Source organism: Mastigoproctus giganteus, chromosome 3 (genome assembly GCF_048544385.1).
Source record: "Mastigoproctus giganteus isolate SK-2022 chromosome 3, ASM4854438v1, whole genome shotgun sequence".
Lineage (NCBI taxonomy): Eukaryota > Metazoa > Arthropoda > Arachnida > Uropygi > Thelyphonidae > Mastigoproctus > Mastigoproctus giganteus.
Genome location: NC_143577.1, coordinates 35,624,658 through 35,768,836, shown reverse-complemented (window position 1 = coordinate 35,768,836; position 144,179 = coordinate 35,624,658). Strand labels below are relative to the sequence as shown.

At 37.8% G+C, this 144,179-nt stretch overlaps 4 protein-coding genes across 5 annotated transcripts; 3 read left to right on the top strand and 1 right to left on the bottom strand.

The window, feature by feature from the left end:
• The first annotated feature begins 16,614 nt into the window (after positions 1–16,614).
• Coq4 (Coenzyme Q4) lies at positions 16,615–44,046 on the top strand. Of its 2 annotated transcripts, none has more exons than XM_090370482.1 (6): positions 16,615–16,717; positions 27,263–27,412; positions 28,658–28,754; positions 32,054–32,156; positions 40,552–40,775; positions 43,356–44,046. In XM_090370482.1, exons 1-6 carry the CDS (start codon positions 16,627–16,629, stop codon positions 43,516–43,518), a joined length of 828 nt encoding a protein of 275 aa, XP_090226608.1. In that variant the 5' UTR covers positions 16,615–16,626; the 3' UTR covers positions 43,519–44,046. The 2 variants fall into 2 exon arrangements, with proteins under 2 accessions (XP_090226608.1, XP_090226607.1); XM_090370481.1 differs by having other exon boundaries at positions 28,658–28,763.
• Positions 44,047–53,541: 9,495 nt separating this feature from the next.
• LOC150087869 (E3 ubiquitin-protein ligase MARCHF2-like) lies at positions 53,542–71,941 on the top strand. Its single transcript, XM_090370480.1, has 5 exons — positions 53,542–53,703; positions 61,430–61,772; positions 65,039–65,160; positions 67,178–67,398; positions 71,573–71,941. Exons 2-5 carry the CDS (start codon positions 61,430–61,432, stop codon positions 71,892–71,894), a joined length of 1,008 nt encoding a protein of 335 aa, XP_090226606.1. The 5' UTR covers positions 53,542–53,703; the 3' UTR covers positions 71,895–71,941.
• Positions 71,942–89,871: 17,930 nt separating this feature from the next.
• LOC150087868 (exonuclease mut-7 homolog) lies at positions 89,872–91,178 on the top strand. The gene has a single exon (XM_090370479.1). The coding sequence runs from the start codon at positions 90,051–90,053 to the stop codon at positions 91,164–91,166; it is 1,116 nt and encodes a 371-aa protein (XP_090226605.1). The 5' UTR covers positions 89,872–90,050; the 3' UTR covers positions 91,167–91,178.
• A 7,262-nt stretch (positions 91,179–98,440) lies between these two features.
• On the bottom strand, positions 98,441–142,985 carry LOC150087867 (F-box only protein 39-like). Its single transcript, XM_090369946.1, has 6 exons — positions 142,918–142,985; positions 137,216–137,578; positions 123,943–124,178; positions 108,351–108,512; positions 107,891–108,052; positions 98,441–98,574 (listed from the first exon to the last, which is right to left on the bottom strand). Exons 1-6 carry the CDS (start codon positions 142,983–142,985, stop codon positions 98,441–98,443), a joined length of 1,125 nt encoding a protein of 374 aa, XP_090226072.1.
• Positions 142,986–144,179: the final 1,194 nt, after the last annotated feature.

Here is a 144,179-nt window from a genome sequence, read left to right as displayed (position 1 = left end):
CCACTCTCTGCTAACCCCTTCGGGGGTAGGATAACTGTAAATCTGTTCTATGGAAACTATACTGCAAACCCTTTATGGGTAGGATATATGCTGGCACCCACTTTAAGGTGCGGGATCACTGCTGGCACTCAACTGGGTGCGGGATCAACACACACAGCGCTTGGCCAATGGTGTTCGCACAGGAGCACCTGCTCCTGGTGCTTTTAATCCCCTTCCTTAACCCCACTTCGTCTAAATCCATGGTGGACTGTCTTCACTATTAGTTCACCTTTCTTTTGCCCCACAGTCTGACCTCTTCCTCTTTTATTCCCTGTGAACTCTCTTCAACATTATTTTTTTTTTTATTGTGGCCTTTGCCAGGAAGCTCAGGGAATCCTGGCAGAGGCCAGCCAGAGTATGATGGGTAGCCTGGCTCACCTCCCACCGCCACTTGACCTCCCAGTGAAAGCCAAAGATGCCCAGAAACAAGCCAAGAAGCCAAATAAACAACAGAACCCAACACAATACTATACGCATACAACGTGCCACATACATTTCTGGCATTTACAGAGTCCTGTGTACTTCACAAGAGTGCAGATGGCGCAGTTGTGGGCGACAACAGGTGGCGCCTTACCCTAAACACTATGCTAACACAACCTAAACTCTGTATACAAACTTACAAAATTTCAATTGAAACTGTAGCTGGGCCTATATCAGTGGTTTTCCCGGTGGGTTATTCTGTTTTGTTTTGTTTTGTTTTGTTTTTTTTTTCATCCCATAATATGGCCTAAATATGGACTTCACGAATATAAATAGTAATAACAATAACAGGATTTAAATTCCAAGCTATGTTACTAACTATTAAAGATATACGTATACTAACCTGTGCTGACAGAAGTAATACACTCACTAATTCTTTCATCTTTTTCTGCTTTTCGAGGAATTAGCTGTTCAAAATTAGATAAATATTAGCTCATCAGTAAGAGTACAAAAAGTTGCAATTAGAAATAAAAATTAATTATTTTAAGAATATTCTTTGATTACTAATGCGTAGTTTAGTTCAATTGCATTAGTTTAATTTGAAGCCATCTATCAAAGTAGTTAAATTGGCACAGTTTTAATTATATCTCATTGTGAATACCTTCACAATATGAGATGTAAATAGTCTATTCTTTGATTATCAATACATAACGCTATTTTTTATTATTAATATATAATGCTCAAAAATAAAGTATATTTTATTTGTCAAAACGTTTAATTAATAATTTAATGTATTTGTACATGCATTAGTGTTCGATGAAACCACAATGTTGGTTCTACAGTTGTTCACAAACTTTGGAGAAGGTTCCAAGAATCAGACTGGTAGCAATATACCTGATAAAGGGAGAAGCAGAGCAACGACCATGACTAACAGTTTCCTTCAACTGTTGGCACGAAGGCACAGGTTGACAAGAACGCCTCGACAGCATTCAGACCTCGGGGCCATCACAGGAACTTCTATGCTTCTAGCTTATAAAGAAAATTGCGTAAGGCGTCTCCTGTGAAAGACCAACAGTATGTGCGTTCACCACTTTACTCCAAACCACAGGAGAGAGATCCATTATAAACTAAAACCGAGAAATGGCAATGTGAATTTGGCGGAAGATAGGGACACAGAGCATCAATTTAGGGGACAGTATAAGGGTGTAGTTTGGCAGGACTTTTTTGTTGTTGTTGTTGTTGTTTGTTTAAGTAGTCTTAGTGATGTGTATGTGCTTCAGGAGGGCCAGTGAGCGTACAGAGCCGAGGTATAGAGATAACATCCTGGGATCCCTATGCAAAGTGCTATGTGAATGCAATCGGAGACAGTTTCATTTTATATTACAATAATACCCAAAGATGTCATGCCAGATTGTTTGACCCCTATCTGGAGAAGCATGATCTTCAGCCTCACTCCTATATAGTACATGTGAGACGTTTTGTTACCCTCCGACCATCTTCACAATCTTTCAAGAGCTTAGGAGTATTCTTATTCTTAGAGACCAATGAATATCATTGCCAACTGGGCTTCTTGATAATCTTGAAAAAAGAATATTTGTAGTGAAATGTATAAGATATTGTTTGATTACAGTCATTTTGTTTGTCGCAAAGCAAAGGTATTGCGTCATATAACGCTTATATTGCATCAGACCGTAATTTCAAGGTATTGCATCAGACCGTAATTTCAAGGTATTGCATCAGCCGTTTCTATAAATACGGCGTTGGAAAGGTATACACGCTCATTAGTATCCTGTTTTGCAGAGGTGTAAGCATGTCTCCATATGTTCAGTTGACACCAAGAAAAAAAATGTAGCTGTTGCTCTGTCCCAGGAAGGGCTTTCTACGCGTGCTATCGCTGATAAAATATGCCACCAGTCAAGAGTATCCCGGGTGCTGGTATTAAAGCGTGAAACCGGTGATGTGAAGAGAAGACCTGGATCAGGCCGTAAGAGAGTGACTACACCTTTCCAAGATCGACATTTGAAATGGCTATGCCTTCGTAATTGCCATGCTAGTACTCCTGATGTAAAACTGGACTTTTAGATGGCCTCTGGTATTGAAACAAGTGCACCAACTATCCAAAGACGACTTTCGGAATGTGGTCTGCATGCCTATCGGTTCAAGAAGAAACCTTTGTTGAGCCAACAAGTGAGGAAGAAGAAGCGACTTGCTTGGGCTGAAACGCATGTTCAGGGACAAAAGAGCAATGAGACACCGTCATCTTTTCTGACGAATCGAAATTCAACCTGCATGTATAGTAGTATCTTATGTAGGACGGCACCTGAACGAAAGTTCAACTGCATGGCTCGGATGGGAAGCGATATGTCAGAAGACGAAAATCGGAGGCATACCATCCTGACTGCATAACACCGACTGTAAAGTTCTCCGCCGGTCAGATGGTCTGGGGAAGCATAACAAGCAAAGGACGGGGGGGAGGCGAATTAAGTTTATTAATGGAACGGAGGAGTGCCTGAAATCCGTTATTAGGGGTCACCACACAGACGTCCAAAACTGCATTTTTCATCAGGATTCAGCACCTTGCCACACAGAAAAATTGGTAAGTTTTATGCTATTTAGATTTAGTGATGAGTTTGTCTTCTTATTTCACAAGGTTTAAAACATACTTACCCCAATGTTTTCCCTCGTTTTTCTCCATTAAAGTGCAGCCGTACCTCAGAAATTCTGGCAATACAGTGTTGGACTGGCCCGGCAACAGTCCACATTTGAAACCTATTGAAAATCGTTGGTACATAATGTCGTCTAAAATTTCTCAGCTGCAGAAGAGCATTGTAAGAATGTGGTACCACGAAATTGGGAAAACGTATATCCAGAAGTTGAAGGAGGAACAACAAAATATTTAAAGGGCTTATTTTGCTGATTTACAGAACATAATACTATTACATTAACTTGTTATTTTATTAATGACGCATTTTACCCTTTGGGAAGATATTTATGGCAATTAGATATATCAGGTGGGAATTTTTATTGTATTTCATTCACAGAGATATATATCCCATCTAACAAATGCATTTCGAACATTTTTGCAACCCACAACGCAACTCAAAATACATTATTTGCAAAATTCACAAGTGATGCAGTTTTTTTTTTCCGCCACTGTATATCTGCGAGTCCTGTATTACAGTCCAAGAGTATTAATTCTCCTATAATCACAGTCCTCCCCACACCGGCTAGAAAAGACCTAAGTTCAAATCCCATCAATTACGGGAGGTATTTTTATAGGCCTCTTTCACAACGTGGCTGAGTTAGTCGGTCTCAGGCGAGGGTAGCATGATTTTATCTCCAGGAAACTCTGGTTTTTTGTCTAGCAAACAGAAAATCGACCACAGAACACATGAAATTTACACACATATTATATATGGTGCAATACGGCTTAAGTTGCTGATGTGCCTAAAAACCTACAACAACCAACCACCCATCTTCACTTCTCTTTTCGAGTAAATGACATTCGGACCATCACTTCACTCTCAATCTGTCATCCACTATGATTTTTGCAGGTTTATCCATTATCATTTTGCTATTAATTCCTTAATAAATTATGATTTTCTGTTTATAGATGCACAGTATTCGTTAATAATCATCTAACTGTTCAGTTGCAATCGAATGTTTCAACGGGCACTATCGATATGGTTCATTTTGCGACTGTTCATTAAGCTTCGGTTCTCTACAAATTTTCATTGTGTTAAACTCGTACTTACTTTATGCACCTGGCCATAATTATTATCACTCAAGACTCTCTCAATATCAAAATAAATTTGATAATTAAAAATCATAAAACGAATTTATTATCAACAATATTCATGACGTTATTATGAGACGACTGTCTATAAATTTGAGGGCAAAAGAATGTATAGGAATCAGTTTTAGACTAAATAATTTTCTCGTCAGCCAAAATACAGCGTCCGAGATGAATTAGTGGATGAATAGTGGATAACAGGCCGATACCTGTTGGGTAAACGACTGAATGAATCTAAGAAACACTACAGGAGAAATATGAGCCATACCCGGTTTTCCATCAGCCATTTAGGAAAAAAAACCGACTGATAAAAAGCTTGAATATAATTGTAGATTTGGTAGATTTATAGAGCTAGATGAGAGTCGGTTGACTGTCTAGTTTGTTCTTAAACACATTCTACAGAAACTTATCCTTTTAATAATCAGATATACATGTTGAGCAATAAATGCTGTTTAAACCTGACATTATGAGTAGCTGTATAATCTGTAAAATCATAATAATAAATTAATAAATAAGCAGTTTTCCAGAGATAAAAATACATATCGTGAACCAGTAAAACACAAATCCTGTAATATAGATGATCCTGAAGTAAAATAAACGAAAACCTAATATATCATGCTATTAAAAGAGTCCTTGCGTTGAAAATAATGAACCGTTAAAAATGAAACATAATAAACATTGGGCCCAAAATTCCAACATCAGTACACCTCTTCAAAGCAAACAAAACTGGCGCAGAACTAATTTTTCAAAAAACTCTGTGTTGAAAAATTCTACATATAGTTACAAAGGTTTACTTCCGGTACACAGAACAATATACGTTATCAAGAGAGTTGCAACTTTACTTACCTCTAGCAAAGACAGAATCCTTGTGTTTAGCATCCTCTGAGATGAAAATATATATAGCCACGCCAGTAGTGGTTGTCAACCGAAGGTCACATCTACTAAGTGGGATGTTCATGGCCATTCTTTCATGGGTCATCGAATAATACCTCAATCTCCGGAAGATAACATTTACTCAAGCCCCAAGGCAGAACACGAACGGGAGAAATTTGTATTAATTTTCTCTTCGTACGTTTCCTTGTTGACCGAACAAATATGGCACCGAGTGTGAAAGTATAATGAATGTAAGTTGTTATAAGGACTAAGATGTAAGGAGGGGTGCATTCTTAAACAAAAGCCTGCAGCAAACAAGTCAGACAAGTTTTGCCTTCAATGCTTCCAACGAGAAAGTACCCGCATAGAAAGAAGGTGAGAGCATTTTGGTCTTGTCTGGGTGAGTCAATAACCTCAGGTGACCAAGAACTTCATTCTTTTAAAAACAAATATTTTCTCAGCTGTACCTACCCCTTTTTATTCCCTCCCTTTTTGTCTTTTGCTTTCTAAAGCAACTTTTACTCGATAACTTCCGGATTTTCAAAAAGAAATGAAAGAAAGAAGTAATGAACGCACTTATACTTCAAAGAATTGTGGACTACTAGAATAGTTAATAGAAAATTCAGTAGTGAAAATATAATTGTCCATTCGTATCCAGCTAAAGTTTAATATAAGCAGTGGCTATGAATTGTTATTCGGAATCAAGGAAAATATTTCTGAATCTCTGGTGGAACTGAAGAGAACATGAATACCACGTAAATATAAAAAAATTCTCCTTGGAGGCAAAGGGAAAAAAATGAAGGAATTTGCTTCTGGTTGTCGTACCAAGTCCCTCTTGTTTGACTTGTTTGGTTTTTACTGATCACCAGAGGTAAGTTCTTTCGTTTGAATAAGCGATTAGACATAAACAGCAGCAAAAACCACCATACAGTTAGCAACGTTTTAAATTAAAATATCATGTATTTATCAACTTCTCCCTCATGATGTCTGTAAACAGTGCACGACGGCTTTAATTTTAATTTTTTATTTAAGCAGCTTACGTGGAAACTAGGTTTTCTTTATGCATATTTCATTGCTTGTTAAGGATGGTAGCATTTCACATCTATGAATCATCTACGTTTCTTTAATTAGAAGCATATAATAAATAATAATACAAGTAGAAATACAATTAATTCTATACATTATTTATATGTTAATTTAATTTTCCTTAAAACGCTCATGTAATAAAATACTTGACAATATCTGTGTAAAATAAACTACATTCTACACACTACATTCCCCAATACAAGTAAATATTTAGTTCATAAGTAGTTAATATATATAATTGTTCTATAGTACTAATACCGCAGTAAATAAATGAATATAAATATAGTTACCATTGTGGGTAAAGAGATGATGATTGAGTGGGAGAAGACAAAGAGAGGTTACCAAGGGGCACTATTCATCTTAGTGTTATTAGTGGAGTTCCTCAGGGTTCAGTTCTGAGTGCTCTTACTGTTTTCACTATTTATTAATGATATTAATAAATATTGAAACGCTGCTCTCAATTCTTTTGCTGATTGGGTTGCTTTGAATGGTCTTGAGGTTAATCATAGGAAATGCAGCTCTATTTTCTTTGCAGCTTCGAGGAAATCTTAGGCTTTAGTTAATCAATATTACATCAATGAGATACTGAGTTCCAGAGTTGACGAAGTTAAAGATCCGGGAGTTACTTTTACCGCTGCATGTGGGTTTGATAAACATGTTGGAAATATATTAAACCAAGCGAAAAAACAAATTGGCTTCATTAAACGGCAGACGTACAGATTTCAAGATCGTCAGTTCTCTGTGCTCCTATTCAAAACAACTGTACTGCAAACTCCCTATACTGGAGTTTGCTTTTCCTATATGGAACCCACACTATGCATACTTGGTACAGCAAACAGAATCGCTCCAGATGAAATTTATTCACTATCTTTTCAGACATAACCCCATGTTTTACCACAGAATCTTCTACCGGAATCTCTGGTCCTATTTAAAGCTTCAATCTCTGGAAACTCGGCGAACTGTTCTTGATTTAAATTGTTGTACCATATCTTCGCTGGTTCAACCTACCTGCCGGATCTTCTATGCCATATTGACCTTCACGCTCCAGCGGTGGCTACTAGACAGAAGACTACTTTCCACATCGGTAACTCTAGATTAGAGATATCCAGGAACTCCTTCTTCAAAAGAACATTGGCACTCATGAACAAGTTTGACTTGGATATGGCTGTGAACAAGAAACAGTTTCACAGAACTATTTGGATAAGTTGACTGGTTGACGGATGAGTTCTGGGCTAAAGATGTCCTCATTAATTCGTGTGTGTGTGTGTCCCCTGCAGCAACCTGCTCTCTGCCATTTTTCATGGCACTGGACTTGAACTCATGAATACCTTTTTTATTTCCGTGAATTGGACTTTTCCCGTTTGACGGGAGGAATTTTTATAGGTGATTTTCACAATGCAGCTGAGTTAGTCGATCCCAGGCGAGGGTAGCATGGTTTTTTTTTCTCCCGGAAACTCGGCTTTTATTCCAGAAAACAGAAAATCGACCTCCTCAGAACACACGCAATTTACAGACAGTCTACACGGAGCAACATGGCCTTATGCTCCTAAAACCCAATAACAACAACTTTAAGAAACTAGACGAAGTATACCAAGACTAGATGAAGTGAAAAAGGCTCATGAAAATTCCTCGCGTAATTGAGGGGATTCGGACTCAGCTCTTTTCCATCCGGTGTGGGACGGACGGTGATTGTACCAACTGTACTACCCGTAAGGGCATGATGGATTTCTTTTGTATGACCAAATTGAGTGAAAGTATTGTCTTCCAGATTCCAGAGATCTGAAACAAAATAGAGCAGGAACTGAAATTAGGTTTTGGCTGGTGTGCAAAAAATTATGGTATTTTCTATATAGTTTCCAGCGTGCCATATACGTGTTTATATTACTTACTTCTCGACTTTAATTATTACAAATTTCAAGGTTTAGTTTACTTAAATTTAACTGTACAAATGTGGAGGGGGAAAGCATGACAAGATTGAAAATATACGACGGAGTAAAATAATGGATTTATTTGTTTTGAAAGCCTTGGAATTAATTTTGCTGAAAACTCTTTAGTATACGTTTGGTTACAGAATCAAATGGCAGTATATTGTGTGCCATGATATTGCACTACCTCGAATAAGTAATGCTTCACCAATGGAGAAAACTACTGTTACTTATTCTCGGTGGATACCACCACCCAGACGGCACCATTTCAGAGCTTATTGGCTCTTCATCGGTGGGTGGGCAGGTACCGTGCCCACCCACCGATGAATTCAGTTGCGAAGTATAACTCCACAATATTAGGGTGGTGGTATCCGCCAAGAATAAGTATCAGTAATCTTCTCCATTGGTGAAGCGTTACTTATTCGAGGTAGTGCAATATCAGGATTAACTCGCTGTGAAAATATTCACAAACTTATACGTTAATCAACCCTATAATTGTGGAAGGTTTTTGCATTTTAGAAAATTTCATAGCGTGCCATGTTTGTTACGTATGTGATATTGGACTTGGCTGAATGCACTAAGATTTATCAAATATTATGAATACTAATCAATAAATAAACAAATAAATCATAACAATATTTATATTAATTTAAACTTATTTATTAAATATCTTTTAAGTTCTACTTTTATTTATTTTCTGTAATTTAATATTCTGTATTTTTTATTTTATAATGAAAAATCAAAACTGTTTAATGAAAACCGTTAATTCTATACTTTTATATGTATAATAAATCATTTTTATTTTAATGTAAATACTTTTGCAGTTTCAGTCAGTTGATTATAACAAGTTTTCTAAATTCTATGCGAAAAACCTGTTCCTCACAAACTTCTGCATTCACTTACGCTTACATAATGTACTTTGATATCTTAATATCTCATAATTATCATATTTATGAAGCTTCTTAAAATTTATGAGCATTTTTTTTTATTTTCCCCTTGTCCATATACATGCACATTTTTTTCTTAACATGGAGGAGTATGACGCTTTAAAAATCTTATCATGATTAATCACAAAAGAATTTTTTTTCAGCTCGTTCTCTCATTTTGTCAGAACGTGCAAACCTCCAGTTTTTATATAATTTTTTATAGCTTTTTATGGCATCTAAACACTACTTTCAAACTTTCGAATTTTAAATTAATGACGTATAAGGAAATCTGCGTCAAACGTAAATGCGTGATCATTTTTAAATTGGAAACACTTTGGAAACAGTATCAAAAGCTTTACTGAAATGTAAGTACAGTATATAATGTCAAAATAACTTTTTGTATTCAATTCCCTTGTTACTGTATCATAGCATTTAACCACATTGGTGAGAGATCTCCCTTTATTAAATCTTGAACCAGGCTGACAAAATAACAGATACGCCACAGTGGCGTAGCAAGGGGGGGGCGGTGCGATCCGCCCTGGGTTTTGAAATTTTGTTGCGGATCCTGAACGTCCAAGTTTGCAGATGATACAAAGGTTGGCAGGGTTGTTAATGATAGTAATGACAGTATGCTACTGCAACAGGGTCTTGAAGAGTTGAGCAGATGGGCTGAGAAGTGGCAACTGATGTTTAATATTAACAAATGCAAAGTACTGCATACGGGTAGAAGTAACCCCCGAGAAACGTACCAACTGCTGCGTGGTACGGTGTTCTGCCACTCAGGGTGGTAGAGAATGAAAAAAGCTGGGAGTAATTGTGCAGTCAGACATGGCGTTTTCTGATCAGTGCAGACAGAGCAGCTCTGGAGTTTTGTCAATGATATACAGGAATTTTGATAGTAGGAAGAAGGAGCTGATTATTACTTTGTATAAAGCAATGGTCAGGCTATGCCTTGAGTACTGGGTACAGGTCTCGAGAACGAGTACAGAGAAGGACAACAAGATTGGTGAGGAGAACGAACGGGTGCTCTTACTAAGAAAGGCTTAAAAACTGAAATTGCAGTGTCTGGAGACTGGGCACCTGCGAAGTGATCTGATTGAGGTGTATAAGGAGTTGAATAGGTTGGCCAGGCTCAATTCTGATGAGATTCTTCCTCTTGCTCAGACTACAAACCTGAGGGGACATAAATTCATATTGAGGAAAGACAGTAGTAGAATGGATGCTCGGAAATTTGCTTTTAGCCAGCGGTTAGTATTGCTGGAACAAACTTCCATCTGTCGTTGTGGAAGTTGATGGCTCAAATCAATAATATAGCAATGGCTGAATTTATCAGTACTCACCTCATCGCATGAGGGAGTACTGATAAATTAAGCCATTGCTATTTTCTTAATTTGAGTAATTAATATGGTACTTTAAGGTTTACTATAAAATTTTCATTGGAAGTTGATATCTTAAATAAATTCAAGAAAGAACAGGACAAACGTTTAGAGCGAATGGTAGTGTGAAATGGATTTTTTTTTTTTTTTTTTTTTTGGCTGATGCTGTATAAGTTTGCTTTCTTGCATCATATGCCTCTACTAATGCAAATGCTTAATCTCTACTTTCACAATTAAAATGACGTTTTTCTAATCTTTTTCTTTACAGCGCTTACTTCTGGAAACGAAGCTTCTTCTATGCCAGCGATAGCAGCCATATTATTAGCCAAATCTAGAAATTTTTGAACTGCTTTCTCTGTTCTGCTTTCTTTAAAATATTCCGTGATATTTTGTAGACATTCAAGAGCTTCGTGTACATATATCAGAATCTTTTTTTTTTTTCGGAGCATTTTACTTACTGGATTAATTTTATTTAAAAATTTATCCTAGTATTTTATCTATAATATTTTGTGAAATTATTTCAAAAATTTCATTTTGTATTTGGTCACCCAAATAATGCACGATATTTTTTTATTCAGATTTCTAAATACGGCGAATATGTTCTGCCACAGCTAAATCAAATTTAGCAATTATTTCAGTAAGTTTTAAAAAGTTGCCATTTTCATTTAAAGATCCCCTGAACATTATACTGTATATTATTGTGGCTCAACTCCAGGACATGGATATCTCCATTGCGGGTGTGGCCCGAAGAACGGAGTGCTTGTTCTATCGAGTTCTTTGATTGGCTGATTATTGGGAATGCGTAATTTACCTCATTTTGCGTCTCTGATTGTTCGATTGGATGCAAATTCGTTTCTGATTTTAGCGGGAAATGCGAAATTATCGTGCTGTTGTTTAGTCGTCTTCGTGCTGCTCTGCTGCACTTGTTTATTGTGTGTTATTGTTGTTCCGTTTACAGAAGGATGAAAACCTGGAAGACAACGGCAGAGATGGATAGATGAAATTCATCAGTTTGTGGGTAGTAAATGGATGGCCATTGCACAAAACAGAAGGAACTGGAAAGTTGCTGGAGAGGCCTTCATCCTGCAGTGGATTGAAAATGGCTGATGATGATGAGTGTGAATTAGCTTCAGAACACAAGTGTTTTCAGTGGTGGATGTTTGATGAAGGGTACCAGCCGATATGCGTGGACTGATGAACTGGCTTTTTGTTTTCAAGTTGTTTCTTGACAGTTTGATGTTTTTCACATTAATTTTATGAGTTGTTAGTATCAGGTTTTCTTTATATCATTTTGTCCTAGGGGACAGCAGCTTGACAGTTTGATGTTTTTCACATTAATTGTATGAGTTGTTAGTATCAGGTTTTCTTTATATCATTTTGTTCTAGGGGACAGCAGCCCCCTAGAACAAAATGATAATCGTTTTCTGTTGAGGTGCATGAGCAATTCTCATTGTTAATGCACGTGAAATCGCCTAGTAGTGTACGGGCGAGAAGAATCAGTGGTTGTATGTGGTGTTAATTTTTATTAGCTATTTAAAATAAAAAAATTGCCGTTGTGCTGTTTTTAATTCATTTCAGCTCGGACATATTGTGATGTCACGTGACATCCACCAGTAACATGCAGGAGAGGGGATAAAGCTGTGAGTGGGAGGTGCCTCCACGTCCTATCACCGACTGCTTCCTCTCTTTCCGGACGAAGTACAGGGCTAACTAACTGTAGCCGAAAGTCCCCAAATAATTTAGAATTCAATTAAATCCAATTAATAATAAATCCATTTTACATTTAAAATAACGCCAATTGTATAATAATTTAGTAGCATCCCCAAGTAAGGTACAAGTTCCAAGAGACGTGAAATATCACCAAAAACGGACTTAAACGAACTAATAAAAGAAAACAAAGTAACAAAATAATAGACTGACAATTATGCCCCATATAGATGGAGAACCACGAGGCCAAATAGTCATGGAATCGCTGCATTTCAATCGCTAGACAAATCGTCGCAAAGCCGAACCGATCGAAGGAACAAACCACCACTTCTCCGATCGATCCACAAATCCAGAGGATTTGCATAGCCATGGTTTTTATGCAGCGAGAAATAACATATAGAACAGACATTATTATTATTATTATTATGTCTAAAGTGGCACCTAGACTTCCGTCTATCTCAACCTGATAAACTGAATTTGTGCAGAACCTCTGCGAAACAGACCTGTATGGCAGGCCTCTTTGCCACCAGGGAGCAGCTGGCCCCTGGACAGCTGCCCCCTAATGGCCGCCCATAGTCACTTGGTACTGGGCCTGGTCTACTATTTTAACAGTGCCTCATGTATATTATTATTATTATCAATGTAAGCTTAGCCAGCATAATTATATATGTAGAAAAAGAATTACAGATGGCGGCACAGCCGCTTTTTTTGCACATCGACCCACTACTACTACCATTTGACTTATATTTGAATAATGACTTAAAAAGTTAAAATGTAATTACATGAAATAAGATGAAATATTTATTTATTTTCTTATTTCATGTAATTACATTTTAACTTTTTAAGCCATTATTCAAATATATATATATATATATATATATACACTGTGCTGCCACTTTATTAGGTACTCCTACCTAGTAGTGTGTCGAGCCTCCGTTAGCCTTCAAAACAGTCTGAAGTCGTCTAGGCATGGATTGAACAAGACGCTGAAAACGTTATGCAGGAATGAAGTACCATGCAGACATGAGTGTGTCACGCAGTTTCTTGAGATTCGACGGAGGTGTAGGCCTGCAGCGAACAGCCCTTTCCAAAGATGTTCAATAGGATTGAGATGAGCGGGCCACTGCAGCAAAGAAAAGTCATTGTCATGTTCCTGGACCCATTCCATACTGATTCGGGCTTTGTGCACCAGCGCATTATCCTGCTGGAAGTAACCATCTGTCTGAGGGTTAACTGTCAACATGAATGGATGCACATGGTCAGCAACGATATTAGGTACGATGTGGCACTCATACGTGAATCTATGGGTATCAATGGACCCAAAGTGTGCCAAGAAAACATTCCCCACACCATAACACTGCTCCCATCACCTTGCACAGTAGTCGTTAGACATGACGAGTCCATGGATTCATGTAGTTTCGCCAAATTCTGAGACTTCGATCCACATGTTGCACCAGGAACTTCGACTCGTCAGACCAAGCAAATGTTTTCCAATCCTCGATAGTCCAATGCTGATGTTGCTGTGCCCACAGGAGGCATGCTCTCTTGTTCTTCTTTGATAACAAAGGTACGCAATGAGGCCGTCGGCTGTTGTAGCCCATTCGCGACAAAGTGCGACTAGTGGTCCGTTGCGATGTTTGTTGTGCGCACTAAGGTTGTATTCTGACGTGATGTGCGACATTGTGGCCCATCTGTTTGCTTGCACAATTCTAGCTATCCTCCTCTAACCTCTCTCATCAACAAGCGATTTTCTTTCACAGGAGTGCCATTGAGAGGATGTTTTCTGTTCGTTGCATCTTTTTCGATACACCCTTGAAACTGTGGTGCGTGAAAAGTTGAGGACAACTACCGTTTCAGAGATGGTTTATCCAGCATGTCTTGCACCTACTACCATGCCACGTTGAAGTCCGTTAGATCACTTCTTTTCCCCATTCTTGCTACTGTTTGTACGCGTAACTGATACTAGAAAGGTTCTTCTGCTGCATTTATATTCACAACAGCGGTCATGTGACTTGCAACGTTGTGGGGCAAACCATTTGTGCGCACAGTAGGGTGTACCTAATAAAGTGGCAGCACAGTATATGTACATAGTGAGTGATCACTGAATTATGATCACCTACCTAATATTTCGCAGGTCCTCCTTTTGCCCTCGATTCAGCAGCTATCTGATGTGGCATTCATTCAACAAGATGTCGGAAGTGTTCGTGAGGTAGGGACAACCAAGCTGTGTGTAATGCGGTCAGAAATGTAGGTATGGAGGTGATTGGTGTATCCAGACGCCTAATATGCCTTTCCATTGTGTCCCACAAGTGCTCTATGGAATTGATATCGGGGGAAGTTCTGAGGTCAATCGATATACTAGAAGTCAGAACTGTGTACCTCAAACCATTCCTGCACAACAATGGCCCGATGGTTCGGCGCATTGTCATCTTGGAACACACCATTGCTATTCGGAAAAAAGTGTAACATAGCGGGGTATACGCAGTCAGCAAGCAGTTGACGATAGCAGCGACCACTGGTACGTTGTTCCACATGCACCAAGGGTCCAAGTTCCTGCCAGTGAAACGTATCCCACACCATACAACCGCCTCCAATGGCCTGCATTTTTGATACTATGCATGATGAATCAAGAGCCTCATGTTGTTGACGCCAAATCCGTACACAACCATTCACGGTGTGCAGTAAATAACGTGACTCATCAGAGCAGCACACCTTCTTCCAGTCTTCTAACGTCCAACTTTCATGCTCTTTGCACCACGTGAGTCTTTTACGCCAATTAACCTTGGTTAGGAGAGGATGCCGTAGGGGTCGTCTGCTGATATGGCCCATACTTGCGATCGTGCTACGCATGGTCATGCCAGATATTGTTCCGGGTTGGCCCATGTTGTATTGAGTAGTCGACTCTTCAACAGTGCTGCACCTGTTCGCCTGTACGAGTCGTCGGACCTGGCGCTTACCTCTAACATCAACCTTTGGCTGACCTTTGCAGTTTTGCCGTTGAGTCGTTGTTTGACCATTTTGACGCTAGTCCTGGTACACTTTAACTATGGCAGCTCTCGAACACCCGACCAGTTCAGCCGTTTGGGAAATCGAGGCACCAGCTCGTCGAGCACCCACAATCTGTCCTTTATCAAATTCCGATAAATCCTTTCTTTTACCCATCACGCTCGGAATTTTACTACACTGAACCACTGACACCTTATCTATGCTACGTAGGTCGACTAACTCCGCGCTCTCGCACCTCAAGTGGTCAACGGGTCGCATTCACTTTTCATAGGGATGGTCATAATTCAGCGATCACTCAGTATATATATTTTTTTATTTTATTTTATTTTATTTTGCTACTATCAATCGAGATCACCAGTTAAAATCATCAGCGGCTGTTACTGTCTTGGACATCACATTTTAATCAAGGTGACTTTTTTATAAATCATTCAAGATGTTACAGAATAGTACGTTTGAAATAACTAATAATATATTAGGTTGCTGTTGTAAGATTTTAGGATCATTAACGACTATGGCCATATTGCTCCGTTTATACTGCCTGTAAATTGCTTATGTTCTGTGGTGGATTTTCTGGCTGCTGGATGAAAACCCGAGTTTCCGGGAGTGAAAACCATGCTAGCCTCGTCTGACTAACTCAGCCACATTGTGAAAAAGGCCCATAAAAATTTCTTTGGTTACCGAAGGACTCGAACTGACGTCTTTTCGACCCTGTTTGGGAGTAGGCGGCGATTTTACCAAGTGTGCTACCCATGACGGCAGCATATACAGGGTGGTCATAAAGTCCTGCACCAGTTTTAAATTTTAATAACAAAAGTTATACAAATGATAGAAACCATTTAGTAAAAATTATATGAAAGTTCAAGTCTTAAAGTTCTTTATGTAATAATTTCATCCATATAAATCTAATTTTTCTTTTGTTCTATTTGTATTTTATATTTTATCAATTTCTCTTTTATTTGCAGATATTGAAGGACCCCAAATAGCGACAATTGAAGAAAAGGGTTGCACAGTTAAAATCAATAACAGCTGTGAGAAGAAAGTTCACTACTTATTATAAAAAGATGCACCCCAAAAAAAGTCTAAAGTAGGTGAATGAAAAATTGTAATGAAACTGGATCAGTTAATAATAAACCACTATCTCGGAGACCCAGAATCAATCAACAATGATAGCGGCTGTGTTGAAGTGTGATAATTAAAAACTGCATTAAGAATAACACTTTAAGACTTGAACGTTCATATAATTTTTGCTAAATTGTTTTATAATTTGTATAATATATTAGTTATTAAAATTTAAAACTGGTGCAGGACTTTATGACCACCCTATTAGGTCAAAAAGCCTCAAACTATGCACAATTAAAATTCAAACTATGACTGCTTGAATTATCCGTTTAATTTCATATCATGTCACTAGATGGCAATCGATACTTGTGCGTTTTACTGTTTCCATAATGGCTGCTATTTTGAAGTGTCGTGCAATGGTGGTCCGTTTTCATTTCATTTTTCGACGAATATACCCTTCTGAGCGTTCTTTTGGTGATATGCATACTGATGCTGAATATTACCAAGGTTAGTGTATTGTAGGTTCCTATAAACCCCTCCATACAGGATAGGCCATATGTCAGTTTACCGAGAGAGAGAATTTAGCAGGAGTAAAGTACCGGAATCAGTTTGACGAATTTATAAATTTCATACATCACATTATAAATTATTATATAAATGTAATATTGATGAAGCAGTATTTCATGAAACTGACTTTGAGAGCTAAATTTTATAAATTATTTCTCGGTAAACTGACATATTGCTCACCCAGTATATCCCACCAAATAAGGAAAATTATGCATAATTTCATCATAAGCAAGTTCATAACAAAGATAAATAGGAATTATATTGAGGATAACTTCCACGGTGTAGTGCGCAGAATTCTTAATGAAACATTTAAATGGAAAGTGAAGATGGTTGTCGTGTTTTCCATTTTAACTGGTATTTTTGTTTATGCATGTTACTTTCAAATGATATTTGGAAGTTAGTCATAATTTCTAAAATAAATACATAAGAGGCTCACATCTGGTGAGTATGGGCTTGGCACACCCAGGGTCCTGAGCTGGATATCATCATTCTTCTCTTTTTTGGTGATTCCTTTCTACTTCTGACTCTCTTTCTCTCACTCAGAATAACCTGGAATTTTTTTTTTTTTTTTTTTAGCTGGTGCAGCATAAGCCTCAGGCTTCCTTGCATCATATAGCTAATGATAATAATATAATTACAGATGGGGAAAATTACACATGCCGATATATCGAACACCGTGTATTTGACACTAGCGATATATTATTAAAGGCACAATATGGCCTAAGTAGCCCTTGCACCAGAAATAACCATCCCAATACTAATATGCCCAATTGGAGGGTCTAATTCACAAACACTTTTAAAAATCATTAAGTTTTCATAATATAAATGATTGACTTATTTATAAACAGGCATCTTTATTTACAATAACATTGAGTATTTAAAAATTTCCGCATGTAGGATAGACGTGCGGAAATTTGCCTTTAGCCAGCGGGTGGTTGGTTGGTGGAATAGACTTCCATCCCTTGTAGTGGAGGTTGATAGCCTAAATAAGTTTAAGGCTCAACTGGACAGGTATTTTGAACGAACAGAGGGGTGAAGTGGAAGTGGTTTTTTTTTTTTTTTTTTTTTTTGGCTGATGCTGCATAAGCTTGCTTTCTTGCATCAAATGCCTCTACTAATGCTAATAAGTTTGCCTGTAAAAAAAAAAAAAAATTTTGATTTATTTACAAACAAAAATCTTGTTTGTAAATTTTTTGAAATTGTTCTATATAAGTGCTTGAATTCTTGCCTTCTTCCATTTCACTACTTTTGTATCTAAGAGATATGAATAATGCACCTTTTCTTTGAATGTCCTGTATTATGGCCCTAAAATGTTTTCAAATTATAAGAATAAAACAAATTTCTGTGTACATTTAGTTTACATTTAATTTTTATACTCTGGATATCCTCAAGCCAGAAGAGCTTATAATTTAGCTGATTTATTGCAGCTGATTTACCAATGCTACAGTTAACATTGGCCGTGAACTTTTTGTGGCATTGTGTGGTCTCGATTTTGCATCTTGTGAATTTGCCTCCATATATGTTACCCCATGACCATTTTTTTTTTTTTTTTTTTTTTTTAATGTAAACCCCAAATACGAGAGGTATTAGAACCTATAGTACTTAGTACCATGCTTGGGTTGGAGGTTGAGAAGATGAAAGAAGATATTTGTTGATGTTGGACTTGAACTTCTGTAGACTGTAATTTTCAGGAAATACGTAAGAAGGAAGGTTGTTCCAGAAAATGGCAGTTGAATGAATAAACAAGCAAGATGAAAAGTTGGTTCTGTGAGTTTGAAGTTGGACAGTAAACGGATGTTGGCTAGTGGCTGCACGTGTTCAGACTGTTTTGAAAGAGAGAGCAGGAATTATAGAAGCCAATTCAGAAGAACAGTGCCCATGGAAATATCTGTAAAAAAGGCATGCAGCAGTACGTCTATGAGAGAGCGAGTGGAGAGACTCTGTTAGAGATGAATCATTAATTAACCTAACTGCCCTATTCTGAATGGAATCAAGAAGCTTGAGAGAGGTTTTGGGGGCACCACCCCCAGATGTGGGAACAATATTCCATGGTAAGGCGGATTTGCGATTTGTACAGAGTGAATAGCTGTTTGGAAGAAAAGTAATTTTTTTTTTTTTTTTATATATGAAACCCCCAAACACGAAAGGTATCAAAACCTATAGTACTTAGTACCGTGCATGGGTTGAAGGAGAAGTATGGGGGGAGGGGGATGCCAGAAACTTTGCTCTAGAGACTAAACATGGGTTTCACCACTTCAAGACTCCAATAAGCAAAGTGGTGGTATTTCACCAGTTGATGAAAGTCATCTACCACCTGCCGAGAGCGAAAGAGAAAACCAAGTTTTTTAGATGCAGAGGAAGCAATATTTGTAATGTGCTTGTGCCAAGAGAGATTAGAAATCAGGGTAATCCCCAAAAGAGATATATCATTTTGCCTAGAAATCGGAGTGTCACCAAAGATAAGCATAGGAGCAGAAGAATCCTTTTTGCGAGATATAAGACAAGACTTGAGTTTTAGAAGGATTGAAATCAACTAAGTTGTCTTTGCCCCACTGGAGAATTACCTGAAGATCCGCATTTAAGGAATTGGTAGCAGAGTTTCGAGAAGTTGAAGCTGATTGAGCAGGGCTACATTTCTCAAAATGGAAAGTGGAATGCAATGTGCTATCATCGGCAAAGCTATGGATAGGATTTCCAATCAATGGAAGAAGGTCATTAATATACAAGAGAAAAAGAGTAGGGGAAAGAACTGAACCTTGGTGAAGTTAGAAGACAGAGAGCCATCTGCCATCACTCTCAGTGAGCGATCAAAGAGAAAACTGGATAACCAATTACAAAAAACAGATGGCAAACCATAAGATGAAAGTTTATTTAGAAGACCTTTATGCCAAACACGATCAAAAGTCTTTGAGATATCAAGAGCAACTACTTGTGTTTCGCCGAACCTTTCCATTGAATTAGTCCATAAATGGGTAACATAAGCCAGAATACCACCAGTGGATCGGCACTGACGGAATCCATGCTGGCGATCATTGATCAGACGGAAAGTTTCTAGGTAGTTTTCCATAGCCACAAATCAATCAGCCCTTTGTCCTCCTCAGATTAATAGGAAATTAGGCATGGAAAAGCAGGTTGTCTTATTTTTAGATTTTTCTATGTTTGATTTGGTACATCCTGAAATTCTTACTCAGAAACTTCAGTACTATGTGTTTACAGATTTGTTGTTTGGATCAATAACTTTAATATTTCCAATGAAACATTTGTGGTGGTCGGAGTATTGTTCTTCTATCTGTCTAGTAACTGAGGGTATCCTTTTTTTGGACCTTCCCCCCCATGATTACTTTTATTCAACCTTTATTTTCATGACATTGTAGGTAAATGTAGACAAGACTTAACATCTCGTGCAATTCAATAACTATGAATCGCTGCAAGGGCACAAGGCTACACCCTATCTTAGAGGCAACTATCTTGAAACTGGATAAACGCTGGCAGCAAATCCACACATATCCGTGCAGCAAAAATGAGTAGCACCCTAGTAGTTGAATGTTTAATCTCATGCATGCATCACAGCACACACAACTCTGTATTCGTTAAAAAATTTTGTCTCTAATGTCTTTATACTGTTAGAATTGCCAATGAAGGGGTCCATTTAACCCCAAAAGCTACATGTCATTTATCGTTTATTAAACTTTCTGGATCAAACAGTACAGTACTTATACACATGACATTTTTACATTATTTAGGAATGCTAAGCAAATATTTACAGATGATCTGTTTTTATTATTATACAGCTTGTCTCAGTAGTAAAATCACCATACAGTACTACCAGGTCTGCCATTGTGGGAAGACCCATAATGTCAGGGAGAGCCTGAACACTTTGATTTGTATGGTTTTTAGAGAGCACTGTGGATATGGGACTGTTCATGAATCTTGATGGGAGGAGATGTCTCTTGACTTCATAATATTGGAGGCAATTAGTGAGGTCATTCTGAGTTAAAAATGTTATATCAATACAGGTCAGATTCTGAATGCATGCAGCAGGCATGAATGTTCATGCAAGCTGACATACACAAGTAGCATATGTGCTAGCAAACATTCAGATCATTCTGTGTTGTAACAAAAGTAACTGTAGAACTGATATTTACTTGGCCAACATCCCTCAATGGCAGCATTGGAGCTACTATTGCAAGACCACTACACAAAATATGTACAGTATATACATATTGTTCATTGGAAATGTAAATGTCATTTTCACATTTAGTTCTGTTACTAAATGTCATGTTTGCTAGTGCATGTGCTGTTCATGTGTCAGCTTGCATAAATGTCTATGCCTGCTGCATGCATTTGCAAACACACTACATTTCAAATACTAATAGCTCCATAACCGTAAAGAATTGGATCAGTGTTTCTAATAATCTCATGCTCTGTTAAAAAATTGGTAATCCAACAGATTAGTTTTATATTTGTATAGTTTAAATGAGTGTTTTCCTCTTTGTTCTTTGGTGAGAATTGAAGTTAACTGATTGCAAAATCTATATACAGATTCATTTGGAGGATACCAATGAGTTGCAGACATGTCTTTAAGAAATTGTTAGGCAATCTAAATAATATACCAATCAATGCTAAGAAAAGAATGCTCATCACTTTTCTCAATTATTGGAATTCTGAAGGATATTTAGTGATTTTTTTCATTATGCCATCTGTGGCATAACCAGAAATTTGCAGTTAGGTATCTAACAAATAGTCTTCATTAAAATAAGACCTTTCATCCTCATCCCTCTTCAGTTGTGTTACTACTGTCAGTAACTCATTTGTAGTCTTGGACTACTGTAGTGACCTAGGAGTATTCCTTTGTCATGGTTGACATCCTATATTTCATGTTATCATGTGTTTTCACATTCTGGCGGACAATTAGTGATTTAATTTGGTTTCCATCACAACACTAATATTTATCAACTGAAATTGAGACTTTTTTGTAAGTCAGTTTATTCTATCTTAAAAACAATGATGCCAGCAGGCAATTAAATATCTCTATCTCTTGGCATAGCACCAAGCTTAATTTTCAGTTTTGTCTTGGGTGTCGTGTTGAATTGTACCCTTACCTTTAAAAGATGGAATTAAAATTATATTAAAAGTTGGAGTTCAAAATATTCTCCAGACACCCACATCAGCTAAATGGGGAGCTGATCAACATGTGCTAAGAACTATGGATTAGCCTTATTTTTCTCAACAGCAGAGTAACTCACTCTAATTTGGGTAAAATCTTTTCACATACAAGGAGGGGGGGGGGGTTCAAAAAATATTTGCATTCACCCAGAAGAGTTGTTTGTGATAGAAAGACGAAATTTTTTTTGCTTGATACCTTGAAATCTCTACAGGAACCACACATTTCCGCTTGGATCTGACAATTCATTTTTTTTTTTAATTTTGCAGCACTGAATGAAGTGAAGTGTCATGGCAAATAAAGTGGAATATAGATCAGTGATTCAGTTTGTCTTTCTTTAAGGGAAAACCCCCCAAAAAAATCCATGAAGGAATGGTTGCTGTTTATAGAGAAGATTGCCCAGGTTATAGCACTTGTTGTTGCAAATTGGTATAAACAATTCAAATGTAGAAGAACCTCAGTGCACAAAGAAGAAATCTTAGAATGCCTAGCAACTGCTGTAACAGAAGAGAGTTTTGCAAAAATTGAGGTATTAATCCTTGTAATATCACCATATTAGTGTGAGAGAACTAACTGCAGAGCTCCAAATTAATGTAGGGTCTATTGAGAATAGACAGTTATATATGAGTAAAGTGTCTGCTAGGTTGGTTCCCAGATTTCTGACCCCTTACCAGAAGGAAAGTGTACAGTGTTCACAACTAGTCATCATGAATGAAACTTGAATCCATCAATATGATCCCAAAACTAAAATACATGGCAAAACAATGGAAGTGTGCAGAATCATCCATTCCCCCCCCCCCCCAAAAAAAAGGCAGAAGTGAAACTAAGCATTGGCAAGGTGATGCTGTCAGTTTTCTGGGATCAGCTTGGTGTAATACTAAAAGATTGCCTTCAGAAAGGCTGTACTGTGATAGTGAAGTATTATTCCAACCTCCTCATAAAGCTATATGCTGTTATAAAAGAGAAAAGATAGAGAAAGATGTCAAAAGGTATGCATCTGCTTCTGCCTCTGCACATTCCTTCCATGCTGCAGTGAGTGGCAATATTTCAAACCCACATTCGTGCCCACGAATGTGGGTGTAAAATATTGCCATATCCTGCTTATTCCCCCGACTTTTCACCCTTGGATTTCTTCCTCTTTCCTACCTTAAAGTCCTTTCATGGAAAACACTTTGCGGCTGATGATGAGGTAATTTCTGCTGCTAAATCTTGGTTTAAAGGACGGTCAGGGGACTTCTACGATAGACTGATGGTCTCCGTAGCCGAGTGGTCAGGAGCGGGAGTGCAGTAGCACACGCTCTTTGAGTAGACCCGGATTCAAGCCCCTGACTGCTGAATACGGTCGATCTGCCAACCCGCACTGGACCAGCGTGGCAGATTATGGTCCATTTCCCTCAGCATGGATTGTTGAGGAGGCTTCCATCCTGCAGTGGGTTGATAATGGCTGCACTTTACTTTTTTTTTTTTTTTACAGGGGACTTCTACAAAATTGGCCTCTCAGAAGTGTACTGAGAGGCAGCAAAAATATGTCATTTTTCTTTGATGACCATGTTGAAAAATTATAATACATGGTATTTGTTTCACCTTTCTATTACAACTACTTTTGGATGAACAAATCTTTTTTGATCCCTCCTCATAAAAACATTAGACCATATATTAAATCAGACATGCAGGCTAGTGACTAGATGCCTCAAATTGATGCAAGTTAATTCTCTTAACATAATGGTAGCTATTGTCCCTCCTCACTATCAGAATTAACAGCATGAAGGAAAGAACCAAACACTTGGTCCCAAACATTCACTGCATGCAGCTCAGAATTTTTTCTGACTTTATGGAAATTTCTCATCTCTTTATATAATAAATGAATAGGCACATTATAACCATAGCAGCTTATGTGCCAATAAACCTCCATAACAACAACAACAACTGCATGCAGCACTTTCCTTCCCAAACAACTTCCTCTATGAGATAACACTACTTTGCTCTTCCCCCCCTGACATCACAATATTAAGACTATGGTAAGATGCCATTGTCACATAGCTAACCAGAAGCCTAATCAGCCTTCCACTATCTGAGGCACTTCTACCCAGAACCAAATTAGATTTGACCAGATGGAGATACTTGAACAGTCTTTGGACTTTTACTAGAACTAGGTTTAGTCTGATCCACTCGAGTTTCTCAGATGGCCTCTGTGGAATGAGTGGGTGCTATCCAAGCTGTGAGACAGTTTGACTGTCTTTTGCCTTTACCACCATGCTCAGTAGAGGACTTTGTTTTGAATTATTATGATTATGGCAGTCCAGTAATGTGAAAACATTACAGGACAAATGTATAATCTATGAACTCTTTAGATTGCACTATCTTGCTTGTTTATATACAGACTGATTTAGACTTTGTATGACTGTGACATTTGTATTTCTTTGTATTTTTTTTGTTGTTTGTGTTGTTTGTTATTTGGTTTTTAGGAGCATTAGCAACTAAGGCCATATTGCTCCGGGGATATGCGGTGGTCATTTCCTGACCTTTCCGCATCCTCCGTATTTGGTGGTCACGGGCTCAAACCCCGGTCTAATCAAGAAGCGTGTGCTACGCACTGCTGCTCCTGCCCACCTGGCTATAGAGGCGCCTTTTTTTTTTTTTTTTTTTTTTTTTTTTGTATTCTTTATATATATTTAATCATATTATTTCACTGTTTGACTAACATACAACCTACGTATGGATTTCTCTTGTCTTGGGTTATAAATAAAATTTACCATGGACTTGACTACAGTATGATATGTGCATACATCAAGCTGCTCCCTCTCTCTCCAGCACTTAGTTCTTTGTGTAGTGTCCTGTTTATTTACAAGGTGATATTAATAGGACTTAATGCTAGGTAGAACTTACAAAAAATTAATAAATGAAATTTACATAAAATATAAGTTTGCATTACTAAAATTATTGAACATAGATTATAAATGTGCCAACATCAAACTCAACTTTGGAAGAAGAGTTTAATGCTGGTTCATTTATTAATATAACTTTTTTTTTTTTTTTGTATTTTTTTTTTATGTTCATTTAAAATTTCCTTGAATTTAGGGTTTTTTTTTTTTTTCGTTTATGTTGAATATTCCTAACAAGACCTTGTTTTATCCTAAAAGGTGTGTAACTTTATCTCCAGCTTGTTTAGATATAGGCTATAGCTTCTATAGCTAATTAACTTTTTTAAGTTTTCTGTATTATTCTTACATGATGTGTTCAAAATATATATGCGAGTAAATTAAATTCTTAATGGGGAATGAACACAGTTCTTAAAAGTTGTGTAGCCAAAGAGCTTTCGAAACTTTGTGTGCTTGAATTAAGTTAGTTTGAGGAATTTGTCTTGTAATTTTTAAATTACACTAAACTAATTAGTTAAGCATAATTTAGGCACCTCCGTAGCCAGGTGGACAGGAGCAGTAGTGCATAGCACACGCTTCTTGATTAGACCGGGGTTCGAGCCCGTACCCACTAAATATGGAGGATGTGGCAGGTCAGGGAACGACCACCGCATATTCCCAGCCCGGATAAAGGGTGGGGGTTGGCGTCAGGAAGGGCATCTGGCCGTAAAAAATTGCAGCCAAAACAATAAAAACGCTGACCCCATATAATAATGAGAAAAGGCGAGGACAAAAAAAAATTAGTTAAGCATAATTTACATTTTGAGTCTGTGCATTCATTTCCACATTAAGTATTATATCATTCTTATAGCAATGTACACTATATGGCCAAAAATATTTGGGTGTACTCTGGTATCTGCAAAGAAGGTTTTTACTTCAAAAACCTAATATGTAGTAGGACCACCTTTGCTCTGTATAGCAGTCTCAACCTTCCTGTGAATACTTTCTGCCAGCTACCACTAGTATTGACCAGAATTTGCCACCATTTCTCCTATGGCTCTTTTGGCTGCAGCCTAATCTGCTGCTCCAATTTGTTCCACAGGTGTTCAGTAACATCTGTGGGACGTTTTTGATATCATTGTATAAAAATCAGTCCTGTAAGATATGGAGTATTATTGTGATGATACTGACAGAGCCCATTGTACTTATGTGCAGCTAGATTTCCATTGAATCCCAGGCTGTGTAGCTCTTACTCTGGACATTTGTTGCACTGATGAATGTTTCTGTAGCCTCTTGGACCTGATAAGTGTTTTGCACAACGACATGTGTGAAACATGTATACATGCTTTGATTCATCAAACACATTCACATTTTTTTTATTCATCAAATACAGACCTTTTCACATTGAAGTACCAGCTATGGTCTTTCATCTTTGAATAACATATACGCCTCAGTAAGTCACAGTAAGTTTTTCTTAAATAAGTTTTAAAGGGTTTTTTTTTTTTTTTGTAGTTGTTGGCGCATCGGCATCTGTGGCTATGATGCACCTCCCAAGGTTTTTGCAGTACTTTAATCCAAGCCCGAGGCGGGAGTCGAACTCACGACCTTTGGGTTGCCAGGCAGGTGCTTTACCCACCCGGCTAGCCCGGTCGGCAAGTTTTACAGTAATGTAGTCTGTTGTGCTTTCATTCAGTGTTAGGATCAGTACTTTATCTTTGTTTTTTAATTGATAAAACAAAGCTCTACTATGAGTTTTTCTAATGACTAATTACTCTTTGGCCAAATTATTTTTTTTTACATAAGGTTGAGTTCTTTGTTGGTTGTCAGTATTTCAAAACTGAATAAGGATCCTTTACTCAGTAGAATTTTTCACATTAATATAGCTACCAGAAAATGTCATTTCATTTCATTTCTTATATGAAACTTTTATTAAGATTATGAAAATTTCTCTTTCTCTTCTTTTACTTTACATAGCATCAGAATTAGATTAAATGCTGCTTTATTAAGGCTTAATTTACAATTCTCTTTTCTTCTGTGAAGAAGTAATTTTTCTAAGAATTAAAAGGATTGCTCAAATTTTGAGGTTGTAGGAATGAGGTATTTCAACATAGTTACTGCAAGTAGATTACGATAAAATTTACTACCAAAATGAAGCAAAGGGGAAGGATCAGTAGAGGGAAAAATGATGTGCACATTCCTACACACCTTATAATTTAAACCATAGAAATACAGTATTTTGTTCAAAGACTATAAAATTAAGAATTTATTGGAGAAAATATTTTCATCATGCCTAATAGAACAGTACAGTATATATTGCCCATTCCAAAATTTTTGTTTTGTGAAATAACATGTATATTATACCTGTGTCAATATTGTTGACTTATATTTTCTTTGTTTTAACTAGACGTAATAAATTTTAGCCTTAAGCTTAAATATTTAAATCATTCATCTTTAAATTTTCAGGTAATGCTAAGGAATCTGAGAATAATTATGAAAGTTTCAGAAGAACAAATGAAATTCTGTATCCAGAACATATACCAACAAACTGTTTCCAAAAATTCCTTCTTACTGTTGGATCAGCAGCCATGGCAATATCTGATCCTTACAGAGATGGTGAGTCTCCTCTTGCAATTTTCTATCTATAAATTAATTCAGAATTTTTTTCCCTCACACTTCTTTGTCTCTTGTTAATTAAAAATATGTAATCAAAGCAACCAATAAATTTTGAAATATTTGAAAGGATATGCTTGGATGAAAGCAGAGAACCTTGGCACCAGAAACTATAACCAGCAGTTAAAGAATCCTGTCTCTTGTCTGGTTTTTTTGGATATCCCTTTTATTTTTGTCATGCAGAAATAGTAATCATTAATGTGGTTACGTAGTTTTCGCCGCACTTTAGGAACAACAAAAGGCATGCTTCTAATTTTCTCAGTTTGCCACATCCTCAGATTTTATGGAGCCCAGGTTTTCTCCTGATCACCAGTCTTGCAACCAAAGTACAAAGAATATGTACATTTAGTAACACTATTGATTTTCTTCCTCTGAGTTTTTGTTGTAAACTCTCCACACGTGTAGCAGAAATTGTCCTGGTGATTTACACACTTCCTTTGCTTCTGCTAAACATTTTGACAATACAATGCTAAGCAAAACATAGAAGAAACAAACAAATATGTAATAGGTATGCAGATAAATTGTATATATAGTTGCATTAAATCTGTCTTTCAATTACTGAGAAAGGTGGGAGGCAGATAGTCAAGGTTGAACATGTTAACTCTCTCCAACATTATTGCCATCTGTGAGCACAAGCAAACATTATTATTGCAAGTAGTACAACAGATCAGTGTCATATCAAGTTCCCTAAATTGCAGTGAGATATGTATTATGAATAAACACAAAAACCTGTATATGTAGAAATTGTGATGTGATATGAAATTTTAAGAATTATTTTCAAAATCTGCACATAAAAATTGACTACAATAGTAGATATATTAGTGGATATATTCAAATGGATATTATCAGAACCAAAGCTGCACTCCTGCATTTTCATGTCTCTCCTGCCACTCCTCTTCTTCCCCCCCTCCGACTCATCACTAATAAAGTGAAAATTACGTGTCACATAATCTTCATCCTTGGAAACTCTCATAATTGCTATTAATATCAATTATTATTTATTAATTTCTAGTAGTTTAATGGCAATTAATATTAACAGTATAAAGAATATGCACATTTAGTGCATATTCTTTGTACTGTTAATGTGTAATGTTTGTAGCGTTAGATATTCTTTGTATCCTTAAATACTCTGAAGATCTATCAGGTATTATTTAATTTATAAATAATAAACGTGCTAATATTTTGTAGATATGGTAGCAGTTTTTGGAGAGACTACTGGACGAATAGCTCTTCAAAGAATGTATGAAAAAATGAAATGTGACCCAGAAGGACAAGAAATTCTCAGGTCTGGTGGGTAACTAATTTTCCAAGATTACTGTCTGATTTATTTTGTTCCATTTAATGATAACATTTAACAATTTTATTGTATATTTTCTATAGAATAATTTTATCTAAACAAACACACAAAAAAACCTGAGACCTCAATTTAATAGATTATATGTAGGCAAAGCCTATCCACTGAATCCAATTTTCCATTAAACTCAAAAGAATCATATACGTATATTTTCCAAAGTTATTATAATGTTATGGAAAAAAGGCACTTGAAATTTTTCCATGTTGTATAATGACAGTGGAAACTCCTAAAGCTTATTTACACTCTGAAGCTCTATCAGGTATCCTCACTCTAGGTTACAGATGAGATGCTGGTGATGAGGAAAGTCCTGATTGCCTTTGAACTTTATAAAATAAATCTTATAAAGGGTGCCAATGTATGTGAATTTAGTTTAGCTTACAGTTTTATCATAGTAGTATGAATTGCAAACATAAATTAGTTACAAATTAAAACAAATTGTTAATAAAAGAGAACAAAAAGCTTCATACAATATTTAAACTTTTCTGCTTGATTATCTGCTACTGTATTGATAAATAAGAAAGTAAGGCTAGCCTCCTCATTAGGTTAGTTTTAAATTATTAGAGCTATGAGTTAAAGTTGCTTTATTGTTAATTAATATGTATTTAACTGATGCTAAATGCCATTAGACTGAGGCATTTACATCGCTCAGTCTCTTCAGGCCAAAAAGTCTGATACAGTGTATGCTGTTCTTTATTTCCTTCCAAAAACTGTTAAACTGAGGTCCATTAAATTAAGGGTTTAATATATATTCATTTTCCCCCATTTTATGCCAGTAATTTTTGTTTATTTATATTATACAAGAAATGACATTTTTTATACACTGATGAGCCAAAACATTATGACCACCAAGTTGTTATGCAAATTGAAGGAACTGCAGGTGAAATACGACACATGCGCGGGTCGCGACACGGTATAAAAAACACCTGAGCTCCATTAATCAGAGTTACTATTGTTCTTCAGATGGGAAGAGGCAGCGGACTTAAGCGAGTTTGACAAAGGCCAAATTGTAATGGCCAGATGACTGGGTCAGCGCATATCCGAAACAGTACAGCTGGTGGGGCGCTCATGGTCAGCCGTGGTTAGTACCTACCGAAAGTGGTCTGAGGAGGGGAAATCCACGACCCTCCAGCGAGGTGTTCAACAACCACAGCTCATCAATGCTCGGGGTGAGCGAAGGTTCTCCCGGATGGTACGTAGCAACAGAAGGGCGACTGTGGTGCAACTCGTCGGTAATTGGAATGCTGCTGATGGGAGTAATGTGTCACAACACACAGTGGGGCTGTGTAGCCACAGGCCGCTCCAAATACCCATGCTACCCACGTTTCACTGGGGACAATGCCTACAATGGGCATGCGAGCATCGAAACTGGACCATGAGTGATTGGAAGAAGGTCATCTGGTCTGGTGAAACACGTTTCTTGTTGCACCATGTGGCCGGGTATGTGTGCATTGTTTACTTCGGGAAGTGATGGTGGTGGTGGTGTCATACTTTGGGTGATGTTCTGCTGGGATACCCTGGTTCCAGTCATCCATGTGCCGGGCACTCTGACATCTACCACCTACCTATACATCATTACTGACCAGGTACGCCCTTTCATGGCAACGGTCTTTCAACAGGATAATGCACCATGCCACACCGCCCGGATTGTTCGAGACTGGTTCGCAGAACGTGAGAAAGACTTCCAGATGTGGCATGGTGCATTATCCTGTTGCCCTGACCTCCAAATTCCCCAGACATCAGTCCCATCGAGCATCTGTGGTTTGTGTTGGAACAGTAGCTCCAATCTGCAGCATCTCAACCATGGACCTTACAGGTAGTTAAAGGATCTGCTGGTTACATGTTGGTACCAGAAACCACAAGACGTATTTAGAAATCTTGTAGTGTCCATGCCTCTCTGGGTACGAGCTGTTTTGGCTGCACGTGGAGAACCAATATCATATTAGGTAGGTGGTCAATAATGTTTTGGCTCATCGGTGTAAATTGTTTTGTTAAATAGTCAACTAGCAATGTATTAGTATTAGTTTTAGAAAATGCTATTCTGCTTTGTTTTTCTGTGTTAACTTTGTATGCAATAAAGCGTTCTTCTACTATTTGAAAATGCTGTAGTCCCTTGGTGACAGTAACATCACCTCAGCCCTGGGCCCTAGCTCTTTAGAAATGACTACATTTATCCATGAGTCATCCTAAAGTAACTAATAATATTTTTTTTATAATGTTTATGAAAGTTGTTTCCAATCAGAAGTTTTCTTCTGTACAAGAAATTCTCAGACCACTTGGCTGCTCATTTTAAAATCACTACATTTGTTCATCTTCAGTATAAGATCTCTACTGAGACTACCTGCTATCTGATGGAACTATCTGGTTCCATCAAATAGCAGGTAGCCTATTTGGGGATTTATTCAATCACATCTTTTAGGAAACCACACTGAATGGTATTATTTCCTAAAACTATTTCAATTACTTATATTGAAATAGTGCTCTGCATCTTAATTAATGGCAGAACAATATAAGGAAGCAAAATTTATCTAGTTTATGCCATGTAATCAATAAATAAAAATGAAATAAATTAAAATGTTCCCTAGTTTTATATTTTAATCTGCTTCTCTAATATTTATTTCATACCTTATTAAATGTACATGAGCCCTCTAATTCTCTAAGGCTAAGTGGTAATTTGTTTCAGTAATTGATTATTCTGTGACTAAAGTCAGATTTATGTGTGTCCAGTTTATAATTATCTTTCTTTAAATCTTGTTTTTGCCATCCTAGAAAAAGAAAATATACCCTCATCATTAAGTTTGCTTAATCCTTTTAATTCCTTAAATACCTCAACCATATTTTCACGTTGATGCCTAATTTCCATACTTCGTAGCTTACAGAATTAGAATTTTTTTCCTGCGACTGCAAAGTGTGATAACTTTGGCTTGTATTATATAAACTTTGTTTCCACATCACGTTCCCTGTGCATTCCTGTTATGCCTTTACAGTTTGGTGTCAAGTTGTCCAAGCATTATTTGTGTGTAGCATAAGCAGATGTGTTCCAACAAATATCAATACTTCGACTACATTAGCTGTATAAATTAAGTATTTGTAATTTATGTCATCATTATTTCATTGTATGGTGCTTTTGAAATAGGAATAGAATAGAAATGGGAAATTGTTATAAAATAAGTTTGCTGAATTTGGGAATTTATAATAATAATAAATTGTCTTAATTCTTTTTTTTATAACAGAGATAGACCACGAATAAATTCAAAAACAGTCGACCTTGATTATTTAAAATCACTTCCGGAAGGTACCTTTGGACAAGAATACAGCAAATTTCTTACTATGAACGTAAGTGAAATTTCTTTTCCAAATCTGACTTTGTATATTTTTCTTGGAATCATGATGGTTATAGTTTCTGGTTTTGTTTTCAATAATACTTATTTCACAATCATCACTGCATTAGACTAATAATACTTATTAGTCTAATGCAGTGATGATTGTGAACCTTTTCTTGCCTGCATGCCAAAAATGAGCTGAAACAAAAATATATAATTTTGTTTTATGCCATGATAAACTGATTGAAATTAGTAAATAGTCTTTATTGATATTATGAAAAAATAAATACATGAAAGTTTCTAATGAAAACTTTGTATAATTTTCTGCAGTTACACACTTAGATGTTTCACTGCCAGATGTGGCTGTAGACCATAAAACAAATTTGTCTTAAAATGAAAATTATTTTTTTGTATATTGTAAACTATTTATGAGTGGCCACATGCCAGTTTATTTTCCTGTGCATGTCACTCATGTAATTAGTTTGCTGTTGTGCTAACTTAATCTGTCCTGTTTCTTGAAAGAGCAGAAATTAAAAGAGAAGTTAAATAATTGAAAAAACTTGGTTATAAGACTGTCACAGAAGTTGGCAACTTTTTAACCCTTTCATGAGTGAGTTTGCTGAATGTGTATGAACTAGAGAAGGAGAATGAGTTTTCAGCTACTGGCTAACTCTATGGAATGAGTTTCCCCATGTAAAAGTTATTATTGATAACTACATCTGGAAGCCATGAGTACTATAAGCTGTTTGCTGGAAACAACCAGCTTGAAAATTTTTAAAAATGAAAACAAATGTTTTTAAATATTAATTTGTTCCTATTTTTTTCCTTAAATTATAAATCATATTTTGACTTGATTTGCTGTTATTGCTTTGATGTAATAACTAGAGCACTTAACTTTGGGTAACAAAACTTCATAGGATCAGTATGTAATTTCCTATCCAGCATATCTGATCTACACTATGCACCATGCTATTCAAAGAAGTTTTGAAGTTTATTGGTGTATCTGAAGAAAGGGTCTATATTTGTGATATTGGGCACTCCCATGTGCTAGCATTTACAGAAACATTATCTGCTGCTCTCTTATTAACACAGAGAGCCAATAGCACAAAGTAAACACTCAGTGAAAGCTGTTCAGTGAGTCAGTTATTTTAAAGTATAATTTCCACATAGGAATTTTGTGGGGCATGACAGACGAAACCATTCAAAAGTAGTATGAAATGATGTTATAAAACGTTTTTTTTTTTTTGAAAAACTCTCTATTGGAATTTGAGTGTGTTTTGTTTCTGATATGATAAAGGATATATTTGCACACAGGTATATAATTATTAAAAGAATACTCATTAATACATAAAATTAGTGAGATTACATTTCATGGAATTTTAAAATACAACTGTGATTATATTAATTTAAATTAAATTGACTTAACTTCAAAGGACCATATGCTGCATTCTCACTCTGAATGCCTTCTTCACCTGGATTAATTTAAAATGTTTACACAGTTTTAGACAACCATATGTTAAATTTAGTGTTAATTAAAATATGCGTGAAGCCTAACAAAGAAGTATTATTATCCAAGACATGGTATGCTGGGAAGTCTTGTAGTTCTGTTGGAGGCTTGATTTTAGTTTTGTTCACTTGTAATTTCAATTGTGCTATGGCAGCTAATGCCACGAGGAGTAAGTACCGTATTTCCCCATGTATAAGACGCATCTTAATTTTGGGGCCCGAAATTTGAAAAAAAATGTATTATATAAAGTTATTGAACTCAAGTTTTATTCATCATAAAATTCATACAACTCCTCATCACTGTCAAAACTCCCATCCATTAGCTTGTCCTCATCTGTGTCTGATGACGAATCACTGTCTTCATATATTGCCTCGTTCTCAGTTCTATCTATGGCATTTGAAATGCCACACTTCTTAAATGACTTGACAACGATCTCAATCTTGATATTATCCCAGGATCTTTTCACCCAGGTACAAACTTCTCCTATAGTTGGTTTCTTCACTCTTTCTGCTGGTGTCAAATTGTCCCCAGAAGACTTCATCCATTGGTTCCATTCGTCTCTCATGGCAGCTTTGAAGGGTTTGTTAATGCTGGCATCAAGTGATTGGAGCTGGGATGTCAAGCCTCCAGGTATGGCAGCAAGTTTTGTTTTTTGCTCTGCAGCAATCTTTGTATTTTTTGTTATGTGTGCCCTGAACTGATCAAGCACCAATAGGGCAGGTTTGTGTAAGAGCCCACCTGGTCTCCTGCTCCAAACTTTCTCAAACCAGATCTTCATCCCATCCAACCCTTGTCATGAACGTGGACAATCACTCCTCGAGGAATGTCTTCTTTTGGCATTGTTTTGCATTTGAAAATCAGCATAGGAGGCAGCTTGGTTCCATCGGCACAACAAGCTAGAACAACTCTATGATGGCTCTTTTCATGTCCACTTGTCTTCACAGTTACAGTTTTCACCCCCTTCTTATCAACAGTTCTGTTACTTGGGACATCAAATTGAAGGGGGACTTTGTCCATATTTGCAATCTGTCCCAACTCAAACTGATGTCTTCTGACATTGAATGACAGAACGATGAAATTCAAGGACCTGCTCATAGCGTTCAGGCATCTTTTGGGCAAGTCTGGTGCGTGTACACATGCTTAGTCCATTCCGTTTCATGAACCTGAAGCACCAATTGTGTCCTCCTTTGAAATCAGTAACTTCTTTATCATCAGCAATTCTTCTTGCCTCATGCTGAACCATCTTTGTGGACAGAGGAATTCCAATTGCCCTTTGCTCTTCAATTCCCTCTCTAAATCAGGCCATTTTGCTGACTTGCCTCTAATGGCCTTCTTCTGCCGTGGCGTTTTTCAGTAGGGTTTCTTCTTCCCGTAGCCAGTCTCGGATTGTTTTCTCAGTTGGAGGAGGAAAATCTTTTCTGAAACGTTCTGCCCAGAAATGGCTCAGAAAAGATTTTCTGAGCCATTTCTGGGCAGAACGTGGCAAAATGTAACCTAATATACCGGTAACAAGTGCAAAACAATGAGCGCAAAGACAACAAGCGGGAAATGCAAGTAAAAAAAAAATCTACAACCACTGTATAAAATGCACCCAGTTTTTAGACCCCACATTTTTCGAAAAAAGGTGCGTCTTATACATGGGGAAATACGGTATATAGTGTTTGTAAAGTGCACATATTCTGTGGTCAGGTTACCTGTTTATCCTAGATAGAAAAAAAAAAAAAAAAAAAAAAAAAAAGTTTCCAAAAGTAAATATCATGCAGCCTTCACCTGAGACAGACTAATTCAGCCATAGTGTGAAAATGCCCTTTAAAGATTTGGACCCAAGCCTTTTCTATGCAGGATGGAAGAACTGCAGTTATAACCACTATCTGTTTGTGGAGGCCCTGTTCACATCTCAGCTCACTACTGAGAAGCCAGTGATGAACTGATTATCAGCTATTTCTTCCACTTTTCAGCCAATAATATCAATCTGTGAAACAGACCTCTTTGCTGGAGTAACTTTTTATTTAATACTGAATTCTATGTTGGTGATGTAAGTTAGAGTTCAGGTGCCCAATACAAGATAAAAAAAATAATTTTTTAATCCTCCTAAATTACTATTTTTCACAGCCAAATTTGCTGCTTTGCACCTTAGGCAATACCAAATGCATCCCAACAACTTTCTTTTTAAGGATGCATGTAATAGATGTATCCTAACAGCTTTTATAAGGAGGTATATAATAGATGTATCCTAAGAGCTTTCTTTTCTCCTTAGAAAAGAAAACTATTAGAATACATTTGTCACAGTAAACTAAACTAATCTGTTAACTGCATGGTTTACAGTTCACTTCTTTAGGAATTATATTGTTCATTCTTAAATAGTTAAATTATTGTTAAGTTTGCTCTCAACTTTACAATCAGTTCTAAATCAAATTCATTCACTTGGAAAATAATGGAAACAATACTAAAAATAGTAACAACACAATAATTAGAGTAGTGATGTGAACAAAGCAACGAAAAAAATACAAGTAAAGTGAAGGATGTATTCATAATCTAACGAATTTTCAGTGTTACCAATGGGAATGAGTGCTCCAGCTGGTACAGCCAGCAAACAGCTTGCAGTATTCATGGCTTCCAGAAGTTGTTATCAATAATAACTTTTACTGGGAAGCATTCTTTTTTGTGGGTGTGGCCACAAAATGTTTATTTTATTTTCTCAATGAAGTTTTATACAAGTTCTTTGATGATAATCTGCTCTTGACCTTCTTGACATATATTAAGTTCCAAAGGTAACTCAGTGTTATATATCAAAAAAAAAATTTTTTTTTTTTTTTTTTTCATTTCACGATGATAACATATGGTTTGAGAACTTTACAAGACAGAGTACAAAAATATTGCTGTAATGTTAGCAGCTATTTCTGCCTCTTTTCAGTAGAAAGAAAATCTTTTCCTGAAGTGGAAGGGTTCTACTCCGCACTCTTTTCAGTGCTACTGTTACTCTCTAATAATGCTGCTGTTGCTGCAGCATTGATCTACAAAATGTAATTATAAGGGGAAAATTTTCAAAAAAATAGATAATAGCCCATTAAAATTGATGTGTTTTTTTTTTTTTTTTTAATAAAAACCTAAAACATGAGAAGTATTAGAACCCATAGTACTTAGTACCATGCATGGACTGAAGGTTCAGAAGATACTTGTTGACATTAGTCTTGAATTTCTGTATATTGTAATTTTTAGCATTAGTAGGGGCATATGAATGAATGAAAGTTGAATGAATAAATGAGGAAGAAGAAAAGTTGGTTCTGTGAGTTTGAAGTTGAACAATAAAAGGATGTTGACTGATTTCGACATGTGTTCGGACTGCTTTGGAAGAGAGTGGGAATTATAGAAGCCAGTTGGGAAAAATAGTGTTCACAGAAGTGAGCACTGTGATGTTTAAGTGCAAGCTCTGATGTTGATGTGGGCAGCTGAGAGCTTGATGGGCCCCTCAATTTAAATCCTTCGAGGGCATCTACCCTGCCCTTCAAGCTCTCATATAGGCCCAATAACGCTGAGTTGGTGCCTGATTTCCTCATACTCCTTGCATCACGTGCGCACACAGACATTCTCCTTCGCAATATCATGTCCTGCTCCTGATGCCCCACAAACATCAAACAAGCAGTACTTTTCAAAAGGCTGTGATTCAGAGGACAACCGCTCCCACTCACTTCTTCCCTGAGCCACAGCACTCCCATTAGTTTGAGCCTTTTGCTTTGCTGCTCTGGACTGAGTCATGATTTTGATTCAATTTCAATACAAAAATGTAACCCTAAACTTATATCCCAATGCAGTTATAGCACTATATATATTTCAGTATCAAGTATTATCTCCGAGTTACGTTATATGAATTTCGTATCTCCTATCAATTTATATATATTCATTTATAATGTTTGTAAAATCTAAGTCGTTATCTTTATTTAGTTAAAAAATTACGTTTGTAAAATCTAATTAGTTATAATAGATAATAAATTTAACTATCTGTTGCCACCCACGTGGTTCAAACTCTCCACTAGCTATCTATGCCAAATCGCTGATTGTAAAAGTTCTACGAATATTACTGTCCTACTTTACGATCTACTTGACAAGTTAAATTATTAAATCATGTAAGTAGCGCTATAATTTATGATTTATAATCCTCTGCTGATACTGATTACTCTGCTACAAGTTACATAGAAAATACCAGTATTGTATTGAAAAGAAAACAATGGCAGTAGATTCAAATGCTACTATCGATACAATGCCGGAAGAAATCGACTGTGGTTTTCTACACAATTACAAGACCAAGTAAAAAATAAATGTACCAATTTAATCAGCAAATCACTAAAAAAACTATACTACTAAATTCAAATCAAAAGTTATACAAAAAACATTACTTTAGAAAGAATAGAAGTAAGTGCAGTGGGCCGATAATTGGATGGGAAGGATTTGTTACCCTTTTTAGGAACTGGCTGGATATAAGCAAATTTCTAAGCAGAAGGGAAAACACCTTTGGAATAAGAAAGTGAAAAAAGTGACACAGAACAGGAGTAAGTTCAGGAGCACAGGTTTTGGGAACATGTGCAGAGTTACTATCAGGACCTGGAGCTTTCTTAGTATCAGTATTGGGTGCCTCCGTAGCCAGGTGGGCAGGAGCAGCAGTGTGTAGCACACGCTTCTTAATTAGACCAGGGTTCGAGCCCATGACCACCAAATACAGAGAATGCAGACAGGTCAGGGAATGACCACCGCATATCCCTGGAGCAATATGGCCTTAGTTGCTAATGCTCCTAAAAAACAAATAAATAACAAGCATCAATATTGTTCAAAATCCCTTTGACAGAAGACCATGAGGCAAGTAGTGAATTATCTTTTCCCTCACTTAGATATTTTTATTGTTGTTTTCCATGCATCTTTGAGTGGTCTTCTCAGTAATTCTTTTCCATTAAAGATTATTTCTAACATCAGTTCAATAAATGCTTTACTTCCCTCACTTTTGCATTTTGGAACCTCTTTCAAAAATTATAATCTTTTTCTTTACATGAACTGTCTTTGTGGATAATTTGATGTGTCTGCAAATTATAGAAGTTTCCACTTTGAATTACCCAAGGTATTTTAATTCTTAATTGATATAAATCCAACAAAATAAAAATAAAATAAAATGATCAAAATTCAAATTAAATAATTTTTGCTGTATATCCTCCTTGGAAGTACCTTCAGCAGTTAATTAGTTTTTATCAAATAAAGTGTTTGTAGCCAACCAGTATGAATTTCTAGTATTAAGCAATTACTGGTCCCAAGTTAATATACATATACATGCTGGTAAGCATTCTAATAATTCTAACAATGATTCATAAATACATGTATCATTCTTAAGTAATAAATTTTTATTAAAATATATACAAGTTTCACTAATGGTTATCAGCAGTGTGATGGTTCATTAGTTAAATTAAATTTTCTGTTTATACTCCGGTACGACCAAATGGTCAGAGGAGTTCACAAGATAGACAAAATACAAGAAATAGCACCGTATTCAGCAGTCACGAGCTTGAACCCCGGTCACTCAAGGCATGTGTATTTATGCACCTGCACGCCTGACCTCTAGGCTACGGCGACCTTTAATATGAAAGTTATATTATAATATTCCAAAAAATGTTTCATTGTCTGTATTTAAAAAAAATTTTTTTTTTTAGTAGCTGGATTTCTGTATGACCACTCGGCTACATATAGTGAACATAAGTTGAGCAAAGTTCCTAGATTTTTGCTGATAAGTTCTTTTAATGCTAAATTGTCTGTATGAGATGATTAATAGATAATATGCAAAAAATAATATTATAATTCAGAATTATATAAATTACAGACTTTCACTATTCAATTGGCATGTCTGTAACTTGTTTAATATAGTTGTGCATCACTAAAGTACCAGCTCTTTTGAGCTTACTCATATTATTGTCTAAAGGTGCACTTTATTTTTTGCACTTAGTTTTGTTAAGTGAAAAACAAGTTTGGATATCAGTATAAAAAACTAAATTAAAACATTGCTTGGTTTACTGTAGCTGCAGAGTTATTTATCTTTCTAATAACAACACATGTCATTTTGGGGCATCATGAATGTAGACAGTATACTAGGTAACTTAATAGAAACTCATTTAGAGTATGGCACTTTAAGGTCTTATGTTTGACAGTAGAGAGATGGGCTGCATTAGTGGGAGATCATAAATTATAACAGGTCATATTTTGTACTGTCCAAATAGGAATAGTGCTGTTATACAATTTTTGAATGCAGAGGGCTGCTAGCAAGCTGTGATCCACAGTGCTCATTTATCTGTTCGATCCAAGCCACAATTTTGTTACACAGAATGCAGTGGACAACACTGAAGGCTCTTTATTGCAACTGACTTCCCCCACACGTGCCATTTGGTTGTAGTTTAGCAAGCAGTCTGTAACTGGTTTCATCACCAGCCAGTGGAATTTTATTAGGACCGTATCCTATGCTTGGTGAAACAATAGGATTCATATCTTAATATCAAGGGTGACTTTGCATGCAAATCAGTTCAAAGAGATTATATGCAATGAGTATGCACTCTCAAACAAGTTTCTAGTGAATCCACCGTAGTATAATATGGATCATCCAATGTATCCAGAAGTACATTTTGTAAATTGGGAACACAGATAAATATTATATTTACCAGTGTTCCCAGATTTTATTATTAAATATAAATATATGTGCACATTTGTAGTTGCTACCTAATTGGGTTTAGATGTCTTGTTGGGAGACTATTTCTGACTATGTAGCATTTAACTTTATTTTCTTTTATCAAGACAAATTATTTGTTATAATTATATTTTATAGAAATTCATGTTGATAATGTAGAATAATATTGAATATTATTGTATGTTTCAGGGTGTAAGTCCTGATACACGACAACCAGTTCATTTTGTAGACGACAGTGATTTGGCCTATGTAATGCAGAGGTACAGAGAAGTCCATGATCTGGTTCACACACTACTTGGCATGCCAACAAATATGTTAGGTGAAGTGGCAGTGAAATGGGTGGAAGCCATTCAGACAGGCTTGCCCATGTGTGTTTCCGGAGCAATAATTGGCCCTATTAAACTGAAAAAGAAGTAAGAATATCCATTTTTTGCACAAAAAACAAAGTTTAAACCAATCTTTTATTAGTACAGTAATCCCTCAATTTACAACCATAATTGGTTCCATGAAAATTATTGTAAACCAAAATTATCATTAATTGAGTATATGAAATACATATTAAAGCTTTAATCCATTCTAAGACTATCACAAGTTGAACTTTTTCACTGAAAAATTATACTTTATAATACAAGCAGTGTGTAACTGGTTGTATTATAAAGTATATGAAATATTTGAATACTGTATAGTATTCAAACATTTCATATTAATAAATAAATATTTATGTTAGCATTATTAAATATATAGTGTAATTGATGCACTAAGTTGACAGATAAATTCTTACTTTTATCTAAAAACATCAATGCATAATGGTTGTTACATAACTTTAACACTTTTTGTATATTGAACTAATTTCTTGCTTTGTTTGCACAGAAATTGATTTCCTTCTTTTCTTTTAGACTCAGTTTGAGGCTATGACTTTTGATTTAATTTAGCAAAATTGAAACAAATGTAAAAAATTAGAGAGAGAGAAAGAGAGATGAAAAAGCAGAATACACAATGAGAGATCGACTCCAAGTGCTGATAAATGTAGCTGCATGACTTTGAGAGTGCTGTGATTGGCTGATAATGAATTTGCAGACTTGAGTACCTTGAATGACCAAAAGTGATGGCCATGTGGCTTATGAGTTTTCTTTGCCGAAAATAATGGTAAATGTTATTGTACCAATATCATTAATTGAAAGGCAAATTGCTGCTATGGATAAAGGGATGGTTGAGTGGGAGAAGACAGAGAGTGGTAATCAATGGACACTGCTCTTTGTGGACTAATGTTATTAGTGGAGTCCCTCAGGGTTCAGTGTTGGGTCCATTGTTGTTTTCTGTATTTATAAATGACATTGATGATGGTATATCAGGCTTAATGTCCAAGTTTGCAGATGATGCGAAGGTTGGCAGGGTTGTTAATGACACTAACGACAGTATGCTGCTGCAACAGGATCTTGAAAAGTTGAGCAGTTGGGCTGAGAGGTGACAAATGAAGTTTAACATTGACAAATGTAAAGTACTACATATGGGAAGCAATAACCCCAGAGTAATGTGTCAACTCTGTGTTACTACACTGACAGTGGGGTAGAGAACGAAAAGGAGCTGGGGTAATTGTGCAGGCAGATATGAAGTTTTCTGAGCAGTGCAGTCTAAGAGTAGCTTATGGTGTCTTATCAATGATATGCAGGAATTTTTCTAGAGGGATAAGGAGGTGATTATTCCCTTGTATAAGGCAATGGTCAGGCTACACCTTGAGTACTGTATACAGGTCTAGAGGCCTCATTTCAAGAAGGATGTAGAGCTGCTGGAATGAGTACAGAGAAGGGCAACAAGATTAGTGAATGGAACAAAGGGTTGTTCTTACGAAGAAAGGCTTAAGTTTTGCAAATTACAGTGTCTGGAGACTAGGCACCTGTGAGGTGATCTGTTTGAGGTGTATAAATTTTTTTTTTTTTTGGTAGTTATTGGCGCATCAGCTCCTATTGCCATAATGCACCTCCCAAGGTTATTGCAGTACTTTGATCCAAGCCCGAGGCGCGATTCGAACCCGCGACCTTTGGGTTGCCAGGTAGGCTAGCCCGGTCGGCTTTGAGGTGTATAAAGACACTGTCTTCATAACATGTTCTATAATTTTATAGAACATGTTTTAAAATTATAACAAGTTTATTGTTATAAAAATATTGGGAACATGGTTGCAGACTGTTGCTAGTGCCATAGTAAGTGTTTGCATTGGTTAAATACTTAATATTAATTGAATTGGGGTATAAAAAGGAAAGCTGATGGCATTCAAATTTGCTAGTCAGAGAGTATTGTTGCATGGTATCACTCTACTTATCATGGACTGTTTAGAGATATAATCACCTATATCCATTATTTAAATCAAACTGCCACTATCTGCTGTACTGAAATGTCATTGCTTGACAAAAATATCCAGTTTTTCTTCTGTCAAATTGAAAGAAAAATTTCTGAAAGTAAGGTGGTTTCCCTCCAAGTGGATTAAAAGCCCATTACTGCATATTTGCATAAGGAGGCAGCTGTTCTGATGTATTTTTGTTATGGGTTTGGTGCTCTCGGACCACAGATACCTGGTACATTGGATCGCTAATGGTTTGCTCGAGAGGGTATAATTCATTTCATTATTTTAATATTCATTTAAATCCAAGGAGAGTGTTAGTGAAGAAATGTCCTATATGCATATTTTGAGATAATTTCTCTCATTATTTTGAAAATTGATTAATAATGTAGAACATACTGAGCTTGTTGCTCTTTCATTTACTAACTATAAGAAAGCTGCAAACGTTTTAAGTACCTACTCATTTAAAATGCTTAGAATCCAAATTATTTTTAAAATTTTATAATGTCACATAGGCACATTGTCATAAAAAATTTTGGCATGATGCTTCTTTTCTGATATGTTATTAATATAATTTTAGTTAGGAATAGTTCTATTGTTAAAAATATATATAAGTAGATTTTGTTTTTAACTAAGGTAAATGTATTTTTTCATTTAGGCAAAGGCAAAAGTATTTATCTTCTTATCTACCATGGGCAGTTCGCTGTGGATCCAGTTCCAAATTTTTCATGAATGTATACTTTGAAAAAAGGTGGGAGCAACAAATGGAGGATTTGAGAAAAGATTTGAATATTAATATTCCTTCTGAGTTGTTAAAATAAACTTTCACCTCAAGAAACCAAATGTAAAGGCACTGCATAATAAAATATTGTAAATTAATGGGAATGCTTATGGAAACCTAATTGAGAAAGATTTTGTTAGATACAAATTCTAGCAAATGTGTGCATATTTCTTTGGATACCTGTTAGTGTATTATTTTTGTAGTGGTTTGAGGAGTTAGGGGGTGGGGGTTGATATATGTATGGCCAATTGCAAATGTATATGTTGTAATGTGCCAATATATAATATTGATATAGATACACCATAGTTTACCCATAAATTAACTACATATGTACTGTAAAGGCATCATTTAATTTTATCTCATTGTGGCTACCTTCACAACAAAATACCAGGTATTGCACTACTAATAAATAACACTTCTCTAGTAGAGGAGACTACTGTTATTTATTCTAAGTGGGCACTGCTTCATAAACTATGGTGTATCTACACCGATATTATATAGTTAATTTGAACCCATATCATATTATGCCTTGTGCATTTAGTCTTTAAATACCTATATATAATAAAATCAACAATGAAAGTTCCCACAAAAATATAAAAAAAGCGTATTTTCTGTCATGAATATTGAAAAATCAGATTTAGTTATTCCTGAAGAATAATGACTCACTGTTATAATGTAAAACAGAATAAGAAAACTGTAAAATTTTAAATAATTATTTATTTATTTAATTATTTGAATTTATTTATATAGTTTCATCACTAGTAGTTAAAAGGTATAGAATATAGAAATTAAAAATTAATTTCTTGCCATTGTCTTGCATCTGCCAGAGTTTGTTTTCAAGATTGGCTTGGCTGCTTTTAAAAACATAAATAATTAGCCACTCAAAGAAAATTGTGACACCAAAATTAGCTCTGAGCATTTTTATTAAAGTTTAGTAGCTGTAGCATTATTCACAACATAGTAAAGCCGCATTTGCAAAAAACAATAAGCTTGTTCTTGCATCATATGAATTTTTGGATAATAACTAGTAAACCCCTTCAGAGTCTGGAGAGTATGTTGGCCACCTGGAACAAGTTTTTTTCAAGCATTTGGAAGTTTTGTAAAAATTAACACTAATTAAACCATATAAATTGAGCCGACCGGGCTAGCCGAGTGGGTAAAGTACCTGCCCGGCAACCCAAAGGTCGCGGGTTCGATTCCCGCCTCGGGCTTGGATCAAAGTACTGCAAAAACCTTGGGAGGTGCAATATGGCCACAGAAGCCGATGCGCCAACAACTACAAAATCAAATCAAAAACCATATAAATTGTTATCAAGCGAATTTTATTGTGTATAAAACTAACTACTTCTATATTTTGGTCCTCCCATCAGCAGGAACTGGTATTTAACAGACTAAATAATGTTTTCTTCAATCCTCCATTGTTCAATGTTAGTGTTCCTCAGCCCACCAAAACCACACCTTGTTTATTACTGAAAGCAGCGGAAGTTGGTTTGAACATTGGTTACAATACCCTATCCATGACAAGGTACAACAAATTATGCATTCTGAAATGCTTATTTGGTTATCACTATTGTACTGGGTTGCAATTTGACTGACTAGCCTTTCTGTCACCCTATACAAATCTTGTTGGCCTCCATTAATCTTTCGCATCCAGCTGCTTCCAACCATAGCATCACCATTGGCTGGATGTTATTTGGTTTATCAGACCAGTCTCAATACACCTAAGACACAGCCATATGTGACAATGTCAGCAGGGATGCAGCTTCCAAGATACTCACTCCAACTACCATGCCAAGTTCAGAATCACTTAAATCTTTCATCTTGCTTATTCTCACACTGAACTGTCATATAGAATGAAGTAGTGTATGTTCATATCATGACAAGTATGGTAGGATATGCTGAATAAAGTGGCACTCAGTGTAATTTTTTTTGTAATATTAATTATTTAATTCAATATTGAGCATCACTCATGTTCTACAGTCTACTTGAGCATCACATGGGTATTCTACAGTGCCATTACTAGCTTGAGAGTAGCATTTGTCAAGATTCCTAACAAATTTTATTCTCAGACCACTACTGGGACTATTATTATTTTTTAGGCTACCCGAATAATTAGATTCATCTGTGCTGTGTCAATTTCGTGTGTTCTATGATTGATTTGTCTGTTTTGCTGGACGAAAAACCACAGTTTCTGGGGAGGGAAACCTTGCTATCTATGCTGACTAACTCAGCCATGGAGTGAATGAAGCCCACTAAAGTTCCATATGTTACCACTATTGGGACTATAGGACACTGTAACACATAGACAGTCTCCATATAGTGTAGATCTTGTAGTGTTACGGTGCCCCTAAACTGCTGGGATCATTAGCAGCAGTTCCTTAGAAGGGAGAACTGTTATAATCCTTTAGTTTCTCATATACAGTTTAATGTAGTGTAGCACAGGGTAAATCAGTAGCTGCATGCTACTGATTCACCCTGTGCGTGGAATTTAATGACTACAGCTGTTCTATAAGAAAACATTGGCCTGTAGACACTAAAACTCTGACATCTTTGATTTTGGTGTTGCTCCAATGTTGGAATTATTTACATAAATCTTTCTCCTCTGATTGATTTGGAGATGTTAAAGCATTCTGCATGCTGTTGTTGGCATATGTTGTCATTCTTGATACATTTTTTCCCTTGAAGTAATCTGGTTATCAGTATAATTTTAAATAGTTTTTCTCTGTAATATATTTGCTTACTAAGCTTTGAAATTAAATTAATAACAAGCTCATTATAACCATAATGAGAATTCAAAAGCAAAATTGAATGTCAGCTTTCTGTCCAAGAACAAACTGCTGGCTGTTTCCATGTGCTACCAGCTATAAAGATGTCACCACAAGGCATATTAAATTTGTTTGTGGATTGTCAGTGCATCTAAATAGATTTTATTTCTGCCAAGCCACCTTTCAGACTGTCCTTGAAAAGCCCAGCACAGTTGGATACTAATTTTTTGGGTTGGAAGAGTTATTTTAAGCATTATAGATAGCTATTCAAAGTTACTGCTTACCTTAATGCTATTGTTTCTGTATAATTTCCTGTAATCATAATTTTAATATTTCATTTTCTAATGTTAATTGTAATGCCTTATGTCCTGTGTTTTTGCACTATTGATATTCTCTTATTTTCACCAAGATGTCTGTTGACTGTTTAGCTGTCACATGTTTAACAGTATTATCTATTTTTTAATATGCCCTTTTGTCCTGGTTTGGTAGTGTTGCAGTAGATTGTTAAAAGTATCAAATGTAAATTATACTGGCATATTTATCAAGTACATGATCAACTATGCAGGTATGAATCAGTGTGGAATAGTTTTCCCAATTATACAATAACATGGAAGAATTCTAGATTATGCTTTTCATATTTTAAAATAAAATTAGTCTGATTTCATTGACAAGTCGAAATGAGTTAGATGATGAAGTACGTCAATTTTAAACTTGCTCATGTGCAAAGTATGTATAATGGAATATTTTTTTTATATTTGCAGTATTTCAAAGAACCATGATAACATTTTCTTTTGCACATTGTCTGGTATCTTATATTGTAACACTTAAAAATTTTAGGGAATTACTGAATGTAAGAAGTGCTATCAATATCGTTTACCATGTATAATATTTGCTTTCAAGATTGAAAATATGTAATTAGTTATACAGTATTAAAATATCTATTAGTTTCTTATTTTAAATGTGTTGTACAATCAAGGAAAATGTTTTGCTATTTTTTTTTTTTTTTTTTTTAATTTATCAATTATTACACAACCCAATATAACAGTATAAGCTCCCATTCAATTCTTTACATTATGGTTGTAGAAATGTGTTTTAAAACTGGTGGTAAGGGGAGGTTCACTAATAGTACATACTTAGCCTAGAATATAAGTAGTTCTGGCTTCGTTTTCTCAGACATACAACAATGCACCTCTAATTTTTTTTTAAAAGACTAACAGAAATTTCATTTTAAGAGGAGTTAATGCTAACAATGACTTTAGTATAGAAATCCCTCACCAGTATCAGAGAAATATGTTACTGCTAAGTAATATATTTCACGAAACTGGTTGGCTAAGGTTCCACAGAAAATAGCAGAAAATGATGATGAGGTTCACAGTTCAATAAGAAGCAAAATAAGAACACAGTGATGGAACAAGTTTTGTGTACATGATCAAAAATCCTGAATGTTCAGAACTTCATTTGATACAGCAAAGCACGTTTCTTTTCATGCTTCTTAATCTTCAGAGTATTATTAAAAATTAGTCCAAATAAGTGCAGGATATAAGTAAATGTTAACAAATTTTGCAGAGGCAGAAATGTGTACGTGGTGTACAACACTATTTTTAATACTAATGAGTGCATCATTGAGAATGTAGACATCAGTGGTTCCTAAAATGTGTCTTAGCATTTTGGTGTGTTGCAAGATTAGGAAATGCTCCATTAAGTTCAGTATTGTTCACTTTTTAGAAGTTCTGTGAATATAGAGCTTAATCTAAGTAAGACTTGAGTAACAAAAGTTTAGGAACCACCAGAGTAATGAGAGCAGATTACTTCTGTGCTAGACTGGCCTGCCATGATATGCTGGAGGTAGGTGCAATAATTATCATGTGTTTCTTTGTTTAAGAAGGCTGGATTTGAACTTGCATATACATTCTAAAAATATTGTGATTTGTAAAGCTTTGCAAAATTTATATTTTTTTGTATATAATAGTTTTTTTTTTTAAATAACTAAATGCACAAGGCATAATACGTTAAGAGTTAATTATCTATATAATATCGGTGTAGATACACCATAGACAACTCTTAAGAAACTGAAGTAGTTGTAGTAGACATCATAATAGGCCAATAGCCTTCAAACAGTGCCGTCTGGGTGGTGGTACTCACTGAGAATAAGTAACAATAGTCTTCTCTATTAGTGAAGCGTTACTTATTCGAGGTAGTGCAATATCATGGCAACTCGTGAAGGAAGAGCACAATATGAGAAACAGAGCAAATGATGCCTACTACAACAACTACGTATCTACACCGATATTATATAGATAATACAGTTTTATATTTGTATAATTTTTTTTTCTTTATACAAATATGAAGCTTATTTCACATCCACAGCCGGTAAACCTTCTTGGCAAGGAGGGGTCACTAGCCATTGATAAAATGTTTAACTTTAGATTAGTCACCATTAAATGAAACATAAATGCATGAGCATTTATTAGACTATTTTTATAATGAAAATTATTTTTAGCTTTTTTTTTTTATTGAATTATAAGCTCTTATTCATTATCTCATTTTTATTTTATCTTGTGCTTTATTTCCTTTCTCTCAATTTCCAGTTTCCAGCCCAGAAAATTCTTGATTAAAAGCAATTATAGAAAAATAATATATACAATAGGTCAAGCAAAATTAAAGCCATGTTATATATTTTTTCGAATTTTTCTTTCCCCAAAGGGAGGTTCCCAGATGAATGAAAAATTAAGCAAAGTGAGTTATAATAGAATGAATGAAAATGCATGCAACAGTAATCAACGAGAATTGAGAATGAGACTTCGAAATTTAATAAAAAAGCTAATAGTTTAAAAAAAAAAAATTAGCTTAATAGTTACCATGGGGTATGAATGAAACAGCTACAACTAGCATAGGATTCTTAAGAGTGATAATAGACCAATTTTTTTTTTTTTTTTTTATATATTGTTAACATATGGATGCAAATATGTGATTTTCACACACCAAAATAAAATTTAGACTGTCAAACCAGACACCCATGATGAAAGACTGGATGATTGTCAAAATTTCAATTCCCCTCTCCCTCACTGTTAGGAATACATATAAAATCAACTATGTATGCACTTGAACTAAACAGATCAACAAAATACAATAAATGGACAATGACATACAGATTTGTGACTTTCAACAGACAGGATACCACAGTAGCAATTCAATCAATCTGTTCATGTCAGTGCAGCAAAACTGCAGTGCTGTAGATCAGTGTTGTACAAACTTTTTCTACCCATTTTGACTCCCAACTCTATAACAACCCTTAAATTAAAATATCTGATTATACATATAAAAAATTTACATTGACAAAAATATTTTTAACATCTTCAAAATGCAGAAATAAAAATATAAACTTCAAAAATCTATCAGTACCTAATTCATTCAGTACATGATCACATATTTTGGCCTTTAAGACAGCAGTAAAACAAGACTCTTGGAATTAACATGACTCTTGTATCTTTGATACATAACTCATTCGTGGCATACATGATAAACTGGAAGTCCACCTTTATGCAGACCTTCATGGACTTGTCTGCAGATTACCTAGGATCCATGAATCACAGATTGCATGCCACTGCACAAGGCTACTACATCCAGGAAATGTTTAGATAGACCACAGAAATTGGGAGAAGTAGACTAGAGTATGCTTAGAAAAGTCGTCTGTAGATATCCTCAATCTCAATTACTGTCAATAAGGAGTTCAGGGAGGCTACAAGAACTGATATTAGTCAACAGAAAATATATAAAAGGTGACAGCTTTATAGCATTAAATTTTGTGAAAAAGCAGCACAAACCAAACATCACAGCATGGAGGTGCTGGAACTTATTGTAATTGCTCCCAGGAATGTTGAAACGTGTAATGGAATGCTGTAATGTATACGTTTGCTATAGCATTATGTTTATACACTTGTGCAAAACTAAAGGACCACTATTTCTAAAGGTTACAACCACGAAATCTTTACTTAAGGTACTCTTTACTGATGAGAGTAGATTCAAGTCTCAGTAGCAATTCTGAATGTCAGCTAATCTGATGAGAAGTTGGCACACAGTATCAACCCGCAAACATCACTGAAAGGGATCGATATGGCAGTTGAGGTGTTCTCGTCTGGGGAGGCGTTATCTTGGATGAACGTACACAACTCCAGATACTGGAAGGCGGTACTGTAACCGGTGCATGCTTCTGTACTGAGGTAATCCCCATGTGCATCTGTTCGAGTTGCCATTGGCACGAAGTTCATGTTTATGGATGATAACGCCACACCCCATCACATTGCAGCTGTTGATATGGTTTCAGAAAGTGAGGACATTATTCTATGGATTGGCCTGCCCCCTCCATGATCTAAATCCCATCGAACACATATGGGATGCTCTGGGGAGATGCCTAGCGGCATGTCCAGCCCAACCAGAAAATGTTCACCAGTTGAAGATGGCACTGACAGGAATGGACGTTACTGCAAGAACTTATCAACAACATTGTTTAAGTATGGACAGACGGTGCAAATCTCGCATCGACATTAGGGGTGGCCATATCTCCTACTGAAGTTTATCTCTTCCCTTGTTCTATCTTTGGCAGTGATGCATCTGTATTATGGCAACCAGTGCTATGTTGCTATTTTTGAATAAAGTCCCTCTGTACCATTTTGTTTCCTTTGCGTCGGTGTTGTTTCCTTTATGACTTCTGTACCTCATGAGGTTCATTTGGTATGCTTTTCCCATATCCAGGCCACTCCTATGAGAAGCTACAGGTGAAAACCTGACTGGTCCTTAAGTTTTGCACACCAGTATACATAGCCAACTAAGCGATTGCAAATTGGCATCATTTAAGTATATCTCATATTGTGAATGCCTTCACAACCAGTTGGCATAATATTACACTACCTCGAATAAATAACGCTTCACCAATGGAGAAGACTGCTGTTACTTATTCTCGGCAGATACCACCACCCAGACGACACCGTTTCAGAGCTTATTTCAGAGAGTGTTGCAATGATGACAACCCAGTTGCAAAGTATAACTCCACAATATGAGAGATGCTTGATAGTGGCATCTCTCATCTGCACAGCAATAGCAATTCAGTACCCTTTTGGCCACTGACACAAACTATGATATCGTTCATTGGCAAAAAACTCTGGGTAGCCTTTATACTAATTTATGATAAATTTCGTTAACACCATAACCACACCCCTTGGGAACGCCAGTGTGCATTGTGCACGACATTCAAAGCATCTCCAAACGTTATACCCGCAACAGATTTTGCCAAAACGGGATGAAGCAAGATTTATCGCTAAGTAAATCTTATTCAATAAGCCGTCGGGGATGGATGGGATCTATTAAATTATATTGAGAGAGACAGCAAATCTTTATTCATAAGATTATTGTTGAATTCAGGAGAGGTTCATATGGACTGGAGATGTGTGAATACATTCACACATCTCCAGTCCATATGAACCAATTCACAAAGAGGGATGAAAGGGTGGAGTGAATAATTATAGTCCTGTACGCTTGTCCTCTGTTCAATGAAAAATAATGGAGTCACTGGTTAAAGAAGTAATGTGGAGCCGTCTAGACAGAAATTCAATTAATATTGCAGTCGAGCATGGATTTGTTTAGGGGCGATCTTATCTGATCATTTTAATTGGATAATATGATGCAGTCACAAAGTGACTGGATACCAAAAAAAATTGACATCATATACATAGGCTTTTGATGCTGATGCATGTAAAATACTGCTGTACAAATTGGAGCAGTGTGGAATTAAGGGCAGGTTACTGCTATGGACAAAGGGACTGTTGAGCAGGAGAAGACATTGGTTGTCAATAGCCACTTCTCTTCTTGGACTAAATATTAAAAATATTTCATTAGTGGATTCCTGCAAGGTTCAGTGCTGAGCCTACTGTCGTTTACAATATTTATTAATGATATTGATGAAGATACATCAGACATTGCCTAAGTTTGCCAGTACTACCGCTACTACTATTAATCTAGTAGTATTCTAGTCTAATCTAAAATCAGGCTTAATGTCTGTTTCCAGGTTATACAAAGGTTGGCAGGGTGGTTAATAACAATAATCAGGGTAGGGTACTGTAACAATATCTAAAAAAAAATTAGGCACATGAGCTGAGGTCTGTCTGTATGTCAGAGCCATATGTCTGTAAATTGTGTGTGTTCTGTGCTCAATTTGCAGTTTGCTGGACAAAAACTCTAGTTTCCCAGAGAAAAAACCATGCCGCCCCCTCTCTTAAGATCAACTAACCCAGCCAGGTTGTGAAAAAGGCTCATAAAACTCCCATGCATCATTGACGGGATTCGAACTCGCTTCTGTTCCATGCGATTTGTGGACAGTGATAATACCAACTGTACTACCCACCAGGGTTGAAAATTGACAACTGAAATTTAACATTGGCAAATCAAAGTACTGCGTATGGATTGCAGTAATCCTCAAATAACATACCATTGTGTAGCACAACACTAAGGACAGTGAAGAACGAAAGAGACCTGGGGTAATAGTGCAGTTAGACATGAAATTTTCTTAGTAATGTGCACAGAAGCTGTCAGGACAGCTCATGGGGTCAATGCTATGCAGGAATGTTGCTCACAAGAATAAGAAGGTGATTATCCTGATCTCAATAATTAGGCTATCTTGAGAACATTGCATACAGGTCTGGAAGCCTCATTTTAGGAAGGATGTTGATCAGTTGGAACACGGCACCCTTTTTCCCCCCTCACTAATTGATTGATTATATACACTTGATACCTACGAGGGTCCTTATAAAACTGAAAAATAAACATTACATTTTTTATTCTTCCATCAAATTTTTATTTCATCCATTCCAAAATAAATATTCGCCTCGGTATTTTTTTTTTTTTTTTTTCCATAGGCCATACAGTACATGTCCTATATAGCATATGAGATATGTATTTAAATAGGTTCTTTATCCATTTTGGAATATCCGACATCATTTTATTTATTTTTATTTTCATACATCTAATAGTAAACTGAATAAATGCAAAAATGAATGATTCTAGAGTTGAAATATTGAGTATTTCCTCGCACTAATACTTTCAGTAATGTACCGGTATGTGAATTTGTTTACTAGTAGTGCCATTACTAAGCGATCTGTAATAAAATCAGCTGTACAGAACAGTGTCTAGATCTAGTGGTGTAACATACTGGCTTCCTGAATATTGCGAAATGGTATATCCTGTCTCTTTATCTCGAAAATACTCTCTCGTAATTATCGGAAAAACCAGATTGCTTTGTGAATTCGTCTCAATGGTGTTAACAGTTTCATCTGAGTTTTTATTCAACAAAATTTGAACAGGTAGAACGAGTTATCGCAGGTTTATAAGATGGTTATCTACCATAGTGCTATTATGAATGGAAGAAGTTTTGGTTCTTATTAAGTCCAAAATTTTATTTTAAGGCAAAGGTAAGACTGATTTGATTGATTGTTTTTTTTTTTTTTATTTTATTTTATGGTATACATAACATAACCAGTGATATTCATACGCTTTAGAAACGGATAAAAATGAAATTTTGGAAAATCGCTGAATTATAAGATATTTAAACTAGCTATGGTAATTTTACACTTTGTGGTTATGTGACAAATAAACTATATTGACTTGACTGATATATTGACTTCCGGTCAGTATGTTATTTGTTTTTAAAATTTAAATTTCATTAACGAACTCACTCGAAACCACGTTTTCAAATACTAATTTCTGAAATAAGTTAAAAAAAAAAAAAAAAAAAAAATCTCTTAGTTTTTTTTTTTTTTTTTTTTTTTTTTTCAAGGGGGATTGAGAGGACGGGGGAAGAATATCGACGTTGTAACAGCCTATAGTAGAATTAATTTCGTGCTAGTTTACTTACCGAACTTGAATATTGAACTACTTCGAAATTTGTTTAATATTTGTTTTATATCAAAATTTAAATCTCTACATATTTATAACACAAATCTGGGTAAGCTGAAATGTTTCATTGATTTTAATCAGTCTTCTCCCCTCCCCACTTCCTTAAAGTATTTGACTGATGTTAAACGAGTTTAATTGGCATATGCCGCTGAATATGAGATTTTAAAGTAGCTAAATTCAGTGCAGGAATAGGCGGGAAGAGGAATTAAGTACCATTTTAGTATCTCCGAGCTAGGATATAGTAAATGGGTTCAGGAATTCGATTCCGAGGTTCCTCTATGCTCTCACTCAACACCCCTTCCTAATAAGTAAGCTAGGAAGTACAGCATGCAATCTAAAAGTTCTGCCCACTTGCTGCACTAAACGAAAGAACAGTAGCAACCCCTCCTTCCTTTGGTTACTTCAGGCACCCAAAGAAATAATTCAAATAGAATTGAACGATTTTATCCCAAAAATAAGTCTACCCATTAATTTTGAAACAGATTTCTATGATTCTTTCTTCGTATTTTTTGTCAGCAAAATCATTAACATTGTCATAAAAGTTTTGGTATTTCAAATGAATTTTGGAATAAGTGTTGTGGAAATAAAATTAGATTTAGCACCAAGGCATTTTTAATATGTTTGATATAATAATATAATTAATCCCTGCATCCTGCCGTGATGGATATAATATACCTTTTTTATTTATTACTTAGAGATTTTGGTACATTCAGTAAATATTTATCTTCATCTCGCGTAGTGATGTATTACACTAAATTAGACAATAATTACTGCAGTCCTACATTTGCTCTGGGACTTACTTTGCGACATTTTATTTAAACGCGCAGTAAACTGAAACCGCATGATGATACGATATTGTCTTCATTGATGCTATATGTGCACATGGAAGGATTTGATTAAGCAACAACAACCATTTATTGTTGCTTGTTTAGTACCGTATTGTAAATTTATATTTCTCTAAATGTCTCATTATAAAACGAAGCAAGTTTGCTATTTAAAAAAAAAATACTATTTCGAAAGTTTACATTTCGATAACTCGAAAAGTAAACCCCAAGCCATAATTGCCGACAAATTTTCCTCCATGGAATATTTCTGTTCATGAAGAAATCCGTGGTTTAAAAGGATAAGCAACAATATAAACTTAGTTGTCTCTGCATTAGAACCCCCCCCCCTTATGTAGAAATGGGCTGGTCTGTGACGGCGTGATGGATCAAAGTCGGGAACAGCTCAAAAAGATTGAGATTCGCACACGTGGCGATCAATTTGAATTTCTCCGAGGGAGAATGGGTCAGCATCCAGATTTTTCTTTCTTCAAACCTGGAATGATTGTGGGGCAAGACGTGCAGCTATCTCGATAACAGTCAATATGGTTAAGTGTTCCTGTCTGTGGCGTCACAAGTGATTGAAATAGAAAGGGGTGCAAGAATATTTGCTGATACTATCGAGGCAGTGTTAGGCGGGTCGGAAAACTGATAGCTTGGGGGAGGATACAAGGACTAATAGATTAACAGTAGCCACCGGCAGAGGTGAAAGTGATTCTTGCACTGCTTCTATTGGAATGAGCAGCAGCCTGGAAAACAAGATGCAGGATATTACAGAGACTGCTGGGAGTCATTGCGGTACAAGTAAACACATGGGTTGTGTTAGGGTAGCTAAGAATAGGAACAGGTACATGTATACATGCGTGTACACCGATGCTAGGAGTTTGGTAAATAAATTTGAATTTGTTTTCTGTATTTATAAATGATATTGATGATGGTGTATCAAGCTTAATGTCCAAGTTTGCAGACGACACAAAGTTTAGCAGGGTTGTTAAGGACACTACTGACGCTATGCTGCTGCAACAGTATCTGGAAAGGTTGAGCAGATGGGCTGAGACGTGGCAAATTAAGTTTAACATTGACAAATGTAAAGTACTACATATGGGAAACAGCAACCCCAGAGCAACGTATCAACTCTGTTGTACTACAGTGATAGAGAATTAAAAGGACCTGGGGTAATTGTGCAGGCAGATATGAAGTTCTCTGAGCAGTGCAGATGGGCTGCAAGAGTAGCTCATGGCGTCTTGTCAATGACATACAGGAATGTTTTTAGCAGGGATAAGGAGGTGATTATTCCCTTATATAAGGCAATGGTCAGGCCACACCTTGAGTACTGTATACAGGTCTGGAGGCCTCATTTCAAGAAGGATGTAGGGATGCTGGAACGAGTACACAGAAGGGCAACAAGATTGGTGAATGGAACAAAGGAGTGCTCTTACGAAGAAAGGCTTAAATTTTGCAAATTAGTGTCTGGCGACTAGGCACCGGAGAGGTGATCTGATAGAGGTGTATAAAGCCTTGAATGGTTTGAGCATGCTCAGTGCCGATGGGATTCTTCCTCTTTCTCAGAATAATCACCTGAGAGGGCATGAATTCAGATTGAGGAAAGACAGATGTAGGATAGATGTGCGGAAATTTGCCTTTAGCCAGCGGGTAGTTGGCTGGTGGAGCAGATTTTCCATCCCTTGTCGTGGAAGTTGATAGCCTAAATAAATTTAAGGCTCAGCTGGACAGGTGTTTCGAACGAATGGAGGGGTGAAATGGAAGTTTTTTTTTTTTTTTGGCTGATGCTGCATAAGCTTGCTTTCTTGCATCATATGCCTCTACTAATGCTAATTGACTGAATAGCGGTCGAACAACCAGCCAAAGATCACACCAGAGACAACGTGTGGTCGACGCCCATGGTGAGCATCGTGTATCTCGTCTCGTAACACTGCAGCAACGAAGCACAGTGGCCCAGCTAATAACCACCCAATACAAGTAGGAACAGCGAATTCAATAGCCACAGACTTTCGTCTTGTATTCTGTCAAGCAGCACAGGGACACTCCCCCTAACTCCGTTAATTCTTCAGTTGTCCACTGAATAGGAGAGTCCTGTAGAAAGTCCGATGTCTAAACTGTGCTACTAGACTGGAGATGCCAGTTAATTCTTGTCACTCCTGAAGTGGTTCTTGGAACAGTTACATAAGATCCTGTAAGAAAACATGAAAACCTGCCAAGTTGATGACTTCCACCACAGCTAACCCCATTTGGAGTATGATAGCTACTTGCTGGCTTGGAATGCCAGGCAGGATTATATACCATCGCTTGTTTCCGCAGTGTGAAAACTCTTTGAACAGAGAGACTAACGCATACCTTTGGGGTTGGATTTACTGGTCTGGTACCCCTAACAGACTACTCTCCTCTCACCACCACCACCTTGGACTAGACTCCCTCATGGATGAACCTTCACTGACTTTGTCTCTTTAGTCGAGGAAAACCACATGTTAGTGAAATAGCTTTTGCTCTCCAGCATGCTGCTGCCTCAGAAATATTCCTTAGAAGTATCTATTCACGCTTAGTCACTTTTACTCTCTTACTTCGCCTTGCCCTTCTTTAGGGAAATCCACCTACTAAAGGTTTTCCTAGTTCCTACTCGCCTCAGGGACATCTCTTGGTGTCCCCCTTTCACTTTCACCTTTGATTCCCCCTTCTTCCACCATCTCCATTTTTCTCTTCATTTGGGCTTCTCCCCCTGGCTCTTCCAGGGACCAGTCTCTTCAGACGTTCTTATCCACTCCTGGCCAGGCATCCTCGTGCCATGAACGGATGCTGGGAGGTGACTCCCTTGGTGATTGCACCTTCCAGTAACTAAGAGGCCAGATAAACAATTTACAGTACCCATCATAACTCACGTTCAGTCTCTTTGCAGAATTTCATCTTCACAGTGCCACTAAGTGCTGTTTTGTGAGAAACCATTAGCACTGCCTGACAAGTAAACTATGTCCACTATCATGCTGCTGGGTTTATCCGCATTTAGATAAAGCAACATGAGACCATGGCGCCTGGATGCGCTGTCGATTTACGGCAAAATGGAGGTGGTGGGGTTATGTTAGGGACTGTTTTCGTGGCATGCCCTGGGTTCTCTAATCACCGGCTTCTTAATTGAAAATGAGACTAACTTTCAAACCCTCAAATATTCACCAACGTCGTCTTCAGCAGAAGAATGCAAATGCTTCACCACGCTGGATAATTCAACAAGCTCTTGCTGAGCTGTTCCCTGTGTCACCTATCAGTCATCCTGGACTTATTCTTTTGATCTCTGAGGTTGTTCAGAGATGCCAACCACTGGCGTTTTTTGTGTTTTTTTATTATTATTGTATGTATTTATTTTATTTATTTATTATTTTATTTTTCCTTCTGCTGGTACTCAGGACCCTTGCATCCTGAGTACGGGATTGCTGGCATCCACTGGTATTTCACTACCATCCAGTGGATGCGGGATTTTAGCGCACTACTGAGGTGCAGATAGTAGGTGATGCCCGGCTCCACGGGCATCAGGCAGCAGTTGTTCAGGTGTTAGCTAAACCTCTAGCTTTTTTTTTTGTTACTTCAGTTAACTGCTATATGTTAATTACTTACATCTCAAGTTTATTGATGTAACTGAATTGTCTATTTAACTTGTCATTTTTGTACAGTCTTATGGTGTCAGTTTGATGTCTTGTTTGTTACTGGGAATTACTATGTAATGGTAAATGCTACATAAGCTGTAATATGCTGTATGTTGTAAATTATTGCTTTTCTTTAAAGCTTGAAGATGTGTCTGGAAACCACCTCCCGATGTCATATATACTGTTTCCATATGATGTAAATAGTTACAACTTTTCATGTTGTAAATAATTGCATCTCTTCAAGGTTTGAAGATATGTTTGGAAGATGACTCCTGCTTTTATATGCTGTACATTACTTCATTTCTTCAGAGTTCGTGGAGGTGACAGTTGACAGTCGACCACCTCTCTTTGATTTTTGCTGTTTTATATGATGTAAATATACGCTGTAAACAATTCAAATTTCTTCACAATTTGAAGAAGCGACAGGAAGACAACTTTCACTTTTCTATGCTGCTACTTTTCCCTTTTCATTCTACTAATTTCTATTTCATGAAGGGGTCCCTCTGTGAACCCTCTGTTTTCTACTCTATTTACCCAATCCCATCTATTACCCATACTTTACCTAACTTGTATATATACCCTTTCTATTTCTTCTCAATTGCACTTAGAGCCTTGACCTCTGTGTGGCAAGATGTAAGTTGATCCTGGCCGCCTTGCATGGCCGGCATTTGTGTTGGAGTCACCACAAGACGTTTACAAGCGGCTATGGGGGGAAACCCTGGGGTCCGATAATTTTAATATATGAATTTTCTTTGCGTTATTCGATGCTTATCAAGGGAAAAATATTCCGATTGAAATCTATCGTTTACTTTTTGTGTTAAAATAAAAAAAAAACAATTTTTTATTGCACTTCGATAGCGCACTTCTTTGTAACTCTCCTTTTAGTGACAAAAAGTTTGCTAAATAGTTAGTTAATAATTCTATAAAAGTCATAAATTTTGCGACGAGAAGTATTTTTTTAACAATTTTCAAAGGTAGAGTTGTCCCGGCAAGGAGGTACTCAGAGAGCCAGCGGCGGTGGTGGGGAGACGCCTGCGCGGAATCTTGCACGGTCCTCACCTGCCAGTCGCTTCTCCAGGAAGAAGTCGGGTTAAGGTAACAAAGGTTGCCTTTCTCTGCGACCATTACAGCAGATCTACATCCTTCCTAAAGTGAGGCCTCCGGACATGTATACAGTACTCAAAATGTGGCCTAACCATTGCCTTGTACCAAAGGATAATCACCTCCTTATCCCTGCTAGAAATGTTTCTGTATATAATTGACAAAACCCCATGAGTTGTTCTGGCAGCCTGTCTGCGCTATTTAGAGAATATATCTGACTGCACAACTCCAACAAGGTCTTTTTCATTTTTCGCTACCCTAATGTACTCCCACACGTTAATAAGTTACTCTGGCATTACTACTACCCATATATTGTATCTTTCCCAGCCCATCGACCTAATTTTCCCAGATCTGGTTACAGTAGCTCACCCTGATCAGTCATTAACCACCCTGCCAACCTTTGCAGATGATACAAACTTAGACATGAAGCCTGAACCTTCATCAATATTATTAATAAATATTGAAAACAACGATGGACCCAGCAGTGAACCCTGAGGATTTCACTAGTAACATTTGGTTCACGAAGAATAGTACGCATTGATAATGATTGATGATTCTATAATAGCATTAGCCTTCTTTGTAGTCAAAGAACCTTTTCAAAGGAGTTACTGAGCCCATTTCTTCCTTTACCATTCGGGGACGCACTCCATTTTATTTACAATTTCAGTTATTTTCTTTCTTCCTCGATTTTGTTCTGGAACAAGTAACATATAACTAAAACTGTTAGTTTTGCGACGTCTGTTGATTCTTCAAGTTGCAACGAAAAAGCAAAGCTCGATTTAAGTCGCGATACCAATTGTTTTTCTATATCTGCTGGCAGATTTTGAATGCGACATTATTAGGACACTGAACTGTTTCAAGATTCTCTTTCGTCACCAAACATAAACCTTGCCATTGCCGCACATGGCTTTAATTAGGGTTTCTATAATTGTATGAGTTTTTCCTGCAAATGCAAGACGATAACTTATCCTGTAGCGTTTTCATTATCAGTTTGTGAACTTTTCGCCATAAGGATATGACAGTTTGGTAATGCCTCAAGCTTGCGCTCGAAAAAACCATCTTTGTCCTTATATTCAGGGTGATTAGTATCACGATGTCTAGAAAGTTTGGCAGGTAACATACAATCGTTTGATGATACAATCGCACAAGAAGCATAGGGAATCAAGGGAAAGTTCATCACCTGTATATATAAACCCCACAGACAAATATGAATCATTTTACTTCCATTTTATACTATTTTCTGAAGTTCTAGGACTGCTGATACTGGATGGAAAAGTAAAACGTTGAGATTCACTTACAATTCGGTTACACCTATACTTACTGTAGTAGTACTCGATTGTTTACTTAAACTACCTCCTTTTAGCCTCTGGTCCATGATAAAACAAATTTGCATTAATGTTACTTCGTGTTGACATTTTCAAACTTTGATCTGCTTCGATGTAACAGAGCCTTATCTTTAGGTTGCTATCATAACGGAACCATATGGTTCCGTTATTAGAAAAGCAGCTTATATTCGTGTAGTGGTCTCGTTTTTAAGAGCAACAAATCACTTCATTAATGTCCTTCCTTTGTCACTCTAATCTTCAATATCTAATGTTTAAAAATATATTAATTAAAATTTATTTAACAGACTTTAAGCTCTAAAAACGCAATTCACTTATTTTTTTCAGATGGATACAAACGAAAACGAAGTAATTCCGGCCCCCAAATTCTACCAACAAAGGGGCGAAGAACCCATGGAGCCATCAATTCCAGAAGGCATGTCGTCCTCGACACCAAATTCTTCACCTGTCACTCCTCTTTTGCCACGTTCTGCCACCAGCATAAATATAGGTCGTTTATTTGTGTATAATTTTAATTCATCGTCTAAAACTAGTCAAAGTTCTAGAAAATCGTGTCCCAGTTCAAGATCGTATACCATTCGGACGCTCAGTGGTAGCAGTGGACCATTTTGTCGAATATGCCACGAAGGAGAGGAAATGGAAGACCTGGTGTCGCCATGTCGTTGCTCTGGTAAAATATTTTTCCTTTGAGAAAAAAAAATAATATCTGTGGTTGTGCAATGTTGTTCTACTGTTAATTATTTCTACAGTACTGTATTTCTGTCTTGTTAACCAAATTACTAGAAATTCGTATAGTTAAAGCGTTATAATTAAAATTTTTGATAACTTAAACCATTGAGTAAATAAGCAGACAGGATAGACAGGATGATTTTTAAATAAAAAGCGTTACTTGGAAGGCCAGCGGACAGGAAACTGCTAATTTCCCAGCTGAAATTTGAAATATACAATAACCAGGCAATGCAAAAAAAGGAATGAAGAGGGGAAAAAAAAAAAGAAAGAAACCTCAGTCCCATAAAGGAGAAATGGCGCTGTAAAAGAATTACGCAAATTGTTCTTTGATGGTGTAGCCGTTGAAGAGCTACGAGAACAGGTGATATATTTCTGGAAGGACATTACTTCGCTCTGGCAATTTGGTGGGTGAACACTGGCACTGCCTAGCGTTACACAGTACAGTACGATTGCTTCTCTGCACCTCGAAATTTTTATACTATCAGGTGTCCTCCTAAAAACGACTCTTGCTCACATATTAGCGACTTTAGACCAATTTGCTGTGCACCCGGTCTCCTCAGTCTACTACAGAAAAGTCATCATTCTTCTGATATTACATCAAACCCTGCAGAATCAGTCACCTTAGATCGACTATACTATTCGTGTCAAGTCGAATGTCACGAATCTGTCATCTGCCACTTCACAAATTCTACAAGCTTTTGAAAATTAAGTTGTCCTTGATCTGTTGTACTTGCCTTGGGTACCTCTTCGAGGTCCGTTTCTAAATACGCGTCAACCCTTCTGACTACTAAATTATCCCACATAAGAGAACCAATATTCTCCAGGAAATTGAGATCAATAACTGCGGGAATTCCTCAAGTTTTCTTTTCGTGGGCCTGTTTGTTCCTTTCGTCATCAACAGATGTGACATAAACACTTATGTTGACGATGCAAAGTTACGAGATTTGATCATGAGGATGATCCTCTGAATGCCCAAAAAGCTTATCAACCAGAAGTTAGCTCGTATTGTGAAATATCTGCGTCCTTTCAACCTATTCAAAATCCAAAAAAAAAATTTTCAAACATAATATTGTCATTTAACCATACCCCATTGAACTTCATCTCTTCAATATTTGGAAACTCCATAAAGAACGTTTCATGTGTGACCCTGGAATTGTTTCGACTCCAAGCTGTCGTTTCATTAACATGTCAAACAACTTATAAACTGTGCTCGTCTCGCTGGGAAAAAAAAAATGCAACTCCACTTAAGATGCTCTTCTCTTGCATATAAATGCTTCTTCAACAACAACTTCTCATCGGTTCTCTGTGACTCAGAGATTTGGGTTCTGCTGCCTTCACTACATTTAAAACGGTCTTCACTGCTGAATGTTGGCTTTTGAAATGGGAGGTATGGACATTTTACCATCTCCCAATAGCTTGCTCATAGTCTGGGTGTTACCTGACTTTCAGAAACATCCAAAGAAAAGATTAGTCTTCTCGGTTAAGATACTAACTGGCATAATCGCAAAACCTTGCATGTGGGATATCTACTTGTGGAGAACATGTATTCCATATGTATCTGGACAGTCATCTGAGATCGCTTTTTTCTTTGGTACCAAATACTAATAGGCATGCCATCTCTTTGAGATTCCTGCCCACCCAAATATTGCTTATGACTTCAGGAAGTTTGCCACACACACAGTCTACATGTGCGTTATTCAGAGTGATTCCACTCTACCTGATGTGGTTGATGTTTCCCCCGACATGGCTATCATAGTGCCTATTAAGACCATGACTACATTCGCTGCCGGTTCCGGTAGATGGGCCTTTTGTCGACCTGTCGGCTTGCCTTGGCTGGTCGTCGGTAGTTGGTTTGTCACCTGTTGACCTTGAATGCTTAGTTATGGTGATAATTTATGCACATTTTATATACTCAGTACCGTGCAATGGTATTCAGGAAGCCTCTGTGCACGGTTGGTTTTAAAGGTAACCCTTAACTTTGCTATAGCTAACAGGTCCACTGTAATTAACCTCTATCAAAAATCGTACCATGAAGACCTTTGATTGCAAAGTCGAATTAGCCATGGTGTACATTGATCTGAAGGCGGTGTTTGACACCAATGCAGAAGCTCTTTTTACACTCCACAAAGTATTACAACCGAAAAGGAAACTGCTTCTCATCCAAGTTTCTTCTCGTTTCCCAGAAAAGTTATCCTCAAGGTGCTGCTGAACCATCAGTTCAGCAGCCCTTCAGACCTGTTGTTTACAACGTCACTTAGACCATATAGGCAAGTAGGTCTTGTTAAGAGCTGAACAACCATTGACGAAAATATATCCACAATATGAAAAAAAAAAAAAAAACCCTTTTTATATGTCTGTAAATTGCGTGTGTTCTCTGGTCGATTTTTCGGTTTTGCTGGACGAAAAAATCCCCCAGTTTTTGAGTGAAAAAAACCATGCTATCTACGCCTGAGACCGACTAACTCTGCCACGGAGTGAAAAATGCCTATTAAAGTTCCTCGCGTCATTGACGGGATTTGAACCCAAGCCTTTTCTACCCGGTGTGAGCAGGACGGTGACGATACCACTGTGTAGTATCTCAGACACAATATGATGCAGTAGGTAAATTCAAGTAATTTAGGAGGGAAAATGTGTCAGTATCTGTCTGCCCACCGATGAAACCCCAAGAAGAGTGAAACCGCCGATCTGAGCAGTGGCTATTTATTATAATAAATAGCATTATACTTCTCCATTGGAGCTGTGCTTTTTATTTAGGGTAGGGCAATACCAAGGCAACTCGTAGAGGAAGTGATCTCCGCAGTGCGAGATGGTAAGTAACAAACCTAGTTTGCTTATTGCCACGTCCTACATGTACAATAATATTTTATAACCTTCGTAGCATGAGGCCTTGTCCTAAATTTACTTGTTATTTTTTAGTTAAACAATAAAAATAACCCTACAACATTTACATTAATTAATTGTTGGTACTTATTAACAAATCGGATTAATGATTTTAAATTAACTTAATTTCAACTTTATGATATTATTCAATGTGGAGATACAAGTAGGTGAGTGAATGTACAGTATGATATTCATTTTAAGGGGTGGTTAATCTTATATTGCTATAAGAAATCACTGTACCTTCGCTTACTCTAGCTTGAAGTAATTCAAAAAAGCAATATTAATTAAAAATAAATAATTAACTGATTTTGTTTCCCCTACTTTTAGGTAGCTTGGGTCTTGTGCATGTATCTTGTATGGAGAGATGGTTGAGTACAGCTCATATGAATAAGTGCGAGATTTGTGGTTACACTTTTCGTGTACGATTGTCTTATCCCCCGTTTTCTGAGGTGAGGACTTATTCCTGCAGAAAAGTAGATTTAATCTTTTTTTTTTTTTTTTGTAACAGTGAACTAAATATCGTACTAATAGATGTTAGAGTATAATTCTATCACCATGAGTAGACCATTCTGATAAGTTTTCACTAATTTAATTTAATTTAATTTATTATGGATGTTTTCACCTAATCATAATGGATGGTAAAGGGGGGAGGGTTGCGTGTGTATCACGTTTTGTGTGAAAAATGAAAATAGCGAAGTAGAAATCCTCCGAATGTTGAGAACCACATTTTATGATGCTTGTTTAAGTAAGGCTGTAATTTATTAGTGGATATAACGATTCCAAAATGACTGAGAACTTACGTTCAGGTCATTGGTCGAAGTCCAAGTTCAAACAATGATGAAATGGTTGATTAACGTGCGCAAAAAAATTTTCTGATAGGCGATTAACGATCCGAGAAATTGCTGATGAATCTCTTTTGGACCATGCTAAGCGATTTTGAGGGAAAACCGTATGCTTCTAGTCAGCAAAATTTGTCCCACGATTGTTGAATCATGACCAAAAGGTTCCCTGTCAAGAATTGTGAGGGCTAAGAAGGGGGGGGGGAAATGGAACTTATCATCAACTGCAATGTAACTAAAGAAACATGATGATGTATGGCTATGACCTTGAATCAAAATTCCAGTAAAAGTAAAAAATTTGAATTCTAAATGAATGTCACCCAACTCTGGGTTGGGTGACATTCATTTAGAATTCAAATGGGTTCGATCAAATTTTAAAACAGTGAAACACAAGGTATTGTTCATTATCAATTTCTTCGAAATGGTCAGACAGTAAACCAGGACAATTGCAAAGAGTTTCTGATTCGATAGAGGGGGTAAAAGAAAATACCTCCAGCTGTTTAAAATTAGTGGATCGTTGCCACTTCTCCTGCCCCACAAAACACCCTCTCCATTCAAATATCTTTCATTCCAAAACGTATTTCCTTTAGTATTTCGTCCTCCATGTTTACATTACCTTGTTCTGTGTGATTTTTAAATCGGCCTCAAGCCGAAATTGAAGCTGGAAGAACCAAGATTTGACGATATTTTAACTATCAACAGAATGCGACAGTTGAATTCAACTAGCCGAAGGTTTGAAGGCTTTCAGCGATACAGTACTTCTAAAAGTGGCAAGAATTTTTTGTTATGTGCTATTGTGCCAACTTACTGTACCCTATTCCACCCCTGTTAAGCCTGCTACACTTGCCAAAAAAAAAAAACAGTAAATGAATTTAAAACAAAACATAAATGTATTTAGTTTTTTATGCAATAATTTACAGAGAAATTTTTTTTTTTGTCAGGGTTTGATCGAAACAATTGAAATATCAATTTAAAAAGTAAAAGTTTTATATTAAACTATTTCTTGCCCTGTGGATACATTACTGAAAAGTATTGGGAATCGTATTGGTCTCCATGATATGCGGCCCTGTAATTTGAATTTTTACGATGATCATAGCTTTATGTCAAATAGAGTCATATATTACTGACTGTACTTTGCGATCAGCTTATTCTGAGCTATGCAAAAACCAACACGATTGAAAATTTACCTCTGACATTTGTTGATGGTCATAGCAAAAGCCAGGCGTACAAAAAAACTTTTCTATTGAGAACACAACATAATTGTGGTGGTAGGCCAGAAAGTCAGATATCAGGTATTCGAATTGACAGCATAACATTACTTTTCATTGTCTGTCCCGTTCCTGATTAGTCAGCAACTGATAAGCTTTCTGAGCTATTACCAACTTGCATCCATAAGCCACACCAAAGCCTCCCTGTGAATTGTGCCCAAAGAAAATTCTAATATATACAGAGAGAGCTCCCGTAAGATTATTTTTGCCTTAATTCGTTGAACTTGTAAACCCATAAGCGAGTTTAAAAACTTAAACCATATATGGAAAACATAAGCTGTATTTTAGATGCATATAATGGCAATTAATTTGTAATTGTATGTTCTGAAAATATTAATCATTAATTTCTTCTGTTGCAGTGGATTCGATATGCCTCAAACGCAACCTATCATAGAAGCTTAATAGGAGATGGCCTGTGTTTTTTGTTATTGACTCCATTAGCATTTATAAGTACTTTTCTGTGCTTAGATGGCGCACAACGACAAGCCACTTGGAAGAATCACTTGGAAATGGGATGCCTGATAGCATTAGCAGCCTTTCTGGTGGTCATTTACTTTGCGTGGACCGGCTTAACTATAAGGTGAGTCACTGCAGTGTGATACAATTGGTAATTACCAAAGAGTAAATTCATTCATTTCAATTTTTTATTAACATATATACGTGTATACAAACACTTTTTTTTTTTCCCCCTTATACAATCATCTGGTTCTGCAGATGATTGTATAAACTGCTTCTGATTATAGACCATCTCATACAAAACCATAAACAACAATAAAACACTCAAAAGACTAAAAAAAAAACATGTATGCGTGTATACATGCAACTATTCAGTGCAGCGGTAGAGCCTGGAACAGAGTTGAACTCCACCAGTTATCATCGTATTGTTTATAGAATGGTAGTTTGGCCAAATGGAAATCTTTGTATGTGCCACCTTTGTTCTTCATATATTCAGAATGCTTCGTATAGAGTAACATCTTATATATGTATGTGGAAAAAATGGGAAAGAACATAGTTCCTTGGTGGTCTGGGGAATTAGCGTCTCTTCATAGACAAGTTAATTCTGCAAGAAGAGATTATCAAAGAAGACGATCGTTGCCAGCTCAGGAGGTCGAATGGTTTAAACCCAATTACAAAAATAAAAAGAAATTATACTGTAAAGCAATTAGGCAGCATAAGACCCAATCATGGCAGAATTTTGTAAAAGAAACAGGAAATATGGAGCCGTGGGGTTTATTGTACAAAATGTCTCGCAATAAAGTTTCCCTAGGAGATATATTTTACAGTGTAGAAGATATGTTACATGAACCTACATTAGATTGGTTTTCTTAAGTTGCTGCAATAGTGAACAGCCTTTATAAGTGTGATGATATCGGACAAGACACTGCTGATCAGCTTAGAATAAGAATGGAAAACAGTTTATATAATGTCTCCATTGAAACTAAGTTATTTAATATGATTGAGTTACAATCAGTTATGAAACAAGTTAGGTTAAATAAATGTCCTGGTTGGGATTTAGTAGAAAATACAGTAATAGTTAAGATGTTTGAAATTTATCCTGAACATATTGTTAAATATGTTTAACAAATGCCTTTTTGAAGATGATCCTGAAACTAGGGAAGAATCCTTCGGAGCCAAAAGCATACCAGCCAATATCTTTATTGGCCAACATAGGGAAGATATATGAGAGACTTTTAGCCATAAGATTAGATGAATTATTAAAAGGTAATTGTACAGTTGAAACAAATCAGTATGGATTTAAACAGGGAAAATCTGCTGAAGACGCTATATATGACTTAGTTCATTATTGTGATACTGCTACTGATAAATATGTTATGGCAGTGTTCATAGACTTAGAGGGGGCGTTTGATTCACTGTGGTGGGAGAGTGTATTAAATGTGTTAGTAAAGATGAGTTGTTCATATCAATTATACAAAGTAATAAGAAATTATTTTACAAATAGGAAAATATCAGTAAGGGCACGTCATTTAGTTTAGGACACACTGGTATACCGCGGATGTCCCCCAAGGCTCCGTACTGGGGCCTGTGTGTTGGAATCTTGTATTAGATCAGTGGTTCTCTCGGAGTCTTGAACACTGACATTATATAGCATACGCAGATGATTTTGGTAATTTGTGTTCCGGGGTCTTCAAGATTGGTCTTGGAGAAAAGGATTAAGAAAATATTGGAGGATCTGATCCAATGGGTTACATTACATAAGTTGAATATCTCTATAATAAAAACTTTAAAAACTGATGTTTTTAAAGGGGCTTTCAATTATGATCGTCCACCTGCTGCACGTATACATAATAAACAAATAGCGTATGTTAAAACCAATAAGTATTTAGGAATAACTATAGATGATAAGTTAAGTTTTACAGAACATGTAGAAAATTTAGCGAATAAAGTAAGAACTTTTAGTGCTGCTATAATTAGGATAACCAGAACGGAATGGGGGTTAAATAAAAAAAAAAAAAAAAAACCCTTAGATTGTATTATAAGGCTGTTTTCCTGCCAATTGTTTCATATGCTGCTGGTATTTGGTATAGGAGGCAAATATTATTAGAATAAAAAAATAAATTAAATTCCATACAGAGGATGATGTTATTAGCAATTAATCAAGTATGTAGGACGGCTTCAACAAATGCCCTTCAGGTGATAGATGGGGTGTTACCCCTGGATTTGCATGTGATATATAGAGGGATGGTGTATCATTTAAAGAAGGGTATGGAAGTTAGATTTATGGGAATAACTTTTAATACATCTGTTAATATGAATGAGACAAAAAGAATTTTAAATGGATTATATAATATATGGCAATGTAGGTGGAACGACAGTACCAAATACATGGCAAAAAGTATTTGGTCTAGTCACCAAATACTTTTTGCCATGTTCGCTATTTGTCATTAAACAAAAAATTAGATTGGTTTTTCCCAGCTATGACGGCTTCTTTTATATTGACAGGGCATGGATCATTAAAGGCAAAATTGTTTCAGTTGAGTATGGGACAGATAGTTTTTGTATTTGTGGGATTGAAGAAGATTGGAAACTTGTATTATTAGATTGTAATCTGTATACTGAAGAAAGATCTCTGTTGTTTCAAACAGTTTTAATAAGTAATGTTAATGAATTACACTTGTTTGTCTCAGATAGAGATAGATTTAATGCCTTTCAACATTTGTCTTAGTGTCTTTAGAAAAAGAAAATTGCTAAAAGCCATTCAGTAATGTCTTTTTTTTTTTTTTTTTTTTTTTTTTACTCATTCTCCTACCCATAGTTTGGGGGGATTTTTTTGTTTTTTTTTCTCTTCACCCTTAGTTTGGGTTTTAAATTTTTTCTCTTTTCACCCATAGTTGTTGTTTTTAATAATTTGTAGTTTTATTTTAATTTTAGTTATTTTTGATATTACAATTTTTATATAGATATATTTTTTAAATCGGTGGGGACCAGCAGATTTCTCTAGTTGCCCATACTAGAAGTACAAGGCAGTCTATACAAAGCAACAGGCAGGCCACTCCTTGAATACTGTATACAGGTGTGGAGGCCTCATTTTAGGAAGGATATAGAGTTGCTAGAACGAGTACAAAGAATGGCAACAAGATTGGTGAGGGGAACAAAGGGGGTCCTCTTACCAAGATATGCTTAAGTTCTGCAAATTGCAGCGCCTGGAGACTAGCCACATGCGAGGTGATCTGATGAGGTGTATAAGGCCTTGAACGAGTTGAGCAAGCTCAATGCTGATGGGATTCTTTCTCTTGCTCAGATTAAGAACCTGAGGGGAGCGTAGATTCAAATTGATGAAAGACAGTTGTAGAATAAATGTGCAGAAATTTGCCTTTAACCAGCGGGTGGTTGATTGCTGGAACAGACTTCCATCTCTTGTTGTGGAAGTTGATAGCTTAAATAAATTTAAGGTAAGTTGGATAAGCATTTGGAGTGAATATATGAGTAAAATGAAAGGGGTGTTTTTTTTTTTTTTTTTTGGCTGATGCTGCATAAGCTTGCTTTCTTGCATCGTTGAGAGAGAGAGAGTGAGAGACTGAGGGTACTTCTTGAATTTCAGAACTACTAAGGATAATCCTGAAAGGCAAGCAGGATGCGAGAAGAAAGCATCCATTCATAATGATGCGTCAACTCGTCGTGGAAGTTGTCTAAGGGCAGTGGAAGACAACGTGCGCCCAGTCCTCTCGCTGCTGACAAAGGCAAGTGTCATTATTTTCTAAACCCAACTGAACAAGTTTCGATTTGATGGAACCGTGCCCAGTGATGAGGAAAGACGTGTAGATATTTGGAGAGAACCAAGATGAAATTCGCCGATCAGAAGCAAACTGTACATAATCGATAAACTTGTGTGTGATTCTTCACTAACGTGGTCCAACGAGCTTGCCAGATGTTGATAAATACTGTGCCAGTACCAATGTTCAGTAGTACTGTACTTTGCAATCAGCCACAACTAACTGAACCGCGTACGCATTGCAAAAATAATAAATAAAAAAGAATAAAACCGCTGATTGGAAATTTTGATATACAAATCTAAAACAGTGTCAACCCAATTTCAACCTGCGGTTTCAGTGGGGATTATTGTGTTTTACTTTAGTATTTAGGTAAATTATTCGATTGCTTAGTGTACAATCAACTATTGTTGACTAATTCTTAACAGAATGTTACTAATCTGTGAACAAAATCTACAGTGGTGGTAATGGTGAAAACAGTCATTGAATAGTTTGTATACCTGTTTCTATTTTATATACTTGCAGATATTATTATAAGAGCTGGATTCATTGGAGGACCAATAATCCACATGTTAAGCTGTTAATGGTTAGACGAAGAAAGTCTTCAAGTCCATCCACAAGTAACCCAACTTTTCAAGCAACAAACGAGTCAAGTTTTTCTTGTAACAGTACACTGGATATGGCAGTCAGAAGCCTTCCAAGTTCTCATTTGCGGTATGGTGAACGTTATGAAGTTAACCCTAGTCTTCAGGAAATTTCATCATCAAATGAAGTTCGTAACGGTAGTGGTACTGTGGGCAGTGAATCAAATTGCAGTTTGGAGTCTCCATTGGCAACACGGCTGTGATAATCCAATTATAATTGAAGCATTTTATGAGGAATTCCACTTTATATTCTGCCCAATGTTTCCATTTTAAAAACTAAATATTTTATAAATAATATTTAATCTTGATAAAATATTTATTTTAATTATTTTCCAAGATTTTATTGATTTTGTTCTTATATTTTCATTCCTTGATGTTTTACTATATATTTATTTACTCTGGTGTTTGAAACATGTAGTTCAGTTTTAAATAAAATTTATTTTTTTACCTTTTTTTTTTTTTTTTTTAAATGGCTTAACTAGTTTGGGAATTACTTTATATTATTAGTAATTTTAAGTACTGTGTAGCAACAACGTTATTTTATGCTCAAAAAGTATTCAGCATAGGGTTTGGTTTTTGAGGGGACCTGACTGTTCATTTGGAGTAATGCATAAAATGCAAAGAGCGTTTTTTTTTTTTTTTTTTTTTTAATTTCCCTTATTAGCGCAAGAGAATATTAAACATGAAATTACTTGGAGTAGCAGAAAATTTCCTGACTCGAACGAAAAAAACAGAAAAATTTAAGAGGTAATAATCAAAATCTCTCAGCAGTTGAACGATTATTGACCAGTGATTCCAGCCCAATTCGTATTCACCAACACCAAATGTGTACGTGAGTGGTTTGAGAAACACAATTGAGAATATATACATCTGACCTGGTTAGCACATCCTACATCTCAAAGGGAATTGAGCATCTATGTGGTGAATTGGAAGACCACTTCGTCAATGCACTTCCCATACACTTGTGTAGGGGAAGATTCAACATTGTTGCTGACTGACTAGTAGAGTATTCCTCCTGTTGTATTTTTGAACTGCAGACTCTACATGTGACAACAGTAATCCTGAAAAACGTGGGCCAAAGCATTATTAGGATACGGTTCTATTAAACAGATCAGTTACTGTACCTCCTATTTACCTCATGATGCAAATTGTGGTGATAACCTCACAACGTTAAAAAAAAATTTCATTTAACATAATGTACATGGATAGTCTATTAAAATGGACGCAACTCATCAGTGTCCTATGAAAATACTTTTGTATTTCCTTGCAGAAAGTTATTAGGCCATTCTCTAAATAAGTCTGCGTGGATAGAAAATGGTTATAACAGTCTTTCCTCACTGGTTGGAAAGCCGTGTTCGAATGACGTGAGGACCTTTTATGTGCTTTTTACACTCTGTGGCTGAGTTAGTCGTCATGGACAGCAAGGTTTTCTCCAGGAAAGGTTTTTCGATCACAAGGGACAAAAAAAACCTCAATTTATTATATTAGGGTCATCTGGTAAATTATTACATTACCCATATGTTTTTCTTCTGTAAATTACATGTGTTCTCTGGTCGATTTGCCAGTTTCTGGGGAGGGGGAACCTTGCTATCTGCGCCTGAGACCCACTAATTCAGCCACGGAATGAAAAAAGCCCATAAAAGTCTGTCATCGACGTAATTCGAACCTGGATCTTTTCCACCCTGTGTCTGGAGGACGGTGATGTAACTGTGCTACGCGAAGACGATCAGAGAGCACAATAATTTATGAACATAATACACATGGGCAGATAAAATAGTTCTTGGGTGGCCTCAATATGACGTATGTATGACAGTATGCACTCACTAAAGAATTGCTCACTAATTTGGATTCCAAGTGGCGCTTTCAAACACATGTGAAAATGAGATAAAAACTATCCTAGAACCCGTCCCCATACTAATTGTAATTTGGTTTACACAGAACTGTAAACAAGTTCTAAATGAATGGTGCTGATAATCTGAATTTCTGCAGTCTAGTATGAATATCGTGGATATAAATAAAAATAAGCCAAAGCTCCTGACATGTAATGTAAATCCAATAATTTCAATACAAAGTAAACATCTCGTGTACACTGCTGTACCATTAATATTCAGACACCTGCATATCTATGAATAACCGTTATTAACCATTTTTAAGTTAATGTACTGAAGCCTTTATGACAGACTTCGTGACAGTCTTTTTGTAAATATCTTCCGATATTTTTAACCTTTCAAAGCGGCGACCAGTTAAGCTCTGTTTTATGGGCAGTCTCTCCTCCTGTACCCGACGAACATATTCATTCCAGAGGTTCTCTCTAGGATATGAAACATAACCCACAATAAGAGAAGTGCCTGATTATGTGCAATGGTTTAGTTTAATCACACCATCGGGCATCTCTCATATTGTGGAGTTATATTTCATAACTGGGTTGTCACTATTGCAACACCAGGGTACCTGCCCACCCACCGATGAGAAGCCTACAAGCTTCGAAACAGTGCCATCTGGGTGGTTGGCATTCGCCGGGAATAAGTAACAATTGTCTTTTCCATATGTGAAAATACAAGCACTTACAGGATTTACTGGGCGCCTCCGTAGCCAGGTGGGAAGGAGTAGCAGTGCGTAGCACATGCTTCTCGATTAGACCGGGGTTCGAGCCCGTCACCACCAAATACAGAGGATGCGGAAAGGTTAGGGAATAACCACCGCATATCCCGGAGCAATATGGCCTTAGTTGCTAATGCTCCTAAAAACCAAATAACAACAAACAACAACAGGATTTACTTTAATCAAGGAGCATGGGGGACAGACAGTTTTATCAGCTGACCTGAACATCGTGTAGGAAAGGAGGAAGTGTCTTGCACCACTGCCATAAGTTATAAAAAATAATAATAAAGAAAATTGGATGAGTACAGTGAGGCTTCTTCCCACATGGACTACTTTGTCATTTACATCACTTTATATGTTCTCTCACGTCTGAGTGTTATTAATGTACAACTGTCTGCTCATGGACCAATTTGCAGCTTGTATTGACTGAGAAATACAAATATGAGATTGCTCACTGCAGCTTTCATTTAAGAGGCTTTGATAATTTTCCATTTGGCGGCATATAAATTTCAGGACCTAACAGCATATCTAAACAAGGGCCCTTGGTAAATATCCATACACTAACTCCTATATTGGTGACGATGCGAAGTACAATTTTCAAATAATGATGTCTAAAACAAAACAAAATGGTGTAATGATTGTGAAAGACAATGGGATCTAAAGTAACTACTTACACTGCCTTATTTTCAAAATTTAATCTAATTAAAGCAAAGCAACCTGGAGTGAGAGTTAATACTAGTATGGGCAAAACTAACTTGGTCAATCCTCCTTCCATTACTCAGGGTAAAAACTTATTCCAATAATCAGTTACTCGTTTACTAAATCCTTTTAAAACCTTAAATATTAGGTCACCGCACAGATTTCTAGTTCCTGTAGGTTATAAATTATAGAATCCCAGTCTTTTGTGGTAAGAATACCATTTTGTGTCCTACCCAATCGCGTAGAGTTCCTCTGTGAACTTTCCAACAGAACTACCGCCTTCCTAAAAGGAGTTTTCCCAATCTGTTTGCAGCATACAAGATTAGTTTTAAACAATGAAAAAATCACTTACTTATCCTTGCTGCCAAAGTTCCTGTATATCATTGACAAAACCATATCAGCAGTTCCAGCAGCTTGTCTGTACTGCTCAGAAAACGTCATGTTTAATTCCTAGGTTAGTGGGTATTGAGTTCCAAAACAACTAAGGCAGTATACTGCATCTGTAAACTGCGTATAGCCTCCAGTAGGTTATATAACTAGGTAACATTCACCAGAGTCGAAGAACTCTCTGGATTGTGTACAAGCAGATAACCGGCTGACTTCCATACAAATTGTAGCAGCGTGGCACGAAAGGCAAGTTATGGCTGTGGATAAAAGGATGGTTGAGTACTGAAGGGCAGATATAGTTATTAATCACCACCGGCTAATATTTTTTAAGGATTCCCTTGCAGGTAGCACGTAATTAAAATCACTGTCATCTCCATACCGAGTGGTAATCACCGAGACAAAATCGTGTCAATGACTTCAGGAACTAGTAAGGGCTTTGTCACTCCGTGGCAAAGTTAGTCGGTCTCGGGTGTAGATAGCAAGCTTCTTTTCTTCTGTAAGTTCGTGGTTTTCGTCCAGTAAAACAGGCAAATAAACCAATGAGAGAACACGCAATTTACGGACATAATACACTGGTGTGCAAAACTTAAGGACCAGTCAGGTTTTCACCTGTAGCTTCTCATAGGAGGGCCTGGATATGGGAAAAGCATACCAAAGGAACCTCGTGGAGTACAGAAATGAAGGAAACAAAACGGTACAGAGGGACTTTATTCAAAAATGGCAACATAGCACTGGCTGCCATGATAGAGATACATCACTGCCAAAGATGGAACAAAGGGAAGAGGTGGTCCGCAGTAGGAGTTATGACCGCCATTAATGTCAACGCAGGCTTTGCACCGCCTGTCCATACTTAGAACAATGCCGTTGATAAGTTCTTGCGGTAACATCGTCCATTCCTCTGTCAGCGCCATCTTCAGCTGGTGAACATTTTCTGGTGGGTGTGGATGTGCCGCTAGGCCTCTCCCCAAAGGGTAACATATGTGTTCGATGGGATTTATATCGGCTGCAACGGGCAGCCCAATTCACACAAACAACCACTTTCCAAAAGCATATCAACAGCTGCAGTGCGATGGGGTGCGGCGTTATTATCCATAAACATGAACTCGGGTCCAATGGCACCTCGGAACAGAGCACATAGGAAGGATTACCTCAGTACAGTAACGTGCATCGGTTAGAGTACCGCCTTTCGGTATCTGGAGTTGTGTACATCCATCCAAGATAACGCTTCCCCAGACGATAACACCTCGACCGCCATATCGATCCCTTTCAGTGATGTTTGCGGGGTGATACCGTGTGCCAAACTCTCGACAGATTAGCTGATGTCCAGAATCGCTTCCTAGACTGGATCTACTCTCATCAGTAAAGAGTACCTTACCCCATTGCGCTGCTGTCCTGTCCTTGTGTTCGATGCACCGCTGTAAACGATGTCTCCGATGGACAGCTGTTAAAGAGGCACAGCGTACTAGTCGTCGGACAAACAGTCCACCTTTGTGGAGTCGCCTGGCCACAGTAAACCGCAATATCCTGCATCCTGTGCAGCTGGTATGTATTGGATTCTGCTGCTGATGTCTGTCTCTCTTGGCCTGTAGGAGTATATTGCTGTCATCACTGGGCGTTGTTTTTCGTTGACGATTGGTCCTTCGAACAGCTGTACCTGTCGTCCTGAAGTCCGATCACGCACATGACATGATGCTCTGGGCGATACCGAACTCTGCAGCCACACTCCTCGCACTGCGACCTTCCCAATTGTTCGACCCCGGGTAAAGCCATCCACATGTTGTCTGTAGCACTGTATGAAACCAATCGAACGCCTGTAACAATCGTGCTCACCATTCGGTAATTTGCACAGAACTGCTGCTTTTATCTGTTTATGTGAGCCCTCTCATCACGGTTAAAATTTTTGCATGTGCACCAGCTTTTTACTCAACGGCCACAGTTATGCAAATCGCCACAGGCTGTTTCGTTTCATTTTGTGGTTGTAGCCTTTAGAAATAGTGCTGGTCCTTACGTTTTGCACACCAGCGCATATATAAGTATATACTGTATAGGTCTTCCTCTGATGACCCTAAAATGTAGTTTTTTTTTCAGTCCCTCAGACGTGAATAGATTTTTAATATTCACACGCGAAGTTTGTAAAGTGATCAGGTGCAACAGTTGTAGCAGCTGGGTTTTTCTAGGAGCATTAGCGACTAAGGCCATATTTCCATATACACAGTGCTATCACTTTATTAGGTACACCTACCTAGTAGCCTGTTGAGCCTCCTTTAGCCTTCAAAACAGCGTGAATTCATATAGGCATGGATTGAACAAGATGCTGAAAACGTTATGCAGGAATTGTGTACCATGCAGACATGAGTGTGTCACGCAGTTCCTTGTGATTCGACGGAGGTGTAGGCCTGCAGCGAACAGCCCTTTCTAGCTCATCCCAAAGATGTTCAATAGGATTGAGATCCGTGGACTGAGCGGGCCACTGCAGCAAAGAAAAGGCATTGTCATGTTCCTGAAACCATTCCATAGTGATTCGGGCTTTGTGCACAGGCGCATTATCCTGCTGGAAATAACCATCTGACTGAGGATAAACTGTCAACATGAACGGATGCACTTGGTTAGGTACGATGTGACATTCAGGCGTGAAACTATGGGTATCAATGGAACCAATGAGTGCCAAGAAACATTCCCCACACCATAACACTGCCCTCACCACCTTGCACAGTAGTCGTCAGACATGATGGATTCATGTTGTTTTCGCCAAATTCTTGTTTTATCAGATGGTGTGCATAGGGTTGGAGTCAGATCTCGCATCATTCTGTCTATGTTGTATGCATTGTCATCACTCAACAGACTTTAATATCTACACCAGGTACATGGAACTGGTTCAAAATCACTTGGGTAGTAATTCAGTAATATTTGCGATGGATTCTAACGCAAGATCAGCGTCGTGGTTTGACAGAAATACAAATGATTGTAGTCGCCAAATAGATGAATTCTTGGCTTGTTGTGGATTGCTTATACAAAATCTATCAAGTCCAGATAGTACTTTCTTTACTGTTAATGCAGAATCAAATATTGACTTGACAATCGGTAACGTAAGCGCAACTGGTACCGTGGACGATTGGCGATTAAGAGCAGATTGAGTCTGCTCTGCTCTGATCATCGGACCATTGTATTTTCTGTCAAGGAGATGACTAAATTAGCTCTGTCTCAGGAACAGTTACGACCATTTGATATCAAAAATCCAAAGTGAGATATGTTTGACGAACAACAACCTGGAAGGACTCAACAACTAACATACTGAATACAATTCTACGGGAACCACCAAGCAAGCGGACACCTGATCAACAGTCGATCTGTCAGGCAAGCAATGCATATACTACACAGAGGATGGAACCAAAATTTACAATGGGCAAACTTCAAGCTGCAACTGGCAAATGAGAAACAAAAAATGACCTGGCCCAGAGTTGCTGGAGCCAGAGATTATCAAGAAAGTGGTATAAATAGCCCTAAACCTCCTACTTCAACTATTCAACCGCTGTCTCATGGCAGGAAAATTACCAACTAGCTGGAAAACTGCAAATTTGAGGCTGATTAAAAAAATCCAACGAAGAAACCAGATATGCCGGACTCCTATAGGCCAATTGCTCTGCTCTCCACGGTGAGCAAACTGTTCAAGAGACTCCTACACATGAGAATTACTAACCACTACAGCTCAGCAAACCTCACATCTAGCAGACAATGTGGTTTCTAACTAGGCTCATCAACTGTAGATGCACTCCAAAACCTTATCCAACAGCAAAACGGTGTTCCAAGAAATACTTCCTGGTGCTTTCACTTGATATTGCCGGGCGTTCGACTTCCTTTGGTGGCCGAGCGTCCTCGGCAGACTCCGGGAAGCAGGCCTACCGATGAATCTATACAACACCATAACACGACAGAAAAGTGAAAGTTATAACACTGTATCAGAAAATAATTAGACCGGTACACCGAGGCTGCCTGCAGGGTTGGGTGCTGGAGCCCCTCCTGTGGAAATTAGTTCTAGATGATATCCTTTCGATGGACCTGGAAGAAATTAACACTCAAGCGTTTGCAGATGACCTCATCCTCACTGTGGAGGTGAACTCAAGGGCTGGCTTAGAAATTCAGGAAAACAGGGTGCTGGTAAAGCTATTAGAATGGACGAAGCTGCATTCATTGACAATTTCGCTGACAAAGACGGGCTAAATCCTATTAAAAGGGACAATAGACTCGTCGGCCCCCACAGATTAAAATTGAGGGCGCAACCATCAAGCTTAGCGCGCAATTAAAGTATCTTGGAATCGTTTTAGACTCAAACTTATACTTCGAGCAACATCTCCTCTACCGGAAGGAGAAACTCAGAAAAATACACGGTCATGATTGCAAGAATCACTAGAAAAGACTGGGGAGTAAAACGAAGAAATCTGGTACTCTAGTACAAAGCGTTTTTATCCAGCCAATAACATACGGCTCGCCGGTATGGTTTACCAAGGCAGTCACAGCCGTTAAAAGTTTTCTTGACACCGTCCACAGAAATATTCTACTAACTGTAATTCGTGCCTGTGTACGGTGAGCACCCATGCCCTACAGGTCCTGGCGCGCGTACTTCCCCTTGATTTGGAGGTGGCGCGTTGTGGGCTAATGTACATGCTCTCTAGAGGAATCCAAACGACATTTATAGGGTACACAACAGATCCGTCGAATAATCAGAAGCAGGAAGAAACGCGGCTGGTGCTGCACCTGGGGCAGGCATGGCAAGAGAAATGATCCAACGCCTATAAAGGATAAATCACAAGGAAATTCATACCCCAAGTCAGCAGAGTCTACCCTAGGATGCCACATTGGTTCTTCCCAGGAGTACACACTACATACCTGCTAACAGGCCATGGTGCCATAAATACTAAGCTAAATAATATGACAATTGTAAACGACCCAAATTGTGGATGCGAAGAGTTAGAGACTTCGTAGCACATAATGTATCAATATGAATACTATGAGGATCTCCGAAGCATCCTGATAACCAGACTGCATACTTTCCCCGTAACTGAGAACGCCTTTTACTGGACATGGAAGAAGAGTACAATGCGTTCAGTAAGTTCGCGCAGGATCTTTTCGCAAAGAGGAGGACATTGATTTCCGCTGCATAATAAAGCAGAAGATTAACAAAGCAGAGAGTAGACCCGTAGCAAACGAACAAGGAAAGAGCAGCAAGGAAACTAAGTAAGGGAATGGTGACCCTATCAACAAATCCTTACTGACTGAACACCCAGAAATGACACCTAAACTGGACGTCAATCTGTTCCCCTACTCAAATTTAACTTACCGAGTATGGATATAAAGTAATTTAATTTAACTAGCGCAAAATTTAACCCTTCTCACTTAAACCTATACCCCAATTCGGCTGTAAATTCACTGCAATGCTCCCCTTTTATATATATATCAGACCAACCGACTTCCTACAGACCAATAGCCCTACTAACAGTCTGCAGTAAACTCTTGGAACGACTCCTGTTAACCAGAATACAGGCTCACTACCTACAGGCAAACCTAATGTCCCCAAACCAGTACGGCTTTAGACCGGGAACATCGACTGTCGATGCCCTGAAGAACGTCCTTACACGTGCAGCTGCCACAGAAAGCAAATACTTCCTGGCTATCTCTATCGACTTTGCTGGGGCGTTCGACACCCTTTGGTGGCCGAGCGTCCTGGCCCGGCTCCGGGCGAGTGGGATGCCAGGCAACCTCTATCGAGTAATCCAAAGCTACCTCTCCAGTAGACTCATCATGGTGAATTCTCCATATAAAATACTCACCAGAAAAATCAACAGAGGCTGTCCACAAGGCTCCATTTTAGGACTTACGTTATGGAACATAGTCTTGGATGAATTCCTAAATACCGATATTGGAGAGGCGTCTTCACAAGCGTTTGCAGACGACCTCATCCTGATGATAGAGGCAAACAGCAGAATCCAGCTAGAAAGAAAGGCAAATCATGCCCTTGAAATCCTACAAGAGTGGACCAATATCCACTTCCTTAGGATCTCTTCAACCAAAACGGACTCCTTTCTCCTCAAGGGTGCCCTAGATTACAGGAGACCCCCACAGATTAAGATTGATGGTATCACACTACGACTGTCCAAGGAACTTAGATACCTGGGAGTAATACTGGACCCCACTCTCTCCTTCCAGGCACACTTGAAATACATCCATAAGAAGATACGGGGCTATACAGCCCTTGTTACCAGAGTAGCAAAAAGGGACTGGGGATTGAAAAAGAAGCCCCTCAAGCTGTTTTACAAAGCCGCCTTCCTGCCGATAGCTACCTATGCTTCCGGAGCATGGTACCCCAAAGTCACCATGGCTGTAAATCGCAGAATCCTCGACTCTATCCATAGAGCCATGCTGCTTGCTATAACCCGGGCCTGTAGAACAGTTAGCACCCACGCGCTGCAGGTGCTGGCGGGAACCCTACCTTTAGACCTCGAAGTAGCTAAATGTGGAGTGTTATATGAACTCTCCAAGGGAAGAGCCTGCACCTTCGCCGGCTTCGATGCAGATCCTACCACAAACCGTTTGACTGAGAAAAACAGACTTACAAATCATCTCATGCAAACCTGGCAAACCAGATGGGAGAATTCCCCAAAGGGAGAAGTCACCAAACGATTCTTCCCCAATGTTGGCAAACTCTATCCAATGGCTCCAGCATGGTTCACGCCGGGACTCCACACGACCTTCCTGCTAACAGGACATGGTGCCTTTAAGGCTAAACTTACAGCCCTAGGCATTACAGATGACCCTACTTGCTGCTGTGGAGAGTTGGAGAGCTGGCACCACCTTATACATGAATGCCAGCTTTATGATGACCTCCGCTGCCAGCTCATCAGCCGGATCACCTTTTTGCCCAGAGATAGAGAACAACACCTCCTGGACGGGAAGCAGGAATATATTGCCTTCTCAAAGTTCGCCGAAGCCTTGTACAGAAGAAAACGGGACCTGAATGCACACTAGCCACATAATGGCTAGAAGCCAAAATGTGCATAACACCAAAGATGACCTACCAAGCAACCATGAAGATAGACAAAAAATCTGAATGAAGGATGAATCTGGCGGCCTGAGCCAAGCACTAGCCTGGCTCTCCTTTAATACCCCTTCCTGGCAGGAGGACGAGACGACCAGTCGCCTCGTTCCCCTGCTACCCCACCTTTCCTTCTGGTGAGGCATGGGCATGCCTCACTGACCACCTGGGGGAATCTCTTCTGTGTCCCTCATACTTCTGCCTTTCCCCCAACCTTCTTCCTCCCCTCCCCACTCTATCTATAGACAACGCGAGCACCCTACACACAAAATTTAATCTAGCCCAAAAATAATCTTCGCCCAGTCTCGGCCTAATTATCCTACTCACTGCCCTATTCCTGCCGTATGAATGCATGCACACGTGCTGTATGCAAACATCCAAAATAATGACGATTGCATGGATGCATATATATTATGTATCACTGTTGTGTATATGTGCATATATGTGTATGTGCTTGTATGTGTATGTGCTTGTATGTGTACGTGTACATAAGTTTTTTTTTTTTTAGGTCCTAGCCGCCGAAATCTCAGGAAATTAAGCGGCAGGACCTGCCAGAGTAAATTTTAGTCTACTGGTGTTTCCTGGTCTGCCTCCACGGGGCGAAGGTGGGGCAACGCTGGGCTCCAACAGGGGTCCAGCGGCTAAATGACCAGATGAACAACGGTACACGACATTACACAGGTACAATACCCACACACTTTTAAACCTCTGGCATTCCCAGGAAACTGGTACACCCACAAAGAAAACAACGCGGAGATGGGGGAAACCCCTGGTGCCCCATGACAACAATATACCTTACACCTTACACCTTATATATACATAGGTCTTTGCCACTGAAATCTTCGGAAACTAGGTGGCAGGGCCTGCCAGTGTACTTAAAAATCTATGGGTGCCTGACCTGCCTCCTCGTGGCAAAGTGTGGGCAACGATAGGGCTCAACGGCTAAATGGTCACAAGAACAACAGAACATAACACTACACGACATTTCACTGCCCACACAGTTTTAAATCTCTGGCCTCCACAGAGTAATGTGCTACACAAACAGAATATACAACGCCGAAACGGGGGAAACCCCTAGTGCCGTCAGACAGCTAACACACTTTACCCTTTTACACTTATCCCTGTTTATTCCTTAATTAACTTGTTTACTTCCAACCCTTCCTGTTTCAACGGACAAGCTTTCATTAACGTGCTCTAACTACGATCTATTACAAACATCAACCAGCCGGAAATTCTTGTTAAACAACCAACTTACCCAAACCTACCGTTCGATATTTCAAGTAAAAAAAAATAAATAAATAAAATAAAACTTGTAAGACTGATATCTTAGAATGGGACTAGCCAGGATTGCAAGCAATGGTTGATTGCAAATGATTGCAAGCAAAATCAGTGTACATCAGAAATTAAGACAAATGTTGCCATTTTGCATGAAAACCCTGCCATTGACACCTGTTAGAAAGCTGATTTTGTTTTTTTTTTTTTTTGATTTGGTAGTTGTTGGCGCATCGGCTTCTGTGGCCATATTGCACCTCCAAAGGTTTTTGCAGTACAGTGATCCAAGCCCGAGGCGGGAATCGAACCCGCGACCTTTGGGTTGCCGGGCAGGTACTTTACCCACTCGGCTAGCCCGGTCGGCAGCTGATTTTGTAAGTTGTGTGACAATATCCTTATTTTGTTTTGTCAATTTTGAAATTATTTACTTCTTATTTATGCTCCTCACTCTCCATCTCCCTCACTTTCTTTTCTTTTTTTTTTTTTCGTTTTATTGTCCATGCTGTGCTTAGGTTTAGCATTTGCTGCTGCTTTTTTTTTTTTACTACTCTAAACTAGTGCTACTCAAAGTGTGGTCCGCGGACCTGTGCCGGTCCGCGACGAATTAGAAATTCGTCGTGGACGTTACTTGTCCGGGACGATTCTTCCGTTACCGGTCCGCGACGACTGTATTTTCCAAAAGTTTCGGTCTGCGACGGATTGGAAATAAAAGGAACTGGTCCTTCACCACAGATAGTTTGAGAAGCAGAACCTAGACAATTTCCCCATTTTGCCATCTTCTAATTTATATTTTTCTACCTTCTTATTTCCCCTTTCTTGTTATTCTATTTAACATACAGTATATATAAAGTGAAAAAAATAAAAACCTGACAAGAGGCTAGTTTTGTATGTTGTTTGGCAACATCCATATTTTGTCAATTTGTAATTATTTTATCAATTTTGTAATTATTTATTTCTTAACAAACGTTTAGGGAAGGTAGGTAACATCTAAAGGAATGTGAATTGCATAGGAACCCATTACCGGAAACCTCACCGTAAGTCAGTAGACGGCGCTGTTCATCAGTTCGCGACAGGGGAAATTCCTGGTTTACTCATTCAAGCAGTAGTCGCCGCACGAAGAGCATGCATCGATATACGAACTGTGAGCTTGAAGACATGCACCTAGTGTATGGATTAACAGAGGGCAATGGACGAGCCGCTCAACGAATTTATGGAGAACGCTTCCCAGACAGACATGTACCGGACCACTGTTTGTTTGCGCGTGTGCATCAAAATTTGTGCGATTATGGGTCATTTAGAGGTAAAAGAAGTAGTGCGGGCAGACCACGTTCGACGCGAACTCCCGCCATGGAAGAAAGTGTGTTGAATGCCGTCCAGAATAATCCTACTACCAACACACGTGCCGTTGCCTCTACCTTAGTGTCTCGTTGCAGTGTACAGAGTGTCTGGCACGACGATTCCTTACACCCCTTTCATCTCCAAAGGGTTCAGTTACTGCTCCCCCAAGATCATCCTGCACGTGTGGCTTTTGCGCAGTGGTTTCTTCAAGAAAGTGTTCAAGACTTGAATTTTCCAGCCTATGTTTTGTTCACAGATGAGCTTATTTCACTCGGAAAGGCATTACAGTATTCAATCAGCACAATGCTCATGTGTGGGCTCACGACAACCCACACGGTGTGCGCCCGCATGCGGCACAACATCGCTTCGCACTAAATGTGTGGGCAGTTATGGTTGGTGACTGCTTAGCTGCCCATACCTGTTACAATAACGCATGAACTGCGCTAAATATCGGATCTTTCTTGAATAAATTCTACCAGGGTTGACTTGACGATGTTCTAGCAAATGTGAGACGCAACATTTGGTTTCAATATGACCGGGCGCCTGCCCATTCTGGAAGGTGTGTTCATGACCATTTGAACAGGCGGTTTGGGCGTCGATGGATTGGCCGTGGTGGACCCATTGCCTGGCCCCCACGCTCACCTGATTTCTCGAGCCTCGATTTCTTTCTGTGGGGGGGGGGGCCCTCAAATCTATCGTGTATGAATCGCCTGTGGAGACGGAAATGGATCTCGTGGCGAGACTCGTCTGCGGTGCTGCTATTGTCAAAGAAACTCCAGGTGTGTTCGACCGTGTCTGCCAATCTATGCTGCGTCGGTGTGACGCATGCATCGCGTCTCATGGTGGAACCTTCGAGCATCTGTTGTAACATCATGAAATGCATCCATCTCGTACTCCATTGTTAATATTATGTCAAATAAATGTTTGCCACTAATTACTGTCTTGTGTCATTTCTGCTTCTTGTGCCTCTGCTGCTACTTTCCCGTGACGTTTCCGGTTATGGGTTCCTATGCGATTCACATTCCTTTAGATGTTACCTACCTCCCCTGAACGTTTGTACCAATATTTTTGAGACATCCTGTATATATTTTTTTACCTTCTTTCCCCCTTCTATCATTCTCTATCTGTCTCTCATTTGTTTATTTCACTTTATTGCCCATGCTCTGCATAGGTTTAGCATTTGCTACCTTAGCTATTCTGAGTTTATTGCTAACCATATCGAGCACCCTGCATTTATCAACGTTAAACTTCACTTGAACTTCTTAGCCTACTGCCTAATTTTCACAGATTTTGTTTTTGTAATACACCCTGATTACTGTCATTAACCGTTTTGCCAACCTTAGTATCATTTGCAAACAGATATTAAACCTAATATGCTTTCATCAATATCATTTATAAAAATTAATAAAAACAATGGATCTAGCAATGAACCTTGGAAGATTCCACTAATAACATTAATCCCAAGAAAAGCAGTGCCCATTAATAACCACTCTCTGTCTTATCTCAATTAAACCTCCCTTCATCCATAGTAGTAACTTACCCCTATACCACTCTGTTCCAGCTTGTACAGCATCTCACTCTATACCCCTATACTACTATGTTCCAGCCTCTGGCTGCAAAGACTACTTCCTCTTTTTTCCATTTTTCTACCTTCTTGTTTCCACTTTCTTGTTATTCTATTCACAGAGAGAGAGAGAAAGAGAGAGTGCTTATGGCCCACTGTTCTTACGGTGTACATAGAGTGTCAAACCACCTCCCACTGTTCTTAAGGTGTACAAAGAATGGTGTCAAACCACCTCCTGCTGACAAAACTTTAAAGGATTACTCAAGGTGGATATTCGTGGTGAGTAAAAAGTACAGTTCGATGTACGGGCTCACTGGCAGATCACTGTACAACAGTTAACTTCACAGTACAATACGGGACATGCAAGAACAATTCTCCAAATGATGATGCGCCACACGTACAGATGTATGGGGTTCAAAAGCAGACTACCCAAGAGATATTCTCTCCTCACCGCTGATCATCGTCAACGGCGAATGCTGTGGTGTCAACAACTCGCTGGTTGGACACTGGAGAACTGGAAACGAGTGCGCTAGTCGGATGAGTCCAAATATCTGGTGTAACAGATATTCGGACTCTTCGTGCGTGACGCAAACAACACAAGTCCATGGACCCATCGTGGATGGTGCCCACTATCCAGGCAGGTGGCAATGGCGGTTGCTTAAATGGTGCATAGTTTGTTTGAACGAACTAGGACTCTGGTGAGTATGGATCAACGTTTCACTTGTGAGGTCTTTTAAAAAATTCAATTATTATATTAGGGTAAGCCGTAATTTAATACATAAACTTGTATTTATGTCTGTAAATTGAGTGTGTGCTCTGGTCGATTTGCCTGTTTTACTGGACGAAAAAAAACCCCAGTTTCTGGGGTGAAAAACCACCTTGTTATCTACGCCTAAGACCGACTAACTCAGCCACGGAGTTAAAAAAAAGCCCACTAAGTTACTCGGGTCATCGACGGGATTCGAACCCGAGCCTTTTCCACCCGGTGTGGGGAGGACGGTGACGATACCATTGTGGTATGTGGTACCCATGCAGATAATTGTGAGGTCTATCGGCATCTCTTAGGAGACCATATTATTATTTATTATTGTATTAATCATATGGTGCAGGGAAGCCTGAGGATTATGCTGCACCAGCCAAAAAAATTTACACTGAGAGAGAGAGAGAGAGAGAGAGAGAGAGAGAGAGAGAGAGAGAGAGAGAGAGAGAGAGAGAGAGAGAGAAGTAGAAGGGAATCACCAAGAAAGAGAAGAATGATGATATCCAGCTCAGGCCCTGGGTATGCCTAGCCCATACTCACTAGATATGAACCCTTGGAGTTATATGGAGTTACCCTGGGATGTCATATTTTTTCCTAGATAGAAACAGGATCTTTCAAGAGGATAATGCGCCATGTCATCTCGTTCGCACTGAACACAGTGAAGATATCACCCATTTTGATTGGCCTCCAAATTCGCCTGACGTCATTCCAATTGAACACCTGTGATATGGTTTGGAACAAAAAGTGAGGCGTCTGGACACGTAATCGTAATCTATTGCGACACAGCGGAAAGCATTGGAGATAATAGGGGCTCACATCTGGTGAGTATGGGCTTTGGTACACCCAGGGTCCTCAGCTGGATATCATCATTCTTCTCTTTCTTGGTGATTCCCTTCTACTTCTCTTACTCAGGGTAACTTGGGAATTATTTTTTTTTTTTTTTTTGGCTGGTGCAGCATAAGCCTCAGGCTTCCTTGCACCATATAGATAATAATAATAATAATAATAATAATAATAATATGGCTGCAGACTGAAATATCTAGTGGAGTTAATACCTTGGCGAATAGCGGCTGTTATCTGTGCGAATAGTGGTCAAACCTGGTATTAGGTATGTGGTAATAATTTTGTAATTATTGAGTGTGTATACACACACGGTGCAAGGAAGTAAATTTATAACTGACGTTGTAAATTTGCTTCCATGCACCATTTTCCATTACTAATACTAACTCATTTCTCCTCTACCCTCCTGTCATGTGTTTTCTTTCTGTAAACACTGTTGAAGTTTTCACAAATCCTACCCAATCTCGTGCTTTAGGCATTTGTCCATCTTGGATAAGTCAGTTTCTCTATCGATTCAACCAGCCCTGCTCCAACCCATGATAATCTTGAAATTCAGACCTCTCCAAATGAGTGCAAGTAGATGACCATTAGTCCTGATAGTTAGCAGCGTACTTACGATTGCAGTCCTTCAACGCCGTGTAGAAAAGTTCAGAGTCCTGTCTAGATGGCTGTCGTGAGTAGCACAGTAGGTAGGATCATCGTCTTATCCACGCTGGTTAGAAAAGACCTGAGTTCGACTACTGTGGATGACAGAAGGAATTTTTATAGATCTTTTTCACAACGTGGCTGAGTTAGTCGGTCTCAAGGGAAGGGTAGTATGGTTTTTATCCCGGAAACTCGGGTTTTCGTCTAGAAAGCAGAAAATCGACCTCAGAACACACGTAATTTACGGACAATATAGCCTTAGTCGCCGATGCTCCTAAAACTCTACTACAACAACCTGTATAGATGGGCACTCCATCTTTTATTGTGCATCGCAGCCGAGTTAGTTGAGCTCGTGCAAATGTTGAATGGTTTTCTTCGGCTAATTTGTGTTGTTTTCATCCCGTAAATGGGCAAACTGACGAGAGAAATACTCAGATCACAGACACAATATATTCATGCTTCATTGCCTTAGCTGGTTTGATTCAAAATCAAGCAACAGCGATCCATTATATTGCCATGGAGAAAAGCAATACTGTATTTGACTGATGCTAAGGAAAAGGAAAGAGCTTTTACAGGTTTTTTTTTTCAATAACTTTAAGTAACTCTGCATAGAATACACTACTTTTTTTTTTCTTATTCACAAATCTATTTAATTAGAATGACATTACGGAATCAGTGTTAGCAATCGTAACTTTGAATTTTAATTATTATAAATTTTAAATAATAAATTTTTCGAATTTAATTATACTTGTCTTACACTTGCCACAGAGTGGCATTTACGTAGTAGCGGAAATGAAGTGTGCGTGTTTACTTCCGGATGCAACAACTGTGTTGCACTAAATGTGGGGGTGCAACTTAAAAAAAGACGTTATGTTTACAGTATTTATAAATTCCTCCAAATTCAAACAGTTGCATTAGGAAACGTTATTTTCCATCACCCATTTTATTGAACATTATCCAGATTATGTTTTTTTATGCCGTTTAGAATGCTGGGAAGACATTTTCAAAGGATTTTTAAATTTTGTTGGAATTTAACTCAACAGTCGGAAAAGAAATGCATCATATATAACTACTGGAAAATCAGATTATGTCCATTTTTGTTACATGTGAGAAATCGTTGTACGCATCCTGGAAGACAGCAAACAAATATAACGCAACGAATAGATATGATGGATATTTCACGCCGAAAAAGCGAACATTTTAAAAACCGAAAGTCAGCTATAAAATATTTGTTGTGGAAGAAGTATGTGGCAAAAAATAAATGCTCCCTTGAAGCTTTTAAAGAGTTGATAAATATAACAATAGGTACAGATGAAAGTCTTCAAATATTTTTAATTTTTCAGTTAGTTAAGTATAAAGATAATGAATGTGCAATGCATTTCGTAAGGCATTATAATATTTCGGAATCAGTAATGTCACCGTTATTCCAGATGTGTAACGACATTCGGCAGAATAGTTCTGTAGAGAAATGTGAAGAAACAAACGAGGTCGCATTGGCTAATGTAAAATTCCTAACCCTTCCTTTGACAACTTGCAATATTGTGATGGTACAGGATGCAGAGAATTTTGTCCAGTGTCTCCAGAATATTAATCGCTGTTCAGTAATGGCTATTGATGAAGAGTGGAGGCCTTGGTTGGGTTTTTGGACTGAAAGAATTTCTATTTTACAGTTTGCTACTTTAGATGTTGTATATTTATTGGACTGTATAAGACTTAACTCAGTCTTGAAACCAGGGCAATGGGATTTAATTTTTGATTATGTTTACCATAATTCTAAGTTGTTAAAACTGACATTCTCAGGAGATGAAGCCCAGCATAATCAGAATTTGAAAATATTATTTCCTGGTGCTGAAGAAAAGTTTGAAAAAGCAGAAGGCATGATGGATATTAAAAAATTTGTAAAATATTTATACAGCAGTTACCCACAGTTAGTAAATCCAGATGTTACTGACCTTAAAGGTGCCCACAGTGTTTTGAATACGCAACTAAATGAACTGAATTCACTGAGTGACATAACAGAACTTGTTCTAGGCTTCAGTCTTGATAAACGAGAGCAGCTCTCTGACTGGGAAAGAAGGCCTCTTCGCGATTCACAACTTAGATATGCAGCTTTAGATGCACATTGCCTTTTGCAAATTTATGATGCTCTCAGTAATAAAACTGCACAACATGGTATTGCTTTGGAAGATGTTATTAAAAAATTTTTATCAATACCATCAGAAAATCTGTGTCCTGAAGAAGAAAAGCTTCCTATTGATAAAGAAAGTACACAAAGCAACTGAAACAAAAATACTTCCACTCATTTGTATCTGTGATTTATAGGATCAGAACACTAATTTTTATGCATTGCAGTTTGATATTACAATTGATTTCTTAATTGATAAAAGCTGATAAATAATATGGTAACAAATGCTTTGTACATTATCAACAATTTAAATGTGTTTTACTGATGCAGTGGCTGGTACGTCATGTGAATTATTTAAAAAAAAAAAAATTCATTAAGTATGCTCTATAAAAGTATTAGTTTCAATAGTGAGAAATGTAGTCACTTTTTTAAACAAATTAGCAAACAATTCAGTTTTTTCCCCCCCAGAAGGGAACTGCTCATTTTTAAGTTCTGCTTATAACAGCTGACCTGCTGCTGTATGTAGTGATCATAACTATATTAGTTAATATATGCAATAGGAGGTATATGCTTATAGACTGATTTAAAATTTATGAATCCCAAAATTTTGAATAGTAATGCATAATAATCTATACTAATATGTAGATTATTACTTATTACAACTGATTTCCTGTAGCCTACAGCTTATATTAACCATTTAGTTGTCATGTCAAGTAAATTTGAGCTATGGTTATTTCCTCATTAAATTTATGTAAGAAGTGAGATCAGACATGCTCTGTTCTACCTTTTGTTGTCATTTGTAGTTTCCCATTAGTTAAGTGTCACTCACTGTTGTTAATCGACATGTTTGAGTGACTTGACCTGATGCAGCTATTTGTGTTTCAGTTCTATGGAAGGTTTTCTTTAACAAAATCTAAAATTTACAGCTTGATTTTGTCATTAATATTATCAGTTAGTTATTTGGGAGAAACTATTCAGGGATACTCCTGACCTTGAGTAATCTGAATAGTTTGTTGGGTCTTATGAAAGCCATGTATAATTTTACTTACTGTATTACATATAAGTTGGTGCCTATATAACTTATTGTATTACTTGCAATGTCACTTTGGTATTTTAGTATTTTTAGAATGGAACATTGCCATTTTTATGCAGGCAAATTATTAAGAGAATTAAAGAGGAGAAAGAAGCGGTAGTAAGCAGAGACTGAAAGTGATGAAGATATGAAGACTCAAATTAGAAATATTTTCAGATGGCAAACAGGAGCAGAGGTATAGAAGAAAAATACTCTGATTGGATGTTATACTATTGGGTCACTTACCTGGACTTATGCCCTTATACTAGGGATGCAAACATAGAGGAGGGGAAAAAAATGTATATTTTTTGTATATTTGTTCAGTTGGACTACCATATCCCCTCCCCTTAAACCTGGGGACAAAAATGAGTTCACCATAATGAATTGTGGAAAAATAAAGATGTTGTTTTATATTTTTAGTGTCAGAATTAAATAATATTAATCAATAGGTTTAATTATTTGTCAATTTAATGATTAAATGATATAATTAAACAAATTCAAAAGGGTACAGCTTTTTCATCATTAATAAATAATGTAACATAAATTATACATTAAACTATAATAAAAATCATTCACTTTTTTAAAAATAAATCATAAATTTAGCTATATAGTTTCATTTTAACTCCATTCAGACACTGTGGTTAAGACTACATTTGCCATACCCTACTTAATTACTGCCGTTCACACTAATGCAGTTATAATAGTATTGAAGAACTCTTTATTGCATACAAAAAGAACACGCCGTACACAATACCCTTCACAGCTACAAGCCAGGGGTTTACAGTAAAGGCTAATACAATCAAGGATAAGATAAGAGAGCTAGCTACATATTGGCTGCCTTAAGCAGTCATGAGTTTGCAACCTTCTCCTCCTCTGGCTATGGATGGTCTACCATAAAGTTATCAGATGCCTTGGTACTTATTTGTGGGTGAAGATATTGTTGATCATTTTCAAGGGAAAGCTTATGATGTATAACATGCACAAAATTGACCTTGAAAGCAGGTAGTCTCTAGTATGTGGTGATGTGCTGTTTTGTGATCCACCTTTCAGGGACACATTGTAAAAACCATGGACATTCCAAAGAAAAATAACTTTAAGGAATCTGATAACTTTATGGTAGACCATCCAAAGCCAGAGGAGGTTATAAACTCGTGACTGCTTAAGGCTGCCAATATGTAGCTAGCTTGATTAGCAATAGGGCATATATATATATATATATATATAATGAATGTGTGGTTTGTAGAATAAAGTGTCTGTGAAAATGGAAATATGAAAAATCCACAAGGTGCCAAAACTAAGAAAAGTTTAAGGGATAGTGGAAGTGAAGTAGTGGTTCTCTTACCTGTTTAACCACTACTTAACTTCCACTTTCTACTATCCCTTAACCTTCTTAGTTCTGGTGCCTTGTGGACTTTTCATTTTCACAGACACTATTTATTGTACAAACCAATTAGGCACCTTAGTGGGCAGGAGCAGTAATGCGTAGCACGCGCTTCTTGATTAGACCGGGGTTCGAGCCCATGACCACCAAATATGGAGTATGTAGAAAGGTCAAGGAATGACCACTGCATATCCCTGGAGCAATATGGCCTTAGTTGCTAATGCTCCTAAAAACCAAATAACATCAACAGCAGTCTTCCCTATGCAGCAGTATCAAAAGCTTTGCTGAAATCCAAGTATATGATATCAAAATTATTTTTGGCATTCAGTTCCTTTGTAGTCACATCATAGTATCCAATCAAATTGGTCAGACAAGACCTCCCTTTAACAAACCCATGCTGTGTCTTAACTATTACTGCAGTCTTGTCTAGATGATCCTGCAATTTTATTACATACAACACACTGTTCATCAGGTGCATTTCCAACATGTATTATTATTTTTTATACATTATTATTATTTTCCCACAGAAGGACAAGGACCTTATGATTGTAAGGAAAGTGTCTTATACATTAATTGGTAACACTGTAATGTGTACAAATTAATATTACAAATATATATATATATATGAATAATCACAAAATATACTCATATTATTTTCAGCCAATAAAAAACACATTACTCTTGATTTTTTAAGGAGTCCTTATGTGCTGTAATGTAATAACTATATCGTATGTATATCTTAGCTTAATTTTTAGCACTCACCTCGTATGAGGTGAGTGCTGAAAATTAAGCTAAGCTATACATATGAAAACACATTACCTAAAAAAATAATTTAAAATTAATAATAATTACCTATTTTCTTTATTGTTTTTTTATTCTTTTTGAAAACAAAAAAATATACATAGGTTTTTGTGAGTGTTTGTCCATTATTGCTTTTATAACTAGCTACTTTTATTTTTATAATCAAGTTCTTTATGTAGTCAAATTATTATTTTTTATTTCTGAAAACAAAAAAAAATATATATAAAAAACTCTGCGTGTATGTAGTACATTGCCAGTATATAGTACGGCAGATACAGTAAGTGTTGTACATGCTCAGTCAAGCCGAAACTGCTCCATCAGAATATGTGGACCAGCAGATATGGAGAGTGTCGTGCATGCGCCATGACAATTCACAGCACTTAGATTGGAAGATACAGCAGCAACCAGCAGATAGAGTGAGTGTCATGCATGCTCAGCAACTTGGAACTGCTCATCAGAATACGGTTCATGACAGTTCGGAGCTGGCGGCGACTTGCAGGCTGACCGTGATTCACAACACTAAAGTGTAGGATTACCAAAGAATCTCCCCCACCAGGATCTCCTAAATAACCAGACTGATTTTTGATGCCATTAGTATTAGTAGTGGCAATGGTGCAAGAAATCTTATGTATCATCAGTCAAAAAAAAAAACTTCCCATATCACTTTTCCATCTCTAATAATTTGTGTTCTTCTTCCTTAAGTTTATAGAAACTAACTACTTCTGCAACACCAGATGGAGGATTCTTCCAACAGTCAACTACCCACTTGCTGAAAGAAAATTTATTTACATCCATCTTCCCTCAATTTAAATTTATGCTCCATCATGTGTGTAGGCCAAGCAAGAGGAAAGTTTCCATCAGTATCAAGCTTACTCAATCCATTCAAAGCCTTAAACACTACAGTCAGATCTCCCAAAATGAGCCTTCCAGACCTGTATGCAGTACTCGTACTCAAGGTGTGTGTTCTTTGAGGTTCCTTGTGTGTCCGGGGGTGGGGGGGGGAAGGACCACAGTGTGCCAGTTCAGAACCTGTGTGCAGTACTCAACATGTAGCCTAACTATTTAACAATTGCCTTATACAACAGGTTAATCATCACCGTATCCCTACTGGTAAAATTCCTGTATATATCGTCAACAAAGAGGCGAGAAAGTTGTCCAACAGTGTCAGGAACCTTTACATCATACTGATAATGCATTGTTGCCACCTAATTGCAGTTTTTACTTCTACACTTTTCTTTTATTCATTATTAAAGTTAAGTTACTTGAGTTGTATAAACATTTTGGTGCCTATGGCTTATGTTCAAGCGACTACAGCAATAAGTGGATACGCTGCTAATTTTTTGTTCCTGATTTTCACAAGGAGTTGTTTGGTTTCTATTGACCAACATTACAATACTCTTCTGCTAAGTAAAATTGGCCAAACTGATGCTGACAACAAATAGCTTGCATAGTTAGTTGAGTCAGTTACTAGTAGTTGTGTAATAGCAACAATGGTAAGACAGTTAGTACTAGCTGACTAGCAGATGGAATACTGGTAGCAGATTGCCATTGTGGTAACTAGATTAATTCTATTCCTACCCCTAAATATTGTAGCATAATGGTTCTACAAATCTGTGATTGGCATATGAAGTATAATATAATATAAAGTACATAGCCCAGTTGTGTATTGTACAGTACATGTGAGTCAGTAGCTCAGGTTTTGTGATCACTTGGAAGATATATGGGTATCACTATTCTCAAATTCATGAAAAGGCAGTCTTGCTTGACCAATTTGATTGGATACTGCGATGCAGTCACAAAAGAACTGGATGCAGGGAATAACTTTGATATTATATATTTGGATCTTAAAAAGGCTTTTGATACTGTGTTGCGTATGGAAGACTGCTGCACAAATTGGAGCAGTGTGGCATTGGAGGCAAATTGCTGCTATGGATAAAGGGATGGTTGAGGGAGAGAAGACAGAGAGTGGTAATCAATGGACACTGCTCGTCGTGGACTAATGTTATTAGTGGAGTCCCTCAGGGTTCAGTGTTGGGTCCATTGTTGTTTTCTGTATTTATAAATGATATTGATGATGGTATATCAAGCTTATTGTCCAAGTTTGTAGACAATACAAAGGTTGGCAGGGTTGTTGAGGTTACTACTGACAGTATGCTGCTGCAACAGGATCTGGAAAGGTTGAACAGATGGGCTGAGAGGTGGCAAATGAAGTTTAACATTGACAAATGTAAAGTACTACATATGGGAAACAGTAACCCCAGAGTAACGTATCAACTCTGTGGTACTACACTGACAGTGGTAGAGAATGAAAAGGACCTGGGGGTAATTGTGCAGGCAGATATGAAGTTTTCTGAGCAGTGCAGATGGCTGCAAGAGTAGCTCATGGTGTCTTGTCAATGATATACAGGAATTTTTCTAGCAGGGATAAGGAGGTGATTATTCCCTTGTATAAGGCAATGGTCAGGCCACACCTTGAGTACTGTATACAGGTCTGGAGGCCTCATTTCAAGAAGGATGTAGAGCTGCTGGAACGAGTACAGAGAAGGGCAACAAGATTAGTGAATGGAACAAAGGGTTGCTCTCACGAAGAAAGGCTTAAGTTTTGCAAATTACAGTGTCTGGAGACTAGGCACCGGCGAGGTGATCTGATAGAGGTGTATAAAGCCTTGAATGGTTTGAGCATGCTCAATGCTGATGGGATTCTTCCTCTTGATCAGAATAATCATCTGAGAGGGTATAAATTCAAATTGAGGAAAGGCAGATGTAGGATAGATGTGCGGAAATTTGCCTTTAGCCAGCGGGTAGTTGGTTGGTGGAACAGATTTCCATCCCTTGTTGTGGAAGTTGACAGCCTAAATAAATTTAAGGCTCAGCTAGACAGGTATTTCGAACGAAAGAGTGGTGGTTTTTTTTTTTGGCTGACGCTGCATGAGCTTGCATGATATGCCTCTACTAATGCTAATGTAGGCAGGGAAGGCAAATGCGCCTGGGCCCTTTAGGGACCTGGCTATCTCCTCTTTTTGCAATTTTCATTAATTAAGTAGGGGCCTGAACCATGTTCTTTGCCTCCTGGCCCGAAAAAGGGTAGCTATGCTACTGTGAAAAGGGGATTTGTATTTTTTAGAATTTGAGTAACATAGAGCAGACCCTTTGCAGTTACACTTTGAATCCTGGAATGCAATGGTTTTGAACTGGTGGGCTGCAGTTCCTCCTCAAAATTACTTTGTATTCGGTTGCTAAAGCAGATGATGCATATGCAAATGAAGTCCAACTTTACTTACATACAGGATCAGTTTAAGATCCTACATGTAAAATTAGATATCCATGAACTACAAACTAGGAACTGTAGTTTTAGGATTTGGTAACATTGGAAAAATGTCTATTTCATTTAAACATAAAAAATTTCTTCCCGCATTACTACTAGTTCCTGCAAGACAAGTTTTAACATTAACAGCTAGGAATAATAATTAATCTCAGTTCTCCAAATTTTGCATCTTTCATGACAGTATAGTGGTTTTGATACTTTTTACTCATATGGAAAGGTCTAAGTTGGAATCCTGTTGGAGACGGGAGAAATTCTCAAAAGACCTCTTCAGTCAGGGTTGTAGTTAGCTAGGCTGAGGTGGAGGGAATAGGGTTTTCTTAATGAGCCATTTCGAGTTCTGCAGAACATGGAAATCAGGCCATGTCTGATTTGCATGTTTTTGATGCAATACACATCTACAGTTAAAACAGACTAGAGCAATATGGCCTAAGATTTTGATATCCCATAAAATCAATAATAAAAATAGCAATCTGAATTTTGAAATTTGGTTTGTTTTTTATCATGTTTTGTTGGAATGCAAGAATTTATGATTAGCTACCATCCTAGTGGGAGCCCTGACCATTAGGTCCTTGTATTTGGAAACAAAAATTTAGTTAGTGGTGTAATCTGCAAGTGTTTAATTTTCTTTATATAATTCAATGACTCTTCTGACAAATTTTTTCCTGAGTTGGAATCATAACATATCATATCAAAAATCGGTGCAACTGTTATTTTATTGATGTTTAATAATATAAGAAAATAATGTTTACTACAATAACTATTTATTTTCATAATTAAAACTAATATTTACAGATATTTTTCCATCCTTAGGATATTTCATTTTTTTTAACTACATTCTGTCTTCTAAACTTTTCACTGAAGCCATTTAAAAGTGTAATCTAGATGGTGTTGAACTAGAAGAGGCTGGAATTCTCTCCAAATTTCCTCCAAGTTATTAAGAGAGTGAGGACGGACACTATGGTAAGTAACATTTAAATGTTTGAGATCTGTAAAATGCATACAAAAAAGTTATGAGTTCAAAAAAATACAGAAACTTATATGTATTATTTTGTTTAGTCTACTCCTATCTCCAAATAAAATAGTTTAATACCAGCATGTACAAGCAGGCAATTCTCTGACTAACAGTTTGTTTGCACTTCTAGAAATTAAAATGTTCCTGAATTTATAATTAACTATGACCATCATTAACAATTTAGAAAACCTTTGCTTTTTTCTTTTGAACATTTAATAACCAAAACAGTTCAATAGATTAATTTAAATAAAGTAAACTTTCCAAAAAGAACAGAATAACCATTCATCTGGCCAATTTCAAGCTGACTGAAATATAAAGCATGTAATAGTACCCAGTATAACTATTTTAAACTTTATAATTGTTTTGATTATCCACCCTGAGTGGTTTCACTTGCTCTAGATTTCTGATGTAGACCTTTTTGCTAAATTTCTTTACATACTTGTAAAGAAATAAGCAACACTGAGCACCAGTGTTGCTTATTTCTTATTATTTTTTGCCAATGAAATGAATTGAAATACTTAAAACTCACAGAAAATATACTGTAGTATGATGTTCAGCATAAGCACTTTGGGAAGCAGGCTGACTGGGTGATAAACATTTCTCATGTGTGGAAGTGGAACTGTGTGCCATTATTATGCTATAGGTGTGAATCAGACTGCATAAATGTATTTATAAAAAAATTTGTGTATAACAATATTATGGTTTTATTTTTTTATATTTTCTGATATTTAAATTCTATTGTTATTTTTCTTGTACTGGTGCTGTATTTGTACTTTCTGGCAAAATATAATTTCAGAAATACTTCTACAAGTGTGAGTCAAACTGTTTAGTAATTATCATTGGCCATTTTTTTCAATCCACTGCAGCATGAAGGCCTCTCCAACAACTTTCCAGTTTCTTCTGTTTTGTGCAATGGCCATCCATTTACTACCCATGAACTCATGAATTTCATCTTTCCATCTCTGTTGTTGTCTTCCAGGTTTTCTTTTAGCTCCTCCTCTAAGAAAATAACCAAATGGTACCAATCTGTTATTTCTTAGTCCATCTGTCATCATGTCTTCGAGCTATGTGTCCTCCCAAGTCCATTTCAGTTTTTTAGTTTTGATAAGAATATCCTTTATTTGTGTTTGCTGCCTAATCCACGTGTTTCTCTTCTTATCTAACAGTGTGATTCCTAATATAATTCATTCCATTCTTCACTGTGTAGTTTTCAGCTTCTCTTCCATTCTTTTGGTGAGTGCCAAAGTTTCACTTCCATAAGTCATGGTGGGGAGTATACATTGGTTCAATATTTTACATTTCAGACAGATTGGGATATTGCTCCTCAGTATGTGACTATATTTCCTAAATGCTATCCATCTGAAATTTATCCTTCTCTTGACTTCCAGCCATTTATCATTATCACAGCTAATGACTTGTCCCAGATAAGTATATGAATCCACCTTTTCAATTTCTACTCCTTCAATGATTATATCCCTTTCTGTGGCATACTTGTTCATCATTACTTTTGTTTTAGCCATATTCATCTTTAATCCAAAATCCTTACTAACTCGGCATAACTGATTAAGATTTTCCCCTAATTCTTTGGGATCATGGCTTATGATCACAATGTCATCTGCAAATCATAAATGGTTTAGATACTCTCCATTAACATTGACTCCTTTCTGCAACCAGTCTAATCTTTTGAAAGCTTCCTCAAGGGCAGTAGTAAACAACTTCGGAGATATTGTGTCTCCTTGTCGAACTCTTTTCTCAATTTTAAATTTGCTACCATCTTTGTCTAGTCTAATAAAGGAGGTAGCATTCTTATATATTTTCTTCAATATCATAATGTATGGGTATCTAGGCCTTGACTTTCTAGTGCACAAAACATTACCTTATGCTGTATGGAGTAAAATGCCTTTTCATAATCCACAAATGCCAGGCATAATGGTGTTTTATGTTCATTTACTTTCTCCATTAGCTGTGGTATTAAATGAAGGTGATCCATAGTTGACAATCCTGTCCTAAAGCCAGCTTGCTCTTTTGGTTGATTCTCAAAAAAGTATTCTTTCTAATCCATTAGTAATGATCCTTGTGAACAACTTGTAGATGTGGACAACAAGCTAATTGGTCTATAATTTCAAATTTCTGATTTATTTCCTTTCTAATGCAGCAAAATTATGATTGCATTATTCCACTACTTAGGTGTCATGCCTTTCCTAATGTGTTTTGTGCAGAGTCTTGCCAGTTTCTGTGTTATGTCTCTTCCTCCCAATTTTAACAACTCTACAGTAACTTCATTTTCACCTGGGGCTTTCTGATTCTTCATTTTCTTCAATGCATGTTCTACCTCATGAGGAAGGGTATCAGGTATGTCATATGTGTTGTTAATTTGTGATCCATCTTCCCCACTGCTGGCATTATTCCCTCGCTATTTATATAATTCTCTATAGTAGTCTTCTGCTGTTTATAAGTACACCATCGCTATTCTTCAGTTTCAGTATCATTTGTCTTTCTGTATTACTGCCCATGGCTGCTGATTTAAGTCCTTTGTTTTCCCTTAATGCTCGTTCTTTTCTTGTGTTAAATCTTCTTATGTCCTCTCTGAGCTCTTTCTAATGGCTTTGCATAACTCAGTATACTCAATTTTATCTTTGTCAGTGTTTATCTTGCATCTTCAGTTCATCATGACAAGTGTTCTTGACTAATTTTTTCTTCTTTGGATTTCTTTTTACCTCTAAGTTTCTTGGGTTTTATCACTTTCAGAAAGTTGTAGTATTCCTTGATATCTTGGTCCTGAACAGTCTGCAGAAGCTCAAACTTGTTCTTAAGTTCCTTTACATACTGCTTTTTCTCCTCTTCTGTTATTTCAAAAACCTTCATGTTATTTACTCAAGTTCAGTTTTTTCCTTTATTTTCTTATGTCTATATCAATTGTGCATCTTACCATTCTGTGATCACTTCCATCATTTACCTTGTTCAGGATGGCAACATCATTCACAATATATCTTCTGTTAGTATTTAGTAATACTAAGCAGCAAATCTGTTATATTAGCTCCAACATTCACTGCATTCAAGAGACCATCTACCAGACTTGTCTCATACTTCATCTCCTCAATGCCATACACTGATACAGTATAGTACCATTAAAACATTTTGAACTGGTATGTGTATAATGGCAAAAGTATTTCTATTGTGGAGACCCATCAGCAAACAAAGTAGAGAAAGGCTAAGAAGAAGATGGGAGGATAATCAATCTGAACTCAACAAGCAGCATGCTTAATGGGAAAAGAAGAAGATTTGTGTTATTTCTAATAAAATTTTTATATATGTCTTATATTACCATTGGAAAATTAATAATGTTCCTGCAATTGCAGTATTACCAAAAAAATTGGTATGGTACTGATAAGAATAAAAATTGTTTGTAGTGCTGGAAATAGACAAAGCCCTAGGACAAATATTGACTACAAAACATTTTTTGTTGTCCCTGATTTGACTCCACATGATTGTTAACTACTATTGATGATAATATTAATTGTCAAATGACTAATTGTACACTCCTGACTTATGTGGTCATGCCTGAGTATAAACAGAAACGTTTTGAAAACTGAATAATCAGGTTCCTTGAAGACAGTACTGGTGTGTAAACCATTAAACTATAAACCAGTTTATAAGCCATTTCTGTAAGTGGATAACAGTAATGGGCTAATGAGTTGTTAGTGTATATATTCAAATGCATAATAATATTTAAGTTTAGTAGCCATTGCCAAATTATAATTTCTATTTTTTTTTTCAAATACATCCATAGTAGTAAGTAATGTGAACTCAGATTAATATGGATGTATTAATATTCATAGTAATATCCATAAACAACAGACACATGATAATAGCATTAGCATTGGTAGAGGTACATGATGCAAGAAAGCAAGCTTATACAGCATCAGCAAAAAAAAAACCTTCCCATTTCACCGATCCACTGGTTTCAAATGTTTGTCTACTTTTGCCTTGAATTTATTTAAGCTATCAACTTCCACAACAACAGATGGAACATTGTTCCAGCAATCAACTACCCTCTGGCTAAAGACAAACTTCCGCACCCTACAACTGTCTTTCCTCAGTTTGAATCTGTGCCCCCTCGGGTTTGTAATCTGAGCAAGAGGAAGAATCCCATCAGCATTGAGCCTGCTCAATCTGCACATCTATCCAACATCTGTCTTTCCTCAATTTGAATTTATGCCCTCTCAGGTGATATTCTGAGCAAGAGGCAGAATCCCATCAGCATTGAGCATGCTCAAACCATTCAAGGCTTTATACACCTCTATCAGACCATCTCGCCGGTGCCTAGTCTCCAGACACTGTAATTTGCAAAACTTAAGCCTTTCTTCGTAAGAGCAACCCTTTGTTCCATTCACTAATCTTGTTGCCCTTCTCTGTACTCGTTCTAGCAACTCTACATCCTTCTTGAAATGAGGCCTCCAGACCTGTATACAGTACTCAAGGTGTGGCCTGATCATTGCGTTATTCCCTTGTATAAGGGAATAAGGCAATGGTCAGAAAGGATAACAAAGAGTAATACATGGAATCCATTACAGGTGTTGGTTATTTATACTTTGTATTGTAATGTTTCTGTAGAAACTCATCTCAGAAACTGCATCCTACTTTTTTTTTTGCTTACCAGCTTACCCTAGTCACATTTCAGTAATACTTCAAGTTCTTTGTATTGAACATTTTCTTTGTACTGTACATAAACTTCAGCTCATCATTAAACACAGAAAAGATGAAAGGGTTAACTTCAATGAGTTTCTATTCAGCTACATGAAACTACATGAAACACCCACTTGTTAGAAGGAAAATCAAGGAAAAAGTGAATTTTGTTAATTTTCTTTTTCCAAAAATTATCATCATCATCATCATCAGCCATTTTCAATCCACTGCAGGATGAAGGCCTCTCCAGCAACTTTCCAGTTCCTTCTGTTTTGAGCACTGGCCATCCATTTACTACCCAAAAACTCATGAATTTCATCTATCCATCTCCGCCTTTATCTTCCAGGTTTTCTTCTAGCTCCTCTTGGGTACCATTCTGTTATTTTCTTAGTCCATCTGTCATCATGTCTTCGAGCTATGTGTCCTGCCCAAGACCATTTTAGTTCTTTAGTTTTGATAAGAATGTCCTTTACTTGAGTTTGCTGCCTAATCCATGTGTTTCTCTTCTTATCTAACAGTCTGATTCCCAATATAATTCGTTCCATTCTTCGCTGTGTAGTTCTCAGCTTTTCTTCCATTCTTTTGGTAAGTGCCCAAGTTTCACTTCCATAAGTCATGGTGGGGAGTATACATTGGTTCATTATTTTACGTTTCAGACAAACTGGGATATTGCTCTTCAGTATGTGACTATATTTCCTGAATGCTATCCATCCAAAATTTATTCTTCTCTTGACTTCCAGCCATTTATCATTATTACAGCTAATAACTTGTCCCAGATAAGTATATGACTCCACCTTTTCAATTACTGCTCCTTCAATCATTATTTCCCTTTCCGTGGCATACTTGTTCATCATTACTTTTGTTTTAGCCATATTCATCTTTAGTCTTAAGTCCTTACTAACTGTGCATAACTGATTAGGATTTTCCTCTAATTCTTTGGGATCGTGGCTTATAATCACAATGTCATCTGCAAATCGTAAATGGTTTAGGTACTCTCTGTTCACATTGACTCCTTTCTGCGACCAGTCTAATCTTCTGAAAGCTTCCTCAAGGGCAGCAGTAAACAGCTTCGGAGATATTGTGTCTCCTTGTCGAACTCCTTTCTCGATTTTAAATTTGCTACTGTCTTTGTCTAGTCTAATAAAGGAGGTAGCACTCTCATATATTTTCTTCAAAATCATAATATATGGGGTATCTATGCCTTGTCTTTCCAGTGCCCGAAACATTGCCTTATGCTGTATGGAGTCAAATGCCTTTTCATAATCCACAAATGCCAGGCATAATGGTGTTTTATATTCATTTGCTTTCTCCATTAGCTGTGATATTACGTGAAGGTGATCCATAGTTGAGAATCCTGTCCTAAAGCCAGCTTGCTCTTTCGGTTGATTCTCATCAAGTATTCTTTCTAATCTGTTAGTAATGACCCTTGTGAACAACTTGTAGATGTTGGATAATAAGCTAATTGGTCTATAATTTCCAATTTCTGATTTATCTCCTTTCTTATGCAGCAAAACTATGATTGCATTATTCCACTGCTTAGGCATCACACCTTTTCTAATGCACTTTGTGAAGAGCCTTGCCAGTTTTTGTGTTATGTCTCTTCCTCCCAATTTTAACAACTCTACAGTAACTTCATCTTCCCCCGGGGCTTTCCGATTCTTCATTTTCTTCAATGCATGTTCTACCTCATCAGGAAGAATATCGGGTATGTCGTATGTGTTGCTACTTTGCAATCCATCTTCCCCACTGCTGGTATCATTCCCTTGCTCCTTGTATAATTCTCTATAGTAGTCTTCTGCTATTTGAATTATGCCTTTTCTGCTATTTATAAGTACACCATCGCTATTCTTCAGTTTCAGTATCATTTGTCTTTCTGTATTACTGCTCATGGCTGCTGATTTAAATCCTTTGTTTTCCCTTAATGCTTGTTCTACTTTTCTTGTGTTAAATCTTCTTATGTCCTCTCTGAGTCTCTTTCTAATGGCTTTGCATAACTCAGTATACTCAATTTTCTCCCTGTCAGTGTTTTTCCCGCTCTTCATTTGTCGTCTTCGGTTCATCATGACAAGTGTTTCTTGATTAATTTTTTCTTCTTTGGATTTCTGTTTCCCTATAGGTTTCTTGGGCTTTATCACTTTCAGAAAGTTGTAATATTCCTCGTCGATATCTTGGTCCTGAGCAGTCTGCAGAAGCTCAAACTTGTTTTTAAGTTCCAGTACATACTGCTTTTTCTCCTCCTCTGTTATCTCAAAGACCTTTGTATTATTTACTCGAGTCAGTTTTTTCCTTTCCTTTCCTACATCTATATCAAGTGTACATCTTACCATTCTGTGATCACTTCCAACATTTACCTTATTCAGGACGGTAACATCATTCACAATATATCTTCTGTTAGTGAGGATGAAGTCAACTTCATTAGTTGTTAATCCATTTGGACTCTTCCATGTCCACTTTCTGTTCACCCTTTTCTTGAAAAAAGTGTTCATTACTGACATTCCTTGAGATTCTGCAAATTCCACAAGTCTTTCACCTCTTTTATTTCTTTCACCAATTCCAAAATTTCCTATAGTTCCTCTTTCTGCGCTGTTTTGCCTTTTTCCAACCTTAGCATTGAAGTCCCCCATAATAATAGTGTAGTGGGTTTTCTGCTCATCTAGAAGACTCAATTTCAGTGTACATTTCTTCAACCTCTTCATCATCATGGCTCGATGTTGGTGCATAAATCATTATAATCTTTAGCTTGTACCTCTTAGAAATCTTGAGTATTAGTCTTGACACCCTTGGTGATGTACTTTTGAATTCCAAAATGTTGTTTTTAAAATCTTTATGGACCAGAAACCCAACTCCACCTTCACTCCTTTCACTGTTTCCATTGGTGTACAGCAGATGTCCACTTGATAAACTTATAAGTGATTTATTTCTTCTTGTTTCAGCCAAACCGATGATATTCCAATTCACATTTTCTAATTCCTTTTCCAGCTCTAATATCCTGTCTTCACCGATGAGTGATCGCCGTTTGTATTAAATTCTGTGTATCAAATTTCACATTGTGGTATACTTTTAGGTTTTTATATTTTAGGTGTTAGAAATTTACTTGCATTCATGAGTCTTTCTTTCATTTTGTAAATTATACAGGCAATTTTTTTATAATAATATTAAAATATCAACAAAATAAAATATTCAAAAATATTAAAATATAGCTTTTTATTATTTTAGGTTAAAATTTACATGCATTCATGAGACTTTCTTTCATTTTATTAATTATCCTCTGGATAATGAGTAGTTTACTGTACTGTATTTCCCCTTTTATAGACAGAAATACAACACACCTACCTTGCATATAATATCATTGAAAAATATAAATTTCTCCTAGTATTAAATCATGTTGTGCCATAAATGAATCTTCAACAGGATTTAATCTTTTATACTCCTGAAAATTTTTTTACAAATGAACACAATTCTTCTCTTTCCTTAATGCTGACAGTGAAATACCCTTGTGGGTAGCACAGTTGGTAGGTTCGTAGGCTGCCCCACACTGGGTGGAAAAGACCCGAGTCATCATTTCAAGTCCCATCATTGACAATTTATGGAAGAAAAAAACCATCCGAGGATAGCATGGTTTTTTCTTCTGGAAGCTCAGGTTCTTCTTCCAGCAAACAGAAAAGCAACCTCAGAACACATGCAATTTACAGACAATATACATGGAGCAATATGGCCTTAGTCACTGATGCTCCTGAAACCCTACAACAGCAACAGTGAAATGGTAAAATATTTTAACTCAGATACAATTCAAGTATATCCACAAATCAATCTTGTGCCATAAAGATTTATATATCCAAATTAATGTCAGTCACTTCAAGTGATTTCTTTATGATGCAGTATAACAAATTATAGGCGCCTCCGTAGCCAGGTGGGAAGGAGCAGCAGTGCGTAGCACACGCTTCTTGATTAGACCGGGGTTCGAGCCCGTCACCATCAAATACGGAGGATGCGGAAAGGTCAGGGAATGACCACTGCATGTCCCCGGAGCAATATGGCCTTAGTTGCTAATGCTCCTAAAAAAAAACCAAAATAACAAATAACAAATTATATAACAAACATTTCATATAAATTACTACATCATTTTAAAATTACCTTTGTTATAGTGCTTTTATTATAACATATTCATTTTGTTCACATTAACAAACATTATATTCTGTTAAGCATTGGATATAAATAAATAAATTATGAAATGATTCAAATGCGGTATAGAATTTGAATCCCTTGTTGACACACAAATGATTCAAATGAATCAATACCAGACTGTTTTGAACTGAAATCAACTGCTTATTGCAAAGCCTTAAAAAAAGTGCTCAGAAAATCATTAAATCTAACAATCAGCTTTCACATATTTTGCCAAGCTCATTGCCATGTACCCTTGTTTTGTATTAACTAATTAATAAGTAATTCACAGATGCAAATCAAAATAAAAAATTGCCCACTTTCTTTTAAAAAAATTTAAAACTCAAGCTGGGAAATTGTAAATCATTTCATATATTCAATATTCTGAAGGGAGTATAATTTTATAATAAATACATAATTGAATGATTTTAAACTGAACTCACTTGTTTCATTCTCTAGGCCTGTAAGACATAGCACACTGATTAAAGCTATCGGTAACTCTCCTTCAATATTCATCTCTACAAGTTTATGGCATCCAGTCATGAAGGCTTTTACTGCATCTTCTAATTGTGGAACTCTCTGCTGAATCTTCAGATTCACTTTCACTGAAAATTAAAAATATTACTTAAAAATAGAACCGCAATGCATCTGTCATGGTACATTACAGAGAACAAGTGTTTCTCACACACACACACACATATATATAGTAGAGCATGTGGTGTCTGTTTTGATAATCATTTGAATTGGGGGATAATGAAGCCATGTTTTACTTTTGAAATGTAAAATTAGTTATAATCATTTTTTTTTTCTTTTGTTGTTCCTTTATTTGGGTGATAAATCAAAGTTTTGATATTAACATGAAAGAAATTATTCTTTTCAAAAGATGGATTAAGTCCCACTTACTTAAAGTCTCTGTAAATGACTTAGCCATATAAGTTAAAAATTCTACAGCAGTTTGTGGCCAACTGGCCTCTTCAGGTAAATGAAGATATCTGTAGCTCAGCTTCCTTAGTGGCATTTCTTTTGGAAACAGACGACGTGGATTTAAAGACTCTGAAGTGTCATCTAAATTAAGATAAATTACAATATAATGCATGCTAGTTAGGTTAACTTTATTGGTAATAAACATTTTTTGTAATATTAAACTTACTTACTTTCTGTCACTAAATAGCAACTTTAAAAAGAATAGTGATAAAGAATCATACTGGTCTGGCCAGTATGATTCTTTATGAAGAAATGAATGTGAATATTCTGTTGTTCATTCCTCTTGTAATCCCCACCCTTCAGTACCTTATACATCTCAATCAAATTCCCTCCACTCCCCAATGAGATGCCTTACTTCCAAGCTCTGTCACCCACACACCTTTCTATTCTCTCCTTATGAATAGCCTTTACTATCTTACCAGATAAACAGCTCATCTTTGCACCATTTAATGAAGTTCAATGTCTCCCAAGTGCAGCTTCCAAACCTAAGCGATATTCCAAATTCATTTTCACTTGACTTGTATAACAAAAGATGTAAGCCAAGATATGAGGATATGGTTAAATCTTTGATAAGAAGTGCACACTCTCTGTCTGCCAGCTTACAATGAATGCTAACCTTCATGTGTGATTGTATCAAAACACTCAAGTTGCTTTCCTCATTTACACACTTTGACTCTACCACTACCTAGTGTATAAATTTTTCTCGGGTTAGTATTTCCCAAATAAAGAGCCATTCGTGTTGCAGCGTTAAAATGTAACTACCATTGAAATTTTCAAATTCATTTGAAAATTTCAACATTGTGCTCGTTATTTCCTTGTCAATGTCATTCAAGAGCTCAGAAGTAAGTGTAGCTATAGCATCAAACCTTGAGCGACTCGATGGAAGGTATATAGGTCCATGTTGTTTGTTTGGTTTTTAGGAGCATTAGCAACTAAGGCCATATTGCTCCGGGATATGCAGAAAGGTCATTCCCTGACCTTTCCGCATCCTCCGTATTTGGTGGTGACGGGCTCGAACCCTGGTCTGATCAAGAAGAGCGTGCTACGCACTGTTGCTCCTTCCCACCTGGCTACGGAGGCGCCGGTCCAGGTTGTACAACCTCCTCTATGGAATTGTTCCAAATGCAGTGGTATATCATCCTGTGCTACAGCTGCACTAGGGATCCCGAATGGAAAAGAGAGCTACATAAAAATAAACTACCTTTCACCAGGGCCGAAATTTGTAATGATATACCACTGCTGCAATTCTTTGCTAAATTATAAATATGTAATGTTAAAATTTTCTTGCATCCAACAAATTAGTGATGTGTGACCACATCACTGTAATTTGTCAGGTTAGTCAAATAAGATTTTCCCTTGGTGAAACCATGTTTTGATCACCATTTAGGATATTATACTTCTTGGCATGATCTCATAATGCATCTTCGACCATAGACTCCACAACACCAAAGTTAAACTGACGTGTATAATTAGTCATCTGATCTTTATCCACCCCTTGCATATTGGTCAGATGCTGTTACCAAGTTTTTTTTTTTTGTTAAAGTATTTTCTGTAACATCAGTATATCACATATCCTACCAGTGCTCAGGTATATTAGCATAGAAAACACAGCATTCTCTGATTTATATTGGGGATGTGTTCCTGTGAATGGCATTATTAAATGATGTAAATAGGATATTTTTCACATAGGACCTTGAAGTTGTCACACATTCTCTCAGATATTAAGCCTGACGTAGCCCAGTTGTCAGGAGCGAGAGTGCATAGCACGCGTTCCTTGAGTGCACCGGGGTTCAAGCCCGTGACTACTAAATACGATAAATATTTGTATTGACGATTTATTGTAAACTCTAATGACTTGGTTGTCGTGCCGGAGTATAAACAGAAAATTAATTAATTAATATGCCAGACAAGCTGTACTTGCTACCTGGCAGCCTAAAATGCTGATGAAACTAATATTTGGGTGACATTCAAGTCAAGTGGACCCAATTTCGGTGAAGTCCGGATGGTCTGTGACAGCCAAATCCCCTGTTTGCACCTTCACAATGGTGGGACTATTAGTAACACTGGGTATAACCTCCATGCTCATGCACACTGTTGGTGACCACCCAGGTGTGAATCAACATAAGCAGGGGTCGAGGTGTGGTGCCCACACCACATGGAGGAATGCCACCCCTCTGGGTTACCAGGCAATACTAGGTGGTAGATGACTCTCATCAACCGGTGAAATACCGCCACTTTGCTTATTCGAAGCTTGAAGTGGTGGAGCCCATGTTTAGTCTCCAGAGCTAAGTTGCGGTCAACCTTTCCCCATCTCTTCCATCATGCAGTATGACTAATGGCTTTTGAGGTGATGATGAACATCATGGCGAGATCCAATCTTCCTTACATTTCGAGGGTACAGCTCTAAAACGACCACTAGTTAGTACACTGAACCGAACCTATTGGTAACTCTTTAGGAGGCTTCCGGATCAGCTAGTGTATAATATTGCTACCTCTACTCTTCCAGATAATGACTGGAGGGAGTCCAAGTAGTGTGTATGCGGGGGGCATTGTCGAGGCCACGTTATGTCAAAGATCTGGGTATATTCTTACCATGTGTACGTCATATCCAAAAATTTCATTACTTCTTACAGCATGTCCCCCACCCCACCCCCATTTTTTCTTACTATTGAGGCGCCTCCGTAGCCAGGTGGGAAGGAGCAGCAATGCGTAGCACACGCTTCTTGATTAGACCGGGGTTCGAGCCCGTCACCACCAAATACGGAGAATGCGGAAAGGTCAGGGAATGACCACCACATATCCCGGAGCAATATGGCCTTAGTTGCTAATGCTCCTAAAAAAAACCAAAAAAAAAAAAAAAAAAAAACCAGATCTTACTATTGAATACACCATGAATTGTCAAACTAATAGAGCATGCTTATCTGCGAAAAGATCTAAACCTCCCAAACACTTCCTAGTTCATTTCACACAAATATACGTGGGCTCAATTCTAATCTCAACGATTTACACGTGCAGTCTGCCAAATCCCGTGTACTTTTTCGGACAGAATCTCAGTTATCAGTTGATTCAACCACTGCTCATCTCAGTTGCCCAAATTATTCGCTGTATGATTCCTTTCGCCTCAAAGGTGGTACTTGTGCATATGTCCGTTCCAATATTCCCTGTCAGAGACTTGGTAATTTGGAATCTCCTCGTTTTGATCTTCTCTGGCTTAAAATCTCTCTATCTACCGCATTGTGTCAAATTCATCTGTTGTCTCTACCATTCTCCCAACTCCACTAATCACTTGGAGCTCTTTGACTTCCTCTCTTTACAACTTGACTTTCTCCAGTCCAACGGGCGCCTCCGTAGCCAGGTGGGAAGGAGCAGCAGTGCGTAGCACACGCTTCTTGATTAGACCGGGGTTCGAGCCCGTCACCACCAAATACGGAGGATGCGGAAAGGTCAGGGAATGACCGCCACATATCCCGGAGCAATATGGCCTTAGTTGCTAATGCTCCTAAAAAAACCAAATAACATAATCCAGTCCAACTTTCCTAGCAGTGAGGTAATTTTCCTTGGTGATTTTAATGTTCACAACTCCAGCTGGCTTCCGTTTTCTGGTCACACCGACCCATTTGGTCGAGATGCAGAGGCTTTTGCAATTACTAATGACCTTGCACAGATTGTTCATTTACCTACAAAAATACTGGACAATCCTAACCATGCAGCCAACACGCTTGATCTTTTTCTCACAAACAACACTTCTAAGTACACGGTTGAAGTGAGTGGTTCTTTAGGCACCTCAGATCACAACTTGGTGATTGTCTCTTCTCCTGGCTATTATCTCATGGCTATTCCCAACCTCATATTTTTGGCATTACAAGAATGCAAAATGGGATGACCTGCGAGATTTTTTTTCTTCTTTTCTTTGGTCGGATTACAGTTTAAAAACTTCTGATAGCAACGTTTGCTAAGATCGTGTCAGTAAAACTATTCTTGTAGGAATGGAATCCTTTATTCCACACTCCACTTTAAAATCTTGTCCTTTATCTAAATCTTGGTTTTCCAATAAATGTGCTAAGGCTGTTCAAGAGAAGAACGTTGCATATCGTAATTGGCTTGTTTCCAAATCTTCAGATTCGTTTTTTGCCTACACCAAAGCTTGCAACAATTGTAAAGCAGTTATTAATTAGTCCAAACTAGATTTTGAACAGGCTAAGAGTAGAAAACTTGCTTCTTGCCCTAATAGTAGCCGAGCATTCCGGCTTCTTGCTAAAGCTATTGGCCACGATTTTTGCCCTTCTCTGCTCCCACCTCTGTCAAAACCAGATGGTTCTGTTGTCACTTCACCCAAGGATAAAGCTGACCTGCTAGCATCCCATTTTTCTTCCAGCTCATGTATTAATGATCTTGGTAAAACACCTCCCACCATTCCCAACATGCTCCATTCAATGCCTCCTGTGGTCTTCCGTCAAAAGGATGTCAGAAGGATTTTGACAAATCTTGATGCTAAGAAAGCTCCAGGTCCTGATGGTATTTCTCCACTTGTTCTCAAAACCTGTGCTCCTGAACTTACTCCTGTTCTTTGCCACCTTTTTTCACTTACTTATTCCATAGGTGTTTTTCTTTCTGCTTAGAAATTTGCTCATATCCAGTCAGTTCCTAAAAAGGGTGACAAATGCCTCCCATCAAATTATCGTCCCATTGCCATTACTTCTACTCTTTCTGAAGTAATGAAGAAATCAATTAACTACCAACTCTTATACTACCTAAAAATTTTCCATCTGATCAATGATCGCCAGTATGGATTCTGTCAGTGTTGAACCACTGGAGATATTCTGGCTTATGTTACCCATTTATGGACAAATTCAATGGAAAAGTTCAGGGAAACACAAGCAGTTGCTCTTGATATCTCAAAGGCTTTCGATCGTGTTTGGCATAAAGGTCTCCTAAACAAGCTGCCAACTTATGGTTTGCCAACTGTTTTTTCCAATTGATTATCCAGTTTTCTCTCTGATCGCTCACTGAGGGTGAGGGTAGATGGCTCTCTGTCTTCTAATGTTTCCACTAATGCTGGTGTCCCCCAAGGTTCAGTTCTTTCCTCCACTCTTTTCCTCTTGTATATTAATGACCTTCTTCCATTGACTGAAAATCCTATCCATAGTTTTGCCAATGATAGCGCATTGCATTCCACTTTCCATTTTGAGAAACCTTGCTCTGCTCAATCAACTTCAACTTCTCGAAAATCTGCTACCAATTCCTTAAATGCTGATCTTCAGGTAATTCTCCAGTGGGGCAAAGACAACTTAGTTGATTTCAATCCTTCTAAAACTCAGTCTTGTCTTATATCTCACAAAAAGGATTCTTCTGCTCCTATGCTTATCTTTGGTGACACTCCAATTTCTAGCAAAATATATCTCTTTTGGGGATTACTGTGACTTCTAATCTCTCTCTTGGCACAAGCACATTACAAATATTGCTTCCTCTGCATCTAAAAAACTTGGTTTTCTCTTTCACTCTCGGCATTACTTTTCTTCCAAACAGCTGTTTACTCTGTACAAATTTCAAATCTGCCCTACCATGGAATATTGTTCCCACATCTGGGGTGGTGCCCCCAAAACCTCTCTCAGCCTTCTAGATTCCATTCAGAAGAGGGCAGTTAGGTTAATTAATGACTCCTCTCTAACAGAGTCTCTCCACTCGATGTCTCATAGACGTACTGTTTCTGCTGCATGCCTTTTCTACAGATATTTCCATGGGCACTGTTCTTCAGAATTGGCTTCTATAATTCCTGCTCTCTCTTTTCAAAACAGTCCAAACATGTGCTGCCACCAGCCAACATCCATTTACTGTTCAACTTCAAACTCACAAAACCAACTTTTCATCTTCCTCATTTATTCATTCAACTGCCGTTTTCTGAAACAACCTTCCTTCATATGTATTTCCTGAAAATTACAGTCTAAGAAGTTCAAGTCTAATATCAACAAATATCTTTTTCATCTTCTCAACCTCCAACCCAAGCACGGTACTAAGTACTATAGGTTCTAATACCTCTCGTGTTTGGGGTTTTCATAAAAAAAAAAAAAAATGTGCAATTGTATGTTATTAATCAGAAATACATTCTCATGGTCAAAATTTTGGATTCACCAAGTTAATTTGAGGTCTTTAATTACTCATTAAAAAGAAAAATTAAATCAGTATTACACAGGAAAGCAATAAAAATACACACATTGTACTAATACATAAATATTTATTATTCATATATTGTATTAGTCATATCAACTGATTCAGGCGCCTCCGTAGCCAGGTGGGCAGAAGCAGCAGTGCATAGCACACGCTTCTTAATTAGACTGGGGTTTGAGCCCGTGCCCACCAAATACGGAGGATGTGGAAAGGTCAGGGAATAACCACCGCATATCCCCCCCAGAGCAATATGGCCTTAGCTGCTAATGCTCCTAAAAACCAAATAGCAAACAAACATATATCAGCTTATTCATTTTTAAGAAGCAAAGGATAGAAGTTCAGACAGAATTTTCCACAGTCTTCTTGATACACATAGCAGTGCAAATGATCACATGGTACTCTACTGAACTTGCTGCTCCATTCCATGTTTGGCTTATCTTTGGTGAGAATGGCCATCCTTTCTTGAATAAACTGAAGGATTCTGACAAGCTTTTTGCCATTAGCTGTTTTACTTGTATAAAACAGCTAATGGCAAAAAAGTGATGCTCTTGTTTCCCATTATCTTGATAACTCCTGACTTTATGTGGTCACCTGGAATAAAAAAACAGAATTTATTTATTTCCTCTTCCTCCTTTGTTGCTCCAATTCATTCAAGTCATCCTTTGCTGGCTCAGAATAATGTGATTACGTCATCTCCATCATGTCACTTATGTCCACTTCCTCAAAGCCCCCAGTCTTGTTTGCCAATTCTACAACATGTTGTTGAATTTCAAGGACACTGGCAAGTTCTTAAATATTGTAACCCCTCCAGAATTCCAAAATTAATGGCTGCTCCCAGATGTGTCCTCTCCCCAGTGCTCAGATGTATACTTTGCTGGGAATAATGGGCCTTGAATGTCACTATCACCCCTCCTTGGTTCATTGGTTACAGCAAAGGGGCTGTATTTGTTATCATTAAAATTACATCTACGTTGCCATAGTGATCCTCAGAGTTAATAGAATGGCAAGACACATTAAAAAAGAAAGGTCCTGTTTAATTTTTTTTCCTTATAATACTTCTTGACAAAGGGAGAAAAGCAAAAAATTTTTAAAATTACAATTTAAATTTTTAAAAGTATAACTGACATACATAAATGACATAAGTCAGAGACTGCATGTATTCAACAATTCAGCTTACCAGCAACATCTGTTCAGTTATCTATGATTCTGCCTTTGAAAAAGATCCTGTGTGGTTTACTCTTTTCCCTCTTCATATTTATGTATGAATAAAACTCCTTATCCCCATTTCTCTCTCTTTCATGATTTCACATACTCAAACTTTGCCTGCTTAAGTCATTCAGGACTCAAAATGGAGAATTTTATGAAACAGAATTATCATCAGGATATATGCAAAAGGCTGTTAGCATATATACATGAAATAACCAATGTGCACAATTAACTAGAATGGCATTCCAGCTTCCATTCATAGCCCTGATCTTGTTACAAATCAGTTACACAGATTTATAATTATATGAATTTGAGCTGCCTACCTGTAAGTGTTAGTGTGCTATTATCATATATCTTGCAGTTCTCTTCTTGTCTCACACCTCCTCAGTGGAATAAATGTACTAGTGGTTTCCGTGATGAGTGTTTTGAAAACACCCCGATGGTTCAACTGTACTTTGCTTCTCGCATATTTTGTCCCAACTGATTGAGCTCAACAACTTTCTTAGTCCACAGTAATCTCCTTTTTTGAAATTAAAACTCTTGCTCTTACTTCGGACTACGGAAGTCTCATTTATCATGCACTATAGAATACTATGTCACTTGCTGATTTTTTTTTTATTTGGGCCATTGGTACATTAGAATATACTGGGACATGTTTCTACAGATAACAGTTGTTACATTGGGACAAGTTGCTACAGAACAGTCAGGTCGATTCAAAAATGTTTTCGTAAACTTAATTTCATTGTTAAATGTGGAGGACAGAAGCTTTATTAAGCTTTAAGAGGGAGCTAAATGATTTTGTAATAATGGAGAGCAAAATGGAAGAGAAATTGTTGAAGTTAAACATAAGAAAGGCACCTGGGGTGGATGGGATCTATCCAGTTATATTAAAGGAAGCAGCAAAGAAAGTAAGCAAATCCTTAGTCATAATTATGAGAGCATCCTTGGAATCAGGGGAGGTCCCCATGAACTGTGAATTGGAAGGTCCCCATGAATTGGAGATACAGCAAATGTATCTCCAATTCACAAAGAGGGATCAAAGGATGAGACAAGTAATTACAGATCTGTTAGTTTAACTTCTGTTCGGGGGAAAATAATGGAGTCACTGGTTAAAGAAGCATTGCAGGATCATCTAGACAAGACTGCAGTTATATTCAGACACAGCATGGGTTTATTAAGGGGAAGTTTTCTCTGACCAATTTGTTTGAACACTATGATGTGGTCAAAAAGGAATAGGATGCAAAAAATAATTTTGATATCATATACTTGGACTGCAGGAAAGCTTTTGATACCGTTGCACATGAAAGACTACTATACAGATTGGAGCAGTATGTCATTAAGGGCAAGTTGCTACAATGGATAAATGGATGGTTGAGTGGGAGACAACAGAGATTGGTAATCAATGGACATTGCTCTTCGTGGACTAATGTTATTAGTGGAGTCCCCCAGGGTTCAGTGTTGGCCCATTGTTGTATTGCATATTTATCAATGATATTGAGGAAGGTATATCACACTTACTGTTGAAATTTGCAGATGATACAAAGGTTGGCAGGGTTCCTAACGACATTAAAGACAGTATGCTACTGCAACAGGATCTAAAAGTGAGAAAGATGGTCTAAGAAGTGGCAACTGAAGTTTAACATTGACAAATGCAAACTACTATATATGGGTAGCAGTAACCCCAGAGAAATGTACCAACTGTGGGTGTTACACTCAAGGTAGTGCAGAATGAAAGAGACCTGGAGGTAATAGTACATTCAGATATGAAGTTTTCTGAGCAATGCAGATGGCTGCCAGAGCAGGTCATGGGGTCTTGTCAATGATATAGGAATTTTGCTAGGAGGTGATTATCCCTTTGTATAAGGAAATGGTCAGGCCACTCCTTGAGTACTGCATACAGGTCTGGAGGCCTCATTTAAGAAGGATATAGAGTTGCTAGAACAAGTACAGAGACGAGCAACAAGATTGGTGAGGGGAATAATGGAGTGCTCTTACCGAGAAAGACTTAAGTTCTGCAAATTGCAGTGTCTGGAGACTAGGTGCCTGCAAGGTGATCTGATTGAGGTGTATAAGGCCTTGAATGGTTTGAGCAGGCTGAATGCTGGGATTCTTCTTCTTGCTCAGATTATGAACTTGAGGGTGGGGGGGAAGAAACTTCCATCTATTGGGGAAGTTTATAGCTTAATTAAATTCTAGGAAGAAGTGGGCAAACATTTGGGACGAATGGATGGGTGAAATGGGAATTTTTTTTTTTTTTTTTTTTTTGGCTGACGCTGTATAAGCTTGCTTTCTTCCATCATATGCCTCAACTAAATCAATAATGCTAAATAATGCTAACTCTGGTCGTGAGGTAATGTATGCAGATCCAGATATAAACATTCTAAGATAGTCAATTCTGCAGTGAAAAAAATGTGCCTCCCATTTTTTGCTATTTTGCTGGTATATTGATTGAAGTAAAACAGTTATAGTAAAGTATTAAACCTCACTGGCCCTGAAAGTGCATTGTGTTTTGTGAAAGGTGCCACCGGTGGTTTCCCACATCTGCACCATGGTACTTTGTGAAGAAGTACAGAATCTCTGTAAAAGCTAGAAAAAGTGTAATGTCTGGTTTCTGTCAGAGTAGTGTTATGTTTTGTTGTTGTGTCTCTGGCTGCTTGGCTGCAGAGCCCCTAGTGGGACTCCACATTGCCCGCCACCACCACTGGGAGGTGAGCCAGGCTGCCCATCATACTCTGGCTGGCCTTTGTCAGGGTTGCCTGAGCTTCCTGACAGAGGCCAAGTTTAAAAAAAAAAAAAAGAAACATAGAATGAGATACAGGTTAGAAGGGACAGAAAGAGGGAAAAGGAGGGCGAACTGAAAGTTGAGGAGGAGTCCACTCTTTGTGAGGTGAAAATAGGGGTCTGGGAGTGGAAGTTAAAGTTGCAGGGGACAGGTGCTCCTGCATGATCACCAGAGGCCACTGGACTCTGTATCCTGCACTCAGAGAGTGCCAGCAATCCCACACTTGTACAGTGCCAGCAATCCCGCACTTGTACAGTGCCAGCAATATCCAACCCATGTGGGTTGAAGTCTAAATCCTGCACTCAGAAGTTCTCCAGAATGCCAGCTGATCCTACCCTACAAGGGGGTTTGCAGCAGTATCCCACACTCTGAGTGCCAGCAATCCCACACCAGAATGGTGCCAGTGGTGTTCCTACTCTTAAAGGATTAGCAAGTTGTCAGGGCAGTGTCCTCTAGCAGAGAAGGAACTAACCCACACTTGTCTGATTCAGGCCTTAGGCAGCATAATCCAACATTGTTCTCATTTCAGCATCTTGGCTCGCCTCAGTGCGAAGATTTCGTGTGCATACACGGTTAGTGCCTTGTACATGTTTTCATAGGCGCCTCCGTAGCCAGGTGGGAAGGAGTAGCAGTGCATAGCACACACTTCTTGATTAGACCGGGGTTCGAGCCCATCACCACCAAATACGGAGGATGCGGGAAGGTCAGGGAATGACCACTGCATATCCCGGAGCAATATGGCCTTAGTTGCTAATGCTCCTAAAAACCAAATAACAAACAACAAACATGTTTTTATCAAGCAGCAGCGAGGACTCCTGATTATGTGGATTCCTTTGAATTGCAGTAACAAATTTTAGTCTACTGTTGTCATAGGCAGGGCACTCATACACTCTTCTTGTCTACAGTGGCACCGTGGGTCTCTTTCAATCCCCATAGCTGTAAGTTTTTGATGGAATTGGCCGTGTCCAGTGATGATAAACATCATGTGCAGACCAAGTGAGAACCAGAGAGGGGGCTCTGGGTGAGTTTGGTTTATAGTTTGGAGGAATCACCTCATGATGTCTCCTTTCTGCGTGGTTTCCTAGCTCTGTTGCCATATTGCTTGTTGGTGTTGGGTGATTCTCCTCTTCACTACCTTGGGATCATTTGCAAGATCGAGCTGGAGATTTACTATTTCAGCTGGTGTTCCTTTCCTAAGGTGATAGAAGTGGCCTCGCCTGACTAGGTAGAGCGGCTGACATCCTGTTAGAATACTGCCATTTTAATCAGCCAATTGAACTGCAGATATGAACAGTGAGAACTACTTCACAGCATTCAAATGAGCCGTATGGTAACTGCCATGCATTGAAAAATTAATGCTAAACTGACCATTGAGATATCTCAAGATTACATTGCAAAAAATCTGTGTATTTGTTATGCACATGCAGAAAATAGGACATCTACCTCTTACTGCTAACATCTTGGTGGTGTTCTTCATAGTGATTACAGAGAATTACAGATTAGAAGGGATTAGTGGAGTAGAATAGGATTACAGAGGTTTGAATATTGCTTTTAAATAATTTATTTAGTAATCTAAATATGTGTCTTGACTAAATGTCAAAGAGTAAGAAAAAGCTGTTTAAGCATGGGTAATGCATCTCCATCATTGCATACTACCCAGGTAGTATGCATGCATCGTTTTATTATATCTCATATTGTGTATACCTTCACAACAAGTTGCTTAGGTATTGCACTACTTTGGATAAGTAACACTTCTCTGGTAGAGAAGACTACTGTTACTTATTCTCAGATGGGCACCACCACCCAGACAGCACCATTTCAAAGCTGGTTGGTTTCATCATTGGTGGGTGGGCAAATACCCTGTTGCAATAGTGACAACCCAGTTATGAAGTATAACTCCACAATATGAGAGATACTTGATGGTGTGCACGGTTAAATCTAAATATATTTCTTGACTAAATATCAAAGAGTATGAAAAGGCTGTTTAAGCATGGGTAATGCATCTCCATCATTTCTACTACCCAACTACGGATGATGAAGCCAACCAGCTTTGAAACGGTGCTGTCTGGGTGGTGGTGCCTGTCTGAGAATAAGTAACAGTAGTCTTCTCTACCAGAGAAGCATTACTTATTCGAAGTAGTGCAATATCTAGACAACTCATTGTAAAGGTATTCACAATATGAGATATAACAAAAACGATGCATGCATACTACCCGAGTAGTACAAATGAGGGAGATGCTTTATCCATGCTTAAACAGCCTTTTCAATTTATTTAGTATATTGTAAACTTTATTTTGATATAAGCTATTTTTTCCTGTAATAGTTTGATTTTTATAATATTATAAATATAATTTTTTGAAAGTTACTTTCATTGATATTTAGTAAATTTTACAATGGTTGTTACAAGGTTTGCCTTTAACACTTCGTTAGAGAGTATCATGACTCACACAGAAATAGCCGATAGCCATGAGTCATGATAATATCTTTTGAGTCATAATTTTCTCTTTTGCAGAACCTGTGGCATGTATTCCAAGGTTGACCTAGTGGATAATCATAGCTCACCTGGCAGTTCTTTTCTTTGTCACCACTGTATGGCACATACTGATCTTAAGTTAAAATTTGGTGCATTGCTAGAACAATTTGAGTCACCAAAAAAATGGGTGCTTGCCCTCGAGAATAATGTAACTGGGAGCTCATCAGGGACTCAAGACTCTAGCAACATACTAAGTGATGCACTACTGATTCGGGCCCCAGAACAGAATAACCATGTGCAATTACTGTGGTTCAAAAGGACTTAGTTCTATTAGGAGACTCCATTGTCTGGGAAATATTTTTTGTAATAAGGATAGGTAGACTAGAACCAGGGTATGTCACCAACAGATTGTCAGATTTTAAGGGAGGATAAAGAGAATATTATTATTCATGTGCGGACTAATGATATTACGCACACACAATCTGACAATCTGTTAGACAAATATAGGACCATGCTGAAGAAATGCCTCGAGTTAGGTCACAGTGTCTGTGTCTGCAATTCTGCCCAGACACAATAGGAGGAATTATATGCTGAAAGCCTTGTGGATTAACTCAAGACTTGGAGGACTCTGCAAAGCTTTTGGGGGTAAATTTTTATCAGCTTGTTCTGCACTTGTAGGCAGGAGGACTCTGTTTTGTAGAGACAGGAAACATTTAAAGTTTCTGTCTCTACAATACTGGCTAGGGTTTTTGCCAGTATTATTGAGGATACCTTAAAGGGTCAGGAAAACTGCTAGTTTGGGGGGGGGACAAGAGTAATATAGATATGCATTTACCTGATAATATTGGTCAAAGTAATGTTTGCACATACCTCAAGTGTTCTTGTCTGTTACTGCAACAAAACATCCACAACAACCAGATCAGACCCTTATGTAATGGATGGGATAGTATTAGATACCCCAGCTGATGTTGCAGATGAACTCAACAGTCACTTTGCATCTGTATTTACAGAAGAAAAACCCTTTATGTCAAAAAAGAAATTATGGGAGTGAAGTTGAAAAATATGTAATTAATGATATTTAAATTTTACATGATTATTTAATGAAAAAACTTTTGAGCCAGTAAGGCTCCTGGGATTGATGGCATATACCCTATAATCTTAAGGGAGACAGCATGTGAGTGCATTGAACCATTGAGGCTAATTATGAGAGCATCACTGGACTCAGGAGTGATTCCATTGAGTTGGAAAAGTGCCAACATATCTCCAATACATAAGGGTGGTTCTAAGAGTGAAGTGGGAAATGACCTACCAGTTAGTCTAACTTCAGTAGTAGGGAAAATCATGGAGGCAATGATCAGAGGTGGAATTCAGGATCATTTGGATAGAAATGGAAATGTGAAGGATACACAGCATGGCTTTGTAGAGGGAAAATAGTGTTTAACAAATCTGGTTAGGTATTTTGACAGGGTCACTCATGAGCTGGATTTAGGGAATAATTTCAACACTGTTTATTTCGAATTCAGCAAAGCATTTGACTCAGTCCCACATGAGTAGTTACTTTATAAGCCGGCATAAATTGGAATTACAGGGCAAATCCTTAAATGGATGGCTTCAGGAGAGGAAGCAGCGGGTTGTAATAAATAGTTATTCCTCAGACTGGGTTGATCTAAGAAATGGGATTCCCCAAGGATCAGTATTAGGACCACTGTTGTTTTTGATTTTCATAAATGACATGTATGAAGGGATAAAGGGTGTGATGTCTAAATTTGCAGATGATGTAAAAATTGGTAGAGTAGTTAATGATCACTACCAAGCAGAGCTTCTTCAGAGTGACCTAGATAGACTTCAGGGATAATCAGAAAAATGGCAGCTATGCTTTAATCCAACCAAGTGTATGGTATTACACCTGGGGAACAGTAACCCCAAAATAACTTATACACTTGGTGGAGTTGAACTAAAGCCAGTAGTGGAGGAAAGAGATTTGGGTATTACGATACGGTCAGACATGAAGTTCTCCAAGCATTGTAGACTTGGTTGCAAGGAAGGCTCATAGTGTCCTACCAATGATTTATCGAACAATTGCTAGTAGGGATAAGGAGACCCTAATCCCATTATATAAGTCTGTTGTTAGATGACACTTGGAATACTGTGTTCAAGTATGGAGACTGCACCTAAAGAAAAAGAAAGACATTGAGCTTCTTGAAAGGGTCCAAAGATGGATAACTTGCATGGTGAGATCAGTAAAAGGGCATCCATATGAGGAAAGAGTTTGAATATGTGGGTTGCACCGCTTTGAAACTAGGCACCTTAGAGGAGACTTGATTGGGGTGTTTAAGGCTCTGATAGGCATAAGTAAAATGAATGGGGACATTTTCACAGTTATAAATGATTCTAAGGCCCATAAATTCAAGTTATGGGGAGGGGGAAAGATGTTTAGACTGGATTGTAGGAAGTTTTATTTTAGCCAGCAAGTTATAGGTAACTTATTCCTACATGGGTGGTAGGGGCTGACAGTTTGGGGAAATTGACAGCTGAACTCTCCCTCCTTCCTTAGGTAACTAAGGGAGGAGGGAAACACGTAGGTTGTCTATTTCCTTTTCTTTTATTAATTATTTATTTTAAAATTTTCTTCTTATTATTATTTTATTTATATTATTAATGTTTTTTTTTTGACTGGTGCAGCATAGGCTTCCTTTCACCATGTAGCCATTACTAATACTATTATTTGACTTTGAAACTTCTATCTACCAAAAAATGTTTCTTTGTATATGAGTATATTTAATTCATATTCTGATATTTGATTCAGTATGTATCCATGACATGTTTTTTTAATCGGCTAACTACAACATGCATAAACAAGAGAAGAGATTATTACAGATACTTACGTAAAGAAAAATTAACTCCCAATCCACGAGCGGCCGTTCTCATTTTTTTCCATGCAGAACCAGACACCATTTCTGCATCCAGATCATCTTGCCTGAACACAATATCTATAGTGTGGAGCGTGAATGAGGATGCTTCAGTAAGAGCACCCAGTACATCATCTGATAAATAACTGTAATTCATCTTTATTACTGTAAGATTGGTGAAGCGTCTTAATAAAAGTACAAACTGTGGCTCCCTAATTAAAAATAAACAAACAGTTATGTGGCAATGGATACATGTAGCTAATATATTTATATATATGCATCTTAAATACTGTAGGTGAACTTAGGGCATAGTGAAACTGATTTAATTTCTTTGGAATCAATAACAAAGAGAGAGAGAGAGAGAGAGAGAGGATGTGCCAGTAGCTATTAGCTCAAATACAAGAGGATGCAGTGAAATTCAAGTTCCAAGAAATATAAATGTTTTTTGCCATTTCATTTACTTAACTGTCATATTATATCATACTTTATAAGTAGCTTTATAGACTTAGTTACACTTGTTATTTTTAATTTAGATAGAAATTTTGTATGTTACTACTTAATATAAGTAAAACTGTTGTTTTTTTTTTTGAACCTTGCTGCCATTGTTATAGTAGAGTGAGTGGTAGGAACTGAAAATTTTAATTGTGGTAAATAGGAAGCTGACATAATAGGTAGATAGCATATCACTAATAGGTAGTATTAGTGTCGCTAATCGTAATAGGTAGATAGTACGTATCACTACATCTATCATAATAGGTAGATAGTACGTATCACTACATCTATCATAATAGGTAGATAGTACGTATCACTACATCTATCATAATAGGTAGATAGTACGTATCACTGCATCTACACTAATAGATTGGAAATTTATTAGTGTAGTATTGATATTAGATTAATTATTTTTTTATTAATTTTCATTGTATTCAATCAAATATCATGCCCAAGATTAGAGCAGCAAAGCAACAAGCACAAAGTAGCAGTAGTGTTGGAGGAGAACCGAGGGGAAGACGATTCTCCAATACATCACTTGTGATATGTTTGCAGATCATTCTGGAACAGGACATGATCTTGCCAAGGAGGATGTCTTTGTGTGTGTGCTAGGTACAGAGAGTGTCAAGAAGCATTCAAGGAAGTAATCATGGAAGCTACTAGGCTTTTCATACCAATTAAGAAATACTGTTCAAGCTGTAAGCCTAAATGGATGTCAGATGAACTAATGAGACTCATGGGAGAGAAGAAAAATGCATGGGATGCAAATAAATTATCAGGCGACACAGAAGCCTATGATAGTTATAAGCTAGTCTTTAATCAAATCACAAAGGAAGATAGGCAAGCGAAGGCAGATTACGAGAACTCTTTGGCAAAGGATGCTAAGAAAAACAGCAAGGACTTCTTTAGTTATATAAATTCTAAAAGGAAGGGGATGAATCAGATTCGTCAACTTGATATTGATGATTTGACTGTTGATAATCCTGCTCAGATAGCTGATGATCTGAATGAGTATTTTGCATTTACATTTACACATGAGTAGTTATTAAGTGATAAAAATGCCAGAAGTTTATCTAACTGTAACAGGGCGCTTAATGATTTTGTAATAACTGAGAGCAAAGTGGATCAGAAATTGTTGAAGGTAAACATAAGAAAGGCACCTGGGCTGGATGGGATCTATCCAGTTATATTAAAGGAGGTGGCAAAGAAAGTACGCAAAACCTTAGCCATAATTATAAGATCATCCTTGGACTCATGAGAAATCCCCATGGACTGGACATGTGCAAATGTAACCCCAATTCGCAAAGGGGGATCTAAGGGTGACATGACTAATTACAGACCAGTTATTTTAAGTTCTGTTCCGGGGAAAATAATGGAGTCACTGGTAGAGATGCATTGCAGGATCGTCTAGACAAGACTGCAGTAATAATTCAGACATAGCATGGATTTGTTAAGGAAAAGTCTTGTCTGACAAATATGATTGGATAGTATGATGTGGTTACAAAGGAACTGGATGCAAAAAATAATTTTGATATCATACTTGGATTTCAGGAAAGTTTTTGACACTGTTACACATGGAAGACTACTGTACAAATTGGAGCAGTATGGTATTAAGAGTAAGTTGCTGCAATGGACAATGGATAAAAGGGTGGTTGCTTGAGAGAAGACAGAGAGTGGTAATCAATGGACACTGTTGTTCATGGAGTAATGTTATTAGTGGGGTCCCCAAGGTTCAGTGTTGGGCCTGCTGTTGTTTTTATATATTTATCAGTGATATTGATGAAGGTATATCAGGCTTAATGTCGAAATTTGCAGATGATGCAAAGGTTGGCAGGGTTGTTAATGATAGTAATGGCAGTGTGCTACTCCAACAGGATCTAGAAAATTTGGGATGATGGGCTGAGAAGTGGCAACTGAATTTTAACATTGGCAAATGCAAAGTGCTGCATATGGGTAAAAGTAGCCCCAGAGAAACATACCTACTGTGTGGTATTACAATTAGGGTGGTAGAAAATTAATAAGACCTAGGAGTAATTTTGCAGTCAGATATGAAATTTTCTGAGTAGTGCAGACAGGCTGCCAGGTCAGAGCAGATCATGGAGTATTGTCAATGATATACAGGAATTTTGCTAGTAGGAAAAAAGGAGGTGTTATCCCTTTATATAAGGCAATGGTCAGGCCATGCCTTGAGTACTGTGTACAAGTCTGGAGGCCTCATTTTAGGAAGTATGTAGAGTTGCTTGAGTGAGTACAGAGAAGATCAACAAGATTGGTGAAGGGAACAAAGGTGTGCTCTTATGAAGAAAGGCTTAAGTTTTGCAAATTGCAGCTTCTGGAGACTAAACAGCTGCGAGGTGATCAGATTGAGATGTATAAAGCCTTGAATGGATTGAGCATGCTCAATACTGATGGGATTCTTCCTCTTGTTCAGATTACAAACCTGAGAGGGCATAGATTCAAATCAAGGAGAGACAGTTATAGAATAGATGTGCAGAAGTTTGCCTTTAGCCAGCAAGTAGTTGATTGCTGGAACAAACTTCCATCTGTTGTTCTGAAAGTTGACAGCTTAAATAGACTCAAGGCAGAACTAGACAAACATTTGGAATGAATGGATCTGTGAAATGGGAATAGATTTTTTTTTTTTTTTTTTTTTTTTGCCTGATGCTATATAAGCTTACTTTCCTGCATCATGTGCCTCCACTAATGCTAAAGAGGTTCTTTGAAATATGCAGGTATCCACTTACTTTTGGCAATATAGTATATAACAATACACATATAGAATGATTTTCAAATAAACTAATAATTCTAATAATTTTCAGTTTTTCTTTGACCCTAGTGTGTGTGTGTGTGTGTGCGCGCGCGTGTCTGCATGCAAACAGTGAATTTTCAATGCTGGTAAGCTGAATGGAGGTACACTGGTGTGCAAAACTTTATCGTAGTGAGGCATTATCGTAGAAGGGCAACAAGATTGGTGAGGGGAATGAAGGGATCCTCTTACCAAGAGAGGCTTAAGTTCTACAAATTGCAGTGACTGGAGACTAGGCACCTGTGCAGTGATCTGATTGAGGTGTATAAGGCCTTGAATGGGTTGAGCACGCTGAATTCTGATGGGATCCTTCCACTTGTTCAGATTACGAACCTAAGGGGACATAAATTCAAATTAAGAAAAGACAGATGTAGAATAGATGTGCAGAAATTTGCCTTTAGCCAGCAGGTGGTTAATTGCTGGAGCAAACTTCCATCTGTCGTTGTGGAAGTTGATAGGTTGAATAAATTTAAGGAGGAACTGGACAGGCATTTGGAGAGAATGGTGTGATTTTTTTTTTTTTTTTTTTTTTTTTTTTTTTTGTTGGCTGATGCATAAACTCATACATTTGCTTTCTTGCATCACATGCCACTACTACTACTACTACGTACACAACTCCAGATACTGGAAGGCAGTACTGTAACCAGTGCACGCTACTGTACTGAGGTAATCCTTCCCCATGTGCATCTGTTCTGAGGTGCCATTGGCCCAAAGTTCGTGTTTATGGATGATAATGCCATATCCCATCACACTGCAGCTGTTAATATGCTTTTGGAAAGTGAGGGCATTGTTCATATGGATTGGCCTGCCATCTAAATCCCATCAAACACATATGGGACACTCTGGGGAGATGCTAACAGCACGTCCACACCCACCAGAAAATGTTCACCAGCTGAAGGTGGTGCTGACAGAGGAATGGACGATGTTACTGCATCTTATCAACAAGAACTTATCAACAACATTGTTCTAAGTATGGACAGGAAGTGCAAAGCCTGCATCGACATTAGGGGTAGCCATATCTCCTACTGAAGACCACCTCTTCCCTTTGTTCCATCTTTAGCAGCGATGCATCTGTATCATTGCATTTTTGAATAAAATTTCTCTGTACCGTTTTGTTTCCGTTGTTGTGTCAGTGTTGCTTCCTTCATCATTTCTATACCTCACGAGGTTCCTTTGGTATGCTTTTCCCATATCCGGGCCACTCCTACGAGAAGCTACAGGTGAAAACCTGACTGGTCCTTAAATTTTGCACACCAGTGTAGTTTCTTCATGAAGTTTTGAAATTTTTCAAACTTGATACCTAAATGCCCTTAAATATTATTTTTCTTATTTTTACCTGATTTATCAATATCTAATGAAAATATTAACAAAAACTGAATAGCAATGGGAAGCATTCAAGGAACTAATCTTGGTGGCTACCAGGCTTTACATACCAACTAAGAAATATTGTTCAAGGTTTAGGCCTAAATGGTTGTCAGATGGACTAATGAGACATGTGACAGAGAAGAAAAATGCATGGGATACATACAAATTAATGGGTGACATGGAAGCCTATGATAGATATAAGTTGGTCTGTAACCAAGTCACAAAGGAGATTAGGCAGGCAAAGGCAGACTACGAAAAATTCTTGGCAAAGGATGCAAAGAAAAACAGAAAGGAGTTCTTTACATACTTGAACTCGAGAAGGAAAGGGATGAATCAGATTGGTCCACTGGATATTGATGGTTCAACAGTTGAGGATCCTGCTCAGGTGGCTAACAATCTAAACGAGTATTTTGCATCTACATTCACGCATGAGGAGTTATTCAGGAAGGAGAATGATGTAGGTAAAGTAAACATTGGCAGTGAGCTGGATGATTTTGTAATAACTGAGAGGAAAGTGGAGGAGAGATTGTTGAGGATAAACATAAAAAAGGCACCTGGGGTGGATGGGATCTATCCAGTTATATTAAAGGAGGCAGCAAAGGAAGTATGCAAACCCCTAGCCATAATTATGAGAGCTTCTTTGGACTCAGGGGAGGTACCCATAGACTGGAGATGTGCAAATGTAACCCCAATTCACAAAGGAGGATCAAAGGCTGACACAAGTAATTATAGACCTGTTAGTTTAACTTCTGTTCCAGGTAAATTAATGGAGGCACTGGTTAAAGAAGCACTGCAGGATCATCTAGACAAGAATTCAGTTATAGCTCAGACGCAGCATGGTTTTGTTAAGGGCAGGTCTTGCCTGACCAATTTGATTGGATACTATGATGTAGTCACAAAAGAACTGGATGCAGGGAATAACTTTGATATTATATATTTGGATCTTAGAAAGGCTTTTGATACTGTTGCACATGGAAGACTGCTGCACAAATTGGAGCAGTGTGGCATTGGAGGCAAATTGCTGCTATGGATAAGGGGATGGTTGAGTGGCAGAAGACAGAGAGTGGTAATCAATGGACACTGCTCAACGTGGACTAATGTTATTAGTGGAGTTCCTCAAGGTTCAGTGTTGGGTCCATTTTTGTTTTCGGTGTTTATGAATGATATTGATGATGGGATATCAAGTTTAATGTCTAAGTTTGCAGATGATACAAAGGTTGGCAGGGTCGTTAAGGACACTACTGACGCTATGCTGCTGCAACAGGATCTGGAAAGGTTGAACAGATGGGCTGAGAGGTGGCAAATGAAGTTTAACATTGACAAATGTAAAGTACTACATATGGGTAACAGTAACCCCAGAGCAATGTATCAACTCTGCGGTACTACACTGACAGTGGTGGAGAATGAAAAGGACCTGGGGGTAATTGTGCAGGCAGATATGAAGTTCTCTGAGCAGTGCAGACGAGCTGCAAGAGTAGCTCATGGTGTCTTGTCAATGATATACAGGAATTTTTCTAGCAGGGATAAGGAGGTGATTATTCCCTTGTATAAGGCAATGGTTAGGCCACATCTTGAGTACTGTATACAGGTCTGGAGGCCTCATTTCAAGAAGGATGTAGAGCTGCTGGAACGGGTACAGAGAAGGGCAACAAGATTAGTAAATGGAACAAAGGGTTGCTCTTACGAAGAAAGGCTTAAGTTTTGCAAATTACAGAGTCTAGAGACTAGGCACCGGCGAGGTGATCTGATAGAGGTGTATAAGGCTTTGAATGGTTTGAGCATGCTCAATGCCAATGGGATTCTTCATCTTTCTCAGAATAATCACCTCAGAGGGCATAAATTCAAATTGAGGAAGGACGGATGTCGGATAGATGTGCGGAAATTTGCCTTTGGCCAGCGGGTGGTTGGTTGGTGGAACCGACTTCCATCACTTGTTGTTGAAGTTGATAGCCTAAACAAATTTAAAGCTCAACTGGACAGGTATTTCGAACGAACGGAGGGGTGAAATGGGAGAGGGTTTTTTTTTTTTTTTTTTTTGGCTGATGCTGAATAAGCTTGCTTTCTTGCATCATATGCCTCTACTAATGCTAATGCTAATGCAATATTTAAATTTTTAAAACTTTAATGGATAGCTTATTTGAATTGTATATGAAATGACCTTAGAAATCAAATTTATGTACTTACTCTCCAAGAGCCCCACACATAAATTTAAATACTCCTGAAATGTGGAGTATTACATCTGTCAAAAACTTGGTTCCCCACCAGGTTTTCGACAGGCTAGTTTGTTTACAATTCGTATTCAGACAACTACACTTTCCATTAGGAACATCAAGTATCAAACTATTTTTGTATAAAGGCAGTGGCTATAACTGGAAACCTGTAATTTGTTTGAAAGGTGAGCTAGATAGATTCAATCTAATCAAGTTGAAATGGGTAGTCCTGCCAGATTAGCAGGGGTAAGTATATTGGACAGTGCTGTCTTTGGCCAGTGTTTGCATACATTGTATCTCAGATGTATTAAGAGTGGACCATCTATAGAAGAGCTGCCAGCCAGAGGTCACATGCAGGCCAGCTGTGAATTGCTGAACAAAGGGGCAAAATGATTAACATGTTCTCCAGCAAAACAGATGTATCACAGTGGACCAAATGAACACACAGTGCTCATTCGCTCCTGGATGGTATAACTCATCCATAACCCCAGGGGCTCATATATGGTGAGTATGGGTTTGGCACACCTAGGGTGGATTGCTGAACAAAGGGGCAAAATGATCAACATGTTCTCCAGCAAAACAGATGTATTGCAGTGGACCAAATGAACACACAGTGCTCATTTGCTCCTGGATGGTATAACTCATCCATAACCCCAGAGGCTCATATATGGTGAGTATGGGCTTGGCACACCCAGGGTCCTGAGCTGGATATCATCATTCTCTTTCTTAGTGATTCCCTTCTACTTCTGACTCTCTCTCTCTGGGTAACTCAGAAAATTTATTTTAGCTGGTGCAGCATAAGCCTCTGGCTTCCTTGCACTACATGGCTAGTAATAATAATAACACGTCAGACATTAGCACAGTTGGGCTGATGTAGCCTTTGTGTTTAGCACAGTTAATATAAGCACTGTCCTCTCCACTCCAGGTAGAAAACAGTTTGAATCCCTGCAATGACGATAAATTTTTATGGGCTTTTTTTGCAACATGGCTAAGTTGGTCTCTAGCAAGGATAGCGTGGTTTTATTCTTAGGAACATAGGATTTTCTTCAAGGCAAATCGACCACAGATCATGCAATTCGTGACAACATGGTGCAATATGATCTAGATCACTGGTGCACCTAAAAACCAACAACAGATGGACACCTGAGTACCCTTCGCTGACAGCCTATCACAATGAAATTATTATTAGCCATATGGTGCAAGGAAGCCTGAGGCTTATGCCGTGCCAACCAAAAAAAAAATTTCTGAATTTCCCTGAGAAAGAGAGAGAGTCAGAAGTAGAAGGGAATCACCAAGAAAGAGAAGAATGATGATATCCAACTCAGGATCCTGGATTTCCCAAGCCCATACTCACCAGATGTGAGCCCCTATATCTTGCTGTCGTTGTTGTTGTTGTAGGAGTTTTAGGCGCATCAGCGATTGAGGCCATATTGTTGAGTGTATACTGTCCATAAATTGAGTGCGTTCAGTGGTCGATTTTCTGTTTGCTTGATGGAAAACCCAAGTTTCCTGGAGAAAAAACAATGTTTTCCTCGCCTGAGACAAACACAGCTCTGCATTTGTATAATTTATGTTATTACTGTATATATATATAAATATATATATAACATACATGACATACCATATTAACAATTAATCAATATTAATTTTTAAAAAATAATTGGAATTGGTGGTATGCAAAAATGCGATTTTTATAAATAAATTTTCTGTTTAGATGAGTTCTCAAAAGCGAGGAAGGATACAAGAATGGCACTGTATAGAGAGAGGTGCTCAATTGGATTGAGATCTGGTGATCTCAATGTTCCATGAACTCGTTCTGTACAATTCTGGACTTGTGACATGTTACATTATCCTGCTGGAAGAACCAAATTGCAGATAGATATATTGCATCTCTGAAAGTATTTGACTGGTTAGGAACAATTTACAGAAACCTGTGGTGTGCAAATGATGCTTCACTGGTATCAAATGTGTACTGTGAAAACTCTGCCCACACCATTATACCACCACTATCAGCCCGCATTGTTAACTATTAGCAGAATGGGGTCCATGGATTCATGCTGTTTTCGCCATATCCTGATCCTTTGTGAAACAGCAGAAACAGACCTTTGTTAGACCAGGCATTTTTGTTCAGTGTTGGTGTTTCTCACTCTAACCGTACCTTCTTGTTTTTTGCTGAGTTTGTTTGTTTTGGTTTTTAGGGGCATTAGCAACTAAGGCCATATTGCTCCGGGGATATGCGGTGGTCATTCCCCGACCTTTCTGCATCCTTCGTATTTGGTGGTCACGGGCTTGAACCCCGGTCTAATCAAGAAGCGTGTGCTACGCACTGCTGCTCCTGCCCACCTGGCTATGGAGGTGCCATAACTGCTGACCAGAGTGAAGCTGCTTCAGTCGTCGACTGCGATACCCCATCACTGACAAAAGGTATAACGAATTGTGCTGCAGAAACGCTTCTTTGGTTGCCACTGTTGTACTGTATTGAGTTGTTTTTTGACTGACTAGCTTTTCTGTTAACCTGCACAAGTCTTGTCGGCCTATTTCTGACCACAGGGTCGTCGTTGGCTTGATGCAGAGACCCAAACAGCTAAGCGGCGATTGCCGCCAGGGTTAATGGTGCATAGGTACACATGCCTTGAGTGACAGGAGTTCAAGCCCGTGACTGTGAAATACGGTGCTGTTTATTGTATTTCTCCTACTTTGTGAACTCCGCTGATCGTGTGGTCGTCTAAGAGTATAAACAGAAAATTTATTTGTTTATCATTTATTTATTTTATAAAAGTCCACTCCAGCTGGATGTTATTGGTCATTGGACCAATCTCAACCCATTGCAGACAAAGTCATACGTGAAAGCTCCAGTAAGGTTGCAGTTTCCATGCACCTATGCACCTATAGTAGGTATTGGATGAGTTATTGGAAGGTAGATGATGCTGGAAGTGAGTTGGCTTGACTAATGAATCATGTTTGCAAATGTGGCTGTCTCGGTCAAACTGGAAATAATTGGAGCAGGCAGTTTAGCACCTGGATTTAGTTTTAGTTTTTTTTTGTTGTAGAGTTTTAAGTGTGTCAGCAACTTAGGGCATATATTCACTCCAGGGGCTCACATCTGGTGAGTGTATGGGCTTGGCACACCCAGGGTCCTAAGCAGGATATCATTCTTCTCTTTCTTGGTGATTCCCTTCTACTTCTGACTGTCTCTCTCACACACAGGGTAACTCAAATTTTTTTGCATGGTGCAGCAACGGCCTCGGGCTTCCTTGCACCATATGGCTAATTATAATAATAATATAATATAAATATTCTTTGTAAATTGCATGTATTCTTTTGTCGATTTGCCTGTTTTCTGGATGAAATCCCGAATTTTGGGGAAGGGAAAAATATACAACCCTTGCCTGAGACCAACTGACTAAGCTGCAATGTAGAAAAAGCCCATAAAAATTCCTTACATTATCAATGCGATTCGAACTCGGGTCTTTTCCACCTAATCTTGGGAAAATGGCAATTCTACCAACTGTGCCATCCACGAGGCATCCTAGATCTAGTACTATCAGATGGCAAGCATCTATGGGATAGTGTGGTCAGCATGGGTTACAATATCCAATGCTACATTTAGTCTGAGATCCTGGTCCATACATATACTAGTCCCTTGGGCATAAAATCCAACAGATGAGTTGTTTAGCATGTGCTACAGCTACTGAGTGCTGAGGTTCCCAGATCACCAGTCTCTGTGTCTGTGAGGTAGCATAGTGGTATCGTTACCATCCTCCCCAACCTAACTGGAAAAGGCTGGGTTCGAATCCCGTTGATGACGAACTTTTATGGAATTTTTTTCACTGCATGGCTGTTACAGAGCCAGATCAAGGTATTTCCGTTCCCTGAGCAGAAAGATTTTTTGGCTCCCTTTTACTAAGGATATATATATTTCTTGCCTCATTGTTCTGTTTTTGGCACCCCGGCTAAGGGCACTGCTAGCCTGTGCGTGCCTTAATCCGGCACTGCTGAGTTAGTTGATCTTAGGTACAGATAGCAAGGTTTTCCCCAGAAAGATGGGTCTTTTATCCAGCAAATCGACCAGAGAATACAATTTACAGACAATACACATGGGTAGTTTAAAGTAACTTTCCAGGTTACCCTAATATAATAGTTGGCTTTTTTAGTCCAGCTTATATGGGGTCACAGACAAGCAAAAGGAGCAGTTGCACCACTGTGCATCAGTAAATCTGGTTTTGACCATACCTATAGACCCAGGTATAGTCAAGACCAGAGGAAATTTTCCCGGGATGAAAAGTGAAGATTCCAGAACACAAAAGATTTGCAAATTTCCCTGATACCGACTAACTCGATGCAGCGTGAATAAAAGCCATGAATTCCTGTATACTGCAATGGTATTTGAAGTTAACTCCTTTCTGTTGGGGTAGAAGGCCAGTATAACCTGATCTCAACACTTTCTTAATGCAAGCAAATCATAGCTGATTTACATACACTCGGGAATGAATGTGTATGCGTTAAGCTCTAGAGCAATTGAGGCTGTGAGGCGAAATTATACTGTATCTATAAATTGCTCATATTTCGCGGTCGATCAACCTGTTCATTGGACGAAAAATTCAAATTTTCAGGATGGAAAATTATGGTATCCTCGCCTGTAACGACTGACTTACACTGTGCTGCCAGTTTATTAGGTATACCTACCTAGTAGTGTGTTGAGCCTCCTTTAGGCTTCAAAACAGCCTGAATTCGACTAGGCATGGAGTGAATAAGATGCTGAAAACGTTATGCAGAAATGGAGTACCATGCAGACATGAGTGTGTCACGCAGTTCCTTGAGGTTTGACGGAGGTGTAGGCCTACAGCAAACAGCTCTTTGCAGCTCATCCCAAAGATGTTCAATAGGATTGAGATCTGCGGACTGAGCGGGCCACTGCAGCAAAGAAAAGGCATTGTCATGTTCCTGGAACCATTCCATAGTGATTCGAGCTTTGTGCACCAGTGCATTATCCTGCTGGAAGTAACCATCTGACTGAGGATATACTGTCAACATGAATGGATGCACTTGGTCAGCAAAGATATTTAGGTACGATGTGGCATTCAGACGTGAATCTATGGGTATCAATGGACCCAACGCGTGCCAAGAAGACATTCCCCACACCATAACACCGCTCCCACCACCTTGCGCAGTATTCATCAGACATGACAAGTCCATGGATTCATTTTGTTTTCGCAAAATTCTGAGACTTCCATCAACATGATGCACGAGGAACTTCGACTCGTCAGACTAAGTAACTGTTTTCCAATCTTCGATAGTCCAGTGCTGGTGTTGCTGTGCCCACAGGAGGCATGCTCTCTTGTTCTTCATTGATAACAAAGGTACGCGATATGGCTGTCGGCTGCTGTAGCCAATTCGCGACAAAGTGCGACTAGTGGTCTGTTGAGATATATTGTTGTGCGCACAAAGGTTGTATTCTGACATGCTGTGCGACATTGTGTGTGTAGTCTGCGCGAGTAGCACAGTGGTTTCGTCACCGTCCTTCCTACACTGGGTGGAAAAAGCCCGGGTTCGAATCCCATCGATGACGCGAGGAACTTTAATGGGCTTTTTTCACTCAGTAATCTTGAGTTAGTCGGTCTGCGGCGTAGATAGCAAGGTTTTTTTTCCCGAGAAACTGGGCCTTTTCGTCCAGCAAACAGACAAATCGACCATAGAACACACGCAATTAACAGACATAAGACACAGCACGGCAGATGAATTTAATATAATAGGTTGTGGTGGCCTAAATATAATAGGTTTGGTTTCTTTGTTTTTTTTCGACATTGTGGCCCGTCTGTTTGCTTGCACACAGACCAATTTTCTAGCCATCCTCCCCTGACCTCTCTCATCAACAAGTGATTTTCTTCCACAGCAGTGCCGTTGAGATGATATTTTCGTTTCGTTGCACCATTCTTGATACACCCTTGAAACTGTGGTGCGTGAAAAGTTCAGGAGAACTGCCATTTCAGAGATGCTTTGTCCAGCACATCTTGCATCTACTACCATGCCACGTTCGAAGTCCGTTAGATCACTCCTTTTTCCCATTCTTGCTACGGTTTGTGCGCTGAACTGATACTAGAAAGGTTGTTCTGCTGCATTTATATCCACAACTGTGGTCATGTTACTTGCAACGTTAAGGGACAAACCATTTGTGTGCACAGCAGGAGTGTACCTAATAAAGTAGCAGACCAGCGTCGACACATTGTGAGAAAAAATAAATAATAATAATATAAAATAAAAATTTCACACCTCATTGAAGGGATTCGAATTATATAATTCGAATTATATATGTAATTACTAATTACATATAATTTAAATTGTATGTTAACAAAAAGCATTTTCTATTTATTTATACCTGAAAACTCTTCTTCGTGGCTGAAAAGTATCTGTCATATACAGTCTCTTTACCTTATTACCACTAGAAATAGAAGACCCATTTAGCAGTTTGATACCATCTGCGAAGGTAACAAATGTTTCTGATATATCTATACAATCCAGATAACGTTGAAATGACAGAAAACATTCGACGTGTGTTATAAAACTTGTTGGTACATTATGAGGCGTCCATGCATCGTAAAAGTAATATTTTCTCATGCAGAATGTTCTGATCTGAACCTTCTGGGCCAATTTAGAGAAAAACTCGTCCATATTGGGTTGTGAAAGAATTTCTATATAACGATCAAAAGCAATCTCCAAACGCCGCAGATATTTCCCATATCTGAAAGTACAAATACGACTGTTAGTAAACAAATAATTTTTTAATTATTTAAAACTTAAACTAAATTTAGGGTAAAATAAGAGCTATAAAATATTATTGTATAAGTAGGGCACAGCCTATTTATATACGTAGCAATGAGCAAACTGATTTACTACTTAGTGCATCGATCTCATAACACTGATCAACACGTAAAATATTATGAAAACAAAAATACCCAATCTTGACTAACTTTATGCAGCTGAACACGAAAATTACATTAAAATTTGTCGATTGGCTCTTCTTTTCGAGTTACAGTTAGGGTTCCATATTAGCAAGTTACTCTACATTATCAACTACGGCTCTAGGCAAAACGCATGGCAAAGTTTCAGTATCACTACGCTCTTATCACGTGACCGACAACTGTCGCCTTGCTCTGCATCACGTGATAAGTTGCCGCCTCAAATGCGTCTTCAACTCTGTTGCAGTAATCCTCGAATGCGGCTAGGTATAGGGTGACTTGTTCTCAGTTAACAGTTGTACTCTGTGAGATTCCTACTTTTTTGCGCAGTATTTGTATCGTGTAAAATTAATATGCCATAATTGCGTGAATAGTCTGCATGACTTCTGTTACGTATGTGAAAAAGTCACGTTAGCTTCAAGAAAGCGTCCCTTAACTCGAGCAATAACAAAAGCCTACTTCTTGTACTTTCTGCGTAAAGTAGGTGACGAGGACAAGAACTGGGCTCCACACATATGCTGCATTACCTATTCAAAACTCAACGCGTGAATCGAAAGGGATGTTTTATGCCTTTCGTAGTGCCCATGATATGAAGGGAGCCAACAAATCACGTCACAGACTGTTACTTCTGTACGGTGCCTCCTATTAGAAAAGTGATGACAATAAAGAAAAAGTGGAGAGTGACATACCCAAATATACCAAACTATTATATTTAGGCCACCCAAATAATTAAATTCTTCCACCGTGCTGTGTTTTATGTCTGTTAATTGCGTGTGTTCTGTGGTAGATTTGTCTGTTTGCTGGACGAAAAACTCCAGTTTCTGGGGAAAAAAAACCTGGCTATCTACGCCTGAGACCGACTAACTCAGCAACGGAATGAAAATAGCACATTAAAGTTCCTCGCGTCATTGACGGGATTCGAACCCGGGCCTTTTCCACCCAGTGTAGGGAGGACGATGACGATACCACTGTGCTACACGCGCAGACACCCAAATATACCATCTACAATTCGTCCTTTGCCTCACGGTGAAGTACTGCCTATTCCTGAACCACCCGCCGTTTTTTTGTACACTCTGAACCACATAAGACCACAGAAAATGAGCTTAATGACCTCATCAGGGAATCTCGAACTGCCGAAAAATAAGGCAGAGCTTTTGGCCTGGAGGTCACAACAATGGAATCTTCTAGATCATTCTGTGAAAGTTATAGCTTTCAGTTATAGCTCGGACACGGCATGGGTTTGTTAAGGGGAAGTCTTGTCTGATCAATTTGATTGGATACTATGATGTAGTCACAAAGGAACTGGATGCAAAGATTAATTTTGATATCATACATTTCAATCTTAGAAAGGCTTTTGATACTGTTGCATATGGAAGTTGCTGCACAAATTGGAGCAGTGTGGCATTGGAGGCAAATTGCGGCTATGGATAAAGGGATGGTTGAGTGGGAGAAGACAGACAGTAGTAATCAATGGGCACTGCTCTTCGTGGAATAATGTTATTAGTGGAGTCCCCCAGGATTGGTTCCATTGTTGTTTTCTGTATTCATCAATAATATCCATGATGGTATATCAGGCTTAATGTCCATGTTTGCAGACGGTACAAAGGTCGGCAGGGTAGTTAATGACAGTATGCTGCTGCAACAGGATCTAGAAAAGTTTAGCAGATGGGCTGAGAGGTCGCAACTGAAGTTTAACACTGACAAATGTAAAATACTGCATATGGGAAGCAGTAACCCCAGAGTAACATATCAACTGTGTGGTACTACACTGACAAGGTATAAGGTATGTTCGTGTCAGACGGCACCTGGGATTTCTCCCATCTCCGCGTGTGTTCGCAGTATCGAGGACAGTATAGTCAAGCTAGAGACTTGAAAGTGTGTGGGCCATGTCTGTGCAGTGTGATGTGTTGTGCTCATTGTTTGTTCGGCTTATTGGCCGCCAGCCCCTAGTGGGGCCCGACTTTGCCCCTACCTCGCCACGTGGAGGCTAGCCGGGTGTGTCCAGTATCACAACAAGTTGCTCTGGCAGGTCCTGCCACCTAGTTTCCTGGGATTTCAGTGGGTAGAACCTAAAAAAAAAAAAAAAAAAAATTTACGCGTTTGACAATGCTTAATGGGATTGCTGTTTGGGGTTGAACGCTAGAGAGAAATGTTAAAAAGCTTAATAAGTCGGGCAAAATTTTGATGTTATTAAATTTAGACATGTGAGGCTATACGCTAGATAAAAGATAATTGTGCTAGTTGTCTTAGAGATTTACACGAAACCGGTAAAATTTAGATGTTGATTAGAATTTGGCGGCATTGTTAAGGGATGTACTCGGTCGGCTTAGTGAGAGAGGGGGGAGACTGAAGACTGGGGGGGAAACAGATAGAAGAATAGCGACGATAGAGTAGGCATCCCCAAAGAGGTCAGTGGAGACGAGCTCCACCAGGCGAAGTATGGGGGGAGGCAGGGAGGGGGGGGAGACAGAGACCTGTCTCCTTCCTTGGGATGGGGTTTTAAAGGAAACCGGGTTAGAGTACCCAGTTCAGATCGCCAATGCGCAGCAAAGCCGCAGTATGTCTTTGTCGGTGATCATGTCCATGTAGTGTCGAATCCGCTAAGAAGATCAAGCTGCCCATTCCGCTCTGGGGGTGGGATATGTTAGCTGGCAGCGGGAACCCACCAGGCAAAGGGGTGGGAGAGACACACATTTACTTCGTTCATAATCTGCATTCTCACTCTTGTTGCATTCTTCTTTTTTTTATAACTTTTTTCTTAATATTTCCCCCCTCCCCAAGTTTTATATATATATATATTTTTTTTTTTTTCACTCACACTCATTCATCTTTTTCTCACACACCAGGGGGATGCAATGATGTGTAATATAAATTTAAATACTAATTAAAACTAGGGTTAGTGTGTACTTAACTGTAGCATTTATGGTTTGTGTTCTTTTTCTCACACACTTACACTTTCATTCATTCTTCTAGCTCTCATTTCATTTATGGTACTACACTGACAGTGGTAGAGAGTGAAAAGGACGTGGGGGTAATTGTGTAGGCAGATATGAAGTTTTCTGAGCAGTGCAGACGGTCTGCAAGAGTAGCTCATTGTGTCTTGCCAATGATATACAGGAATTTTTCTAGTAGGGATAAGAAGGTGATTATCCCTTTGTATAAGGCAATGGTCAGGCCACACCTTAAGTATTGTATACAGGTGTGGAGGCCTCATTTTAAGAAGGATGTAGAGCTGTTGGAACGAATACAGAGAAGGGCAACAAGATTAGTGAATGGAACAAAGCGTTGCTCTTACGAAGAAAGATTTAAGTTTTGCAAATTGCAGCATCTGGAGACTAGGCACCTGCGAGGTGATCTGACTGAGGTGTATATAGCCTTGAATGGTTTGAGCATGCTCAACGCTGATGGGATTCTTCCTCTTGCTCAGAATAAGCGCCTGAGAGGGCATAAATTCAAATTAGGGAAAAACGGTTGTAGGATAGATGTGCGGAAGTTTGCCTTTAGCCAGCGGGTGGTTGATTGCTGGAACAAACTTCCAACTGTCTTTGTAGAAGTTGATAGCTTAAACAGATTCAAGGCAAAACTAGACAAACATTTGGAGCAAGTGGATGGGTGAAATGAGAAGGGTCTGTGTGTGTTTTTTTTTTTTTTTTTTGTAGCTGATGCTATATAAGTTTGCTTATATAGCATCAGCATATATAAGACATACATGCATAAGTTTGCATGTCGAAGACAACAGGCGTTTAGCGTATATAATGCGAACGCGCCTAAAGTTCCCTGTCCAAGTACCGTCCGTCCACTGTTCAGGTTGCATCTGAACAGTAACGATGGAACCAATACGTTCCGAAACTGGTCACAGCAGTGCCCCATGTTTAATGGATAAAGGATGTGAGTAATAGGCGACGTTATCTGATTAAAAACGATATTAATTACTTCGGGTTTTCTCCGCGGATAGTTGTATTCGTTTCTAAAGAGAATAGGCCCAAGCGCTGTTACAGTCATTTGTGAGACTGGAGCATACCAGACTGCAAAAGTCGATGCAGACAAGCTATATTTTAGGTGCTGTTTCAAATGTTGTGGTCATGTGCGCTTGAAACGGTCTCACTTTTATTATTTATATTAGAAAGGAAAAAAAAACTTGTTTTATCATAGGGCAGTAACTACCAATCCTATCTCTATGCGATTCTACAAGAATGTGACCACTACTCTTTAATCATCTTACGAAAGGGGTAGTATGTATAAATTTAAGGGAGAACTACACAAATTATTAGTGAGGGTGGATAGGTGATGTGGGTTTTTTTTTTGGCTGATGCTATAGTAGACACTTTTCTCCTTCTTGGTGCTGGATTATTCAAGCGACAGAAATATAGTTTAATTTTTTTTAAAATCGATTTTCTATGGGCTATGTTCCAGAATTTGGGTACAAGTTTTCTCTGCGCAGTGGGCGTGGTTTATTTGTTAGGTACCCTTTCGGTTGATTGTTGCAAGTAGCAGTAATTGACATGCCCAGGCCTCGCTATCTGCAGTTTTAATTGGGGTTGAATCCATCCCGAATTGGTGGCGTGAACTAACGGAACCTTTTTTTTTTATATAGTTCAAAATGAAAGTGTACTAAAAACAATAAATTACTCACAGGACCTTCACATTTCCAGTCATTGCGAAGCAGTGGGCGGAGCTAGACCTGTCCATCACTCATTGTCGCAAAGATCCATGGGTAGGAGCCCTGTACTGAAGTTAACCCATCATTTTCCACTACTATATTGTCAAGCTCCCTTCTTTCCGCATCCTACCCAGTGATCTTTCTGACATATTTTCACCACTCCTGATTTTCAGCCATAATGGTTTCTACATACTGGTATTTCAAGTACAATATGAGGTATTTATTACTTCCAAACAACGATGAAAGGACAACGCGTACAAGATCCTTAAATTACAATTATTCAGGAATACTATAATATAGTATTTCTATATTAAAATGACATCGGCAAATGATGTGAAAAAATATATATATATATTATTATTATTATTATTTCCCATTTTCATTCTCGAAAACAGCCGAAAGATTTACCCAATGGATAAAAATATTATGGTAAATTAAATTAAAGGTATTACATTAACTTACCGATCAACAAAAGTCATGGCTCTTTCGATGTTGCTGGTCACAGGTCCACTGATAAGTTCCACGAACATGCTCCTCCATAGTTCCGGTCCGTGAAAAGCCTTTGACCAATGACGGCAAACAGCCGATGCCGATACACGATCCTTATAATTTAAATATGAAAAAATATTTTCTAAAATGGGATCTGGTAGCACTCCCCACAATGAATTTGACATCGAAGAATTTTCTTGTTCCAAATTTTGAACTTCAAGGTCGTCCATTTATTATACATATTATATCTAAATCCAGACGTAAAATTTTAACTATGAAAGCTAAATTAAGTATTAAAAAAAATTAAGTCCTAATTTTCAAAAAAAGCATAAATATCGCCCGGTTCAAATCTACTATAACATTTAATAGAAAATTTACCGGAGATAAATTACCCTATGGACGACCGGTGTAAAATGACTTACAAATTTAGCAAAAATTCACGCGGAAAGTATGCTATGATACGTTACGCACGAAGTGCATACTGCACTTTCAATGTTGTGTATAATCTATGTGTTGTATGTGGTATAAATTAATGGACTACACAAAAATATTTTTGAATAGAACAAAAATCAGAAATAAAGGAAAAAGAAAAAATATATAGATTGGTAAAAATGATGTATGTACTATTAATTCGATTATTAATAGTACATAAATAAATTTAATATTAAAAGGATTGGCTGCTAAATTGAGTATTCAATCTAATGTTTCAATCAATTTTGCTGATTTAATTTAAATTTTTAAAAATTAATGAACGTTCTTATTTAAATGATCATGATATAAGTAAAAATAATTCTTGACTAAATATCTAAGAGTATGTAAAAGGATTGTTTATGCATGTGTAATGCACTTCCATCATTTCTACTACCCAGGTAGTATGAATGCATATTTAATTATATCTCATAATATTATAAATACTTTTACAACGAGTTGTCGAGGTATTGCACTGCTCTGAGTGGAGCCTCCGTAGCAGTGCGTGGCACACGCTTCTTGATTAGACCGGGGTTCGAGCCCGTGACCACCAAATACGGAGGATGCGGAAAGGTCAGGGAATGACCACCGCATATCCCCGGAGCAATATGGCCTAAGTTGCTAATGTTCCTAAAAACCAAATAATATTAACAACAACAACAGCACTGCTCTGAATAAGTAACGCTTCACCAGTGGAGAAGAAATGTTACTTATTCTCGGCTGATAGCACCACCCAGACGGCACCGTTTTAAAGCTTGTTGGCTTAC

Excerpts from the sequence above, each read along its gene's own strand:
- Coq4 (XM_090370481.1), top strand. The coding sequence starts at position 16,627 with ATGGTGGTCCGTTTTCATTTCATTTTTCGACGAATATACCCTTCTGAG. Across the intron at positions 16,718-27,262 it reads TGATGCTGAATATTACCAAG|GTAATGCTAAGGAATCTGAG; the intron begins GTTAGTGTATTG and ends TTAAATTTTCAG. Across the intron at positions 28,764-32,053 it reads GAAATTCTCAGGTCTGGTGG|AGATAGACCACGAATAAATT; the intron begins GTAACTAATTTT and ends TTTTTATAACAG.
- LOC150087869 (XM_090370480.1), top strand. The coding sequence starts at position 61,430 with ATGGATACAAACGAAAACGAAGTAATTCCGGCCCCCAAATTCTACCAA. Across the intron at positions 61,773-65,038 it reads GTCGCCATGTCGTTGCTCTG|GTAGCTTGGGTCTTGTGCAT; the intron begins GTAAAATATTTT and ends CCCTACTTTTAG. Across the intron at positions 65,161-67,177 it reads CTTATCCCCCGTTTTCTGAG|TGGATTCGATATGCCTCAAA; the intron begins GTGAGGACTTAT and ends CTTCTGTTGCAG.
- LOC150087868 (XM_090370479.1), top strand. The coding sequence starts at position 90,051 with ATGATGGATATTTCACGCCGAAAAAGCGAACATTTTAAAAACCGAAAG.
- LOC150087867 (XM_090369946.1), bottom strand. The coding sequence starts at position 142,985 with ATGTTCGTGGAACTTATCAGTGGACCTGTGACCAGCAACATCGAAAGA. Across the intron at positions 137,579-142,917 it reads GCCATGACTTTTGTTGATCG|ATATGGGAAATATCTGCGGC; the intron begins GTAAGTTAATGT and ends TTGTACTTTCAG. Across the intron at positions 124,179-137,215 it reads CCACGAAGAAGAGTTTTCAG|GGAGCCACAGTTTGTACTTT; the intron begins GTATAAATAAAT and ends ATTTTTAATTAG.